The sequence below is a fragment of the Thalassophryne amazonica genome, chromosome 21 (genome assembly GCF_902500255.1).
Source record: "Thalassophryne amazonica chromosome 21, fThaAma1.1, whole genome shotgun sequence".
In the NCBI taxonomy this organism is placed as follows: Eukaryota; Metazoa; Chordata; class Actinopteri; order Batrachoidiformes; family Batrachoididae; genus Thalassophryne; species Thalassophryne amazonica.
Window position 1 is genome coordinate 25,974,090 of NC_047123.1, and position 135,604 is coordinate 26,109,693.

At 40.9% G+C, this 135,604-nt stretch overlaps 5 protein-coding genes and 1 long non-coding RNA gene across 14 annotated transcripts; 3 read left to right on the forward strand and 3 right to left on the reverse strand.

Annotated features, from left to right (window-relative positions):
- Positions 1-4,036: 4,036 nt before the first annotated feature.
- si:ch211-57i17.1 (uncharacterized protein LOC565010 homolog) lies at positions 4,037-27,334 on the forward strand. Of its 3 annotated transcripts, XM_034162240.1 has the most exons (11): positions 4,037-4,443; positions 14,149-14,257; positions 14,552-14,668; positions 15,988-16,129; positions 18,086-18,213; positions 19,541-19,690; positions 19,941-20,021; positions 20,631-20,706; positions 20,810-20,875; positions 22,080-22,104; positions 26,304-27,334. In XM_034162240.1, exons 1-10 carry the CDS (start codon positions 4,136-4,138, stop codon positions 22,088-22,090), a joined length of 1,188 nt encoding a protein of 395 aa, XP_034018131.1. In that variant the 5' UTR covers positions 4,037-4,135; the 3' UTR covers positions 22,091-22,104; positions 26,304-27,334. The 3 variants fall into 3 exon arrangements, with proteins under 3 accessions (XP_034018131.1, XP_034018130.1, XP_034018132.1); XM_034162239.1 differs by lacking the exon at positions 22,080-22,104 and having other exon boundaries at positions 26,307-27,334; XM_034162241.1 differs by lacking the exons at positions 19,941-20,021; positions 22,080-22,104 and having other exon boundaries at positions 4,038-4,443; positions 26,307-27,334.
- A 4,346-nt stretch (positions 27,335-31,680) lies between these two features.
- Positions 31,681-36,458, reverse strand: si:ch211-57i17.5 (usherin). 2 transcript variants are annotated; one of them, XM_034162196.1, is made up of 6 exons: positions 36,303-36,458; positions 35,307-35,470; positions 35,112-35,216; positions 34,063-34,134; positions 33,803-33,976; positions 31,681-31,982 (listed from the first exon to the last, which is right to left on the reverse strand). In XM_034162196.1, exons 2-6 carry the CDS (start codon positions 35,361-35,363, stop codon positions 31,893-31,895), a joined length of 498 nt encoding a protein of 165 aa, XP_034018087.1. In that variant the 5' UTR covers positions 35,364-35,470; positions 36,303-36,458; the 3' UTR covers positions 31,681-31,892. The 2 variants fall into 2 exon arrangements, with proteins under 2 accessions (XP_034018087.1, XP_034018084.1); XM_034162193.1 differs by lacking the exon at positions 36,303-36,458 and having other exon boundaries at positions 35,307-35,570.
- A 4,080-nt stretch (positions 36,459-40,538) lies between these two features.
- On the reverse strand, positions 40,539-80,761 carry LOC117502891 (estrogen-related receptor gamma-like). 2 transcript variants are annotated; one of them, XM_034162028.1, is made up of 8 exons: positions 80,460-80,761; positions 64,792-65,043; positions 62,974-63,131; positions 58,132-58,248; positions 50,954-51,064; positions 49,360-49,542; positions 44,204-44,473; positions 40,539-43,580 (listed from the first exon to the last, which is right to left on the reverse strand). In XM_034162028.1, exons 2-8 carry the CDS (start codon positions 65,028-65,030, stop codon positions 43,336-43,338), a joined length of 1,323 nt encoding a protein of 440 aa, XP_034017919.1. In that variant the 5' UTR covers positions 65,031-65,043; positions 80,460-80,761; the 3' UTR covers positions 40,539-43,335. The 2 variants fall into 2 exon arrangements, with proteins under 2 accessions (XP_034017919.1, XP_034017918.1); XM_034162027.1 differs by lacking the exon at positions 80,460-80,761 and adding an exon at positions 71,467-71,733.
- On the forward strand, positions 44,035-80,392 carry LOC117502893. 2 transcript variants are annotated; one of them, XR_004558428.1, is made up of 6 exons: positions 44,035-44,045; positions 45,773-45,774; positions 61,608-61,750; positions 62,615-62,622; positions 68,753-68,755; positions 80,380-80,392. It is a non-coding gene; the product is annotated as an uncharacterized LOC117502893 (long non-coding RNA). The 2 variants fall into 2 exon arrangements; XR_004558429.1 differs by lacking the exons at positions 62,615-62,622; positions 68,753-68,755; positions 80,380-80,392 and adding an exon at positions 69,705-69,715 and having other exon boundaries at positions 61,608-61,753.
- Positions 80,762-83,908: 3,147 nt separating the features above from the next.
- On the reverse strand, positions 83,909-91,978 carry gpatch2 (G patch domain containing 2). 4 transcript variants are annotated; one of them, XM_034162191.1, is made up of 10 exons: positions 91,859-91,978; positions 90,098-90,341; positions 88,774-89,324; positions 88,526-88,590; positions 88,193-88,390; positions 87,941-88,058; positions 87,759-87,792; positions 87,497-87,561; positions 85,651-85,739; positions 83,909-85,204 (listed from the first exon to the last, which is right to left on the reverse strand). In XM_034162191.1, the coding sequence occupies exons 2-10, from the start codon at positions 90,323-90,325 to the stop codon at positions 85,038-85,040; spliced, it is 1,515 nt and encodes a 504-aa protein (XP_034018082.1). In that variant the 5' UTR covers positions 90,326-90,341; positions 91,859-91,978; the 3' UTR covers positions 83,909-85,037. The 4 variants fall into 4 exon arrangements, with proteins under 4 accessions (XP_034018082.1, XP_034018081.1, XP_034018080.1 ...); XM_034162190.1 differs by having other exon boundaries at positions 88,777-89,324; positions 91,758-91,912; XM_034162189.1 differs by having other exon boundaries at positions 91,758-91,912.
- A 757-nt stretch (positions 91,979-92,735) lies between these two features.
- On the forward strand, positions 92,736-124,813 carry si:ch73-21k16.1 (phosphatidate phosphatase LPIN1). Its single transcript, XM_034162249.1, has 20 exons — positions 92,736-92,838; positions 102,443-102,646; positions 102,733-102,828; positions 108,425-108,717; positions 111,390-111,491; positions 111,579-111,702; positions 111,825-112,167; positions 112,919-113,012; positions 113,092-113,276; positions 113,368-113,461; positions 114,843-114,912; positions 115,428-115,520; positions 115,749-115,810; positions 115,872-116,004; positions 116,099-116,247; positions 116,341-116,427; positions 122,303-122,455; positions 122,550-122,664; positions 122,759-122,862; positions 122,949-124,813. The coding sequence occupies exons 1-20, from the start codon at positions 92,767-92,769 to the stop codon at positions 122,998-123,000; spliced, it is 2,625 nt and encodes an 874-aa protein (XP_034018140.1). The 5' UTR covers positions 92,736-92,766; the 3' UTR covers positions 123,001-124,813.
- The last annotated feature ends 10,791 nt before the right edge of the window (positions 124,814-135,604 follow it).

The window sequence follows — 135,604 nt, forward strand, 5'->3', positions numbered from 1 at the left end:
AGAGTTATCCAAAGCCCCGTAGGGACCGCGATCTGTGGAACAAACAATACTTGAGAGCAATTTTGTTTAAGAAAAAAAAAAAAAAAGTTTTGTTTTTTTTAACCTGGGGCTTTAATTTTACATTTGGACTTATTTTCTCTCTCCCTCCCATGCAACATTTAAATGGCACATAGTCATCTTCTGTCGGGAAAATAAAAATGAATTTAACAAAATAAAATATAAACAAGGCACGTTTCAAGTTGTAACGGGGTCATTTCAAAAGAAGTTTCATGATTGTAGTTATCACATGAAGCGTGAGCACACATTCGAGAGACAAGAGGCAACCGCTCAGCAGAATCACACACTGAGCCCACAGTGATCGGGGGAGTATTCTTTGCAATCTTTTAAAAATGCACACAAACTGCCTTTCATTTCATACAGTTGCACACAAACCTTCAGTATGTACGACACGTCCACCGTACTTTCAGTGGACTCTCTTTTTTTTTTTTTTTTCCCCTCCCCTCTCTTTTGCACCTACTTCACAGGCCCGAACTCGTGAGGTCCTCGCCACCTCGGCAACCTCACAGTTTTGCAGTTTTCTGATGACTTCATAGATTGCTTTGGCAAAGGTGTCGAACCCAACAGCAGATCCCTAAAAACCTATGCCTCTATGCACAGAAATGCAGTAACTGATCATCTTGTACATCATAAAAACACTTTGAGCGTATAAGGCATAGTGTAAGGCTGTCTGAGTTTGGACTTTGCATTTCCTTGTCCAGCCAGGTTCCGTGGTCAGTGCACCATTTAAAGCTTTCTTCCTCCCTTTTTTTCAGGGTATGTCATGACTATTTACTACAGAATGATAAAACATTTACAAACAGTGCTTTTCTGTCTGTTTTATTGAACTTTATTACTTTTTTGTTCACATTATATCATTTTTTTGGACTAATATCCCTGTATTATAATATTAAAATATAACCAGCCACTTGGGAGTCCTGATTTATTTATTTTTGTTAAATCATCCCTTTTACCTTTTACATATATTTATATTTCTTTGTATTTTCATTTAGTGACCTATTATTTACAACAAAAATAAATATGCACTGTAACACCCATGCCAATCAGGTTTGAACTACCAATCCCTCGCCTTTAAAGAGTTAGCATCAAGGGAAAAGCCCTTCACCCTGTGTCTGTGTAAGCAACTGACATCTTTCTCCTCTTTTGGTGTGCCAATGGTGATTGGTGGTTTACCATTTCTCTCACCCTTATCAAAGCCAAAAACACTCAGGCAAACGGTGGTGTTCTCTGCGCATCATGGTGTGCTATACATTTCTTGACAACCATTGTCAATTCCCAGACCGTAGACTGGACTCGGTTCTTCTCTTTCAAACCACATTATTGTTTGACTTGTATCGTACACGCTAAGAACAAGGTCACGAGTGAAACCAGTCTCTCACTTACTGGAGGCAAATGCTATGTCTGTATGCAACCTGGTGTCTGTTCTTTTGAGTTTCCTACAGGAGTTTATTCTGATTTCTCTCTCTCTCTGAAGTGATGGTGGTGGGCCAGGCTGGGTGGGAATTACTAAGGGCTTGCTGTAGCATCTCTAAGTTCCTTGTGCTCTGGCGGGAAGGAGTGATGTGTGCGTTTGCGTTCAATGTGTTATTTACAAAAGTGATTGTACTGTTTTGTATTGTTGTGTAGGAAAAGTGTTATTGTATGCATATTTTCAATAAAGCATTCAGGGTTTTGGAAAAAAAAAAATGGCCCCGTAAGTTTCAAGGGACATGAGATCTTGAAGGATTCCAGAACAACACTTTGGCTAACGAATGTACCCATGTCTCCATCCCCCTACTAATACAAACAAGGCCAATACTTACTCTAACCTGCATCACCAAGCCAAACCTTGAACGTTTGCAAGATTTTAGTTCAGTATAATCTACAGTAGCGAGTCTGATCATGATCCATGAAGACCTTGTGAAGTTCTCGCGCACACTAGGCTTCAGAGACTCTGCACCCCTAATGACCAAAATTAGATTTGAAAGGTGTCCAACATTTCCTAGGTTTCAGTGATGGGAGCTTGTGTCATAAGTTTCACTTTGATGAACAACGTGTGACACAAGGTGGCCACAGTTGGAAACAAAAAGTGACCAACGGCAAAGTTGTCCGAGTTTTTAGTAAAGTGACCTTGTGTACATTTCACCATGATACATGAAATCTTTGTGTAGATATTGTGCACATTGGGTTCAGAGGTTGCCTCATGGTGGCCACATTTAGAACTGAAACATGCCCAATATTGAACTTGTCCAAGGTCTTCATGAGGTCTTATCCTGTACAATGTTTCACTTTAACATGTGATGTCTTTGTCGAGATATTGCATACATTTTCATCACATGCACAGACGGTCCTCTACACGGAGTCAAGCTGTTCCAGGCTTAAAAAGGTGCATATCCTGACTTGCTCTGAGTCTTTTTTTTTTTCCTCTTTCTTTTTACAAAGAACATCTTGAGCAGAATTATTACTGGGTCCCTCAACTAGTAAGGGCTGCTCAATGTCATTCTTTTTGAAAAACAGCAGAGGGAGCAATTTTTAGCATCATAAATGTGGAATTTCCACTTTGATACATGTTATGGTTTGGCTGTGTACTAACCTTGCCATAATTAATATTTGTGGCATCCAGAAAATGGTTGCAAATAACATTTTACCCAAATTGTTGAAAAATTAAAGGTTTAAATTTCAAGCATAAAGTTGGCTGAGTGCAATCTGTCCACAGGATGCCAGTTCAGGGATTCAATAACATCATCATTCCAAATATGCAGATCCACTAAGCTGTCACTGAGATCTAGTTCTGGATAGACTGACACATATAGGAGCTTGAAAGTTGGAGGTTCATGAAATGGGTCATCCCCAATCACAAAATCACAAATGTTCCCCTGATCAAGGTTCTTAAACCTCACATTGCTCCGGATGTGCAGTTGCATGGCAGCGCTCTAACATCGGTGTGTGTGAATGTGAGGCATTGTTGTAAAGTGCTTTGTAAATGGGCAGATAAAAACACTGGGTTCGGTATCTGTGGAAACTACTTTGTCCCTTGTTGCAGAATTCTTTGAAAAAAATGTTTGGGCTTGATATCTGGGAATATAATGACATCAGTGAAAGTTAGGAGTAATGAACACTTGCCAATAAAAAGGTTTTGCAATCCCTTCCCAAAGTATTAGAACTACAAGGCTTCGTTTGTTTTTAACTATACACTGAGTACAGTTGGGTTTTAAATCAACAGATGAATATGAGAAAATGGATTTATTTCCTGGTATTTACATCTAGATGTGTGAATAACGGAGTTATTGTGCAGATCAATAAACACCATGTGCAAGACTGTTTTTCTCTGAGGTTTGTTTTGCTGAAGGAGAAAGGGGAGTGGCGTCCTGGCAGTGTTGCCAAATATGCATGTAATAAGCTTTTGTGTAAAATCACTTGTTTACAAAATACCGTATCCTTTATTTTGGGCCTGTTCCCCACCTCCAATCAATAATGTCCAAACGTCATTTAAGTTGCCAAATATCTTCATACCTAAGCTGTTTGTGCACAGATTCTGCTGATAAAAAAAATCGCATCTACTTTAATAATTAAAAACGCAACAAATCACTAATCGGTGACTACATGCGAAAGGTGTTTTTAAAACAATGAGATATTGGTAATTCCCCATTTTTACGAGTTAAAGATTTTTTCTTTTCAGAACTACTTATTACTTTTTAAAAGACATACATAAAAAGCATGCATGAACGTTCATTTGTTCGTTCATCAAGGCTTTGTTATAAAGATAATTGCTTGTAAATTAGATAAATTGAGGGCTTTGGGATATGTTGCATAAAAAATATCTTTTTTAAAAAGTAGTTTTTCATGTAGCCCCAAATTTCAGAGTGGGCTATATTATTATTACACTCAATGTGTGTGTGTGTATATATATATATATAACAATGGACAAATGATAATTTTAAAATTAGCCCAACTGAACAATTTTTAGAGGCAAGGCTTGTTTTTCATGACAAACCTGGCAACTGCGCACTCTGAGTCCATCGGTTCAAACAGCCGAACACGGTGTCGCGGTCGGGGGCTTTAAACGAGCCGTCAGTCCCGCTCCCACACCACGGCAGTCATGGCGGCGCCGTTAGCGCACTTCGACGAGGACTGGCAGGATTTTAACGAGTTTAAGCCCTCCTTCGAGTCAGCAGAGCAGCTGGACCGGCTGAACTCAAATGTGGGGGAAACGCCGTCGGGCCTAGACGATCTGTCCGACTTTGACAGCAGCTTCTCCGGGGAGATCTGCAGCTTCAAGTCGATGGAGGACCTCGTCCACGACTTCGACGAGAAGCTGACGGTGTGTTTCAGAAACTACAACACCACGACGGAAAACATAGCCCCCATTAAACCTATCACCGAGGATAGCTATTTGAAAGACGACGAGTGAGTATGAATTTTATTCATTGTACGCGCGCTACTTTTTGTCCTGAGCTAGCTAGCTGGCTAACGGTGTTAGCTGCAGGCTAACTTCACCGAGTCTTTGCTTGGAGTCTGTTTTTTTGACACACGTACACGCGGAGTTTTCTTATTTCGATAACTTGGGCTTGTCAGTTATTGTCTCTGAATTTGAGGCAGTAAGACCGGTGTCGCGGTCTGCCTGGCAGTGTTTGCTCGTTTTTATGAGGTTCCGCCACGTTAATTTGATTTGTGATGTTTGTGCTAGTTGCATGCAAAGGATTTGTTTTGCACATATTCCACATTTAATTTATTTTTTTCTCTTTTTTTTAATCAGTAAATCTAAACGGGGGAGCATAGTGGTATTTTCCCTCAAATTGGAAAATTAAGCATTTGCACCATCTTCTTTTAAATTGTTTAAAAATATGCAACACAAAGTACAGTTCCCTATTGTTGTCACCGATCTAATCACACTGTGAACTTCTGCTTCTTTACAAAACAGCATGCAAAAAAAAAATAAAATCTCAAAACTGCAATTTCTAATTGAATAACTTGACTGAGTGAGAGTTATGCCGGGTTCATAGTGAAGTCACCCTACTCTGGGAACACAATATTTCAATTCTGATATGTTCATGTAATAAATTATTTATACACACCAGTGGCGTAATATACTGTTCTTGCTCCAGTTTTGTTCGTGAGATGATGTTTTAAGGTAGGGGAATGTAATTGGCAGATATAAGCCCAGTAATGGGAGAAGCAGGGAGCACTGCCCGGTTCTATACATCACACTGGCGGGTCTCTAACTTTAAACTAGTCATTCTTAATTATAAGGGGAAAAAAATAAGCACATATAGCTGAAGTGAGGTGACTTCACTGGAAAAAAAAAAAGTGGGATGAATTCACCTGGACTGGGGTCACTTCACCTGGGGCGAGTTCGCAGTGGGGTGACTTCACTCGCAACCGTGATACAGTTACGCAACAGGCAGCAAGTCACCCCACTGCAAAGTTGCCCCAGGTGAATTCATCCCACTTTTTTTGGTGAGGTCACACCACTCTAGCTATCTATAGGGTGCCTTAATTGAGAGAGTGGTGACATGATGAGTGGGGGGGGGGGGGGGGTCACATGACTCCTGGTGCCATCTTTGTGCCAAAATAGCATTCGCTGTTAATCTTTTGGGATGTAAATCCAGCTATTTTATTTATTTGTTCACTGAAAATGCCGGGTTGCTGTGCGTTTGGATGTACAGAGACACAACAAGGGCTTCAAGATGTACGGATTCCCTTCAGATCCGAACAGAAGAAAAATTCGGGAAAATAAAGTTAGCCATGTGGGATGGAAGCCGACATCATCATCAAAGTTTTGAGAGGTAAATTTATTGTTCAGTCCCATGTGCAGTAAAACTCACCTAAACCGCCACTGGATAAACCGCATATTCGCAGTCACCGAACAAAAAAAAGTCCCAATGTTTTTGTATTGTTTTCCATGTAATAAACACCGTATATAATGGGTTTTGTGTAATGGATTTTCGCTCACATTGGATAAAATGTCCCATCCAATCGCAATGTATTCCATTAAAAATGCAGCGCAGTCTGGACGTGCAAAGTAACAGAGGTACAAATTAAACTTTGGCATTCTGACACTCACCGATTTGATCAAAGTGGGACCGGAGTCATTTCTGTGATTGAACGTCTGACCGTTTATTTATTTATCTTTTTCACACCGTGCTTGGACTCGGACCTGCAGCCTGGATGTGCACCTGTTAAATCTGACACAAAAAGCTGTGATTTGATACTTTTATGCTTTTACTCCTTCATATTTTCATGGGGTGTGCAGCCAGTACATTCTGAGTGCCGGTCCCAAGCCCGGATAAATGAGGAGGGCTGCGTCAGGAAGGGCATCCGGCGTAAAACAAGCCAACCCAACTATGCAGACTCAGAATCAAATTCCCATACCGGATCGGTCGCGACCCGGGTTAACAACGTCCGTCACCGGTGCTATTGCCCAACAGGGTGCTGGTGGAAATTGGGCTACTGCTGGGCGAAGACGATGAAGAAGAGGAGGAAAACGTTGCCACGAACAGCGGGAGAAGAAGAAAACTAGAAGGGTGGAAATGACAGTGGGGACTTTGAATGTTGGTAGTATGACTGGTAAAGGGAGAGAGCTGGCTGATATGATGGAGAGGAGAAAGGTAGACATATTGTGTGTGCAAGAGACCAAGTGGAAGGGAAGTAAGAGCAGGAGCATTGGCGGTGGGTACAAGTTGTTGTACCATGATGAGGACAGGAAGAGAAATGGTGTTGGGGTCATTTTAAAGGAAGAGTATGTTAAGTGTGTTGGAGGTTAAGCGAGTGTCTGACAGGGTGATGAGTGTGAAGTTGGAAATTGAAGGGGTGATGATGAATATCATCAGTGCATATGCCCCACAGGTAGGTTGTGAGATGAAGGAGAAAGAAGATTTGTGGAGTGTGTTAGATGAGGTGGTGGAGAGTGTGCCCAAGCATGAAAGAGTGGTGATAGGAGCAGACTTCAATGGGCATGTTGGTGAAGGGAACAGAGGTGATGAGGAAGTAATGGGTAGATATGGTATCAAGGATAGGAATGGGGAAGGACAGATGGTAGTTGATTTTGCAAAAAGGATGGAAATGGCTGTGGTGAATACCTACTTTAAGAAAAGGGAGGAGCACAGGGTAACATAAGAGTGGAGGAAGGTGCACACAGGTGGACTACATTTTTTATAGGAGATGCAAGCGGTAGCAGGAGAGAGTGTCACTAGACAGCATAGGATGGTTGTTTGTAGGATGACTTTAGAGGTAAAGAAGAAGAGAGTGAGAGCTCAACAAAGGATCAGATGGTGGAAGCTGAAGGAGGAAGACTGTTGTGTGAAATTTAGCGAGCAGGTGAGAGAAGCACTAGTTGGAGAGGAAACAATTTTGGACAACTGGAAAAGTACTGCAGATGTGGTGAGGGAGACAGCTAGGGCAGTACTGGGTATGACATCTGGACAATGGAAGGAAGACAAGGAGACTTGGTGGTGGAATGAAGAGGTCCAGGAAAGCATAAGGAGAAAGAGGTTGGTGAAAAAGTTTTGGGATAGTCTGAGAGATGAAGAAAGTAGACAGGAGTACAAGGAGATGCGGCGTAAGGCGAGAAGAGAAGTGGCAAAAGCAAAGGAAAAGGCATATTGCGAGCTGTACAAGAAGTTGAATAGTAAGGAAGGAGAAGAGGACTTGTACCGATTGGCCAGACAAAGGGACAGAGCTGGAAAGGTTGTGCAGCAGGTTAGGGTGGTAAAAGATGCACATGGTAATGTGCTGACAAGTGAGGAGTGTGTGCTGAGAAGGTGGAGGGAATATTTTGAAGAGTTGATGAATAAAGAAAATGAGCGAGAGAAAAGGCTGGATGATGTGGTGAGAGTAAATCAGGAAGTAAAAGAGATTAGCAAGGAAGAAGTGAGGGCTGCTATGAAGAGGGTGAAGAGTGGAAAAGCAGTTGGTCCAGATGACATTCCAATGGAGGCATGGAAATGTCTAGGAGAGATGGTAGTAGAGTTTCTAACCAGATTGTTTAATAAAATCTTGGAAAGTGAGAGGATGCCTGAGGAGTGGAGACGAAGTGTGCTGGTTCCTATTTTCAAGAACAAGGGTGATGTGCAGAGCTGCGTAACTACAGAGGCATAAAGCTGATCAGCCACAGCATGAAGTTATGGGAAAGAGTAGTAGAAGCTAGGCTTAGAAAACAGGTGAAGATCTGTGAGCAGCAATATGGTTTCATGCCGAGAAAGAGCACTACAGATGCAATGTTTGCTCTGAGAATACTGTTGGAAAAGTACAGAGAAGGACAGAAAGAGTTACATTGTGTGTTTGTGGACTTGGAAAAAGCTTATGATAGGGTGCCAAGAGAAGAGTTGTGGCATTGTATGAGGAAGTCTGGAGTTAGGGTAGTGCAGGACATGTACAAGAATAGTGTGACAGCGGTGAGATGCGCAGTCGGAATGACAGACTCATTCAGGGTGGAGATGGGATTACACCAAGGATCAGCTCTGAGTCCTTTCTTGTTTGCAGTGGTGGTGGACAGGTTGACAGATGAGATCAGACAGGAGTCCCCATGGACTATGATGTTTGCAGATGACGTGATCTGTAGTGAGAGTAGAGAGCAAGTTGAGTCTAGTCTGGAGAAGTGGAGATATGCTTTGGAGAGAAGGGGAATGAAAGTCAGTAGAAGCAAGACTGAGTACATGTGTGTGAATGAGAGGGAGCCCAGTGGAATAGTGCAGTTACAAGGAGGAGAAGTGGTGAAAATAGATGAGTTTAAATATTTGGGGTCAACTGTTCAAAGTAATGGAGAGTGTGGTAGAGAGGTGAAGAAGAGAGTGCAGGCAGGGTGGAGTGGGTGGAGAAAGGTGGCAGGAGTGATTTGTGACCGAAGAATATCAGCAAGAGTGAAGGGGAAAGTTTACAAAACAGTAGGGAGACCAGCTATGTTGTATGGTTTAGAGACAGTGGCACTAACAAAAAGACAGGAGGCAGAGCTGGAGGTGGCAGAGCTGAAGATGTTGAGATTCTCTTTGGGAGTGACAAGAATGGACAAGATTAGGAATGAACATATCAGAGGGACAGCTCAGGTGAGATGGTTTGGAGACAAAGTCAGAGAGGCGAGATTGAGATGGTTTGGACATGTGCAGGGAGAAGGATACTGAGGATGGAGCCACCAGGCAGGAGGAGAAGAGGGAGACCAAAGAGGAGAAGAGGGAGACCAAAGAGGAGGTTCATGGATGTGCTGAGAGAGGACATGCAGGTGGTTGGTGTGACAGAGGAAGATACAGAGGACAGGGTGAGATGGAAACGATTGATCTGCTGTGGCGACCCCTAACGGGAACAGCCGAAAGACAAAGAAGAAGACTCCTTCATATTTTAGTAGTTTTTTGCAGTGCGCACGCTGATTACAAATGAATCAGAAAATTCCGCAACTTTACAACACCGAGTGGGGGGAAAAAAGAGGAAATTGTTCAGCTTGCCTTCAAATTGGAAGTGATTGTAGAAAGAAAAGCTTGTTGAGGGTCAAATTAGTCCAGAATAAAGCACAATCCAGGGACTGAGAACTTTAAAATGTCATTGCATGACACGGAGTTACAGAGCTGCAGAAGCATAAATCAAGCTTTAAATTAATTAAATAAATCATAAATTGTAAATTTGATAGCTTAACTATTTTTATATTTATTTTGATAGCACCTGTACCTGGATGTGTTTCTGTATGTGGTTAAATTATTTAAAAAAAAATGTTGAAAATATAAAAGGTTCATTCAGTAGTTCAGCACAGTTGGAACCAAAATGGCACCATGTTCTGAGTTGACGCCACTCTCTGAAATAAGACACTAGTTATCCATGCTTATTTTTTTTTTATTTTTTTTTTTTAGGTAATTAAGAATGACTAGTTTAAAGTTAGAGAGCTGCTAGTGTGATGTATACACTCTCATTGAATTAATGCTACAGAGCCAGTAGCCCTCAGGGCCGAGGTGGCAGCACAATGGCTTAGTGGTTTGCACTGTTGCCTCACAGCAAGAAAGTCATGGGATCGATTCCCACCTGTGGAGTTTGCATGTTCTCCCCGTGTTTGCGTGTGTTTCCTCCAGGTGCTCTCGTTTCATCCCACATTAAAGACATGCAGGTTAGGAAAATTGGGAACTTTATAATTGCCCAGAGAGGACTTCATTGTTCTTCCAGCGACTCCGTTACTAAAACAAAATGCAACAAAAGTGTCCTCTTCCATCAGCTTGTTAATTAATCAGTTAGTTGTTGGCATGGTTTTTTTTTTTTTCTCTTTAAATAAGTTTGTGCCAAACTGCAGGGCCTTTTAATTCTTTCTTTCATCTCTTCCTCCTTGGCACAAAAGTGATCCAAAGAACCACCAACATGGCAAGAAAATAATCAGACGGGACAAAAATTGTATTTAGCTGTCTCATTCTGTTCTACAACCCCTGGCAAAAATTATGGAATCACCACCGGCCTCGGAGGATGTTCATTCAGTTGTTTAATTTTGTAGAAAAAAAGCAGATCACAGACATGACACAAAACTAAAGTCATTTCAGATGGCAACTTTCTGGCTTTAAGAAACACTAAGAAATCAGGAAAAAAAATTGTGGCAGTCAGTAACGGTTACTTTTTTAGACCAAGCAGAGGGGAAAAAAAATATGGACTCACTCAATTCTGAGGAATAAATTATGAAATCAACCTGTAAATTTTCATCCCCAAAACTAACACCTGCATCAAATCAGATCTGTTTGTTAGTCTGCATCTAAAAAGGAGTGATCACACCTTGGAAAGCTGTTGCACCAAGTGGACTGACATGAATCATGGCTCCAACACGAGAGATGTCAATTGAAACAAAGGAGAGGATTATCAAACTCTTAAAAGAGGGTTAACCATCACGCAATGTTGCAAAAGATGTTTGTTGTTCAGTCAGCTGTGTCAAAACTCTGGACCAAATACAAACAACATGGGAAGGTTGTTAAAGGCAAACATACTGGTAGACCAAGGAAGACATCAAAGCGTCAAGACAGAAAACTTAAAGCAATATGTCTCAAAAATCGAAAATGCACAACAAAACAAATGAGGAACGAATGGGAGGAAACTGGAGTCAATGTCTGTGACCGAACTGTAAGAAACCGCCTAAAGGAAATGGGATTTACATACAGAAAAGCTAAACGAAAGCCATCATTAACACCTAAACAGAAAAAAAAAACAAGGTTACAATGGGCTAAGGAAAAGCAATCGTGGACTGTGGATTAGTGGTTGAAAGCCATATTCAGTGATGAATCTCGAATCTGCATTGGGCAAGGTGATGATGCTGGAACTTTTGTTTGGTGCCGTTCCAATGAGATTTATAAAGATGACTGCCTGAAGAGAACATGTAAATTTCCACAGTCATTGATGATATGGGGCTTCATGTCAGGTAAAGGCACTGGGGAGATGGCTGTCATTACATCATCAATAAATGCACAAGTTTACGTTGATATTTTGGACACTTCTTATCCCATCAATTGAAAGGATGTTTGGGGATGATGAAATCATTTTTCAAGATGATAATGCAACTTGCCATAGAGCAAAAACTGTGAAAACATTCCTTGCAAAAAGACACATAGGGTCAATGTCATGGCTTGCAAATAGTCCGGATCTTAATCCAATTGAAAATGTTTGCCACAATTTTTTTTTTTTTACTGATTTCTTATAGTGTTTCTTAAAGCCAGAAAGTTGCCATTTGAAATGACTTTAGTTTTGTGTCATGTCTGTGATCTGCTTTTTTTTCTACAAAATTAAACAACTGAATGAACATCCTCCGAGGCCGATGATTCCATAATTATTGCCAGGGGTGTATATACATTGTAAGTGATGTCCAGCTGTCTTTGGGTACATTTCAGACATGTCTAGTTTGAAAAGTGCTTCTGAATCTGATGATCTGTCGTTCTTCTCATGTTGCTTTATACCTTTTAATGTAGTCTTACAGGTCATATGAAAAATGTAGGAATGCACTGATGCAGAGTCCGACCTGAAGACATTTCACGCAGACATTTCAGATCTTTGCTATTTCTGGTAGATTGTTTTTCATAAATGTAACCAGTTCATGTGGAACACGGCTTCATGGTTAGTGGAGGTAAAAAAAAAAAGGAAAAAAAAAAAAAAAGAGGATGCAGGGAACAGAAAAACGGGAGGGTAGCCTCTTTAAACCCACAGAGCCGTGCCGGGATCAGGGAGTCGTTTCTGGCTGGCTGCGCTTTTGCAGGACGTGACCGGATGCTTAACAAGTTCTTTCTCCAGCATGACCTCAGCAGAGCTTAGATGAAGAACAAAGATGACAAGGAGGAAATGAGTGCATTTGGTTATTTAGGAAGGTTAAAAATGTTGTTAAATCCACTTATGTGTTTGCACATGAAGAATGAAGTAACATGTTCACAAAGATTCGCACAGCTGCAGATTAGTAGCATTTTTAACTCGAAAATATACTTTTAAATCCAAATTCCCTCCTACTGCCACTGAAGCTAATGTCTTATTTTGGCATGTACACACGTTTGAGCCAGCATCACGGCTTAAGGCACAGAAAATATTTGTCCTATTTAGAACTGAGCCACTCCCCGTGCTGTGTATGTGCACTTAAGGCAGAATCATGCGAGTTATGTAAACACTCGCCTGTGTGTTTGTGGTGATGCAGAGTCATTCTGACAGATGGTTTCACAGCATCCTTCTCGCGCTCGTCACAGCGGTCTGAGTCGGGGAACGGAAACAACTTTTTATCTTTTGTGACACCAGTCATCGAGTGAAACAGAGAAGGATTTTCAAATGTGAAAACGTGCCTTCTGGAAAACTACAGCTGAAATTTCATGTTGTCTTTTCAAGAAACTCTTAATCACCTTTAACCTTTTTGCTGTATGTGCAAAATTGCCTTTTCTACAAATTGCTACGGGATTCAATGAGGCAATATTATTGGTGCTCTAAAATCACCAAGAACTGTAATGCTTACAAGGCTGAGGCCATTACACTCCTGACAGTTTTGGCCGCTTTTTTTGTTTGTCTTCTGTAATAACTTTATAAAGCATCCATCCATCCATCCATCCATTTTCTTCCGCTTTATCCGGAGTCGGGTCGCGGGGGCAGCAGCTCAAGCAAAGCTGCCCAGACCTCCCGATCCACACACACCTCCCCCAGCTCCTCCGGGGGAACCCCAAAGCGTTCCCAAGCCAGCTGAGAGATGTAGTCCCTCCAGCGCGTCCTGGGTCTTCCCCAGGGCCTCCTCCCAATGGGACATGCCCAGAACACCTCTCCGGCGAGGCATCCAGGGGGCATCCAGAAAAGATGCCCTAGCCCTCCCCCTCTAGCTGCCACCTTATCGTGGTGGGGGAGTTTGCGTACCCGGATGATCCTAGGAGCTATGTTGTCGGGGGCTTTATGTCCCTTGTAGAGTCTCCCAAGGCAAACAGGTCTTAGGTGACGGGTCAGACTAAGGGCAGTTCAGAACCTCCATGACCAGTAAAAAATCAAGGACCGAGACGTCGCCCAGTATGGCGGAGCCGGAGCCAGGCCTGGGGTTGGGGCTTGCGCGCAAGTGCCTGGTGGTCGGGCCTTAACCCATGGGGCCTGGCCGGGCTCAGCCTGAAAGAGCGATGTGGGCCCACCCTCCTGTGGGTTCACCACCTGCAGAGGGGGTCATGGGGGTCGGGTGCAGAGAGGATTGGGTGGCGGTCGAGGGCGGGTGGCCCGGCGGCCTGGTCCGTGCTCACAGCCACTGGCTGTTGGGACGTGGAATGTCACTTTATAAAGCATTGAGGTAAAAATATTGTTACTTACCATAATTCTGGTCCTCATTATTGGACATTATTTGAATCAAGTTACCTTTTCATTATGTAAATGAATGATAAAATAGGGAGGGAATAATATATTTTTTTTCATGTTACTCATAGAAAGTGCCTTAAAACTAGCACATGGTTGATATAAATTATATATTAGGGGAGAAAACACATTGAGCAGGCTATATTTCTCTAGACATTTTGTGCTGCGACAGATGTTCTTAGCATGATTTTCCTAAGACCATAATATATTTGTCAATCTTAGAACAGCCTGAAATTATGTTGCACTTCTCCTTTCTTTCTTTTTTTAAATTATGGGTCTCCCTTTGTTCATTTTTCTTTGTTTCTTTTCTTCCAGGGTGTGGAACATGCTAACGGACAACTATGGTAACGTGATGCCTGTGGACTGGAAGACGTCGCACATTAGAGCCTTACACCTTCCCGTCCTGAACCTTACAGAACATGAGGTACAACACACGGAGTTCTTTTTGTAGTTGTAATTGAGAACCCGCAGTCTCAGTAGATCACAGCAAAGGCAGAGGGAACATTTCCTTGAAGTGGCACTGCATGTGCAACTGTAGTTCTGAAGAAGAGGCAGGGCACACTGGTGGCTGAGGGACTCTACAGTGTATCCACTGTGTTTTCTTTGTTTCTTGTCTTTTCAATGTGCTATCAATTAAATATAAAACTTGAAAGAAAATGGAAGAGATGTCTGCTGTTTTTGTTGCCTTATTCATTTTGTCACCCTCTCTGATGGACAGAAGTTGGACAATCAGTCTGTGGATCTGTCTGAGGATGAGGAGCTGAGGGAACAGATGGACATGCACTCAATCATTGTCTCTTGTATCAGCGATGAGCCACTGTTCACTGCCGAACAGGTAAAACCCAAATCTACGTTGCGAGTTCCTGCATGTCAAAACAAAGTGTCACACATTGGACTTTAGGTCGTTAAAACTGCAGAAAAGTTGTGTAACATCTCATAATTGCTAATTCTCAAAATGAGCTTGTCTGGACCACAATGAACCCATGCATGAGATTTTGTGACAATGCAAACTAATTAGAAATCCAATAAAAATCACAAGATGGCCTCCAGACTGGAATCACTGCTTCTGGTTGTCATCACTTCTTGGGGGGCTTTGAATTTTAAAGTCTTTCCCTGTAATTTGGCAGTAGACTAGTAGAGGATTTGATTATTTGATGGTATTATCAGCTTTTGTTTAGCCATGGCTGAACAACAGACATCTCTTTGTTCAGAAATTCCATGTTTTTCTGCATTTAGACTTTCAATATTAGCAGTATTACAAATGTTAGTTCAAGAAGCTGGTTTGTTGTGTTCCAGTGTACAACTTAAAATATTAATAAAATAAATATTTAACTGTTTTTAATCATTGCTGAACAAGATAATGCTTTAACTCAATACCATGTCATTTGCATAAAATTGTGAAGTATTCTGTCAGTTGTTACAAAGTAAATGGCTCCTTTATTATTTGTTATGGAGTAATAATGAGTGTGTAATTTATTTATTTATTTATTTTCAATGAATTGTGAGAATCACACACATTAATTTAAAATGTTTGCACAACTACAGTGGTAAAATACGGGCAAAGACTATTAATTTTTTGTGCAGACATTTACAAGTAAATGGTGTACTGTATGCAGATTTATACATTGCAGCAGATGCAGTTTCAGGCATGTGTTCATAATTAAATCAGTACATGGCTTTTGGCCATGGTGTGCATGTGTGCCCTTATCTCCCGCTGGCCAAAGGCCGGAAGGAGGATCATGTCGTGGCAATTTCCGTCCGTCCCAGAAAGGGTCAACGCGTTCTGAAATCAATTCCTCTCACACTTTTTGGGGGAATTTCATGAAACTTGGTACAAATCCTTGTGATAGGTTGGTAATATGCATGTTGTAATTTTGTACAAGATTGATACATTTTGGCAGCGTTATGGCCCTTGATTAACAAACCTAGACACTGCCAGTTTCATGAATTGGTGTCTGCATTGTGAAATCAACTCCTCTTACATTTTTAGGAGAAATTTCAGGAAACCTGGTACAAGTCCTTGAAATGTTATCAGAATGTAGCAAGTACTTGTACCAAAGCAGCATTTGTCAGCGGGGGATTTTGTGCTCTCAGGGCACTCATTCATTCATTCATTCATTTATTTATTTATTTATTTATTGGGCGGTTGTGTAGGTGATAGAGGAGATAGAAGAGATGATGCAGGAATCTCCGGACCCAGAGGATAATGAGAGCCCCTCTCAGTCGGACCTGTCCGTGCTTTCTCAGGACGTTCATCCTCTGAAACGCTCCGGCTCCAACACAAGCTACGAGGACCGTGAGTACCACAGTCTGCCAGGGAGAGACAGAAATCACAGACACCTAAAGATTTAGGAGAATCAGAGTTTCAAAAAAATAAATAAATAAAAAAAACACTCTTGTATTGTTTTGAATGTTAAATCTGAAATGAAAATGTTTGAGGAGTTCATTCATGTGCTTTTCAGCTTTTGTGTCATTACTGTGGATTGCATTATTGAGGTGTTGTATTGCTTCCGTTGTGTGTGGCATCTGTGCCATTTCACACTGTCAGTCTAAATCACGTAATGACGTGTAAGAGGTGCCACTCGTGCACTGCTGCACACACACATCAAAATATGCTTATGTAATGTGTCAAACATGCACACAGCAAATGCTTTCTTTATATGTTATATAAGATGCAGAATATGTTTGCCTCCCTCAACTGGGGTTTTGTTATTTAAATGGCTAAAAATGGAGACTGAGCATTTGCAGTGTCAATTGAAGTGTTAGATCCTGTTATTTTTAGGTTGGTTGCTAAACATGGGATATTTGGTAGCATTCATTCTTGCCCCTCTGTTACTTAAAGGCTTGTTAATTAACAAAGTTGTCAGCAGTTTTGATAAATCAGTTATTTTACTTAGAGCTATAGGACCTTTAAAATTTCACAAAACTGAGAAAATTTAGCTTGTACTGAACTGCAAGCATTATATTGTAGGCTTATTTTTGTAACATGTTGCAAAATTACAGCTCTTTTTAATTAAGACCTATTTATCTAGGGGGGGATATTGTCGTTTCCTTCATCGTCGTCATGCAAACTAACTACAGGAGGAAGCACATGTGCGCATGCATGAGGTTTTGAGGTTACCTGTGACCGATCTTACATTAACGTCCAGAAGATTTCTTGCAAATCACTTCCAAATCTATCAGATGTTGGTTGTAGCATCTGATCCCTTGAATTTCTCCCCCCAGGGGTTGAATTTCTAAATTGTTTCCAGACAGCATGAATTTTGATCATATTGGCAATATCATATTATGAATTCCTTAAGCTTGGTTCACATGGCAAAATTTTAAAATTGTCTGTAGGTTTGCAATGCCTGAGAGACCGTACACATGGCAATTTAAAAAAAAAAAAAATCATAGATATAATATAATAGTTAACATATGTGTGTGGGATGCGGCCACACAGTAAAGACAACACACCACACATGAATATTCCCAGGTCAGACAGGAAATCTCGCAAAACCTCTCGAGATTAAACATGACTTCAGATTAAATGTGACTTCAGAGTAAACAAACATGGTGAACGAGGAAGAAGCAACGAAGGTAGTTTGTGGACTATTTCTAACAAAGGATAAAAGCGATACAAAAAAAGGCGTTGTTTAAAGGAGCGGAGACGGTACAACCACCGGTCTTTCTGGTGCGCCATAACAACCGCTTCGATTTTGGATTCCGCTCCGTGCGTCCGTCACCTTGTTTTCTGATTGGCTACACGTCACATTCAGCAGGCGTGCTCGTTTGTGGTTGGGGGACACCACATATGCTGCGATATCGAGCCAAGACAATCCACCATGTTTAACGTCCACGATTTGCGGTCTCAGTGGTCCTGACGTCCTTCTGAGCCGACTAGAGTGCTCTTAATGCACCACACACGGCAGGAATAGCTGATAAGATTGTGTTTAGAGCCATCACGATAATCAAGGCATCCTTAAGATTGACGGAAGGGGAAGGTAGGGTCCAAAATCAGCATAATGATCTTGCCGTGTGAACGAGGCATTATCTAAATGCTAAGGAATAAAATTATAGTGCTGAAGAAAATTCTTTTCATGGCTTAAACCTTTAAAAAACCCAGTTGCACTATATCTTTTTAATTATGAAGGAAAAAATGTAAACCTGGCTGGCTATTTGCACTATCCTCGTCCAGGTCAGTCACATACTTGCACAACACCATCAGCATTGTGTAAATGTAATTGCCACTTGCATAATGTCTGCCTGCCAGGTTTGCGTCAGCTGTCCGTGTCTGTGCTGACAGACACTCTGGAGGAGGTGGAGATGGCCATTCGCCGCTACAGCGAAGAGCTGATCCAGGCTCTGGCACTACGAGATGAACTGGAATATGAAAAGGAGGTAATATGACTTATTTATTGTACTTTTGTTAATCAGATTTTTTACTAGCTTAGTGGGGTGTGTGCATAAATGAAATCTGCACTAGTTCCTTCTGTAGGAAAATTGAAAATTTATTCGGGTAATAGCCAATTTGCTTAATATTTCCAAAACATCCTGAAACTTTAAAATTACACAAGCATTCAGTACAGTATTGATGCATGGCAGAGCTGTTAATATGTTGAATTGGATTGACTTTATTGTACTTAATATGTAGTTAAATACAAGCATCAGATTAGAACTTGAGATTGACAATTACTTAATTTGAAATTACTCTTAATGGGACCAAAAATAAAAGTGTCTTCGTTGGGATGTGTGTGTGCTCACAGTTGTGATGAGGTGTGTTTTTTTTTTTTGGTTGTTTTTTTTTTGTTGTTGTTGTTGGGTTTTTTGGTTGTTTTTTTTAATTGAATCTAGGCCCAGGCTGCAGATGACTGATTTTCATTATTTCCTCGGTCAGTTTTGTACATAAGATGCCAGAAATTGGTGAAAAATGTTGATCAGTGTTACTTAAAGCCCAAGATGATGTCCTTAAATATATTTATGTTCACAACCCAAGGATATTTTGTTGTCAGAGTAAAAAATAACTTTCAATGAAACCAGAAAATATTCACAATTAATGAGAATTTTATTTAAAAAAAGAAAAAAGACTCAAAACACTTCAATTAGGAAACTTGGTAATTCATTTAGAAGTCAATTGTAGCAACTGAAATCTAAACAGAGTAAACCATTTATTGCCTTTTTTTTTTTTTGACAGACATGATAAAGTGATTTTGCTTAAATGTCAAAACTATTTCAAGTAGGTGTGGTGGCCAAGTGGTTAATGCGCTTGGTTTCAGTTCAGAAAGTTCCAGGTTCAAATCCCACCCCTGCCACTTTTCTCCATGTCATGACGCAAACCATCCGGCGTAAAACCTGTGCCAATTCAACATGCAGATCCACCTTGGATTTGCTGTGGCGACCCCAAGTGCAAACAAGGGAGCAGCCGAAGTGACTTACTATCAAAACTATTTCAAGCTTAGATTTGGTTATTTTCTTGACAATAATTTATTTTCTGACGGTTTTTGACTGTGATAAATGGTGTAATTTTGGTGAATGCTGTTTTTGATTTGGAAGAAATCTTGCCTTGCCAACCTGGTTGAAATTAAGTTTATACTGAATAAAAGTCTAACTGCAGTTCCAACAGTGTCTAAACTTGGAAACTTCTTTTTTATGTTTAAGGGCAAAGAGCTTAAGAATATTCTCTGAACAGAGCTGTCTGTTGTTGTGAATATTTTAAAATTGTAAACAGGTGAAAAATAGTTTCATCTCGCTGCTAATCGAAGTGCAGAACAGACAGAAGGAGCACCGCGAGCTGCTGCGCAAGAAGAAGAAGATCCGAAGTACAACCACAAGTGGGCCCAACGGCCAGAGGACTGTGTCCACACACATCCCAGGCACGGTGAGTCACGTGGAGACGTGATGTGAGAGGTGACGTGTGCACTGTAATGACTATCAGTTGAACAGACTCGTGCACTTGGCCACAGATTCCCTCAACACATGACCTTAAAACTCACGGACACATGGGAACTCGGGGAGTCCGCTGTCAAATTCACACGAATTGCTTGTGTCCAGGCTCCCCCTCCCTTGATATAGACGTCACTTTCTCTCTCTTTACTGTGCTTTTCCCTCCTTTTTCTGACTCCTTCTAGCTCCTCACTCTGGAGGGACTTTCCACTGTCATTCAAAACGGCCTCCGTCAAACATTTGGCAGCACAGGAGGGGACAAACAGGTGCCCCCTCTCTTTCTCTGATCTTGCGCCCCCTCCCCCCCGTGCAGATGTTTCCATCTGTCCTGCATTTTTCTTTTCTCCCCACTAGCATGTTTGTTTCCTTTTCCACAGCGACAGCTGGTATTTTCTGTTCTTTCTTTCCCTCCATTTTTTTTCAGGCCTGTTGTGACTTTTCAAATTTGCTTTTCAACACTTTTTTTTTTTTGTCTCATCTGAATGTTTTTATTTGAGTGCAGCATATTATTGCCCCTTGTTATTTTTAGTGTGCTGTATTCATTATCATCATATTTTAATCACTGGTGTAAGACTAGATCAGTGAACTTGTCTTTCTTTTTAAAATTCTTTGAATATTTCCTTTTTTATTAATGCATTAAAGATGTTTTATTTGATGTGACTGGAGCAGCTCTATTTACAGCTCGTACCTCTGCCAAGGGTCAAATCTCCAAAATCATTATTTTATGATATCAAAACAAAAGTTTCAACAAATTTTTAGTAAAAATAGCTGTATAATGTTTTGCACTGACTATTTTGTCAGACTTCAGTGTTATCTCCCCCCGGTAACGTCTGTTCTCTTTCTTCTTTTTTTTTTTTGTCTTAATTTGTTTTCAGTACCTGACCACAGTAATCCCTTATGAGAAGAAAGCAGGTTCCCCATCAGTAGAAGACCTCCAGATCCTCACGAAAAGTGAGTGCTCATAGACACATCCCACAGTTCTTGTCCTTCGTTGTGTATTTGTTTCAGAGTATTGCTCCACTTTCCAACTGTAAAATCCTGTTCTTTGCATTAGTTCTCCATGCCATGAGGGACGACAGTGAGAGGGTACCTGGCCTGTTGACAGACTACATTCTGAAAGGTAAAAATTCACACCTCAGATCAGCTCTTACGGTTTCTGTCGTACCCGAGATAACTAGAAACGGTATCTCTGAAGTAACTTGGAGAAACGGTGCAGTTGAAAGCAGATAACTTCCAAGATGTAAAGTATTTCAGAGGGATCATCTGGCATGTTTCTCATGGTCCGCTTGTTTGATTTCTGTTAGATTGTCCGCTCTACACCATCACCCATATTGTTAGACCAGCATCTTCAAAATTAATGAGCCACACTGGAAATCATTTTTGTCCTGTGACACATTATGTTGCTCTTCCACCTTCTGCTAGACCAGTGTGGCTTTTATATTCTGGGATAGATTTGGTTATTTAGATTAATTCATTCATACAACCCTGACTATAAAATAATACAGTGAAAAATATTTAAAAATTTGCATATAAATACAAGAGGGATTTTGAAATGTGAGAAAAGTGCTTTTATTAGCATGTCTTTTAAAATATACCAATAGACAGCTGTGCAGTGAAAATACACACAGTAAGAACGTAATCATCATCTTCTTCATTTCACTTCACTGTCTTTAAACACAGCAATAAAATAAATGTCTCAAACAGTGTGTTCTCACAGGGGATTGAAAGGTTTATAACCCCATTAAACTGTCTGAGGGATTTGATCCCTACAGGCTGCATTATTTCAGCGCAAGGTGTGATCACTGATGCATTTTCCCTGCTGCATCTCCATTTATTTATCCCCCGCACTTCCCTCCCAATATGGTGGTGTTTAGTAGGTGATTGTTCCTGTAAAACAAAGTAGAAATGTTTAACTGTTAATGTTCATTATTCTGTTTTTGTTTAATTTTGTGGACTTGACCGTTTGGTGTGATGTGGGACCTGTTCATAGACATCAACTGACCAATTTAACGGCTGCACTCACCATTACTGGTGAATCTTTAGTTTCATGTGACCTTTTTAAGATTTTTTTTTTTTTTTTTTTTTTTTTTTTTTTGTCCCCCACCTGCAGGCTGTAACATCCTTAAACAGGACTCTGTTTTGACTTTCAGACACATGCTTCTGTTCTGTTTCTTCTCTGCTGTGTTCAGACGTCACTCTGTTTAAATAGATGATGCATGTCAAAGCGAAAACATTGTACAGTATGTAGCATCCAGAGATCATATCTGAGTTTTGACGTGTCCCTTCGTTGTCTCTCACCTGTGCTGCGCTTGTCCTTTGAGTAGCTCTGGTATGAGCTCAGGGGACATGACAGGTTTGTGGGGCATTAACACCTTCAGCTTTATATGCTGCTTTTCCCTGCTTTGTTCTTTCTCTCCACATCTGCGTAGTGTCACTATCGTCCCTAAAAACAGCAGCCGTCACTTGCTCTTGGCTGTAGTGCCCTTTGTTCATTTGCTTGTGGATGCGATAAACCTCCTCCGATCACACAGATACGCTTCTGCTTCCCCCTTAAGCGGTGAGGTTGATCAAAAGTCCTGGTCAAAATTATTGACACCCCGATGTTCAAGTGTATAATTCAGAATATCTTCAGATGGAAATGCAAAACAACTAATTTTGCGTAATCGGAATATTAACTGCAATGTCAGAAGTTAATGAACAGCAATTTAAAAAGAAAAAAATGCTTTCTCAGAGGAAGAATAAATAAAACTATAAAATGTACATGTACACAGTTATTACATTACTTAAACAAAATCCAAAACAATTGAAAGATATAGAAGGGGCAATGTATTCCCTAATAATAAATGTCTTAGTGATGCCACTCACACCGCCTAATGAATGACACATAATTAGATGATGAATATGAGCGTTGGATCACCTCTTTCACGCTATGGATTTTTTTTTTTTAATAAGTATGCCAGTAAATAACTGCATGATGACACACTTATCTAAAGTTTTAAACTTTAATCATGTGTGTACTTTCTGGTGACTTGTGTTGCAATTTGATGCTGTATAAATGAATTCAGTTGAATTCCAAACCCTGTGAGGCAATTGGCAAAGGCCCTGAAATATCTTTTTCAACACTTCTGAATGTCACCAAAAAACATTTCACAATCCATAAAAGTTTTAAAACACTTCCAGGATGTATCGTTAAGAAGAAACTTGGTGAGAAAAGTCTGTCCAGATTAACATGGATTTATTTATTTAAATGGCACGAGAAGCAACAAAAGAGCTCGAGGCTGACCTTGAGTGGTTTCAAGATGTAATGTACGCTGGCACGCTAAACCAACCTATTCAGTGGGCAAAGCCAAGGAAAATTGGCACATAAGTTTGTGTATATATATATTTTTTGTTGTTCATTAATCATGAATATGATATGAAATATTCAATCAATTTTATTTATATAGCGCCAAATCACAACAAACAGTTGCCCCAAGGCGCTTTATATTGTAAGGCAAGGCCATACAATAATTACGTAAAAAACTCCAACGGTCAAAACGACCCCCTGTGAGCAAGCACTTGGCTACAGTGGGAAGGAAAAACTCCCTTTTAACAGGAAGAAACCTCCAGCAGAACCAGGCTCAGAGAGGGGCAGTCTTCTGCTGGGACTGGTTGGGACTGAGGGAGAGAACCAGGAAAAAGACATGCTGTGAAGGGGAGCAGAGATCAATCACTAATGATTAAATGCAGAGTGGTGCATACAGAGCAAAAAGAGAAAGAAACACTCAGTGCATCATGGGAACCCCCCAGCAGTCTAAGTCTATAGCAGCATAACTAAGGGATGGTTCAGGGTCACCTGATCCAGCCCTAACTATAAGCTTTAGCAAAAAGGAAAGTTTTAAGCCTAATCTTAAAAGTAGAGAGGGTGTCTGTCTCCCTGATCTGAATTGGGAGCTGGTTCCACAGGAGAGGAGCCTGAAAGCTGAAGGCTCTGCATCCCATTCTACTCTTACAAACCCTAGGAACTACAAGTAAGCCTGCAGTCTGAGAGCGAAGCGCTCTATTGGGGTGATATGGTACTATGAGGTCCCTAAGATAAGATGGGACCTGATTATTCAAAACCTTATAAGTAAGAAGAAGAATTTTAAATTCTATTCTAGAATTAACAGGAAGCCAATGAAGAGAGGCCAATATGGGTGAGATATGCTCTCTCCTTCTAGTCCCTGTCAGTACTCTAGCTGCAACATTTTGAATTAACTGAAGGCTTTTCAGGGAACTTTTAGGACAACCTGATAATAATGAATTACAATAGTCCAGCCTAGAGGAAATAAATGCATGAATTAGTTTTTCAGCATCACTCTGAGACAAGACCTTTCTAATTTTAGAGATATTGCGTAAATGCAAAAAAGCAGTCCTACATATTTGTTTAATATGCGCATTGAATGACATCCTGATCAAAAATGACTCCAAGATTTCTCACAGTATTACTAGAGGTCAGGGTAATGCCATCCAGAGTAAGGATCTGGTTAGACACCATGTTTCTAAGATTTGTGGGGCCAAGTACAATAACTTCAGTTTTATCTGAGTTTAAAAGCAGGAAATTAGAGGTCATCCATGTCTTTGTCTGTAAGACAATCCTGCAGTTTAGCTAATTGGTGTGTGTCCTCTGCCTTCATGGATAGATAAAGCTGGGTATCATCTGCGTAACAATGAAAATTTAAGCAATGCCATCTAATAATACTGCCTAAGGGAAGCATGTATAAAGTGAATAAAATTGGTCCTAACACAGAACCTTGTGGAACTCCATAATTAACCTTAGTCTGTGAAGAAGATTCCCCATTTACATGAACAAATTGTAATCTATTAGATAAATATGATTCAAACCACCGCAGCGCAGTGCCTTTAATACCTATGGCATGCTCTAATCTCTGTAATAAAATTTATGGTCAACAGTATCAAAAGCAGCACTGAGGTCTAACAGAACAAGCACAGAGATGAGTCCACTGTCTGAGGCCATAAGAAGATAATTTGTAACCTTCACTAATGCTGTTTCTGTACTATGATCAATTCTAAAATCTGACTGAAACTCTTCAAATAGACCATTCCTCTGCAGATGATCAGTTAGCTGTTTTACAACTACCCTTTCAAGAATTTTGAGAGAAAAGGAAGGTTGGAGATTGGCCTATAATTAGCTAAGATAGCTGGGTCAAGTGATGGCTTTTTAAGTAATGGTTTAATTACTGCCACCTTAAAAGCCTGTGGTACATGGCCAACTAATAAAGATAGATTGATCATATTTAAGATCGAAGCATTAAATAATGGTAGGGCTTCCTTGAGCAGCCTGGTAGGAATGGGGTCTAATAGACATGTTGATAGTTTGGATGAAGTAACTAATGAAAATAACTCAGACAGAACAATCGGAGAGAAAGAGTCTAACCAAATACCGGCATCACTGAAAGCAGCCAAAGATAACGATATGTCTTTGGGATGGTTAGGAGTAATTTTTTCTCTAATAGTTAAAATTCTATTAGCAAAGAAAGTCATGAAGTCATTACTAGTTAAAGTTAAAGGAATACTCGGCTCAATAGAGCTCTGACTCTTTGTCAGCCTGGCTACAGTGCTGAAAAGAAACCTCGGGTTGTTCTTATTTTCTTCAATTAGTGATGAGTAGTAAGATGTCCTAGCTTTACGGAGGGCTTTTTTTATAGAGCAACAGACTCTTTTTCCAGGCTAAGTGAAGATCTTCTAAATTAGTGAGACGCCATTTCCTCTCCAACTTACGGGTTATCTGCTTTAAGCTGCGAGTTTGTGAGTTATACCACGGAGTCAGGCACTTCTGATTTAAAGCTCTCTTTTTCAGAGGAGCTACAGCATCCAAAGTTGTCTTCAGTGAGGATGTAAAACTATTGACGAGATACTCTATCGCACTTACAGAGTTTAGGTAGCTACTCTGCACTGTGTTGGTATATGGCATTAGAGAACATAAAGAAGGAATCATATCCTTAAACTTAGTTACAGCGCTTTCTGAAAGACTTCTAGTGTAATGAAACTTATTCCCCACTGCTGGGTAGTCCATCAGAGTAAATGTAAATGTTATTAAGAAATGATCAGACAGAAGGGAGTTTTCAGGGAATACTGTTAAGTCTTCAATTTCCATACCATAAGTCAGAACAAGATCTAAGATATGATTAAAGTGGTGGGTGGACTCATTTACATTTTGAGCAAAGCCAGTTGAGTCTAATAATAGATTAAATGCAGTGTTGAGGCTGTCATTCTCAGCATCTGTGTGGATGTTAAAATCGCCCACTATAATTATCTTATCTGAGCTCCAGTTATGTAAAATAGATTCTTCTGCATTTATTTCTGAAGATACTGAGTTATATATGTGAACTCCAGGGATGCCAGTAATATGCACCAGGACTGCAGCAGTCTGCTTCTAAGCTGTAGATATTTCCTCTTTCCTCACTCCGCATTTTCCCCTGCGTTGGTTGCTGCTCCATATTTTATAGCTCTCCATCATTGGTCATAAAGACTTGACCTAATGAATGTCCTGTGTGCTCCTGTCTCCACAGTTCTTTGCCCTACGTAAAAGCGAAGGTGCGCTGCCGTGTTTCCAGAGCGTTCCAGTGGAACATCAGAAGACTGTTCCGCCGTTCTGGAAAACCTCGGATGGTGGATCCTGAAATCCAAACCTCCTAATATTTGTAGAATTCCCACATCACTCCTTCTCTCTGTGGCCATTCTTCTTCTGCCACATTGTTGTTACTCAGATTTTAGCTCCAGATATTATTACCCCTTTGTCTCTGCAATGTTTCATTTGTAATTCTTTAACTTTTTATGCCCCAGTAGATCATGATTGCATGAGGATTTATGTATAGTCACCGCTAATCTGTATTGGAAATCTTAATGAGTCTTGCAGGCTCTTTAAAAGTTCCGTGATACTGTGGTTTTTAAACTTCTGCTAGCTTCATTAGTAAGCCTATGTGAGGTGAAACAATCTGACCTTGAATCTTTGCTTTTCTGCCATTCATACCTTGTGAACAAATCACGTCAGAATCTCTGACTCTTGAACAAGGCCAATCAAGGTTTCAGGTAGTCCTGTTATTCCCCCCCCCCCCCCCCCCCCCCCTTTGGAAACCTTCACTTTGCTGCCATTTTTTGTTGTTGTCAGCAGATCAAAGAGAATCTTTTTATCCTTAATTCTAGCATCTTAATGTCTTTGCATGTTGACTTTGGATTTGTGCTTAAGAATGCCGTTGGCCTAATCTTAAAGTGAAATATTTTCTATACTGTTTAGAAATTGCACAGTTTTGGAAACTTTCTACTTTTTTGCAAAAGGGAAACAAAACGATATCGAAAGTAAATAGCTGGGAGAACAAATGTTTAAAGCATATTTTTGGATGAGAAGTTGTATTTATTTAGTGATTACATTGCAACATCCCGTAGTGACGCCTCCCCAAAACAACCGTAACACCTCCTCAGGACGCGACAGAAGTTCCATTCTCATCTTAATAGAAAATGAGTTAGCTGCTCATATTGTTAGAAGAATTTAGTAAGATTGTGTTGTTATAATGTGTTGTCAATTTTAGGGATCTCATGATATAACGGTTTAGTGATCTGTTCGTGTCCAGTGTTGGTGGATGCACCCAGTTCTATCTTTCCAGTGTTTGATTGTATTTAGACTTTCGCGGGTTGTGCAGAAAATGTGTCACGTCATGGATGTCAACCTACGTTATTGGTCATTCATGCACCCAAACACTTGAATTTATGCACCTTAGTTGTTCAACATTGACATTTGCATGTCTCCAACACATCTGTGCGCTAGCACCCACGTCACCAGCTGTTAAACGTGCACCACACATGCACAGATCAGGTCTAGTGTAGCTCTCAGGTACAATAATCATGTTAGAAATGTTTTACAACCCTGCTGCGAACGGTACCGACATTCCAGAGTGTTCGATTGTTTCTGGATGCGTAAGAATTTTTACGTGGAATTAAAAAAGCAAAGGATTCTGTGCACACTTACACGTGTACTTCCTTTTATGTGGGCAAAGATTTATGGCGAATTCGGTTTTGGAAATCAGGTGTGTTATCTGTCCGAATTAGGAGATGTGGGAACTTCTAGACTTTGGTTAAATGTGAGGCATGTTGCTGTAAAATACAGTGAGTGGAGAGATGGATTAATAAACCCATCCTCTCCAGATTAACGCAATACCAATAAATGCTGTGTCTCTGCATGAACGGGGTGTGTAATGAAGGTAAACAGATTAAAATTTGGTTAACTTTGTTGCACCAGATCAGTATAAAAAAAAATAAAAAATTTCTTATGTAAAATGTAGACATGTCTGCCGCCTGCTGGACGTGTCTGGCCTTGTTGCAGGGAATCACATTCATGATGGAAATTAGAATCAGGCATTACTTGCTTGTCAGCTTCTTTGATTTCCAAAGCCTTGGCCTGGTGGTTTCCAAGGCCACAACTGCTTGCATCACAGTGAAAAACAATTCCAAAAACTTGTAGAAATCATCACACCTGCGCAAATTTAAAGGAAGTACAAAAAAATGTGTACTGTTTTTCCACTGACTTAATTTTACCAACATATTGTTCCAGCTGTGACCGTGGTTATTGTAGCAGGATTTAAGCTGTTATTCTGATCTGTGCTCTCTGACTCGAGTTTAAAAACTTCCACAAATACCTGGTTGAGCAGGTTGCAGGAATTACTGAGTGTAGCATCTTGAATAAACCAAGATAGTATTTCTGTTCAGATTTGTTGAAGCAGTTTAAATGCTCCAAATCCTAGATTATGCTAGTACTAGTTGTTCTTAACCATTTAAAACATGTTTGTTGGCTGCAGTAGTATCTACTGCAGTACTGTTAACAGTACTATTGGTTAGCTTTAGTTTGCTCATTAGTTAAGTGAGTCAGAAAAATTTAACATTTAATGAGGCGTTTTGTTTCAGATGGAACCATGCGCTTGGGAGAAGTATGCAAATGAAAACTATGAATGTTGGGGAAGATTGCACAAAGCGTAGCTGCAATTTGAAGGAGACTTGTAGCTTCTTTGGCCAGCTTTGAGAAGATTCACAACCTGGCATGTGCTGCAAGCACTTTAGCGATCGAAACACGTTTACGGTGACAGATTTGTTAACACTACAGTAATGAGATCAACGTGAGTGGAAATGAAATGCACAAAAACTTGGATTCTTGTTCGGCCCATTTGACGTAAACGTCTATTTTTGATTAGGGCGGATTTTGAGTTGCTTGTGACGTAAATTACTCACGTGTTTCTCTTTGGTTTTGTGATGAAATGGTAGTCGGCATGGAGGTCGGTGGATCGCATCTCAGGCCAGAGTTTGGTCTTCTTTAGCAGACATATCAGTCGAAATACAACTTAGTGGTTTTATATTTATACATGCAGAAAAATAAGCAACAAGAGGCTGCCTTTATAAATGCCTGTCAATTTTGTACATTAAACCAGCTCCTATTTGTTTTTAATGCAGTATAATCTCCCTGTTTGGGATTTCGTGTTTACTTTCTCATGTGGTACCGCAGTATATTAATTTATTATGTAAATGATCATTTTGTAACCATATTGACTGTAAATGTACATTTGTTTTGTGTCCTTGTCACATTGTAGCTCATTTCAAATAAATCCGAAGACCTCTACACAACTTTGAGTCACTTTAAAAATGTGTTTTATTAGATGTACTAATTTTTTTTTTATGCATATGAATAGAAGCAACATAAATGAATAACTTTAATGTATCAAGATGGGTATGTAGTTTAACTGCTGCCTCACTTAATGGCACTTACAAACCACATTTATTCCAATTCTGTGAGACTCACCTGAGAGATGCTGCTGCAGTCTATGACGAGTTGGGGCTCCTTAAAAAAATAAATACTTAGCTGTGTTTTTCTATATCTCCATGTGCAGTTGCAGATATACGTTTACATATACCTTGGTCACAAAAACCCCCCAAACATTTGAACTCTTCTTTTCACTTTCTGCACTTATTGAACAACCTTGTATCTCAACAATCGAAGTCAGAATCTATATGATAATAGCCAAGTGGCCTATGTGTGCGTGTGTATAGCTTCGATCACGGAGAAACTGGGGCGAGCTGACGTTTGCCATTTATTTAGTATGCGTATGTATTTTGGGTGAAGGATGAACGCTGCCAAAATGGAAAGTTGATAGGACTAATATTTTTGAAGAAATTAGTGATATTAGCTAATGGTGGACAATGGACATTGTGCTGCAATGCTCCATGGGAGTTGGGGGGTTTTGGGGTGTTAAATATTATTGTGGTTCATGTTTAACAGTGTTGCTTGTGTTTTTGTAGTTCAATTGGTCACTTTAGTTAAATGTCATGTTGCCATTACCCTGAGTGAGAACTGTAGTGCATTTGATGTCTTCCCCCACCATCTCTGTTTGTGGGTGTGTGAAAATAAAAGTACCTGCTTGCGGCATAATGCAGAAAAGACAAAAAGTAGTGTGTGCACACAACTTCAGTCACACAGAAATCGGAGAGCTGACATTTGCCATTTGGTACGCTTATGTATTTTGGGTCAAGGATGAATGCTGCCAAATAGGACTAATATTTTTGGATATTAGCTGAAGATAATTACATTCTGGTCTCACACACCATTCCAGCAGCGGGTGGTAAATCATCTGTATATTAAAAGCGTGTGTGATTTTTATTTAGTTCAGCGTAAGTACATAATTGTAAATACGTTAAATACATGGATGACACAAGAAAGTGAAAACACTTATTTCCACTGTGGTCCATTTAAAAAAATAAAATAAAATGAAATGACAAAATAGATGTAATAATAAAATAATACTGATCATAATAATAATCGTGTGTGTATATGATATATTTCTCAAGAACCTAAACAATTTATAAATACATTAAAACAGTAAATTAACATTAAAACATTTCATAATCAACAGGAAATAAAATTGTTGAGTTCTTCCATAAACTTGACGTCTAAGGTCTATGATTAAAAAAAAACATTCTAGACTCACACACCATTGCAACTCATGGTAGGAACTTTTCATAATTTACTCTTGAAAAATTGTATATTTTATAAATGCTATCCAATGTAGAGCCCATGGAACCCATTGGGGAAACACACTAGTGTCTGCTTTATTTCCTTACAAAGTTATTTAATAGTTGTTAAAAGCTTTTCTTCACCCTTCCGTAAATCGGTACGAGGCTTTCCTGGGAATTAACCTGGAGTGGATTGGCATCCTGCTCGGAGGGCTTTGTACACTCTCATCTGCATCAGTTCTCCAATAGGTACTGGCCTGATGGGTCTTACTGTTTCTTGTATGGAGAGTTACGAGAGATTTCAGGAGTTAATCTAAGAGCCTCTGAATGCCTGTCATAACTTTGAAACTTTGGCTGTACTCAAGAACCTACCTGTAGAACCAGTGCATTGTTGCATTTAGGGAGGATGAAGAAGAAAGGTACTATGGGTAACTCCTCTCACCCCAAATTAACACACAGGAATTGGGAAACTGTGTGATAAAGGTTGAGCAGAACCTCAGGATCATAACTAAGGAATTGATGGAGGACTTGGACACATCAGCTAGAAATGTGGCATCATTCACCTTTAAGAGAGCGCTCCAACATCATGACTTGAAAGACTGACAAAGATTATGCCATTGCTCAGAAATTGATATTTATGAAACAATAACTTGACCAAAGTTTGCAGTTCATCACCAGGACAAAGGATAAGACCGCTCTCATTTGTGGCTGAAGCCATTTTAAAATAACATGGAAATATAGTAGACATTCTCACTGAAAGACACACACATTGTCTGGTAACGTATGTAAACATATGTCCACAACTCTATTTGGTTTCTTTAGCCTTTTATATACATATATATATATTTTACACACATACACACGCAGGAACATAATTTTCTGTCAGCCAGCTTTCCGTCCAAACATCTTCAACTGTTTTCTGTTTTTGTCTTCTTGCTGAAGTTAGTCATAATTCCTTTCTCACTCACTTTCTGGAATGTCCTCCAGCGGTGATCGATCTGAGAGACGACACTGTCTCTAACTGGACAGATCTGAGAGAAAGGCGATTTTAAGTGATTTTTACATGTGAAGTGAGCGGTCTGTAGGTTCCAGGGGTCGTGGTTGGGTCAAAGGTTGGTGTCGGTGAACATGGTGTGCTCCTTCCTCACGGTGCTGAAGCCTTTAATAGTGTCCACAAATTCCTCGTCATCCATAAACTACAACGGAGAACAATGTTAGAAGAAATAAAGATGATTTAGGCATTTAAATACAGATAGGTGACAAATGCGCAACAACTTTAATGTGCTTAAAATGTCTGTAAAATCCTGCTAAATCTACAATGGAGGCCACCATGTTGCACGGCCATGTTGATACAGTAGCCCAAAAGGGAAAAACTCCGTTTGTTTGCTTGTTTGTTTTTTGGTCTTAATAACCCTCATATTTATAAAATCATCAGAAAAGAGAAAACATGAAACAAAATCGTGAACGGCGACATTATGCATTCTGCAACTTCACCATTAGAGTACACTGAATCTTGCACACTGATTAAATATACAGAAATTCTTTTAAATCATCTGTGGTTTCTCAAAATGTTTTATTTAAAAGGTTTTTACCATCATCCAGTGATCGCTACAGGTGTGCGGGTGAACGTGTGAGATGTACCTGGTGGAACGTCTTCAACGAAATCAAAATTTAGTGTTTTTTATGCGCTTTATAACTTGAGAAATAATTGTTTCTTTAATGAAATATAAAATATAACATTTAATTATTGTTCAATGTTTGGACATTTCAAATTGGATAATTTATTTTTGACCCACTGGGGTGCCTAAAACCTTTGCACATATATTGTGGCGAATATGTTGAATTTTAAGGAAATGCAAAATGTGGAATCTTAAATCTTCTCTGCTATAAAGCCAAAAATGGCTGATTTTTAGCGGTTTCCAGTTGTACGTTTTGACGAGAGGATAATGTAACTGCGTAGATTTTTCGTTATGTAAAATTTGCAGTTTTTGAAAATGCAAGTCATTGATGATCCAAGTGCACATTCATAACACGCTGTAAAGTGAGAAATTATGAGTTCCTACTTAGACAAAACCATTTAAGCGTACTGTCAGGTGGATTTTTATTGTTATATTTCTCTTATCTTAAACACCGGCAGAAATTCAGTGCTCCAATTTATCCAAAATGGCGTCCTAACAAATGCTATTTAATTACTTTCGATAAATTGGTTCTGTTTGTCTGCGATATGTTTGTATTCTTTTTATCTCTGAAATTGCCAGCGTAATTTATTTTTTTTATTTTTTTCAAAGACAGCTGCAATGATTATGGTACTGTACTGTTGTTCCTGACTTGAGGCCACAAATACAAATACACTCATTTGAGACATTTTGCCATCTTGCTCAGCCACCGTGCACAACTATAATAACTTATGTGTTCATTGTAAAGACAACAAAACTCAAATATGTCACTGGATCCATCACATGAACAAACATTTTTCAGAACTTTAAAGTTCCCAACTTCAGTTTTCCGTGTTTAACGTAATTTTGAAAGCAGTAAAATTTGGTTGTGAAATAACGCCACGTAATGGATTCTGCTGTAGCTGCAGTGAAATGGCCCTTCAATGACTTAAACATTTCACAGAAGCCTGTTTTCATTTTTTAAAGGAGTAGAAGGTCTGTAGTTTAGGTGATATGGCAAATAACTACAATGATTAAATGTTACATGCGATTTTAAGCAGTCAAGTTCACTAAAAACAAGATATCAATTAATTTCCATAAAATTTGTCATTTTCTTATATCGACTTGGGGACAGGCGTTTGACCTTGACCTCTGGCTTTGATCGTTGACTGATTCTAACCAGAGTCAAGTAACTTCTTCCCATCTACTGGCACAATGTACCTGCCATATTTCATCAGAATCTCAAGGTATTCTGAAGATATCTTACTAACAAACACAGTTCCATAAAGCCTGAGGAGATCACAAGCGCACACGTCTCCAGAGTGTTGGCGATCAGCACAGCTTTCTGGTGTTTCTCTCACCATCCCACTGTCGTGACCCGAAATGTCCGGATCCCACGATTCATCGTCCGGTGTCAGGACCTTCCCGTCTATCACCTGGCTGACGCTGCGCCTCAGAGAGTTCACGCTGAGGATCTCCAGCATTCCTTGTGGAGGCACCTCCTCCACGGCCTCACATTTATCTTCCATCACCTCCTGGTGGAAAAAGAAAATATTCCTGTGTACCAAATATGCTCACCACTGAATCAGGCCTTACATCATCGTTAGTGTGCTTGTGTTACCTCTAATTTCATTGTGAAGCCTTTGAGAGTTACAGTGTTGGAGAAACCCGTGGTGTCCGGCACGGTGTCGAACTGAAAAGAGAAATGTGCAGATTGGAAAAAGAACAAAGAGCACTTTTTACCGTGCATTAGTTACATTTGTCTCAGAAGCCTAGAACGAGACATTTCAGGCCTAAATGTCGTCTCTGGCAGGAGGATTTCTACATGTACACTTGCAGATGTTTAACATAAAGCATAACTGCAAAATGTGAGTCCATTACTTTGCAATAAAGAAATCATTTACTGTGTGCAAGGCAGATGATGTGCATTTTGTGCAGAATAATGATATTTGCACTGCACTCATTGACTTGTCAGTCACAGTACAGGGGTGTGCATCTTCCTCCAAGAATAAAATACTGATTAATTCATCCAGATCCAGACCAAAATGCAATCTGAAACACTTTTTGAGTTATTTAAGGAAATGTTTAAAAAATGTTATGGGATAATTAACCACATCAAGATCACCATTGAAATCGAATGGACACATTCATATTTTCAGCTGAAGGGACCTGACTTATTTATTTATTTTAAATTCAAGTGACACAATCTCATCTTTCTTATGTTGTGAGAACCAAATAATATTTTTATTTTTCATATTGTATTTTGCCCGCTTTCTTTTTGCTGTCGTAGATCTAATCCATGGTGATGTGACCGCTGTTGAAATAGTTTCAAGCGATGTCTAGGCAGGTTACCTGTAAAATGGGGTGAGTGAATAGTTGGATAAAGGAGTAAATAAGTCAAAGCTTGTCAACACAATAACTGCAAAACAGTAAATGCTGTCATCTCGTATGTCTCCGAATTAAAAGGGCATATAAAGGGACAAAAGAGCTCAAATCTGGCCGTACTTGGATGCAGCAGACCAATCCAAAAACAAATAAACTATTGCGGGAACAATCAAATCAGGCACAGCTCACGTCGAGCAGTAATGTGATTATGAACGCTGCAAAATTCCATTACAGCAAACAGACAAATTAATGGAGACCATTGGTTTGACCTCCTTGTGGCCTCACCAAAATGGAATTGCTGGGAGGAGACGCAGCCATGGGACTCCTCTTCTGCAGCGGTAAGGCCACCAGTGGGGGGCGCTCTCTGGTGAGGGGAGGTTTGTTCAGGGCCTAGTGCAGGAGAAACGGAGAGGATTGAGATTTGCTCAGTCTGCAGCCAGAACGTGATGTCACGCCGTCCTGATTGAACAGAAGTCTTACCCTGTGCAGCACGAGCGCCAAAATGACAGCCAGCAGCAGCAAGGCGATGCACGCCATCACTACGACAAACCATAGTTCACGGACGAGGGGTCGGCCGCCTCCGTCACCTCCCTCTGCTTGCTCACCTCCTCCTCCTCCTTCAGGAGGAGTGGGGTTCAATGAATCTGGTGGAAGGGACAGATTTCACTGTGACAGGAACATATGCACCCTTGCAAAATATTAAAATTTTATGCTACTCAGGATTACTCCTTACAAGTGTCCAGTTTTTTAAAATATTGCTGTTTTCTGACAAGCTCATTTCAGGCTTCATGTACCCCACAAAGAGATCGGGGAGAGGGAAGAAGTGTCTGCTTTTGGTACATTCATGCAAAATCCTTTCTGCAGGGTTGTGTGGTGGTATTTTCACATTCCTCCGCATTTATTTTATTTTCCGAACCTGATGGTATCATCAGTACTGATGAAGAGCAGCACAAAATGTCATTATTACATTACACTTACGTTAAAAAAAAAACATCCAATTGAGTTTTGAGTTATGTTAAACATATGTTAAATTATTAAGCTATGTTTAAAAAAAACAAAACACACACACACACACACACACACATACATATATATATATATATATATATATGTATGATAGGGTTGTGTTACGAGGAAGGATTTATCCCTGTCAAAATGTATTCCAGTTTATGATACACTGCTATGAGAAAGAGCGTTGTACAGAGATAGCACTGTAACTGGAGACACGGTTGCTTTCATGGCCTACTTTCCAGCCTGCAGAAATAATGCTCCTTAATCAACCACTTTTATGAATTCTCCTTTTTTCATATATACGCCACATTTCTAGCTATACAATATTTTTAGTATCTTTTGGTCCATGCTGTTCACTAAGTTTACAGCACACCTACTTCATGTTTCTTTGCAGAACTGATCCAGAAACAGCTCTTGGGGATCACAAATAAGAAATATCATTGTTTTAATACTGCAGGATCTCACCAGTGCTGAGGTCCGTGATTCCACCTGAGGCGGGGGGTTTGCTGGCGGGCCCCTCACTGAGTTCTCACTGAGTTGTACATTGATCCAAAAGGCTTTTAGCAGCACACCTGTCACCCCGTCCTTCCTCCCATCAACACAGCAGAGATGAGGTGAAACTATTCAAAGAAAACTGCACAATACTTGTAGCCCCACTCAAGACACCCCCATCCAAGTGAATAATACAGCCTTGACCAAACTGTATGCGTGGCCTCCGAACCGTCCCAAACTCCCATCAGTCATTGCGTGTCTTCAGTTGTGCCATGGTAACAGCCTAGTGTCTGGTTTCACTTTACCTGGAGAGGCGAGGTGGTAGCTGGTCCTCAAGTGTCTTGCATATGTGCAGAATTTCTATTACTTGTAATTAAAAAATCCCAGCATAAATGGGTGATTCTTAGACTACGGGCACTTATGTCCTTTGATCATATTGTATGAAAAACAGAAAAAAGGGGACATTTCACACTTTTATAGTTATCTTTACAATGAAAGTGTTAAGAAATTTGTTCTAGTAGTCTGATGACTTTTTCACCTTTTTTCAGCATCATTATATGCAAATATTGCCGTTTTGTGCTTGTCCCACACCCAGACTTTTGATCTTCAATGATAAAAATGAATGGTTAAAAAAAAACGTTTTTTCTAATGTTTTAAAATATCTCTGAATAAAATATCAGTAAAATAAAACATAATTGGGGTATTCAATGTCATACAACTGTTGTGATTTTTTTAAACAAAATGTAGTTGTCCCACACTATTGCTGTAATTTCCACCACAACACTGTAATGTCCCTTTAAACAATTTGTATGAAAGATTGTTTGGGTAGTTTCTATGGAGATAAACAGTGACATCAGAGCACATGTATATAGCGCCAAATCACAACAAACAGTTGCCCCAAGGCGCTTTATATTGTAAGGCAATGGTGTGGTGGAAATTACATTTACAAGGCCAATAGTGCCCGTAGTTAAAGAATCACCCAAATATGATACAAATCAAGACCACAATTTGGCATATACACCTATAGTAATAGGCAAACATTTGTGACAAACAACCCCAAAGCAATCAGCTCATCTACTCCCCAGGGGGTACCTTTGGTGTAAGTATTATGTGTCTACCATGTACTGTTAAGGAGTTTTTGATGTCACAAGTATTAAAAAAGCTTCATTGTCAGAGTCTGTGTGACATAAAAAAAAGCATTTGTTTTTTCATCCCAGCTTTGATAGAATCAAGGCCATAATGTCACATCCAGCTTGGCTCGCAGCTTGCACTTTTCTGTGAACTGCACATATTACATTTTACAAATGTCTCCTGCATTTTCATATAATTATTTAACCTCAAAAGACTCATTTTAATTAATGGCAGAGAAAAGGAGTGAAATTTTTAGTCCTCTCTGTCTCCCTTGCAGAAATACTTTTTCTGATGTGCGTTTATGATGCACTTGTTACTTTTTTCTGACTTTTTTGAAGCAGAATGTGCGATGTAATGTGCTGCGTAACCACAAGATGGCGCCACACAACAGGCGAAATGTTTGAGCAGCACATGAACGATTTAAAAACAACAGATTGAAAGAAATCGGAAACAAAACAGCTGCATTTTTTTAAAACAAACGAACAATTTTGAGAGTTTATTTTAAAAAGTTGTCTACATTCTACAGCTGATATCAAAATTTTTATATTTTTGGGATTTTTGGCTGTTGATCAGAGAAAATAAAATGGTGAAGATGACATCTTGAGGCAGGTGCAGATCTATTTATTATAGTTATATAGGTATTATTAATCAGCGTATTTATGATCAGTTAATTATTTACAGCAATATTTTTTATTGTGACTATGCAGCATAAAGGTTTTGCCCAAAAAACACTTTTGCTGAGGCCTCTAACTGTCCACTTATGCTTTGGAGGAATAATTGAGACTGATGGGGCCATTCAGGAATAATCCTGGTTATTTGCACAATTAGTAAGCTTGATTGGAATAAAATGTTAAGAAATTTAAAATTAGGGCAACAGCACACCAAGGACAAAAGCTGCATATGCAGCAGTCATTGCATAATTCAAGACAAATAAAGTGATTATTTGACATTTTATGTGAATCTGGCCCCCGCTGCGTTTTCCAACAGGAGCCCCCCACATTAACGAACAGCTCGTTTGATTTATTTTTACAGACGAGCTCTCCTCCGTCTAATAGCCTCATCAGCATTCATACCTCGCTGTGATGATTCGGGACAATGCTTTTTTTATTGAGGGAGTGATCTCACCCCTGAGTGCTAGAATCAGCCTTTTTTTTTAACAGCCCATCTTCTCAATGCCTCATCCATCACCACGGTGGCTGGCGACATAGGCGTTAGTCACATACTAAGTCATTTAAGGAGAAGGACATATTATCACTCAAAGATCACTAACTCACTCGCCGACAGCTGATGTGCGGCAAGACCTCCAGCATGCTCCAGAGATTCCTCGGAGGTTATCGAGCTTCGGCTCAGATGAACAAGAAGCCTTGGCAAATCCCCCCTGTCCAGCTCTGGGAAAAATTCTACGCCAGATGACCTTATGAGCTAAAATGTTGTATCAAGTGGGGGCCTTGGAGTCAGTTGTAGATTTTGTGTGCCTACTTCAAGTAATATAGTCTACATGAGATGAAATATAATTTTCGCACACACCCTGTGACCTAATTAATATCCAAAACAGGTTATTGTTGCTATGGTGATCATTCCACCCACTGGGACTACCCATGTGCCAAAATATGGCCATCGCGTATTGCAAAGACTTTGCGTCCGTCCATCCGTCCGTCTGACTGTGCACGTCATAACTCCAGTCCTATTACTGCTAGGGTCGTCAAATTCACAGGGACCATTCTTGGGACACCAACCTTGGACAAGTTCAAAGATGGCTAACCTTGACCTATTTTAAGAGGTCAAAAGGTCACATTGTTTGCTATTCTATGCTCATACAGCCGAGGGTATTTTAGCATTGTGTTATTTTCTCAACTGGAAGAGGCACTTCATGTTTGAAACTCATTCATGCAAATGAATTCTGTGTGATTCAGTGATACCATAATATATGGTTTTGTGTGGTCTCAACATTTGATGAATTTTTGCTGAAATCCTTGGAAAAACACAAAGCCCTTCCACCATTTTCAGCCCATAATTGCTCCCAACTGTTTTAAATAAACTGTGACCTTGAATTTGACCTTTCAAGGTCACCTAAAGTTGAAGGTCATGTGACCACTATTAATGTAGTATATGACTTTGTATTAGTGCTTAATTGTCACTGGAGGTGTTAACCAGTTTCTTGCAATAGCCAATCAAAACACCCGGGCTAAAAGTTTGACCTCGACTTTTAACAATTTATTTTTCACAATATCAAACCACTTAGTTCTTGGCTATAGTCCTTGATCATTCTATCAAGACCAAAACCCTTGGAGTAAATTTGTTTCCACACAGGATTGAAAACAATACCGCCGTACACATTACCATGTCTGGATGTAATATGAACAAATCTGTGTGGTTATTCTTATCTAAATTTATTTAAGCAGTCACAGGTCTTTTCTGATTTTTGTGTCTAGACTCTGTGCGAACACCACAGCAGCACAGCGATGAGTAGAAGTTCAACAGACTCAATCAAGCCCAGATAAATCGATGGTTAATGCCAGGAAGGGCATCCAGCTGTAAATCCTTTGCCAAAACTATAAATGATGGCTTTAATTCATTCAGTCGCGAATGTCTTCCAAGATGCCTGCAATGATCCAGCTCTAATGATTTATCCGGACGTTGCGGGTGGGAATCCCTAGTTTCACAGACGTTATACTAGCAGGGGGAACCAATTGGGGGTGAAGGTCTCTTGAGTTTTGAGAAAATGGGCAAGATGTTTAAGATGGACAGGTTTTTCAGCAAGAAACCTGACGTGGGATAGGCATGGCACCTTCTCTGTCTCTGGAACACGATGGAGCGTTCATGATGGATATTTTGCTTTTATCAGCCTCACCAGCCTTGTGATGAGTAGCGCTCCCTGGAGCCACTGTTAGACTTCATTACATTATAGGTGTTAATTACAAATCTCCATCCGAGCCGGGTGCTGACGGCCTAAATGTGCCATAATGGGACATAGTTGGAAATGACAGTCCAGCAGACTGGACTCACTTACCACCTCTTAATGAATTTGTTTCAGAGTGTTAGTGCCCTTCAGAAACATCACACTAAATGACTCCAGTGTTGCATTGGAGGATTATCTTTATTGCCCAAGAATCCACCTGAGAAAGATCGCACGGCACAGGTCCTCCCAACATCTCTGTTGGCAAAAAGCATCACAAATATACATTTAAAAAATTACACTGAACCCCTTTGCACACGTGTAATAGTTTTGCCACAACAATATCCACATTGTAGTGTCACAGTTGCATCAAGAAGCAAAATAAGCAGAATGTTGTACTTATTCTCTCAAATTTAATCCCTTCATTTATGGTGAGTAAAAATGACAAACTGGTCATCACATGAAACACACTGACAGATTACCCACTTTCCCCACACATGATGGCTAAAAGAATCACTGGTGCACAAATTTAATTCTACACTTAGCCGTCTACCCGAGAAAGGACCTTAATCCAGGTTATATGGCTGCCTTTTTACATAGTTACATTTAGGGATATACACAACTCTACAACATTATGATCTTCAAGTATCCACATACAGTATAATCAGGTTGTCTTATATGGTATAGGTATCAAGTGCTGTAAATACAGCAGAGAAACTATTAAAAAAGATAATTATCTTATAGTGATATTCATCAATTAAGAATACTTAAATAAAAAATAGCCAGCAGTTACTTACTGATTCAACATTAGCAAATTAAACAGAAAAACAGAATAAATACCACTTTTACTTTTATAGTTGTAGCAGGACATATAATACTTCATTCCCTGACATTTTATATAATGGTTAAACATTTGTTTATCTTAGTTTTAGTTGTTTTATCTGTCACCAAAGATTCTCCATCATCAGAGTTGAAGATATCTTGAGGTTGAGTGCAAAACAACTGGGCCGGTTTGCACTACGGTGCTGCATGTCAAGAGTGGGCCTATTCAGTCATCTCTGAGTCCACCATCCCATCTGGGAATCAGTCAAGAGACAGTCTTCCTCATCACGAGGGATTGCCATGACGACAACGGCTACATATTAGCATCACTGTGTATATTATGTCTCCTGAAAGGATAAGATGTAAACTATACTCATAGATCAGGTTAGCATATGCTGGTGCTGCATGTTACAGCATCCAATACACTATGAATTTGCGTTGGGTCCTGGATAGCAACCACCCAGGCAGACAACCGGTCTAACCTAACCTGATCTAGAGACTGAAAAGGTTGAAATCTGCTTAAGCTGTGGGCTTAATCGTCTATGTTGCACTTATTGGTGCTGTATGCAGTACTGTCCCTAGTGGCGATGTTGAATTACGGAGATGTTCACACGCATACAGTTAAGGTTAATATTTGAATCATGTTTACATGAACTTTCTTTGAGGATAGAGATGACGAATGACTTCTGTTGCTTGAGTATTTCTGTCTTCTAACAGTTTTCAGCAACAGTTTTCATTGAGTCGTTGTCATTCTTTGGCTTTAGATTCTGGGACAGTGATTAGTTGCCCACTTTTGTAAACTGCTGTTTAGGAAAATATTTGAACCTCGGGCAAAGGTATAATCAAATCCTCAGCTATTTTTCCTGGACCGTTCCTCAACTAGGGATGAAGGACTTAAACTTCATTGTCATTTCCATAGCTGTGCATTACAGACAGCCATGATTGAAAGCCTTGTTCTTGGAAAACCTTTGAGGGTCTGGGAGGTTATCTGTGATGAACTGGGATATTTTGTCATTATGCCGTGATCTTCCATGAACCACAGAATATTCAAGATGCTCAAATTTGTTTTTTCCATTGCAAATATGAATTATTTTGGGAATCCCTTGCATTTCCGTGGGACCCGTAACAATCGCTTGTTGTATGCTACATGTATGAAACATCAACTCAACACATGAGAAAATTGCTTTTTTCAAAAGTGTTGTCATTTCATCCTTCCCCAACAGAATTCACCAGTCCATCAAGAAGAGCACAATCAGTGACTCTCTTGATGGCAAGTTGACCTTAATAACGCTCCAGGGCAATATTAACAAAAATGGGTTATTATTGTTAACCCGGACCACAATGTCTGGTTTACAGTAAAGACACTAATTTGGGGAAACCACATTTCTTTGCATTAGACTGAAGAAGCTACTTGGATGATTGGTGACATATCTTGATGATAAAACAAGTCTAGTTGCTTTCATCAAAAATTTTAGGTATGACTTTAAATCCACCCATTATGCATAAGAATGCTTCACGTGTCTTACCGAGATATTTTCAGAGCAAGAATGAATGTCTTACAGGCAGTACACGATTGTGGATGTTTGCTGGTAGTTTTTTAATGGTCTTTACTCTTTGGCAAGACTTACCTCTAAGTACACATTTACCTCTTCTCTGCAAGGGCTACATTGAAAATCATAAAAATAAAAAAAAATGAACTAAATGCAGTTCAGATTAACAGACGTCAAGATGGACACATTAATCCAGAAGGATCTTCAAGTATATTAGGTGATTTTCGAGAAAAGAAGCTCTACATTTGGCATGGAACAGGAAATATGTCCATAAGGTGATTCTTCACGATCCTTCATCAGCTTCAAGCTCCTACATCAAAGCAGGTCAACACATTTGACTCAAAGATGAAATACAGTCATGTTCTTGCTGTCGAAAAGACATTAAAATGGAAGTTGAACCTTCCACTGGAAGTTTCACTGGAACTCGGCTCAAAAAAAGTTCAGCTATGCATCAGAATTCACCCCCTTGGCTGCAGATTTACGATGCCGTTGATGAGTCTAAGCTGAAATGGACAAATACGCGGCGTCAGACCCCCCACCTTCACCCGTTATTCTTTGCTGTCCAAACCGCTGATGCCGAGCAAAGCGAGGGCTGCCTTTGTGGTGGTCAGGCTTTGGCCTCCAACAGTTCGAGGAAAAGTTTGTGCATGGGCACGCGGCCGTCCTGTTTGATGCTGCAGAACTGCTGCACAGCACGTGCAGCCGTCTGCCGGAGGAGGGGGAGGGTCATGATCAGTTTTCCGGCACGCCGGGGGTCCTCTGGGTGGTGGGTGGCTTCATAGTCCTGCAGAGCCCCATGAAGGACATCCTGGAGTCTCTGAACTCCCTCTGAATCCTCAATTTGCATGGAATCTAATAAGTGGGACATGATGGTTGATGTTATTTTTGCAACATAAGAGAAGAATGAAAGGAAGGGCTCCACAGAGGAGCTACAGGACACAGTAGACATGAGCATGTCCCCGTGCAATAGTACTTAAATATTAAATGGTTTGTGCAGCCACACAATAATGACACAAATTATGTCTAAGCTGACATGTATTTATTCTTATGAACAATCAAAAACATACTTTCAAAAGAATATCCAGACAAGGCTGGACAAGTCATAATATAGATGTCATGTTAAACTCTTTGCATACACATTTGTTGCATCAAGTTTTCACTTTGGGGCTAGTATTTTCAATATCATCTTTCTAAAGTGTTTGATCATGATTTTGAATTGACATTTTATTAATATTGCACAGGGACATACTGCTGTTGTATGCAAATGTCAGCTTCAGTTTGTTTGTTAGCAGCTTTACCCTAAAAACTGGAACTTAAGTTTCAAGGAAGTTGTTGCAAAGGATGATTCTAGACTGAAACAAATGGTATAAATTTTAAGGTAGTTTCGGATAAAGTGGCAGAATAAGAAAGTGTTTTGTTATTATGAGATCTTATGTCTTTTTATAAGGTTACAAATGAGAGGAAAAAAAACGTACCTGAGTTTGCAAGTGCGATAGCTTTGAGGACCACAAACTCATCTTTCTCCAGTCCCATGGCTTTGTACTTCTTCACCAGCTGCAGAATCGCATTGTTGAGGTCGAGAAGACCTGCCAGCTTTGACTGCTCTTCATCCATGATGTAGTCTTCAGCGTACACCAGCTTGTCCTCTAAGGCCAGTGATCGAAACACAACACGAAGGATTAAGATCTCCATCCAACCACTCTGTAGGAGACTCATCTGGTCTGCCAGAGAGAGAGAAGGGAAACCTAGGACGGAACAAAAAAAAAGAAAAAAGTGGGACTCAGTATTATTTTGACCAAAAATGGTTTGAGGGATGTTAATATTGCTTCTAATTAAATGCAATGATCCCTCAGCCAGGAATGATGATGACAACTTTGGTTTATCCTTTTGTCAAACACCACAGTTTCTTCTCATTGACACTTGGCCTGAGATGACCAAGACCAATCTTTTTGATTTGTTCCAGTAGATTTACACAGTGTTTTCTGTGACCTGCCTCATATTTGTTGCTGCCAACCATTGCAAATTGAGGAGATTTCTGGTCTGTAGATTCTTTGACTCAGCATTGTTCACCTGATCTCCCGATCTTAAGAAACAGCGGTCCGCAGCTACGTGTTATATGTAGTGTCAGGTTGGAGATGAGGCTCTTGGGACAACTGTGATGGTGTGGAAGTGTGTTCGATGGCATGCATCCAGCCTGTTGAGGTTTGCTTTTGTTGGGGGCCTTTACAGTTGTGTAACAGGACTGGAATACATCGTATGGAAGTAGGCGTGTTTTCACAGGGATCTTGCAACTTTGACGCCAAGGTTTCAGGCGAGATTGGAAACCTAGTTGGCGAGACTGCATCCAGAGAACTCAATGGGTTTCCCCCCACTCCTTTCTTCATTACTTTGGCATTTCAGTTAGCATTTTTGTAGTTTTAATTAATAACCTCTTACAGTTACCAACCTGCACTGCTCAGATTAGTTTGGGTTGAAACTCTATTAGAAATATTCCTCACACAGTAATGGGGAAAATGACATGAAACATAATCAAAAGGCATAACAAAGTACAAAAGAGCAACTCATTGGTGAATATTAATTACACTCTGGAAAACACACCTGCTTTGACAATTACACCCAACATGAGTGGGATTAAGTCGCCGCACATCTCGTGCATCAACCTGCAGACAAACACTCATGAACGCTTTCACTGCTGTGGAGCAGATGATTTTATAGAGCCACGGTAGGAAAAGGAGGTGCTCATATTTTTGACAAGAGCTGTGATTGTTATCACAATTTGTCTGTTTTTACAGTCACAACAGGGAAGTCACTGGCATCCATTTTCCTCAGTTGATTGGATACTGTGTCTGTGCACAATTTCATTGGTCGATAAGGATCAGTAATCTGGCACTGAACCATCGATCTGGGAGAGAGACCTGGAAAGTGTGTGTGTGTTGGGGGCTAAGTGATGAAATCTCAGGTATTGATGGTACAGATATACAGTGTCTGTTTCAATGTTAGACCTTCAATAAAGACAAAAGTTAAAGTACGGTATTTTCAATGAGAAGTGTTGTACACCTTTCAGACAGAGGGATTAAGCTGTAAAGGATGTGCAGGATGGTACAGTAATAAAGAATGCAAGTGTGTTGAGAAGATGGAGGGTCTACTTTGAGGAGCTGATGAACACAAATTGAGTGTCACAGAAGGTTGGATGATGTGGAGAGGGTGAATCAATGCATGACACATTAATAAGGATGAAGTGAGAATAGCTATCAGAGGAAGATGAGTGGAAAAGCTTTTGGTCCAGATGGTGTAACAGTGGAGGTATGGAGATGTTTAGGAGCAATGGCATTGGTGTTTTTGGGTGCCCATTTATAAGAATGAGGGTGATGTGCAGAGTTGTAGTAATTACAGAGACATTAGGTTGATCATGTAGTTATGGGAAGAAGTACTAGAAGCTGGTCTGAAAGGAGAGGTGAAGATCTTTGAGTAGCAATATGGTTTCATACCTTGAAAAAACATGTGATGTGATGTTTGTTCAAGGATCCTTGAAATGATCTGAGCAGACATTGAAAAGCTGTCATGGGGTCCCTGCTCTCAAACTCACACCTGAACAAACTGAAAATTGCTGACAATAGGAAAAGATGGTATGCTTGTCTGAATGACTGATTGCTACCACAGGAAGCCAAATGGATACTGTGGTGACAGATACATTTCACAAAGAGACAAATGGAGAAGTATAGAGAAGGCCAGAAGAAGCTGCATTGTGTGTTTGTGGATTTATAGAAAGCTGAGAGAATAGTTGTGTATTGTATGAGAAAGTCAGGAGTGGCAGAAAAGTATGTGAGGGTGGTGCAGCAAATGTATGAGGACAGTGCGACTGCAGTGAAGTGTGCAGTAGGAATGATATACGGGTTCAAGGTAGTATTGTGTCAAGTATCAGCTCAAAGCCCTTTCTTATGTTTAATGGCAATGGATAGGTTGACAGATGAGATCAGAGAGGACTTTTGCAGGTTTGCAGATGACATTGTGACCAGTAGAAAGAGCAGGAAGCCGGTTGAAGCAAGCTGCATAGTTGAAGGTATGCTCTGGAGAGAAGGGGAATGAAAGTCGGTAAGAGCAAGATGAAGTGCATGTTCTTGACTGAGAGGGAGAATGGTGGAATGATGCTTTTCCAAGGAGTAGAGGTGAGGAAGGTGGATTCGGTTCAATACTTGCAGACAGCTGTTCAAACTAATGGGGAGTGTTATAGAGAGTGCAGGCAGGGTGGATTGTATTGGGAAGAATAGCACCAGTGATTTGGAAGTTGGAAAAGCGTGAGATGGACTAGATGTTTTAACGCAGTGACTGTTGAAAGAGCAGCCAGAAGAATATGAATCTCATTTTGATCATCTCCTTATAACAGTATTTACATCAAAATTTGCAAAAACGGTTTCATTTTTGATTTTGCAAATGATCACTATTCTTGAAATATTCCTCACAGCGTTTGTGTAGAAATAAGGCTTGTTTTGTTCCTTGAGTCAGATGAACTAATTGTCTATTCACTTTGAGAACAAAAAGAAAAAAAAACCTAAATGCTTCTGGAAATTATTTTCCGTTTTGAAACAGGGCAAAATGAAACCATTTTGAACGATTGACTGCTTCAAAAGGCTCAAAAGAAAAAAATGCTTCAATTACTTACACAGTTGCATCAAAACCGATTTTTTTTTTAATACTACATGGAAAATTCCATCTGAAAATGTTTCACACTTCTGAAATGCTCATAACACTATGATGTTGACACCTAGTGAACAGTGAGACCTCCCCAGAATGATTTCCTGGCTATGCCCCTGGGCAGTGCTAACACTCATATCTCCACACTTTGACTCACGGATATGTTTGACAGCCAGCTTGCAGTAAAAAAGGCCAAAAGCAAAGCGGGCAGTCGGTCTTTAGCCAGCTCATCTGCCAGTCTGGCCCACAGATTTCAACCCACATCTCTGTCAATCTGCCTGATAAGAGCAGACACGGGGAGAGCAACCAGGGCGGTAACCCATCACACTCGGCTCCCCGGGGCATAGAACTCAGATGGCCCGGGCCACTTTGCCCAGAACTGTGGTTCTTGCAGGGATGGGGGCCGTGTGTCCTGCCACTTACCTAGAGCCAATGTGACATTGCATTGTTAAGGGGTATTTTTAAAAAAAATCTCTTCTGTTCGAGTCACCTACCTGTCTTTGTATCTGTCCCTGCTGAGTCTCAGTCTTGTTTGTCTCTTTGCCTGTCACCATTTCTTTGATTTGAGCTTTTATCTTCATCTTTATCTTGCTCTCTCTGTCTGTGTTTTTCTTAATCTGCCTCTGTGGCTCTTCTTTTCTGGGTCTTTCTTAAATGGTAAATTAGGGCAACTAGGAGATTAGGGACCTTGCCCAAGGGCCCTTAGTGATTTTCCGGTCAGGCTGGGGTTTGAACAGAGGATCCTCTGGTCTGAAGCCCAACGCTTAACCACTAGACCATCACCTCCTCTTTCTTGATCAAAAAAACATGCACAGAGGACCGATTACAATAACTTGCTCATGCAACATCATGCAGAGTAAAAATCTGATTAGCGCACATTTTCCATTTCATCAGTTAACATTTATTTGCCTTTATATCCGCTGACAGAAATCCATTTTATCTTTTCTTGTTTTTCGCATTTTTATTTTGTCATTTTTGAAAACTTGGAGTAAAATTTGGAGTAAAATAAAAAACAGTGCTTCTCTCTTTCAGTCACTATTCCTCGTTTCCCCTCAGGTTGGGTCACTGCGGTGTCAGTCAGTCACCGCCGCTCTCCCTGCCAAACGTTCCACTGGCAAAGGGCTACAAATACACCGATCAGTCAGATTCCATCTGTCTCTCGCTCTGACAGTAAAGAGCCGACGACGAGGAAACAGACAGGAACTGCCAGGGGCAGGTGATGGAGAGGAGGCACCGCGATGCTCTTCTTCATCTTCGAACAGAACAATGGGAATGCTGACACCAAACACCAAAGCACACGCGTAGATTTAAACAAGTTTTTTGTTGTTGTTGTTTGTTGTAGGGCAACGCACACAGACAGATATATCCGCTCCATTTTGTAACCAGTGTGGAGACATCAACAGAAAGCCCAGGTGTTCCCAGTGTGATGTTTTGGGTGTGGCTGGGTGCACAAGCAGAAACAAGCACCCAGAAATTGTAGATTTTAATCCCAAGGCATCATTTTTTGTTGCAAAACAGTCCATACAAGTGTTTGCATTCCAGGCCAGATCCAACTATTTCACCAAATTTTATAGCAAATGCACCCTTAGATTGCCCATCCTGAGTCACACTCAGTAAAATTACATTTTGCATGCTACATTTTGTCATTAAGATCCCCGGGTGCCCTGCAGTCTATCTTCCTGCTCATTGAGTGAGAAGCAGGGGTGACCACGGGTCTTCTGGGTGACATTTTCTTCAAATCGCACCAGTAAAGTGAAGTCAAACTGTGTAACACACAATGATTGATGCATAACACACAGCTATGCCAACATGCCTTCAATCCTCTGGGCATCAAGTCACAGCAATCCTCCCCTTCTGATCTGATTATAGTCTTAATGTGAGCCAATATGTGTGAGCGTGCAAGCAGCTGAGCTAGCGAGCTAGAAAGCCTGAATCATACCTGGGATGTGTTTGGCCCAGCCGATGTTGACCACCAGCTCCCGGTCAGCGAGGTCACACAGCGTGGTCAGAGCCTTGATGTCGCTCTCAGGTACAGTGGGGTCTGGCATGGCAAAAATGCTCTCTGGCTCGGCAACCAGGAGCGTAGACACCACTTTGTTTTCTACAATACTGCCAGCAGAGACTGAGAGAGAGAAAGAGAGATATACGTGATTTTAATCTCAGCAAAAGAAAGAAATCGAACCAACAACACTACCATTAATTAATGCGTTAAAACAAACAAAACTAACTGTCATTGTACAAAGCTGTGACATTTTTGTCACTGTTTGGCTTCCGACCTTTGCTAGTTATGCTAATAATGGAGTCTTTGTTTAATCGAACTGCACATTTTCTATCAAATTCAAATCAAAACATGCAACCATGTTGTCTCATTAGCTAGCTAATATGTAGTGGGGCTGGTAGCCTATATTAAGTTAACTTGGCATCCAGGTGATTGCAGTGCATCGCCACCTCCAGCTAATTTTTCAATTCACTTAACGTCATCATATGAGAGGTGTGACAGATTTGTTAAACTCAGGAGAGCAGACATCCATGCAGGATGTTTATTCACCAAGTTGTATTGTAATGCTTCTTTGCGTTTTGAAGATATTGCTGCCGAAAAGTAACGATGACCTCTGATTTGAACTTGACCTTTGACCTTGACGTGACCTGTGTTGGAAGAGGACAGTCCTTTGAGTTTATCCACCAGGTTGGATTAAACGTGTTCTTTATTTGAAGATATCAGTGACAGTGACCTCTGATTTGACCTTAAACTTTGATCAATGACCTTGACTTAACCTGTGTTGGAAGAGGACAGTCCTTTGAGTTTATCCACCAGGTTGGATTAAACGTGTTCTTTATTTGAAGATATCAGTGACAGTGACCTCTGATTTGACCTTAAACTTTGATCAATGACCTTGACTTAACCTGTGTTGCAGTAGGATAGTCCAATGAGTTTATACACCAAGTTTAATAGAAATTGCTCCATGCATTTTGGAGATATTGTCCTGGACATACAAATAGACAATAGTACTTCTTTCTGCTTTGCGGCAAGGTTAGCAATTATGTGAAGATAAAGCATTTATCTTGGCCAGTACTGCATTACAACGGACTGTAAATTACATCCATGTGTTTTTAGACTGGCTTATCTAAGCCAGTCTGGCCTTATAAGATAAAAGCAGTGCCTGCTCCTAATTTCCATCATGCATGTGATAAGATTATTTGCAACAAGCCCACACATAACCTGCTTTTTCTATTGATCTGATGGATGAAGGTTCACCAAATTTTAATCCCTTAATCCTCATTATACACCCTTTTAATTTGTAGATTTATAAGATGATAGCATTTACTGTTTTGAAGTAATTGTGTCAAAAATCTGGAGGGGATGGACTCATTCATCTATCTGTTTATTAACTGCATTGTACAGAGTACCTGCCTATGGTTCTGCCAAAGCCTAGGAACTTGCAGAACAATACAAATGCTTGTAATTGGTCATCATGATGAAAACATTGAGAACATGCTTTGCAGTTGATGGCACGTTTTCTTTGCTTGCTTACATGTTTTCTTCTGGGGGAAGACATTATGTGGGTGGAGATAAGGGCTGTTCTCAGCATCTATTCTCCTCTTATATTTCTGTCTGCCGCCCCGAACCCGATCCAGGCGCACACCTAGAGAAAACAAACCAGTAATGATGACATGCTTGCAAAATCAGTATTTCTACTGTGTTTAATAAAAATCAGCCCCGCTAGACGTTGTTAAATAATGTACTAACAACGAACAGCACACACACAAACACACAGGCTTTATAATAAATAAATACTGAGTCTGACATCATGCAGCACATGTTGCAATGTTGAATCTTGGTAGAATTAAAACAAACAAAATGTGGTTCTTCAAGTACAGCTTTAAATTTTTTTTAATTAAAAAAAAAGAATCAACTGAGTATTATTCAGCCTTTGAACAGGAACTGTTAATTAATTTTACTGATGAAAAATTGACAACTGCCCTGACAGTATCACAGTGCTGGTTTCTCAATAGTGAGAGTTGCTCTGTTTTGTTGAAAGTTCAAGTTGAGGTTCGGTTCACACATGATCTACTACATCAATGGTCAATTGTCAGTTTTACATAACGATATGAAATACAGATTTATGTCATAGTGAATTGTTTTTAAAATAATTGCACAAATCTCAATGCAGAGCTGCAGTGAAATCAAAGCGGTTGTGTTTTCACAATGGAACATGCTTAAAGCACAGAGCCTGCTGCAGGCTGAATGTATGTTGGGGTCCAAGCACGAAAATAATCACTTTGAAACATCAGGAGTTGAGAAGGGAGTGTGCACCATGCCTTCCCTATGCTGTCCTGAGCTGAGCACTGGTGAAACCAAAATGGCTAGTCTCGAGTAGTGTGCCTCTCCGAAAGCAAAGCTATATTTGTCTACTCTTTTTTGCTGATCCGAACAGTGATCCAATCCATTACGAGCTGCACTGTGAATTTTTTTTGATCTGTTGCACCCCAAGTTGGCATGGCACTGTGTTCTGTATTGGGATACCTAACAACTTGAGAGCCACCAGTGACAACTGCTCATCTTCAAAAGTTTTGTTGTCCCTCATCACTGTGCAGTTCAAATTGATGGAAACTTTGGAGACACACACACTTATCAGACACTGAATCCATTGCTAAGAAAAATGCATCTGTCTAATCATTGTGAACGTCACTCCGGATGCCTTTATTGAGGTGTTGGGTTACCTGGTCTACACAGTGTCGGTGTTTGTCGTAGCCTTGAATAGCTCTATAAAGGCAGTGGAAACTTTGAGGGTATTACTGGCCCACATGACACCTCGTATCCCTAATTCCACTGAGCCCACCCTGTGCTGGAAACTGTACACTACATATACTTTAGTGGACGTTGTAGTGCTGACTCGTGAGAAGATGAGTAAGCCAGGTAAGCTCAGTGCCCCGTGACCCCTTTGATGGTGTCACGGTGGACAAAAAGTTAAGAGTGGATTAGCTGGGGCACGTGTCAGGTGCCACTCCAAAGTGCGAGATGAAGGAGATGAGGGCGATTACTTGGACACTGTCATCAGATTTAACGTAAACGGCTGGCAAACACCAGGTGACGTCAAACCTATTCGGTGGTTCAGTTTGAAAGAAGAGGATGTTTGTGTGTGCATGTTGAGGGCTGACAGTTACTTAAACACACGCACGAGAGCCGAGTGTAACTCTTCACAGAAGAATGCGCTGACAAGCTGAAGGCCAAGAATAGCAGCGGTGGATAACAAACGACACGCACACCTCCACCCTCCTCAGTTCGATAAACTGCTCCAACAGTGATTTATTTTTTACTTCCTCACACAACCTTCTTTTGAAGTTGTCTGGATCTTCACATGAGGGGCTTTACAAGTTCCCAGAATCCACATGGTGCATCCACCAGCAGCAGACTGATACAGCCCCCCCCGCATGCGGAGGTTACATTTACAGGCCGCTGCTTCCATTGCTTGGTGAGAGGAAGGATGTTCCTTGTGCGCATCCACATCAGCCTTGTCTATTGCGACACATTAGCACCAAAAGCACATGAGTAGATATTAACTGCAAGCGCGTAAATTATCTCTGTGCATGTGCGCGCTCAGAGGAAACTGCTCAGAGGACAGCTGAGCGAGGAAAAGGCTCTCCACTCAGACACAGAAGTCTGCTAAAACAAAAAAACAATGGCGTCTGGGCAGATGTTCCTTTAGGTGAGAAACCCTCGGCTGAATTTGGGCATTTGTGATGATGAACGAAAACGAAGCGTTGACGTCTTCTTCTTCCGGAACTAGGAGTTCACTTTCCCGGTCTTTCTGAAGGGAGCGCTCTCGATCAAATCTCACTCTTTAGAAATGACCAATCACAGCAGAGCCAGGACAGACCCTGGTTCCCCTCCACATTGCGCCAAAAGTTTCGAGTGAGAGAGCAGAAATGCACTTTGCACAAGCAGAAATAATCTTCGAGATAGCGGGGTGATTTTTGAATGGTTGTTCGGCGCGCTGGTCGCATATTCCTCCTCACTCGCAGCGCTTTTGTCCTCGCAGTTAATATCTACGTGTGTAAAATAATATCATTTGCCCAATTGCATGTGTTATCGCGCAAGTGCTTTTTGACACTAATGTGTCGCTATACACGCCAAGTTTGGACTTTGATACCACAGTGCAGTGGACAAGCCCTCAGCACCGAACCAGTCACCACCCTCCAGAGAGAAGATCCTTGGTACTCTTTTTTGGTTTTGTCTTTTCCAGGGATGAGCCTTCAAATAACATTCCACCATCTTCTCATGACAGGTGTCACCCTGTGATGGAAGGCAGTAGCACAATTACTCCCATGGAGTGCAAAAACAAGAGAGTTTCTTTTGCGGCACTGAGTTTTGCTCAGTGGTTTGCAGCTGCTGGCCTCACATTCGCAGATGATGCTGTGATCTTTGCAGAATTATTGCCCTGATTGCAGCACATAAGTTAAGTGAAGAATTGGAATGTCTGTTTGGTTTTTATTATTATTATTATTATTATTATCCTGAATAAAGACTAAGCTGCAGACTTTCAATGACTTTCTGAAGTGTATCCGTTTGCAGTGAAAGTGTCAAACTTGTAGAGAGATTTGCTTATCTTGGCAGTGATGTTCATATCTGTGGGTCCTTGACCTTTGAGATGCTTGGAAAGAGTTTTTGGAGGAATGAGATTGCTGAAAAGAGATGTTGAGTGCTGATACCTTTGCAGGAGAATGAAGGTCTGGCTATTTAGAGTCCTGGTGCTTACTGTCTTGGATGCTAACTAGATATATAAGGTAATCACTGGATGTCTTTGTGACTGGGCGTTTTCAGAGAATCCTTCGGTACCACTGCAATTACTTTCTGTCAAACGAATGGTCACTTAAGGATATTCAGATGAGTCATACTACTTGCATTGTGAGAGAAGAGCACCATTGCCCTTTTGGCCATGTGGCGCGCTTCTCTGGGCATGTTTCAGCACACAGGTGCTTCACTGTTGAGGACCCTACCCCAAGGGGATGCCCGTCTTTCACCTGGCTGCAACAGATAGATGGCTCCTTTGGGTAAGTGGGGAAGGACCAATTGCCTGCTTGGGTAGTTGCCATCCTGGAAATGCTCCCAGACCTGACCTGCTTTGAGTGCACAATTGAACAGTGAAGGATTTGACAACACAAAGACTTCAGAAGACTATTTCCCACTTGCTCAGATGCCTCACAGTATCATGAACGCAACTACGTTAAACACACCTGACACCAGGAAGTAGCAGCCGGCAGAAAAAAGGCAAAGGAGTGAAGAAGCAGAAGACAAAGTAGGTAATTTCCCAGAGGTTAAGGTGACATACCGAGATTATTTCTTTGCTCAGTCAACTGTTCAAAATTCAAACACACTCAAATTAAAATGATATTAAAAAAAACAGTAAAAAGCTGCAAATGTCACAATGGGGAAGCTTGAACTTCTTATGATTTAGGATTTTAGTTAATAAATTAACTGATTATTAAACTACCAGTTCCTCTTAGGAGTATAAACGGTCAAAGCGTTGAAAATCCATCCCAAATACTCGATTGTTGTAACCAAATCCGGTCTTTTCATTGTGCATTTAACACAATTCTGACTCTGCCCGTTAAACCTCACAGTTCGTCTTTACTGCAGCCTCTCCAGGGAGGAGCGGCGTTACGAGACACGATGAAGCGTGTTACGATGGGAGTTACGAGGAACAGTTCACATGTCACGGAGGTCCGGGACTCCCACAAGGCATCTGGAGGAATTTACAAGGACAGAAGCGAAGGGAAGGAGGAGGGCGGAGGTGGAGTGGGATGTGTGCTGGTACACCATTAAAATAGCAAATTTAGACCAAGGCCAGGCAGGGCTGTGCAAATAAATGTGACACGTTTAGACAAATTTATATTCACAAACTGATCCGCGTGTCAAACTGCAATAATTCTGTGTCCATAACTCACAAACACAAGCAGGCGGTAAACAGATGGCGCTCCGTGCCGAAATGAAACAAAGGCATTAAACTGTATCTTCTGTAGATACTTCACTGTCCATTTTATGTCGTCTCTGTTGGTCCTGCACAACCGGCAACAAGTGGGACTGTACAGTATGAGGTTAGTAATGTCTTCCTTTTTGAGTCACGTCTAAATCTGGATAACAATATGTCACCACACAGGCACACGGTCAGGCTAAAGCAACGCCTGACTGCCGCTACAAACTCTGCCATTATCAGTTTATATTTTTGAGCATAGACGCTATAATTACCGTGTCATAGAAGGTTGTTTTAACACATGCCTCTTTGTATTTTTAGTAGTATTATTTGACAAGCAGCGGTGACCTCAGTGATCACCAGAAAGAGGCTTTGGAAACAACAGAAACTGATATACAAGCTAATTTTAAGATACATGTAACTTCATCCACTCATGCTCCTAATTTCCATTATGCACATGATGATAAGGTTACTCCTTGGGACAAGTCCAGAAATGTCCAGCGAGTGGCAGATAGGTATTCAGTATGTTGCATAAGCAAAACGAGCTTGCTTTTTCTGTTGATCTGGTGCAGCAAAATTTTTTGTCATTATTGGAGATTTTACAGATTTGCATGTATTGTTATCATCATGAGTTATCGTGCTCACAACCTAGAAGGGATGGACTCATTTTTACCCGATGGCTAAAATATGGCCATCAAGTATTGCAATGGCCTTGCATCCGTTCGTCCATCTGTGCTCAGCATCAGTCCAGTCCGATTACTGCCAGGGTCTTCAAATTCACAGGGAACATTCTTGGGACACAGACCTTGGACAAGTTCAAAGATGCCTATCCTTGACCTATTTCAAGAGGTCAGATGGTCACATTTTGTTTCTTATTTTTATGCTCATACGGCTAAGGGCATTTTAGCTTTTTGTTATATTTTATATGTTCATTCACTCATTGCATTTTCAAAAGTACATGTCTCTGCTTATGCCCAAGCCTTGGAAAAACCAATGAGCCTGTATTCCCCAATCTTGTGGAAACATTTAGCCTGGTCTGGAACAGACCACAGCAAGATTTGAGGAAAAGCTGGGTAAATAGAAGCAACCAAGAAGAATTTTTAATTTTCAATCATTTTATTTTTATAATTTTGCATTTGTACTCTCACTTAATAGAGCTCAAATGAAATAATTGATATGTTCTTGTTGTTTTGATTGGCACCTTTACGTCAAAGGGTTTTATAAAAATATGGTGTTAACCATTTAGACATTATGGCCATTTGTAAGCATAGTGCCTCTTCTTTTACAACCCATAACTAATTGGACAAACTGCATATAAATACTATTGTTGGTGCAAATCATCACTTGTGCAGCCACTTTCCTGTAGACATAAACACATATTAATTTTTGGACTGTATTTATGTCAGTCATGAAAAAATATGACAATTCTGCTACTACTGTGACTCGTGAGGGAAGCCACCAAGATGCCCACAGTTATAGGCTGATTGGAGAAAATGTTCAAAGTGCAGCGTTCGTCTGCTGCATCTCCAATCATGCAGCTTCACGGTGGTGTGGACCAGAGAAGGGTTTTCTTAAAAAGAGGTGGACATGTGAGATTCAAACCTAGATTTGATCAGGTTTCTTGAATAAAAATCCCTGTCTCTCCATCTCCTATCATTGCAGCCTTTTTCTGAAAGCTCACTTTTATCACAGTATCTCAGATTATTTTCATTCAGCAGTTGTCCTGACACTCTGCCTTACATTTCCCCACTTGTAAAAGAAAACAAAATTCTTTCCAGTGTTAAAAAGAAAGCAGTCTTTTCTGATCTTATTGAACAAACTCTCATCTCAGAATCCCCGTGTCATCAAACTGAAGTCGAAACCTGCCAGAGTGAGTGCAGAGACACACAGATGGAACAAAACTGAATAGTTAACAGCCGCGTTCTCTCTCAGATGACTATGCATTGTTCTGCTCTGTTTACACACACACACACACACACATACTCACCAGCTACTGTCGCACCAACGGCCTGAGGTTTAACTGTCAAACGTTTTATGTTTCACTGGAGTCAACATACCCACAGTATTTACTACAGTTGTGGTCAGGCATTTACATGCACTCATCATGGACATGAACGTCTCACCAGTATTGAACTGGTGCTGGAAGTTCAAAAAGCACAGTACCATGGTAAAGTCCAAGCTCAGTGAAGATCTGAGGAAGGAGACCATTTTACGAAAGCCAGGAATGTATCTTGGGGCAATTTCTGAACAACACTCTCTTGATCAACACATGCTTACTTATGACCACAAAAACAAAGAAAAAGACCTCCTGGAAGAATGTTTTATGGTCAGATGAGACTGTGATTGAGTTGTTTGGTCAGATGTATGATTGGAGGAGTAAAGGTGACCCATTCAACCCCAAAAACACTGAACCAACTGTTAAGCATGTTGGTGGTACCATCTTGCTCTGGAACTGTTTTGCTGAGTGAGTGGAAACATCTGACTACAACTGTCACTTGTGATCAAACCAGGTGAGAACATCCCATCAGATATTCAATGGGGGGAGTCAGCCCCCAACAGTTAGACTTTTTAAATGTTTCACTCTATGGCTGATTCCCCTTTTTTGCTTCATTAAAGTTGAGGTCTGAACCTCCTCCAGCCAACCAGTCAACCTCAGAGGAAACAAACGTCTTTCAGTCCAAACCATTGTTTGATATGAATCCACTGTGGGACAAGGAATGTTTTGCAGAAGAGCTGACCTTCTCTCAACATGCCCACAGACAAACACTTGACAAATCGGCAGGCCTGGCAGGACTTCCTCCTCCTCTTGGTGATTTCACATTCATTGGATGCAGGACAGCTGTACTCAATATTGCCTACAGGAGAACAAAAGAGTAGAAAGACATTGTTAAAGACATTCTCCAGACCCTTTATTTATATTAACCCTAACCCCATCAAGAAAATCATTGATTTGGCCCAAACACTACCATTGGTTCCCAAAGTTCTTCTGTCAAGTAGAAATGCACTGAGCCAATATTTCAGATCTGGATCCATCCAATGTTGGCCAAAATTGTTGGATTGGATATCAGGAAAAAAAAACAATCCAATCCAAGTCTTGTATTTCATAGCTGAGTCATGTTGAGGGTTATGTATGTTGTTTTTTAGGGGAGTTCAATATCCAGACAAATTGTTCACTCAGAATCAACATAAATGAATGTACGAGGGCTGTCCATAAAGTATAGGTCCTTTTTATTTTTTTCAAAAACTATATGGATTTCATTCATATGTTTTTACGTCAGACATGCATGAACCCTCGTGCGCATGCGTGAGTTTTTCCACGCCTGTCGGTGACGTCATTCGCCTGTGAGCACTCCTTGTGGGAGGAGTCGTCCAGCCCGTCGTCGGAATTCCTTTGTCTCAGAAGTTGCTGAGAGACTGGCGCTTTGTTTGATCAAAATTTTTTCTAAACCTGTGAGACACATCGAAGTGGACACGGTTCAAAAAATTAAGCTGGTTTTCAGTGAAAATTTTAACGGCTGATGAGGGATTTTGAGGTGATACTGTCGCTTTAAGGACTTCCCACGGTGCGAGACGTCGTGCTGCGCTCTCAGGCGGCGTCATCAGCCTGTTTCAAGCTGAAAACCTCCACATTTCAGGCTCTATTGATCCAGGACGTCGTGAGAGAACAGAGAAGTTTCAGAAGAAGTCGGTTTCAGCATTTTATCCGGATATTCCACTGTTAAAGGAGATTATTTTAATGAAAGACGTGCGGACGGGTCCGCTCGTCGGGACGCAGCCGGCGCGGAGCGGCGGCACAGGAAAAACACCTCCGTGTTGATAACCATTTGTAAAATCCAGGCGGCTTTTGATGGCTTTCAGTGGAGTGAGTATATGAGAAATTGTTTAACAGCTGGACATGTTCCAACTTGTCCTTAAGGCTTCCAACAGAGGTGTCCTTTAACAGTGGAATATCCGGATAAAATGCTGAAACCGACTTCTTCTGAAACTTCTCTGTTCTCTCACGACGTCCTGGATCAATAGAGCCTGAAATGTGGAGGTTTTCAGCTTGAAACAGGCTGATGACGCTGCCTGAGAGCGCTGCGCGACGTCTTGCACTGTGGGAAGTCCTTAAAGCGACAGTATCACCTCAAAATCTCTCATCAGCCGTTAAAATTTTCACTGAAAACCAGCTTAATTTTTCGAACCGTGTCCACTTCGATGTGTCTCACAGGTTTAGAAAAAAGTTTGATCAAACAAAGCGCCAGTCTCTCAGCAACTTCTCAGACAAAGGAATTCCGACGAGGGGCTGGACGACTCCTCCCACAAGGAGTGCTCACAGGTGAATGACGTCACCGACAGGCGTGGAAAAACTCACGCATGCGCACGAGGGTTCAAGCATGTCTGACGTAAAAACATATGAATGAAATCCATATAGATTTTGAAAAAAATAAAAAGGACCTATACTTTATGGACAGACCTCGTATACTGATTTCACATATACAAGCAAAAACATAAAGTTCTATATCTTGAAAGGCATTTGGTTTATGTCAGAAGGGTCTATGTCCAGTGTTAACACTGTTGTCATTATGAACGGATCTCTTCAATCTTTGGATAAAACAGTATTTGGTGTTTCAGGCGTCAGTTGGCCGAGACCAATTTGGGACTTTGATAACTCAGACAATACCTTTGTTATGTTAAAAGGTCCTGTTTCTACAGTTTTACTATTTTCATGATGAACTGCTCTTTAATTTTGGAGAGGTTTTATGGGCACTGTGCCAGATAGGCCATTTGGTACAGCTGGTGTTTAAAGTATCAGTCAGCCAAGAGATAGACTAAATTATGAATTGGTCTCGATCAATCATTCATGCTGTTACATTAATTTATGAAAGATTTTGTTTATACAGTGCAAGACTGTTTTCATAATGGTGCTTTTGAAAGCAAAAAAAGGGCGTTTCAAACATAGCAGCTATTTGAGATCTTTTAAATAATTTTTGGACACCTGTCCTTTTTAAAGGAATTGTGATTGCGATATAACTTGGTAATTCTGAATATAACTGAGATAAAGTGGAAAAATAAGGGTACATATTGTAAAAGGGGGCCCTTTAACACACTGTATAGTATTGTTTTCCAAAGAAAGATGTTCAGTCTTTAAATTTGATTCTAATTTATCTAACTAAATTAGAATAACAACATTAAACTACTACTTTTCATATGTCATTCCATGGGGGAAAAAAAAGTATGGCTCAGCTCACTTTATGCTAGAAAAGCAAAAGCAGCATAGAACCCCCTGATTCTTAGTGAACAAAATGTATTTATTAACAACTTTATTTTAAGACATGGAAAACTGTTTCAGATTGCTATCAGTATCGGTGGATAGTGAAGGTTCTAGTATCGGTATCATGTCATCACTAGCTCCCATTTGTAAGAAAAGGTTTAAAGAAAATAACAAAAAAACTGTGACATTTGTTTTTAACATGACTACGCAAAATGCAGTGTAAATACATCAGGAAGAATGTGAAAACACTTCAGATGATATTATTCTATCTTGACAGGAATATATCATGAACCACGAGGGAAGTGTACCGCTACTTTAAACCAGTCCTTAATCATTGTAGGGCCATTCCAACAAAAAAATAAATAAATAAATAATCTACACTAAATGGGATGGAAGCATAATTATAAAGTCTGTCCTGCACTTTTCTTGTTTGTACATTATTGTCAGACCAATTTTTAAAAAGTGCAAGTTCCAATTTGCACAAACTGACAGTTTACACACACACACTCCAACGAAAGTGTCAGGAAACCCAAAAGCAAGAGACAACTCATCCTATTTTGGATTTGAGTGATGTTTGCATGATCAACATCATCCATTATTTTCCAGCCTTGCTGTCAAGAATCTGTCCGCCTTGTACTTGACTCGTTTTTTCTGTCTGAATAAATCTTCCTAACGTGGGCGTTGATGGCCTTGCAGCAGCAGAGCATCGTGTTCAAGTCATTGCAGTGTGAATCAGATTAATTCAATTTCTCCTCACAGTTTTTCCTGCAGTATAGGGAAATGTCAGCACCCCGGGTTTGTTAAATTTTTTTAATGCTTTGCTTTGTTTAAAACCAGAGGCACCCTCATTGGCTGCAATAGCTCAACCAATTTGTTCAGACCATTTCCTTGATTTACTTCACAGTTTAATGGCTTCCCTCTTGGCCCCTGCCCCATTCCGCCACCAAATTTGTCTTGTAGCTACACTGTGTAGGATTTAGAGGTGTTTATTAGCAGAAATGGAATGTAACATTTATAACCATCTGTTCAGTAGTGTATAATTTACCTGCAACAACGAACTGATGTGTTTTCATAATCTTAGAATGAGCCATTCATATCTACATGTCGTGTTGATACAGTAGCCCAAAGTGGACATACACATTATGCTGCCTTTCCCATTTTGCAGCACGGAAGACTGGAAAAAAGAATGGGGAATCAGTCATTGCTCCACTATACACTCTCCGTTGTTTGCTAGTGCAGGCTAACAAGTTTGAGAACCCCTATTTTTTGGGAAACAGAGGATCATATATATTGCATATCACAAAAGAAGACAAGGGAGCGTGAATTCCAGCCACCAAGAACCGCAAACATGAAACGGAAACAAATCTGCAATCTCACCACGAGATGACACTAAATCCTACACACTGTAGCTTTAAAATGCTCATTTAATTTCTATTTAATTTATTTATACAGCAACAAATCACAAGTTGCCCCTCTGCACTACACACAAGCAAGGTATAAACTTGGTATAAAAGAGCGATCTTTTTTATTCCAAACATTTCAGAATTCTTTGTGAAAATTTGTTAATTACATTTTCAGTACTCAGTACATAGAAGTTAGCCAAATTTTATTTTGTTTATCCTCCTCCTTTGTCTTTTTTCATTTGGTGAGTTATATTTATTGGTTTTGAGTGTTCCCTAGGAATTGGGTATAGATGCAGAGATTCATTTTGCTGTTGTTTTAGAAATATCACACAATCAAGATCATTTTTCTTAAGAAATATCAATTTAAAAAGCTCAAGTTAAATTGATCTGGCGCCCTTAAAAAAAAAAGAGAAGCTTCATTGTGGGAAATTAGGCATAGAGTAACTACTTCCATTTCAAACTAATGATGGCTGATGTTGAAATGAGGTATTTGTCAGGTTCCAGGCATTCTGTGCTTCCTGCCTGTTTCAGAATCGGGAAACATCGGATTAATCAGAAATCCAGTCTGTCACGTGACGCGATAACGACCCAGTTCACGCTTTGAACCCAGCTTCTCAACACCTAAACCTCAGACAGTGGCACCACAGTACAGACTCACAGCACACGCCGTGTATCCTGTGCTATCTCAAACTCAAACATGTTGACTGTACACAGTGTGCCGTGAGTTTAACTGAACATCAGCTGTTTGCAAACAGGTCTTCATGCCATTTGAGAGCGAGGAGACGCTGTGCGCTAACTGATCGGGGCTTGTTTATACCCAAACATGACTGGATACCACTGCATCTCAGCATGTTGCTTAAAAAAACACTTGTTTGATGCAGGAAAAAAGTATTATCTTGTGTGTGTGTGTTTGTTCCACAAACCTTGAATGGTCCTCTTGAAGAAGGCCTTGCAGGCCTCGCAGGAGGCGACACCGTAATGGTAGCCCGAGGCCACATCACCGCACACCAGACACAGCCGCTTGGCCACTGAGCCCAGCATGAATTCACACTTCACTTGGCCGTCTTCCTCAACAAACCTCCTGGATGGAGTTTACAGAAATGGAGAGAGAATGAGGGGCTTGAGGAAGAAGCAGGATTAATTTCTTTTGTCTGTCTGAGTCTTGTCTGAGTTAAGTTAAATTTTGTGGAGGGACAAGATGTGGTCCAATAAACACCTGATTCAATTTTGGGACTGATCTGTTGATTTCATTAAGCACTTTATATGACTGGAATATGGGTAATTTGCAATATTTTGGCCAATTTCCCCTCAAGTAATACATCAATATTTTAAAAAAGCTTTGTGGCATGTCTGTCCTGTGATTATCTATGTGCAGTTTAGACCACATCCAGATGTGGATCTGGACCTGGTGGGTTAAGTTGCATTTGAATTCTGTACTTACAGCATGACAAAAATGGTTAAGCCCTCTCATACACACAAAAAAAAACATACTATGAATTTAAATATCAAACAATAAAGGAACACATCAATACTGGATCTGTCACTTTGTGTCTGTTTTAACCAAGAACTAGAAGGAAAACACCTGAACATGTTTAACACCAAGACAAATTAATTCTTTATGATTCCTTGTTGCCATAATATCTGGTTCTGTGTGGCCGAGAAGTGTGATAAGTTCCGTCCAAAATCTAACCACTTCATCCTTGACTAACGCATAAACTGTCCACTACGTTCAGTCGTATTTCTGCGAAACTATTTGAGCTTGACATCTATGCCCGTGTGTGTGTGAGACCTTTCAAGGTCACTTAACATCAAAGGTCATCTGACCAATAGAGAGGTGATATGTGGTTTTATATTAGTGTTTAATAGTGTTTGTAGGTGTACCTTTAACCAGTTCCTTGGAATAGCCGTTCCAGATATCCCCTATTTATATATAAGCATTGAGCCAGAATTTTGACGTTGGCCTATGATCCTGACTTTTAATTAATTTTTTTCTGTCATGGTTTAAGATTCAAAATGGCGTCCAAAATGGCCGCCAATAGACCCTTATCATTAAAATACATAGTAGGAACAAACAATAGACTTAATAATGGCAGAAATCATTGGTGTTTTAGTGAAAAAACCCTATTTTGGCAGCCATCTTAGATGCCATCTTGGATAACTGGCTTGAGGCCAGTTTTTTATTTTTGGGAACATCCTGATTGTGTTTTGGGGTCATCTAAGGAACCTAAAAAAGTTGGCTTGGTTATCCATCTCATCAGCTGCATTGAGTTAAATCCACAGTAAATCCATCAATCAATCCGGTTAAATCCATTAAATCCACGCATTTTGGGATTGTCGTCGCTGCACTAGTTTCTGTCTGTCTCAGGTGACAGCGTTGTTGTTGACACCTGCGCAGCAATGCAGGTAGGGGGTGGAGTAACACCTCAAATGTGAAATGGTTTTAATATTTTGCCACTGTCCACGCGATAATTTATGGTCTGTAATCTCACACAATTAACCAATCAGATTCACGGACAAAATGTCATTGGTTGACCCTCACTTTTTCCATCAACAGTGCTCGACCCTTCATGGTTGGTTGTTGTGCGCCATTATTACTCTGAGTGCACCTCCTACGTGCATCCCAAAAATAACATCAAAACATCTTTACAATATTTATATCATTATTGTACAATTAACTTCAGTCTGGATCTGGATTAGCAATTCATATGTGAAACAGGTTCAAAGACACCATTTCGACAAACCTGTTTGGTCCTCCATTGCTGGGCAGCCCTGTGGCGTGCCCGCAGTGACCCAGTGAGTCCAATCCATTGCTGTGACCGTGGCCTTTGGTAACAAGCCCATAGCTGGAGTTGGTGTCTGAGGAAGAGCTTCCAGGACTAGGCTGGGCTGGGCTGGCGTCTCCCTGAGAACTGGGACTGGGACTAGAGGGCTCACGCTTTATATTGGCGGGACAGGTGGGGTCCAAGCCCCGCACTGACATCCTGCACAGATACCTGGGTGGAAAAAGAGAAGGAGAACAGACAAAATGATGGTGATGGTGCTCTGACTTCTAGAAATCCATGAAATCCTGCGAATCCTGGTGCTCATCGGTCATCCAATGCCACAACTACTGTATCACCACATCCCATCATTCATGCATCCATCCAATCTAGTCTTGGCTAAACCAGCCGTTTGAAATTTCTCACATATGCAAAGCTACTGTTTATTACACTGGTTTGTTTTCAAAGAAAGCCATTGCTTAAACAAACGTATGGAAATCGCCAAACCAGACGTCATCAGAGCGCCATTGTGTTCAATCAAAACAAACGTACTGTATCGGCTCTGATCGTTTAATGTACCGTTTCCCTTCCGAGTGTGTCCTTGTGTTACTAATGGTGCTCAGTTTGTCAGATGCTCAGTAGCAGCAGTTAGTGGTAAGAAAATGTAGAACAATTCATGAAAACATGAATAAATGAGGTAAAGCACGAAACCCAGACACACTGAATCGTTTTTTATGGGGAAAAAATAAAATATAAATAATGAATAAAATTAATTAAATTCATTCATCAAAAGGTGCCAATAATTTTCTCGCCAATGTTTAAAATGTGTATTTCACTAAATGTTGCTGTTGTTCAAAAAAAAAAAAAAGGATGTTTTTTTTTAAAATACAAATTTGTTCCATATTTTTAAATTATGTATTTACTTGAAATGATTCAAATATCTTGAAATAAATCTTTAAGTGATATATACTTGTAGACGAGCATGTCGAGGTGTGTGCGCGGCGCACAATGTAGTATTGGAGTGACACGTTCACCACAGCAAGTCTGTTGTGGTAGGCTGATGGAAACACTCTCACTTCCTGGCGCCAGGTGTGTTTGTGTATATAAACAAAAATCATTCTTACACACACATTTACAGCACAAGTTGAAGTATGTGTCACCGTAAACACCTCAACACACGTTCACACATACATCCATGCCCGCTGTTGTGTCTCCACATTCAGAGAATCCCAAACTACCCCTGCAGCCACGCACCTCTCCCACTCTAATCTCGGTTTGGCGAGACGCTTCCTGCCATGTAAATCAGTGTTCCCGCAGCCACAAGTCATTTGTTAGACAAAGAAATTTGCTGCTTTTAACCACCGTCAGAGTAAACCATCGCCACGCGCTATCAACCCCTCTACATAGCCACAGTGACGCACACGGACATCAACTGAATGAAAAGTGGGCTAGTATCAGGTGAAGTTGAGCGTTTCTCCCTAAATCAAATCAAATCAAATCAATTTTATTTATATAGCGCCAAATCACAACAAACAGTTGCCCCAAGGCGCTTTATATTGTAAGGCAAGGCCATACAATAATTACGGAAAAACCCCAACGGTCAAAACGACCCCCTGTGAGCAAGCACTTGGCAACAGTGGGAAGGAAAAACTCCCTTTTAACAGGAAGAAACCTCCAGCAGAACCAGGCTCAGGGAGGGGCAGTCTTCTGCTGGGACTGGTTGGGGCTGAGGGAGAGAACCAGGAAAAAGACATGCTGTGGAGGGGAGCAGAGATCAATCACTAATGATTAAATGCAGAGTGGTGCATACAGAGCAAAAAGAGAAAGAAACACTCAGTGCATCATGGGAACCCCCCAGCAGTCTAAGTCTATAGCAACATAACTAAGGGATGGTTCAGGGTCACCCGATCCAGGCCTAACTATAAGCTTTAGCAAAAAGCTAAAAAATAAAAAATACCCAAACCCTTAATAAAATTGTACTCATGGGTACGAAGACAGCAAAAGCTACAGCCGTCTGACACTTGACCCCAATGTCTGTGACCTTCACCCAAATGACTGACCTCTGGCTGGCCTTGGAAGTGTAGTTTGGACATTTGGTCCAAGAAACTCACATTTCCCAGACAAAATGAATTCATCAAAGGCAATATTGTGGTCAAACTTCATGTACATACCCAATTTGGTATCTCGAGCCAACTCCTCAAAATTAACAGTCTAAATATCGCCTATATTTTTATATGAACTTTTGACCTGGGGATGTGGTCTTGGCCTTTAAATAATTTTATTTAAAAAAAAAATCACTTTGTCCTTGGCTGGCCTTCAAGCATCCCACCAAATTAAAAATACTACCAATCTCAAAGTTATTTTGTTCACAAATAGAGTAGCAGACACACACACAGGTCTGATAAACAATACTAAGTATTTTAGCTTTCATTAGTTGAACTGGTCAACATTTTAGACTTCGCTACCTGAATAGTTAAGGCAAAATGTTTATTAATAATGTCACAAGTGGATATTTTGGACCTCAGTAGTGAACTAGGGAGGGTCAAAATGAGGTTAAAAGAGGCTTTAACTAGGCAAATAGAGAACTTTTTGGCCTTCATGAGTGAACCAGTGAGCATTTTGGCTCTCACTAGTTAACTAACAACTTAGAATTTTCCGCACAACTTAACTAATGAGGTGAATATCTGCTTGATTAGTTAATGTGTCAGCTTTTGCAGCTCACTAGTTACCCAGCAATACTATCGTTACTAGTTCAGTCAGAGGGCCACTAGAGCATCAGAAATCACAGTGTCAGTAAGGTTTCTGTTGGAAGTAGCTCAACAAAAGTGCCACTAATTGCAAAAACAGTGACTAGTACAAATTTTTAGTTGACTAGTACAACAAAATGCCAACACCGTATGTTCAACTAGTGCTCACAAAGGACGAACTATTGAAGTTAACTGATGTCTGGTATCAAGGATGTGGAATAAATAATGGTCAAATGGCTTTCACTACCTTGCATTCCCCCCCCCCCCCCCCCCCCCCCCACACACACACACACACACACACACCTCTCACACCTCTGCAATCCACTTTGCAGACTATATAAAAAGAGACTCACTGGTGCCCATATTGGCTATCCATCACACACGTCCATATCGCCACGTCGAGTCTCTGACAGGTACGGACTGAGATATACTTTGTGCCCTCCCATTGAAATGCATCACACGAGGAAGCCGGGAGGGTGCTGGAGCTTTGCTTTCATAATGAAATGGCATTAGAGTGCGGCGATCAGACGCGATATTCACTCTGACAGATTACTAATCTACAACTCTGCATAAAAGCCCATCAAAAGACAGTCGCTGCAGCTCTTAAATGAAAGAGGGAATAAATCAGAGCGGCTGTGTGTCCGTGTCAGAAGTTATTCAAAGTTATCGTACCTTACCCCCCACACACACACACACACACACACACCCACACACACACACACATACTTTGTGTCCTACAAATCCAAAACAACCCAAACTGAGCCTCGGTGCTACAAAAGCTATAATTCGGCGTGAAACGAGAGAAAAGAGGGAAGAGGAGCCGGAGGAAATCACAACAGGAGCAGACAGAAAGAGAGGAGCGTGTGAAAGGGGGCAGTGCTGTGGCTCATTAACCTGGAAGTGTGGAGAAAAAAGAGGAGGCCACACTCGCTTTCAAATGAGCAGTCATAATGTAGACAATGACCTGTCAGATGAAAGGAGGAGAGCGAGCGGCGAGAGAATGCAGCATCACAAAGCGGCCGCCGCACAAATACTGGTTTCTGAGCTTCTGCTGGCAAACCTTTTAACTGTAACCTTTTTCTCCCTTTTTTGTTTTTTTTTTTTTAAACTAATGAGCCAGTAAGAGATGAGGAGGGATCAGTACCCCCACCCCACTCCCAGCTGGCCATGAGAGCCTTAATCAGGCTTTACACAAGGCCGTTAGCCAACAGATGAGGTGTCTGAGAACCGAGATCATCTGCATCATCATGTACTTCCTCGTGAGCTTCGCTTGATTTTTGTTTTGTCTTGCAGCAATTCTCTTCATCTTAATTCCTCAGCTGTAGAAAATCAATTGAAACTTAATCCTAAAAATGCTTGATGGCATGCGCGGGTGTTTACAGGCACCGACTATTGCTGCGGCGTGAAGAAAGTGAACTTTTTTCTTTAAATCTACAGTGTGCAGAATTTGGTCTCACCTAGTGTTCAGGTTGCAGATTGCATTATGCTGGCATGGGTTCATTTTTTGTTTTTTTTTTTTTTTTTTCCCATTTGTAAATTGAATTGGTTGGGCTCCAGGTAGCTGTGATGAGGATTTTCCTTTGGTTTTGATTTAGGGAATAACCCTGTTTGTGTCTGATGATTTGCGGACAGTCCTGCTGGATTTTACGGTTGAATATTTGCAACTGTAATCCAGCATAACGCCTGCAAATCATCAGGCACAAACAGGGTTATTACTAGGGGAGCTACGACCACTACCTTTGCACCTCCCCCCACCCCAGGACTAAACCAAACCAACTGTTTTAGGTTCCTTAGATGACCCCAAAACACAATCAGGATGTTCCCAAAAATAAAAACTGGCCTCAAGCTAGTTATCCAAGATGGCCACCAAAATAGGGTTTGTTTGTTTTTTTCACTAAAACACCTTTACACAACATATAAACAACTTAAATATCACAGAGATTCAATGGGAAGACCATTGCAGGTCACAGCAAACTTATTTGTGCCTAAACTAAATTCATTCATGGTTTAAGATTCAAAATGGCGTCCAAAATGGCCGCCAATAGACCCTTATCATTAAAATACATAGTAGGAACAAACAATAGACTTAATAATGGCAGAAATCATTGGTGTTTTAGTGAAAAAACCCTATTTTGGCAGCCATCTTAGACGCCATCTTGGATAACTGGCTTGAGGCCAGTTTTTTATTTTTGGAAACATCCTGATTGTGTTTTGGGGTCATCTAAGGAACCTAAAAAAGTTGGCTTGGTTTAGTCCTGGTGGGGGGGTGCAAAGGTAGTGGTCGTAGCTCCCCTAGTAATATTCCCATTCCAGCCCAATTCCATCGTTTGCACAGTTTATTTTGCTGTAAGTATAATTCGGTCAGTGAATTGTTGCGAAAGGGTGTCGTCAGCTTGTCAAAGCTCACCGTCGCAACAGCGTTTTCATGCCAAACTGGAAATTCTGTGAGCAGACCCACAAAGTTATCCATCTCATCAGCTGCATTGAGTTAAATCCACAGTAAATCCATCAATCAATCCGGTTAAATCCATTAAATCCACGCATTTTGGGATTGTCGTCGCTGCACTAGTTTCTGTCTGTCTCAGGTGACAGCGTTGTTGTTGACACCTGCGCAGCAATGCAGGTAGGGGGTGGAGTAACACCTCAAATGTGAAATGGTTTTAATATTTTGCCACTGTCCACGCGATAATTTATGGTCTGTAATCTCACACAATTAACCAATCAGATTCACGGACAAAATGTAATTGGATTAGAATACCTGATTAAACATCTGCCTGATTAATCAATAAGCAGCGGCAACCTTGATGGCCACCAGACCTAGGCTTTGGTAGAATTGAAAGAAAGTGACAAAGCAGCTCATTTGAAGGTAAATGTAACTTCAGAATCACAAGCACACGTTAAGAGAGAAAGAAGTAGTTCCTGCTTTGGTTATATTCTTTATAAAATACTTTCAGGAGGGTTATGTGGAGTTCTGATTGTGTTATTTATTTTTAGAATGTAACCGCTGCGAAACAATAAAAAAAATGTTGGTTTGTCTGACATTAAATTTCTGCACTGAAATCTCTGTCTCTCTCTCGGACCCCATTCACTCGGTCTTCTGCTTCACTCTCTTGCTTCTTTTTCTTTCACAGTTAAATTACACAGTCAATTCCGTAGATTTACATGAAGGCCGTACGATTTTAGATTTAGAACATAATATTTGTGAAATAATCACAAATTATCAGTTTACTCACAGAAACCATCTGTCTGTTTCACTGACAACCACACCTGTTCCTTATCCATCTCCGACCAGCGTCCAGTAAGTGCTATTCCATAGGGAGACCAATGGTGCTTTAATATTCATCAAATTATATTCCATTTTAATTTGCTGAGCACTTTTTTTTCAGCTACTGTGCTTAAAAACTGGAGGGATGAAATTTTACAGGGTGCATGTCTAGCCTTTGGAAAAAGCACTTAACCTTTATGACCTGTGCCTAGGTGTGATGTTTTTACTTTTCTGTTGGTTTATTAGTACAAACACTTAAAAATGTGCCAAGAGATTTTCACAAAATACGGTGATGAGACTGCGAATGACTAAAATAGTTCCATTTTTAGTTATTCCTTGTAATTATTCAATATTGCCAGATTTTTCAATTGGTGCATCAAATTGCATGAAAAATGAATATTGTATTACTGTCTATAAACATGTACAGTTTAGTGTGACTGGAGGGGATCATGATAGACACTCCTAAGGCGATCTGAGTATTTTCTTTTAGTACTCATAAGACTAATAATTACAGGCTGCAGTAAAACTGATATAAAGTGTGAAACAATCAGTTTATACACAAAACACAATGAAGGCACCGAGAAACATTTTCTTCGAAACTTTTCACACATAATATCAAAGCTTGTAGTTGAAGAAAGTACTTACTCTGCGTCAGAGTGATACGAGAAACACTCTGGAAGGTAAAGGTCGACTAAATCCATGTGCAGTCTCCCACCATACCCCACAGACCAGATCGCTGTTTCTGTCTTGTGTCTTGTCTTCTCTTTATAAATAGTCTTTGCTCCAAACATCTACTGTCCTGTCCTCTGTCTTAGCACATGGTTCCTCTCATTGTCCAGCCGTCTCGCTGTCACTCACGGTTCTTATTAACAGCACAGAGCCGTTGACCTCCTTTGAAGTCCTGAAGGTTGTGACTAGCTGCTTTTGTGACAAGGAACTCCAAGCAAAGCTGTCCTCATGAATATCCAGTGACTTGTTTGAATGGCCTGCCCCCCAGAACCCTGAGGTGACACTCTATTGGCTCCTCTGAGAGCCAATGGGAAGCTGCTTCACTTCAAGGAAGGTGGCATGGATCTAGTAAAGAAATTTTAAAATTTTGCTACATTTGGCACAATGTTTACGCCAGATGGCCTTCCTGATGCAACTCCAGATGTACATGGAGAATGTGTCGCAAGTGGTGTTGAACCAAGAATCTTCTGGTTTAGAAGCCAGTGCACAATAACTCTGAGCTTATATTTTCTAGGTGTTAAATAGAAGGGCGCTCATTAAGGATGGGTTTTGCTTCCAAGGCTGTTCTTTTTACAAACAAGGACAACTGTCAGATTGACAAGTGATGAAATAGAAAGAAGGTTCAAGCATGCACTGGTGTCACACGTTGCCACATCCACCACACTACAGAACCGTCTTGGGTCCTTGAGTCCAACCACTGACCTAACCATTCTAACCCAACCGCTCAAACTCAGGTTTACCAACCACAGCAGATCAGGATTTGTTGGTCTGTGGCACAAATGTTCCTTGTGATGGACGATATTAACACACCAGCTTTGCGCATGGCCACACGTGATTTGAAGACCAGCAGGAGCACAGGTAGCCTCGTCATTTTGAGGACGTGGACTCCGGACATAGAAATAACAATTGCATCAGGTGTATCCTAGCTTTGTCACTGACACTGAGACGTGCATCGCTTTATGTGCCAAGTGGAAGATAGATTTTCTTTAGATTTTAGCTGTAAACATAGGCATCATTTTACACTAGTACATGTTAGCACATGCAGGCGTATTGTTTTTCATACTGTTTCAACTTTTATTTTAAGGAGAAAAAGTAAAATCTAGGCTTGTGTCTCCCATGTGCCTTCAGAATATCCTTCTTTGTTCCACTTTACCATGAAACTGTGGAACTGGTGACGCAACCGGCAAAAGTTGCACTCTGCGTGGTCTTTCCGGTCACAGCAGAAGCCCACGTCTCTCTGAGTTGTCATGTCCTCCTTGCATGGTCCCTCATGGGATGTATTGCAAAATAATGCACAGATCTTTACAAAAAATAAAAAAATAAAAAATCTGACACATGTAGAGTGTTAATACATTTATTATCTCTTGAGAAACTCACAAAGTAATGCATAGACCTTTAAGAAAAAATCAGGCATATACAGTGCAAAGATCTACATTATCTCTACAAACTGTTTAGGTTATTTTTCTACATTTTTGTGAATTTCTCAGAAGATACACAGATCTTTATGAGAAAAAAAGTCAAGCAAATGTCACATGTTCATATCTGCATTATCGCTTTAGACTCTCATAATGTTAAAGGAAAGTGGTAGGTTTCTTGGATTGGATACACTCCAAATGTTAATGATTTCTTCCTTGGCTCGTACCCTGACCTTTCACCAAGAAAATCAGTTTTGGTAGTCTTTCGCATAATCCTGCTAAAGTACAGCTAAATGTCACCGACGACATTAGTGATGTAAATAAAGACTTATTAAGTGACTTGGAAATACTCATGTTTCCCTTCACTTTAGTGTTGCACTAAAGTGTGCACAATTTTTGCAACTTATTTGTGCCTAAACTAAATTCATTCATGGTTTAAGATTCAAAATGGCGTCCAAAATGGCCGCCAATAGACCCATATCATTAAAATACATAGTAGGAACAAACAATAGACTTAATAATGGCAGAAATCATTGGTGTTTTAGTGAAAAAAAACCTATTTTGGCAGCCATCTTAGACGCCATCTTGGATAACTGGCTTGAGGCCAGTTTTTGATATTTTTCCTAAATTTATATAATCTTGTAGAGATTTTTCACTGAGCTATTTGAGAGCATAATTTGAAACATTTTAACATCAAAAAACCTTCTTTGTTGTTTAAATTTGACATCATAAAAGAATATAATGTCACTTTAGGTTTTTTTTTTTTTTTTTGTTATTATTAATTTCTTGTCTTCGTTTGAAAAGCCCACATGAAAGAGTTGTTAGACATTAGCCTCTTGGTTGGGATGTTTTTTTTTTTTTTCTTTCTCGGCCCAGCTTCTGTCACTGGCATCACGTTGTGTTTGCAATCTGAGCCAATCTCCACCCACCCGATCTGCACAGGAATGAAATCACCTGTGCAAATCTGTCGCCGAGATAAAAGGCAGACAGCAGACTGCACGGAGCAGGCCTTATCTCATTACGCACCACATAAAACAGCTCGCTCACAAAGAGCCGCGCTGCTTTACAGCAGACGTAAAACTGTTGCACGCACAACACAAAAGAAAGATGGAGTGTGATTTCCAATATTTCTTTATCTTGTTTGGAAAATACGAGCCAGACACCGTGCGCCACAATCTCTTCAAATCTACTAAAGTTAATATCACGTCAAATTTATCTCAACTGAAATTATCTTCAATAAACCATTTAGGAAGCTAAATGTTGACAATATCACGCCTCTTATCGCTTAGTAGCTTTTGTTTTTGGCAGCTGCCGTCAATAGGTTTTCTTGGCGCTCAGGGGGGATTTTGACATTTTCGCCAAGATTACTTTTTTAATCAGTGGAACTGATACGTAACAAAGGTTATGTTCTTCGGCACCGCCTGAGTGGTGTTGAGGCGCACCGCAACAATAGTAGGCCACACTTGACTCAAGTCAGCGTGGCGTCTATTGAAACACTTGAAGGTACAAACACGCTTTGAGTAGTTTATTTTTTCTGATAACGTACTAAACGCTGTGTAAAGACATCATAGCAGCCCCGTCCACGGTTAGCGTTTTAACACACAAATCTGCCATAAATATGAATAGATGTATTACATGCTGATAAGATGCTGAATTAATCCAAATTAACGAGTTGATGGAACAGCTCAGAAAATTCGATTGCACAGATTTTCTTTGTTGATATTATATAAAAGTCTTTAGTAAAGTCTTTAAATTTGTGTTGTTCCACTGACAAAATCTAAAACATTTTGTAATCTATGTTTATGAAGGATGTTTTTGCAACCGGTTGCTCTGATAGTGCAGCAGATAACAGAAAAATATGCAAATCGTGATAAAAGTACCAAATTTGGTATAATTGGTGTTTATGGCATACTTTGGACATCTGATCGATTTGCCACTCAAAATTCCAAGATGGCAGCCTTTTTCAAGATGCCACCAGAGTAATCATAATAACCATAGAATTATCTGGCTGACTGCTCAACCAAAGGTAGGAACCTCTACCACTACACCCCATGTATGCTTAAAAAAATGAACATTGAAGCACACAAAACCTGCTAAAATATGATATCTACACTACAGAATACACAAATTGAAGGATAGAATATTCAACTTTTACAAGCATATTAGTACTTTGTGTGTCCTGTTTTATATTGAAGGGACAACATCATACAAAACCAGCAACCAAGATGTGGCTTTGGTGGCCATCTTGAAAAATGGCTGCCATGATGGAATTTCATGTGGCTAATTGATCAGAATTGTTAAATACGCACTTGGGAACACTCATCTAGAATAAAATTGACTTTATCCATTCCAGTATGACATTTGATTGGACGTCAGACCACAAGCAATTTAGGGTTCAGCATCTTTATCAAGCAAAACATCGAGCCACAGACCAGAAGTCTTGAGGAATCAAACTTCTGGCCTTTCAGTTCTAGAGAATCTGATCTGCTCCACAAACAAGATTCTGATATTCGTATCCTGCCTTGACAGTCTATAGTGCGTGGTCTGAAAATGGGAGTGTCCAACACTTTTTTTGCTATGTGGAGGGCACATGATCTGAACACAAAGGGGTTGGATTTATCCTCTCCACACATGCTGCGGTATTGAGAAAGTGGATGCAAGTGAGAGGTTTTCTGGTGAGATAGTGAACCTGTCAGCGTGCACCAGCAGACAGCAGCTACCAAACCTTACTGAGGTGACGCGGTAACAGGCAGTATTTTTTATTTCCAAGTGCATTTACTTTTACTTTGTTTAAAAACCTGTATCCCAGAAGGTCACGTTCTGCAATATCACAATCACAATTGCCCAAGAATCTTTTCTAGTGCTTTGTTTAATGCTGCAACACGTCGGAATCGTACAATGTGACGTGCTAAAACAACTGTACCACTGTACCGCACCGCTAGTATAATTTTAGCACAACCTTGGTGCTTCTGGGAAAACCTCTGGGAAAAAAAAAATCATTTTCCAACATCTTGAAAATCATGCCACGGTTAAAACACCACCACCCTCTTGGACTAAAGGTTTTCCAAGGAAGACGAGCTTTCAAACCGTGATCTTTCAGGAAGCATAGTTGTTTTCCATTCTGTTTCCTGCTAGGCTTTAGAGCAGGTTTTTGCGGTTTGCAGATACGCCAGCAGTGCACCTGAACACACCTCAGTTGTTAAACGGCAGGATATTTTTTTTATACAGCTGAGAGCGATTGACAGACAGGAGCTTGACATCTGACGCTGCCTGTCGACCACAGAAAAGAAAAGCTGCGGGTGAACCATGACCACCCTGAAACCACCAATACTGACAAGCGCAAAAATTCTGCCTTGAGGGAGCCGCTGTCAGATTGATTTCCAAAACTGGACAGTCACCAACATGGGCCCTCAGGCCTCATAAGTGTAATCTGTTTAGTTTATGCCTGACTAGCAGTCATCCATCAATTACCGAGTCAGAGAGGGAGAGTATTGACAGTGTGTGCAAACACCATTGTCTCACCACAGACATGGCGTGCGCACCCCTCAAACGTGAATGGTTCACAAAGAGGGGTGGGGGGGTGAAAGCAATGCTCCACATATTCTTTACAGTTTCTTTAAATAGATGGGAGGGATGTGCTGAACAGAAGGATGAACTGACTGATAGATGAGCACTCGGAAATGGATCGGTTTCACCGTATTGATGTATAACAGAGGGATCAGAGGTCAAACACACACACACAAGTAGGAAAAAAAAATGCATCCACAGTTTGGAGTTCTTGCCAGGAACCGTAGAGAGCCTATGGGAGACTCTTAAAGTAAAGTAACCATAGACCTGCTGCTTCAAACAGCTCTAACTTATCTCTGGATCCTGCAGAGTCAGAGCTGGTAAACAAAAACTGCAGAGGAGTCATTGCTGAATATTTAACGATAAACATAAAGGGGAATAATTTGCCATAAAGGAGAGAAAAGAACAAATTTATCTCTTTTAATAATTTGGCTGGACTGCCCCCTAGTGGAGGGAGCCTTCTCACTTTCTCAGCAGCGTTCTAGCACGGATGCAGGAATATTACAATAAATGTGGCTGAAGTTTAAACGTGTACTGAAATTCCTCCAGATTTCTTGAATCATTTAATGATCTTGTGCACGGTAGAGGGAGAAATTATGCAAATCCCTACCAGTCTTCCTTAGAGGAACATTGTTTTTAAATATTTCAATAATTTTGCCTCTGCCCATCTTTGCTCTTGACTCAGCCTTTCGTGGAAACTGCTTTTGTACAGTCATGATTGCAATCACCTGTTGACCTCACCTGTTTGAAATAACATTGTTTAATGATTTAATATTTTTAAATTAAAAAAAAAATTAATTGCCCCATTCAGGTGTTTTTTTGTTGTTGTTGTTCCATTATGTGTTGCAGGCCTGAAACGTGGATGTATTTTCCCAAATGAAATTAAATTGACCACACAAAATATGAAATATCTTGGGTTCATACTATATACAATGAAATAGAAGTCAAAGTAAATGCAAGAATCACCCAATTTTCCAGACTGTCACAATTTTTTCTGATTTGGGGCTGTATTTGAGAGACGTATATGCATGCCAAGCAGTTAGTGCGCTTTGTTTCCGGTGATGAACGTTCTCGGTTCAAACCCCACCCCTGCCCGTTCTCCGCGTAATGCGGAGTTGCGTCAGGAAGGGCATTTGTGCCAGTTCAACATGCAGATCCACCTCGGATTTGCTGCGGTGACCCCGAGTGCAGACAAGGGAGCAGCCAAAGGGTCTTACTACATGCATGTCAAGTGGTTAGTGCACTTTGTGTCCGGTGAGGAAACTTCTTGGTTCAAACCCCACCCCTGCCCATTCTCAGCGTAATGTGGACTTGCATCAGGATGGGCATCCGGCGTAAAATTTGTGCCAGTTCAACATTCAGATCCACCTCAGATTTGCTGTGGCGACCCCGAGTGCAGACAAGGGAGCAGCCAAAGGGTCTTACTACATGCATGTCAAGTGGTTAGTGCACTTTGTGTCCGGTGAGGAAACTTCTTGGTTCAAACCCCACCCCTGCCCATTCTCCATGTAATGCGGAGCTACATCAGGAACGGCATCCGGCATAAAATTTGTGCCAGTTCAACATGCAGATCCACCCTGGATTTGCTGCATCAACCCCAAGTGGAAAAACAAGGGATTAGCCGAAGGGACTTACTATATGTGAGGTTCAATTCACCAACCAATTAGTGACTTCCAAAGCCTTTTTGTATTTTTGTCGCTGTTGTTATGTAGTTTGCAAGAGGAAAGCACATGTTTGCATCACGCATATCCTTCTTTCACACGCATGATGCAAACAGCCACACACCTGGTTCCCAGGCCTGTCTTAGGTGGGGAGCTGAAGACGCGGCGAATCCTGCGAGTCAGCACCACGCACCTACTGCTGATGTCAGGAACATTACACTCTCTCACACACACACACACACACACACACACGCACGTCTTTGTAAGGGAGGGGGGAAAAAACTGCACGCAGTCTATCTTATCATGGTGCTTTTATCTCAGCAGGTGCCAAATTCAGCCCCTGTGGCTCGCTGTCAACATGTCTACAATAAACAAATCAACACTGACGCACTGTCATGTTTCTAAGAGCAAAAAAAACAAACCTCAGCATTACGTCGCTGAATCACCATGTCAGCAGCTCCACAGGTCTGTGGCTGGAACACTTGGCATTGTCAAAGCACACATGCATAGCGCCAATACTCTCCCCACGTTCTGGGATTCCGCCGCTTTCTGACTTTTGTGACATCAGTGCATTCATATATATATATATATATATATATATATATATATATATATATATATATATATATACTCTAGACAGAAACACCTCTTCTTTTTTTTGGTTTATGATGTTTTGATGGTGCATCAACAAAATGCCTCTTTGGGATTTTTAGCCACAATCTCTAATGTTTTTAGGACACCATGGGCTGTATCAGCTGAAAAGGCTGGAATATCAAACGCCCCCCCCCCCCAATCTTCCTCTCTCCCCCCTTTGTTTCATCGTTTACATCACGAACGCAGACATTTTGTTCAGAATTTGTCTCCAGAATGTGTCTGACAAACAGCAGTGTCTTCGATGACCATCAAGCCTCGGCTTTGGAAGAAGACCCGACAAATAAGCTCATATTGACACTATGCATCGCTTGAAAAACACATATGTAGAGAGAGAAGGCTACATTCTACAACATCATCATTAAATTTCTGTGTGGAAACACACTCACTCTCTCTCTCTCACGGATCCCATTCACTGCGTATCTCACTCAAACATCTCCCTTGCTCCGTTTTCCTTTCATAGCTAAATTATTACAAAATCCTTTCCGCAGGGTTGCATTGAGGTGTGACTGTGTTAGTTGAGCTTCAGGACATAACTACTGTGAAATAATCAGAAAGTGATAGGTCACCTCTTGGATTAAGTCCATTTTCAGAAATGGATCTGTCTCACTCACTGACAGCCACACCTGCTCCTAATCCATCATTAATTCAGCATCCCCTAACCACCCAACAGGTCCAAGACACATCTATTAGAAATATATAATATCTGTTTCTATCTATCAAGTAACAACAGTCTCCAGTAGCCACTAGGAGCGTGCAATGAGCAGGAAAGCTTCACAAAAACCCGTCAGAACCCGATATTGCAGAGCTGAATATGTAGATATTTTTACAGAGTTATGGATGGAATCTTAGGTATTTTCTGCTCATCACAGGGAAAATAAACTGGATCAGAATGCCAAAGGCTGTTTTTCCCAATCTTATGAGAACTGCGATGACCTCATCAATTCAAGAACGAGAACTTTTGTTTTGGAAGGACAAGCAACCACCACCACCGCCACCAATTCTTTCTTGAACTAACTTTTGCAACCAATTCAATGCCTCACTGGTCTTCCTTCATCCAGGCAGGGGTTCCTCGTGTGCTGCTCTTACCTAGCCCCGTTAGCCAGCTTAGAAGAGCCCAGTGTTTTCTGGCCACGCCAAGGTACACCAGCCAAAATGCAATTTTCTGCAAGATTACACATGATAATGAGTCGCTTTTGGAGGGACGCCATAAATGATGACTTCCAATTATAGATGCATAAGTATCGATCTGTCAACAGAACCACCGAGAGGGGAAGAAAGAAGGCAGAGCTGCAGAGTATGGGGTGTTATGTTTACTGTTGTTTATTTATTTATTTATTTTTAATGCTGCATACAAAGACAGTGGACGACGCTGCCGCCAACAATTGCAGAACTGCTCCCAAAGTCCTGCACAGCCTTAAAAACAAGTATTTATGGGAGCTGAAGACGTGAGCCCACCTGGGAGAAGACGTAAATCACCTGAGCGGACGTATGCATTCAAACAACTGTTTTGAAGCAGACAGGAGCAAAAACAGATATTGATGCAGTCACAACAACACCACCAAAAGAAGATTCCTCCGTCTACTTATTCCTGCTGCTTTGGTTCAGTACTCACTGTCAGTTCGTCCACTGGATGATGCTCCGCTGTGCAGCTGCAGTCCGTCAGTCAGTCTCAAGGACAAACGCTCCAGCTCTCCTCGCCTCCGGTCTCCGTACCTCAGCGATGCAGCAGACACACACACACACACAGAGTCATAAACACACACACACTCCCTTGCCCCGATTCTCAGTCGCCTCACTCTGATCCAGTGCTGAGTTTACCTCCCTACCTGCCGAGCTGGCTCACAGGGGAGTCCTGAGAGAGTGTGTCAGACAGAAAGTGTGTCGGGGGGAGCGGGCCGTGTGTGTGTGTGTGTGTGTGTGTGTGTGTGTGTGTGAGGAGGGGTGGGGAGGTGGAGGACACAGCCAGCGCTCCCTTATATGCAGAGGGAGGTGGGACAAAAAGGGAGGATGGAGGACACGCAGCTCTCCTGTATTCCCATAGATACAGAGGAGGGATTTCTGGTGCAGCCTTGCAAAGATGGGAGAAGGAGAGGAGAGGAGGGTGGTCGGCTGGAAAAAAGGAGACAGAGTGCGCATCATATTTCAGCAATGTTGACTCAGCATGTGAAGATGATGCATGCATTGAATGTTTGCAGAACATGTTGTGAGAAACACCACGACCAGAGAAGTTCTCCCAGTCTGGATTTCCTGGGTGAGCATCACAAGAGGTGAAACTTGCTGCTGCTGCTGCACAGCCGGCATCATTCGCACTAAGTGTAAAATAGACTAACTCAACAAGTTTTAAACCAACAGCAGTACTGACACTAACACGCATTGCTGAGAACAACCTCAAACTTGTGCAACTGCGGTATAATGGAGTGTAGCAAGTTTCAGGGTGATCCATGGAGTCCTTGTGGGGTCATCACATACATTAGGTATCAGAAACTCAGCCCCCTGGTGGCCACAATAAGAGTCTAAACATGCACAACTTGGAGCATCTCCAAGGTCTTCGTGACTTGACTGTGTACCAGTTTTCACCTGGTACTTCCACAGTCACGTTTCATTTCCAGGGAGCGGTACCATTGGGTGAGGACAAAACTGCTTCTGGATGCCATTGGACAGACATAGAACCAATCAGAGCAACGAAGTGATGTAGGCAGAGTGCCAACCAGACAGTGTCAACAGACGTGCAATCGGTAGTAAGGCAAACCCATCTTTTAGAGGATTTTAGAGGCACTCACTGTTCTTCTTTTGCATACTTGACATTGTCCAGGTCATTCAAGGCAGAAGCAAGAGCTGTTTCACATAATCGCTACGTATCAGCGGGAGCCGCACAGTCGCTCTTTGGCATGAAGCCCACTACATATGAGGTAAACGGTTGCTATTGGCCCTGCCTGTTGTCGACTGAAACGAAACATCGGTGGAGGGGGACCAGACCCTTTGTGAAGTTAATTTCTCCTCTAAATGAATTATGGGTCTTGTTTACTTAGACTAATTGTGCAGTTCATCGCGGGCGGTAACGTGACATAGACGGCACTGTGTAAAAGAGGATTTAGCACGTTAATGGCCATAAGCGCAAAATGAAATTCAGTTAGCCATTTGCAGGTAATGCACTTTGTGTTTTGTTAAGCATGAACTCTGCCTCATAACAGAACGTGTTCATGCGCTGGCGTTAAAAAAAAAAAAAAAAAATTATCTGTGTGCATTGCCCCGGCAGAATGCAGCAGAATTATTCACCACTTTGCTTAAGTAGTGTGGATGGAACGATAATTAAATGTCTGAAATGGGAGATTGCTTTTTTGTTTGTTTTTAATAGTTAGCGCATTAGCAAACATCAATATGTGTGTCTATGTCATGGACAAAGCGTGACGCATCGATGAAAGGAATGATCAGGTGTCACTAAAATGTACTTTGTGCTCAAAGCAGAATAGAACTATGGTCCACCTGTTACACATGGAGACATTTATTCTTGAAGAAACAAGCACAAAGTAAGCTGTTGACTCTTTAATTATGCCCAATGTTTACAATGAATGATTTTTTTTTTTGTTATTTATTTTTGCTACCGAGGAGGTGGCGACCTCTCTACTGCTGGTACAGCAGGCTAATGCAATAAATTAAAGTCAAGATTTCAAATGTGCAAAATACAAATGCTGTCAGCACCTGCTAATTTACTTTTAACTTTGATAAATCGTGTTGCTTGTGCCAGCCGCACCTCTTTGCATGTGTCCTCCCAGTTTTGTGCATTTGAGTCGACAAATTCCAGTTTGCATATTCATGAAGGCAAACACACTAAATGGACAATATGAAATGGACAAAGATGCAATCGTCAGTGTGCAGTTATTAAATCAGCCTTTTCTTTTTTTTTTTTGAGAGTGCTATGGTGTAGGCACCTGTTTTAACAGACACAAACTTTTAATAAATGAGGCCCCAAGTCTTTCATCAAAATTACGTTTCAAAGCTTCTACTCTTGTGGCTACATTTAGAATTGAAATATTGAACATTGTGTACCACGTTTCACCTTGACACACGGACCTTTCAAGAGACCAGGCCCCTTGGTGGCCATGATTAGACATCAGTTATCCTAGATCTAGATCTTAGGGCAGGTCTCCCATTGATGATTTTTGGCCCCAGTTGTCTTTAAGATTTCAAAACTGAAGAAACTCTGCCCAAGTTACTAAAATAGCAGGTAAAGCCTTTAGTTGATACTTTATACTCACTTTCATATAAATGTAACCAAATATTGCAAAATATACCCCGTACAATTCCCTTTACACAACTATTCGTACACAGAAGTAGCATGTTTTCTTCAGTTTTTTTTTTCTTTTACCTTGTTTATATGAACAGCATATTTTTTATTTATTTAATTTTTTATCCTTTGGCTTGGTGTGACGTTATTAGACTTTTTACCTATTGATGTTTTAACTCTTATTTTATCTAGTTGTTCTTTTAGCCATGGCACTGTTGTCATTTTGTCTTGTTCTGTTTCTCAGTGTTTGCAAAACGAGATAACTCACTCACTGTAAATAAAATTTACCCAAGGGTATAATTGAATCTGAATCCACTTTTCCAAAAAAATCTAAAATGTTTAACATCTCAAAACTGTCTTGTGGTGAAGAGTGGGACATGTTTAAAACTTTCAGTTGCTGACAGTTCTAGAACGCTTTTACTACTTGACAGGTCACAGTTGAGTAGCATTCATTTATTAAATTAAATTTACCAAAATGTATACCGTTTGCTATCAAAAACTGGTAATACGTCATCACTTTTAATGATGTAATTTACTGGACTGTTTTACCTTGATACATGAAGTTTTTTCCTCAAAATATTGTGGACAAGTTTTCAGAGACTCAGCCCCCTGGTGGCCACAATTAGAATGGCTGTGCCAAAAATTCAATGAGATTTTAGTGAGATGACCTTGAAACATTGTTTTTATGAAAACATCTCTTGGCAGCCTATATATCAACAGTCCTTTCTGTCAATCCTGGCACATACGGACACATACGCACAACATTTCAAACCTGCTCAATGGGAATTTGTTGCTTTATTTATGTTATGAATTGAACATCTGAGGTTTGGAGAGAAATTCAGACAAAACATTGAACAATACTAGCTTGGACACTGTTGGCCATGTTCTCATATCTTCTAAACTAAAACATTCTATGGCAAAAACAATCAAATATTTAATTCATGAAAATAACTTAGTCTTCAGTAAGATTTTTTTTTTTTTTTTTTTTAAACAGCTCACCTGCTGCTTTGTTCAGCAGTCATAACTGTCTGTCTAGCATGTCGTGATTACATCAAAAGATGTGTGACAGAAACAAATCAAACTGCAGCAGTACATTTCTAGAGATTTTGTCATACTGAATCACATACTATAATCTTTCTCCTGTAATTAATATTTCTCCCAGTTAACCACAGTTGTCGGCCAAATCACCCGACAGGCTAAATCAATTTACAAAACAGCACGCTTGTTTAAAAATTGATTAACATTTAAAACGCTGTTAAATGTGCATTGTGACAGGCATTCTTAAAACTCTGCAGGAAACTGCTGCAAGGATGCACAACGGTGCCAAATACAAAGGAAGGGCTCCATTTTTTCTCAACTGTAGCATAGTTAAAATAATTCTGCAGGAAATGAACAATAAAAATAGATGGAATAAACATCCAGATATCCCAACATCGCTACAGTGTATAGTAACAACACTGCAGCAAAAAGAAACCATGACAGAGTCTTGGGGAACAACCAATTTAAAAATGAATCTTGATTACAAATTTCTTGTAGAAATCGGGACATGAAGTAACTAACCAATATACCGCTGATTGAAGTGAAACCGCAAGATCATCATCATGTGTTGGTGCTGCTCTCGGTGGCGTCTGAGGTAAAAGGTGAAAGACGGCATGTATGTCATTTTTTTTCTCCAACATGAAGAAAACTTCTGTGCGTTTTTTCTCAAGCTTGATTTCAGTCACATCCTCGGCCTTTAACGGTTTGCCCAATATGGGCAAGTTTTAATTCATCAGCAGCTTTTTTTTTTTCTTCCTTCAGCACTTTCTTGTCATCCACGTGGCAGCAGTTACTCTCCGCCCACCTTTAGCTCGGAGGACGTCTTCTTGAAGCCTGCTTTGGGTTCAGGATCCAGAGATCAGAGGTTCAGTTGAAGCCTAGACCAGTCCCCTTCGGCCTCTGTGAGGCCCGGATGGGCTCGGTGATGCCTCTTCCCTCTGGACCCAGGCCCATCCCTGGAGTCCATCCCATGCTCTGTAACATACGGTTCCCCATGTTCGTCTCTGGGATCGGAGAAGACTCCCCGACGACACCTGTAAAGACAAGGACGACGTCAGCGAGGCTTGTGTGGGTACACCTAGAATTTGGATCTTAATCAATATGCAGATCCTTTCAGATGAGCCAACAAAGTGGCTTTGATATGCCTCGTCACTTTTCTTATCCAAGAATTCTGCATTGATAGCACAATTAGCCAGTCAGGTTTTATCCCGTATGCCTGAGAGTTTTAATAATATGTGACAATGATTGATGACTGGTGACACCCTTTACTCAATTAATCCTAAAACAGTCGAGCCAAAACACTTTCTTCTCAACCTTGTCCCTTGTGCTTGTAGGTGCGAGACAGAAGGTGAGGACGAAAGGAGGCTGCTGAATGCAATGAGCTGAGGCGACAGGAGGAGGGAAAACGAGTGCCAAAAATACAATAAAGGGAGCAGGTGGTAATGAGTGCCAGATGGTGCGCTAGGTGTACATCCAATACCTGAGGGGATGGTAGAGCCAAGGGGGGCTGCTTTTCGTCTACGCTTGACGTCCCCTGTACACAAAGAGCCGAGGTGACCACTGGTCTGTCTGCAGAGGCAGCCAAAAAACACCAGAAACCGCAGCATTAGTTTTCTGTCAGTACTCAAGTAGTTTACATTATTTAAAACAGCGCATTACACACTGGGAACCAACAGAACACTGCCACCATGACTTCACCAATTTTGAAACCAGACAATAAAACGTGCAAAGAATTCACATTATGCAAAGATTTATAGACCCACAAAATAAATAAATCTGGTGGTGTGCAGATATTCCAGCAGACTGAAAATGTAGGTTCAAGTGTGTTGTACTGAAGTACTGTATTGTTGTTAACATAAGACCCTGATTATACGATGCCCCCCTTTTTCATAACATTTTTAGAAAAAAGACTATTTGAAAACCAAAACATTTCTTAATAAAAAAATTTTATTTTAAATGAATGCTAATAAAAACACATTTTATGGGCAGCATGGTAAGCATTCAAGACATTTTGGGTTTTTTTTTTGGGGGGGGGGGGGGGGGGGGGGTTGCCATATACATTCTGTCCCACACCATATCTCTTGGCTGCTTGAGACTTGTTTGAAGACTGCATTTCTCAATGCGAGCTTCAACTTTGCATCAGAAGTTCTCCTTAGTTGCTGGTTAACTTACCTGGCTTTTTAAGAACTGTCTTTTCAAGACTATCACTGTGTCCCGCCGTCAAGCAGCACTCGCTATGGGGCAAGTCACCCGGAGGCACACTTGTTTCACGCTTACTGCTGCAGCTGTATATGACATGTAAAAGTCTAACTCCTGAATATAAGGCAACCCCACTGTTTTACAAACATAGTGACAAGAAAAAAAAAAATACTAAATATTTTTTGGAACAATGTGGTATTTTCAAGCTAATGTGGACACAAGGCTTCAAGAAGTAATTCCTGTGGTGTAATAAATGCAAATTTCAATAAGCTTTCTTTGTAACGTCAATTATAAGGCAACCTGCAAAACACAATTTAGAAAGTTTAAATGCTCAAGCTTAGGAAAACGCATTTTATAATCCATGCATAAAAGTGTGTAGCAGGTGTACGTTAAACAGTTGTGATGAAGAACTCTTGAATTATGTAACACTGCTGCTATGGCTGACATCTTTTTGTCACCTAACCTGATGGCAGCCCACTTAGTGTTGACACATTCAAATGTAGTAATTCCCTCCTCACAGTTTGTGTTTCACAGTATACTTATTACCAACCACTAAGGTCACATTAGAGACCTGCAGTAAATTAAGTTTAACATCTCAATACAATAAGATAATACAGCAGCATTACAGCTTTCTTGTAGCTGCTGATAACAGCAGTGAAACTGTCGTCACTAATCCACACGTTCATCACCCCTCAAAAAACAATCCCATCTCTTGTCTCCATTTGTGAAAACACACAAAGTAGGCTGTTAGTGGTGCCTTCTGCACTTTCTTGTCAGTATTTGAGTTTTAAAAGGTGCACAATACTGTAGTTTAAATGCTATTTTCCACGCCACCAACAATGCAACGAACACACTAAACCTAAACAGATGTTAAAACTCGGCTCTGCTGTGGCTATGTTGGTGTACCATCATCTGTCAAACGCACCAGCATATTTAGTGCAGCGAACTGAGAGGACGCTCGAGAAGCAGCTTAACAACTCAAGTGTCTGGATTTATGAATGCGATACCAATATGCCCTGTTTAAAAAAAAACAAAAACAACTGAGCTGACCCCTGAAACCAATCCTGTGGATCAGCTTGGGACATCAACAACCATTATAGATCACTAGTGCTTTCATTTGTCTTCACCTGCTGGCTGTTTTTACAGAACAGCTTCTTCGATGTCCTCGGTCTGTCCGTGGGTCCCAGTGCAACTAAAGATTGAAAAAATGAAAGAAGGAGAAAAGAAACATTTTGTGTTATTCTTCAGACACGAAGAGAAAACTGCCAAAGATTATTTTGGGTCCTTTGGTGAAATGAAAATTTCTATTCTGCATGTGATTTCTGTATGCCTAACAGCCAGTCAAGTTACAGAAATCTGAAAAAGGAGAAGCCAAGAAATATTGTTCACCTGTTCTCTTCTAGATGCTGAGCTAAACCAGGGCCTGTTGGAAATAAAACAGTATTAAGTGATGTCCCACATTCACATCAAAACAGCAACAGACAATGGCCTGGGGGAAAAAAGAATCGTTTCACAAAAAGAAAATGATGTTGATTGTAAAGCAGGGTTTAAATCCACATGAAGACACTCACTCGTGGGAGTCCTGGGTCTGCCTGTTCAGTCTGCTATTGAAACCCTGACTGGTTCCAACCTGCACCCCCTCTGAGACCTGGGGGTTCCCATGAAGACGATTCAACCGTGCCTGAAATCCTGATAAATGCTCATTTTAATTAGGGTAACGACATGTTTTTTGAAAGTGGATTAAATCTTGCACCCTGATTTGAACCAATCGTAACACAGTGACGTGAAGCATTCCACCTGTGTTTGGCTTTTTGAACGCTAACCTCTCTGTGCTGCAGGGCTCATGAGGGGAAAGGACCCCGTGAGGATGCTGTTGAAGACAGGATCAACTAGCTCTAGTTCCTCTGACACAGCCTCCCTCTCCCACCAGGGAACCACTCCTGCTATTCCACACGCACCTCCAGGACCCGAACCAGAGCCCGGCTCGCCCTCATAGAACCAGTCGCTCTGCTCATCGTCACCTAAATGGTCGGACAGGATAGAGGCCAAAAAATGTGAGTTGAAACTGGTTTGGAGTGATGCAAATGTGATGATGGGTGGTAAATGTATTTATTAGCTACTGTGCACATTTTTACCACTCTTGTCCTTGTACAAACCTTGCCTCCCTTCATCATTAGTGTAGAGACCTCCATCACTGCTGTTGCTGACACTGCTGGTCTCGCTGACACAGAAAAAGTACATGATATAAAATTAGTTTCAGCCCAGACACAACAGCTTTTTTTGCTTCTAAATCTGCTGACGTACAACACACTCAAATTCATGTCAAATACACACAGTGGAGACGGTGGATTTGAAACTTGTGCACACAAGACACAGAGGAGAAGGAAAAAGTCAAAACACTAACCACCTGTCACTCATGTCCTCATCTGAGCCCTTCTGCTCTTCCAACTCCATTTTGTCTTTGGACCCTTCTGTTGGAGATGAGAAGGGGTCCTCACTCTCCACCACCACCCCTTCATCTGCAGCCTCTAATCCCAGCCTGTGATTCGTCAGCTTCCTCTTCTTCATCCTGTTCTTCCCTCCCCCTGGACCAATCAGGCTGCCGCCGCAGATCTCCATAGAACTCCTGCCCTCACTTACACCCACTCTGTGCAGCCGGCTGCCAAGAGGGGCTTTGGGGACGGGCGGGGGCCCCAAGAGGGTGGAAGAGGGGGTACCTGAATCCAAAGGCGGGTCTATAGCCATGCGTTTCACCTTACGCCGCCGTCTGAGGCTGCGGGTTCCTTCAGCTGAACCAAGAAGTCCCAGGTCATCCTGCCAGAGTGGGCGCTTGCTTCGTCCCATGTCAGCACTGAGGGGTGTGCGGCGTTTGGGACCAAACTGTTCATCTGAGTCGCTGTTGTCTCGGGCATGGCTGTTGGCAGCAGAGACGCCTCCTGTATTGGTGCGATAGTCCTGCAATAAATGACAGTGTGGTAAATATAATACTGTGACACCAACGCTAACCGGAGAAAGATAGAAATAAACCATGAGGTTAGAAATTAAACCAATACAAAAGCAGCCTGAGGCCAAAATTACGCAGTACTGACCCATTATAGTAGAAGTTAACTTCCTCTAGGCGTAAACATTTATGCATCCAAAACACTCAACATAAACCAGCTTCCATTTAAAGTGCAATGAATCTGTATAAAAAAACCAAAAAAAACAAAACAACTCTAAATTAAACTTAGGGGCAGTCGTACCTGTATGGTGATGTTCGGCCAACAGACATTTGTCGATACAGTCAATCACAATATCTTATTACAAATGCTAAAGGCCGTAGATATGATTAATGATTCTATGACCTTAGGGTGGTTCAAACCCTTACTCTGACATGTGGGACACCTCAAGACACAATACTGGAACCTCTTTTATTTCTCTTATACAGTATATGAATGACATGCCAGCTGCTGTCTTTATGATAACAATTCTGCATGAACATTTTCAAAAAAAAAAACAAAAAAAAGATTTGTTATTAATTGGAAGTGGTAAATACATTAAATTTATTTTTGTGCTTAAAGCCTACCCTGTCCATATCCTCTCATCTCTGGAAAAGAACAATGTATGCATCAAAATTATTTCTGGACCTTTGCAGACCATCTTAAGTGTTTTACTAGAGGAAACTCTGCTTATAAACAGTGGTTTATACTGGAAAACCCTGAAGCCTCCATCCACTCATCCAGCCTCACCTTGTGTTCATCCACACTGGACTCTGAACCCTCGCTGAGGTGGCCTGTTTCCCATGGCGGGTGAGGATTGTCTGAGCGTCGCTTTCTGCCCCTTCTTTTCCGAGCCTGCCTCTTCAGCAGGCAGCCCACAGCCAATGCATGGTCTCCTCCATCGCCAAAAGCACCGCGTACAGCTTGTTCTGAACTCTCTTCCAGTGCCGATACCAAGTCATGGACCAGCTCATCCATTGTCCGGCGAAAGTGCCTGAAATGACAGAAAGGCTAGATTAGGTTAGGAGATATAGGTTTAGCCTCCATGCTGTCTTTGGTGAATCAAGCAACTGAACCCAATGGCACTCTCAGAAATGGTGCAAAAAATAAAGTACACACACCCAACAACATTAACTGAGGTGCTGAAAGGCAGATGAAGTCACTGAATATCTCTTGAACTTCATTTACATGCAGTATGGTACTGTATGATAAATCTGCATGGAGTAGCCAGTTCTCAAAAACTGAGTGACTGTGCAAGAAGGGGACTCATGAGGGAAGCCACTGAGTCATCATGACAACTGTGAAAGAATTATAAGCTTCTGTGGATGTGATTGAAGAAACTGCATTGTTCAACTTCTGTCTGCGGCATCTCACCAGTTATACAGCGTCATAGTGGTACGAAAGATTTTCTTACATAGATGTAAAATTTGAGCTACAGTTTGCCGGAGGGTACATGGAGACTCAAACCTATCTTTAATCCATTTTTCTCTATGAAAATCCATCTCTGTTCCACTCCACCATGAAACTGGCTGGTTTACAACAAACGCTGCATTAAGCAATTTCTCCAATTACAGCCACAAAATAAATAAATCCTTCAGAGTTCTCTTGGCTATCTTGGTGGCTTCCCTCACTTGTCTCCTTTCTACCTTATAGTTGTCATGCATCCATAAGCTTGTGACCACACTGTTCATGTGTTCACCACAAAATAGTTTGTTAAGCACATATTAATCATTAATTTCAAAAGAATATGGTCTCTCACTACTGAATCTAGGCGTGTATCCATGGTGAAACATTAGGATCAGGACAGACAGCTCAAGCATCTGCAAAATACTTCATCTATGTTTGGCATGATGTGCGGATTTTCACCTGTATCTGTTAGCTCGTACCTTGTGAAACTTTAATATACAAAGCCGACCCGCACACACGTGTCTTGGCAACAGTATCAAGCAGTTTTATAGTTCTTAAACATTGTTGGGGGAAAAATGCACATTGTTCCTATTGATTTATCCAACAAAGATGTAGCTCAGTATGTTTCCAGATTATGATAAATCTGCCATAAATCTGAATAAAATCTATCCTAAAAAACCTCCACCGTTTGGATGAGCTGTTTTCGTTATTAGCTTTACAAGCTAACGCTTTTTTTTGCTACACGCTAGCTAACGCTGAGCCGAACAGCAATACTGTGCATTTTACTCGTGTAAACGACAACGAACTCGCTTTTAAGTAGTGTCGTTTCGAACTTACTATCTTTAACGACTGCTGTTGGAAAATGAACACCATAAACGTCTTTAACATACAGGCGCTGCTAGCCTCTTAGCATAGTTAGCCTTAGCTCCGCACCTCCGGCTGATTCGTGCGAGAAGGACCGTCAACAAAATGTAACGTCCGAGTGATTTCGAACACCACCTACCAGCTGGTGCCCGCTTTGCCGATGGTTTTTAGATTAGTTGCACGGAACATTAAAGCCGCCAAATATCTTCAGCCAAAAACAACGGATAAACAATTACACACCGCAGAAAGCATCCTGACACAAAAGCTGTGGATCAACGAGTCTGGATCAATATACAACAGTCGGGGGGACACCACAGCGGAGAGAGCTGTGATGCGTTCAGGGGCTGTACGAAATATGAGCTTTATGATAGAAAGCCTTCCTTGTGGGATTTTTAATGGCACTTTTTAATATATATATGTATATGCTTTGAGGAAGTCCTTCTCTGTTCCATTCCAGTAGTTGAATTGTGCCCAGTTTCTTCAGATCTGCATGTACTTGCGTGGTGTAAACACCAGATGGGGATGTAGCTGTGCACATGATGAAGATGAAACTTCTGGCCTGTGCCAAGTTCAGTTAAATTGCCTTTTCTGTATCACCAAAGGTCACCAGTAACATCAGTGTGATATTAATTGTACATCACTGGAAAAGTTGCTGGGCAACAGGGACACTGTGACTTCACCACGTGTGTGAAAGAACGGGTGCACCGGTCTTGTGTTCACGTCAATGGCGGCTCTGCAGGCGCAGCAGTCAGCAACAACACGGCTTTCCCTTTCTGTGATGCACTGAGAGATTTGCATGATGAAGAATCATTTTGGCCTGCATGGGAGAGAGGGTGCTTTGTGCAAAGGTCACCCGATGGTGTCTTACTGTGTGTGAAACTACGACTAACATTCTGACACACAATCTTGCCAGGTGTCCCACCCCGAATACCTAAAAAGTCAGAGGGTCTGGTGGAGGATGGCCAAGCCGAGACGATCTCATATTTCGGAGAGGGGGGATCAGGTAAAATTAGTAAGACACTGTCCTCCGGCACATCGTGCAGTTAGACACTGGACACAGACCAGAGCGGACTTATTGCGATTCTAGTGAGATTTTTTTTTAGAAAGACCTGAGATCATCAGTAGTGATCAGGACACATGATGGAATCATGACACCGGTGGAGGACATCGACGACTTAGACGAGGTTGAGCATGATGTCAGTGACACCACTTGGAGCTGGGTAAAGCCCTTTCTGAATAATCTGCATGTGTGGAAGTCTGAAAAAAGCAAAGAAGCGTGCATGAACAGAGCACAAGTTGATCTCTGAAGTCTTTGTCCATCAATACTGACATGTAAACTAAGACACTGAGACATTAGATGTCATGATGGTAGAGGCCACGAAGCTGTATTTAATTTGACTATAATATGAAAAGGGGCAGTGGTCATATAAATCATTTAATGTCAAGAATGGCTAATTTTCTATATACAAAATACAGTCTTAAGAATCTAGATGTGGACTTTAGGTTTACCAGTGATTACAAGTGAGGCATCAACCCTCAAGCGATGATGATATATTTTTGTGTACCATTTTCCTAATTTTAATCGGAAAAAAGTTTCCTACCATGAATTTGTCAATCTATTTGTCCTGGATTTGTTCATAGAATTTTGTAAGGATCGGCTGATCCATGTGGGGGTGATTCTTTAACTACGGGCACTATTGGCCTTGTAAATGTAATTTCCACCACACCATTGCCTTACAATATAAAGCGCCTTGGGGCAACTGTTTGTTGTGATTTGGCGCTATATACATGTGCTCTGATGTTACTGTTTATCTCCATAGAAACTACCCACACAACCTTTTATACAAACCTTTTAAAGGGACATTATTGTTGTGGTGGAAATTACGGCAATAGTGTGGGACAACTACATTTCGTTTAAAAAAATCACAACAGTTGTATGACATTGAATACCCCAATTATGTTTTGATTATTTTACTGATATTTTATTCAGAGATATTTTAAAACATTAGAAAAAACGTTTGTTTACTATTCATTTTTATCATTGAAGATCATGCCTTTCTAGTTGATCAGGCAGACTGTGTTTTTCCCTTATAAATCCTTTGCCGGGTGGTTTGGTGACGTACCTGATACTAATTACGCTGTTGATCATACGTGTTGAAAAATGATATGGGTATCATGTGCTGTTTGTGTCCAGGAGAACATTAAGTCCTGCTTTTCCAGTGATAAGCAGCTTGTTCCCAGTAACATGTCTCAGGACAGCTGTATGGCTCATATGTCTTTGGTTAGAGAGAAGCCTCTGGCGTAAAGACTGATGCAGGTTAAAGCACCAGTGCAGGTCGACTGTGCAAGAATATTCTTACTGTATTTTGCATGCACATTGATTGAAGCTTTTCTTACACACATGCAAGGTGCTTCTCTGAAATAAAGAAAAATACAGTTTTATCAATAAAATCTGATTCTTATCAAAATAAGACCATTTTATTACATTATTAATGTCAGTCCAGCATAAGCACAAACATGCCCCATCTTGAAATGTTAAATAAAGAAATATAGTATGAGCAGAATACATTATTTGTTTACAGATTAGCTTAATATGCAGTCTCGTTTCTATGCCAGGTCAGTGCTCATGCAGCTGTAGCGGGATGAAGGTCCCGGATCCTGATTGAAAAGACGTTCCCGCTAGCTTGGCTAACGGGGAATTCCCCTTTGGCTGACCTGGTAGAGGAATGGTCTTTACTGCGAGCCATCCGGGTTCAATCCCACCGCCGTCCCGGCCACAAAGGTCCTGTGGTCACAATCTGGCGTCACAAACAGGATGTGGGTAGTCACAGAACATGCTTAAATGCACCTGTGACTTCGGGACAGTCAAAAATGGTGGGGAGATATGTAGCGGGATGAAGGTCCCGGGTCCTGATTGAAAAGACGTTCCTGCTAACTTGGCTAACGGGGAATTCCCCTTTGGCTGACCTGGTAGAGCAATGGTCTTTAGTGCGAGCCATCTGGGTTCGATCCCACCACTGTCCCGGCCACAAAGGTCCTGCGGTCACACAGCTAACACAGCTGCTAGTGAGCAATTACAAGAACACAGTATTTGTAGTATGTAGTATTTCTTTCAAGTGACTGCAAATTGCATTAATCTTTTTGTAGATCATTTTATTCTTTGGCAAATAGAATTTCCTAAAATCAGATGATGCATCCGATGTATAATAGCTACGATAGCCACCTTCATAACCTAGTGTGAAAAACCTAGTACTATTAAGTCTAAATGGGTATTTAGCTTGTAGGGTTTTGTAGTTTGGTATCCCATTGTCCATGTTTGTTCATGCCTGGGATTTCCAAATTGTTGATCAAATTGTGCATTGATGAATATGTACTTTAAGGAGTGTGAAATTAAGGGTGAAGTGTGGCGCCTGAATTGAGGTGGACAGATAAGCGCATTTGAGAAGTGTGTCCTGTTGGTCGGCTCAGAAAGGCCCAGTGATCGTGATGACATGCAACATGGTGACTAGTTTATCACCTTGCACAGAAAAAACATTAATCTGAGATACAAAGAAGAGTTCTCCTGCATGGAGTGCTGCAGAAATGTTAGGGGAAGTCTGAAAAAAGTGACTTTTGCTGACTTTTCCAAAATGGTGTGGACTACTTGGCTGCTATGAATGTTACTTGACCCATTAGGGTAAATTAGTAATAATAAAAAAATAGTCATTAATTCATTATTATTCTATTTTGTAGACATTTTAAAGAGTGCAAAATAAAGTTTGTACTAAGTACAGTCCCTCTAATCTGTGCACCATTGTAATGAGTTACTGCAAACACAATTTTCAAATGAAACAAACGTTGCCCAACCTAAAAGGCAAGCATGAACATGCCTTATATTGAGATGAAGAAAGCAACGATTAAGATGTTTTTCCTTTTTAACAAGTGATCTTTTCATGAGGTTTCATAATATTGGTTCATAGCGATTACGTAACAGTAATGTCGCTAACAAAGTCAAAATCAGTGAATTCAAACCATCAGTTTATCTCTTCTGTATTGTGTATGTGATTTATATGTTATTAAAATTAATTTGAATTAGCTTTCAAGAAACTTCAAAACAATATTAGCCTTTGAGGAGTGCACGGGAGTTTGGTGGTGTAATGAAAATCTCCTAAAAAGACGCATTCTTCTTTCTCGAAGCAAGTACAGGGTGGAAAGACTGATTCAGTTTAAAAATCTCACACTGTGTGTGTGTTGTGGGGAGGTCTTCCTCTTTCTATGGTCTGAGTTTATGTAATACCTCTGTATGTGTAACCAGATACTTCAAATATTTTGTGCTGGTGTTGAGCGCTGCTCTACCCCCAGTCAACCACTTCCTCTTCACACACTTAAAGCTCCATAGGTCTCTGCCTGCACATATGGCATGTGCTCTCCACAGGCCTGTGATTGGTCAGAAACATCACCTCACAACATCAGACTCATCAGACAGCGAGTCTTGACGCAACCTGTAGTAGTGTGGCATAGCAACAATATCTCATTAAAACATGATGTCGTGCGGAAATAATGTGAGACTTTGAGACAAAACACACAATTTTGACACAAAAAAAACAACAACAAACTGTTGCTTCATGAATTAAGATGAGAACACCACAAAAATGGAAAATCTTACCAAATATATTTTCCAAATTTTAGGCACTATAAGTTAATATAAAACACAATCCCCGAATAAGTAAAATTTCAGAGAGATAAAAAGGACTTGTTTTTTGACAGTACATCTTAAAAAGCTTTTTAAACGACAGTCTTGGAAATATCTTGTTTCGAGTCACATCGCAGGCAAAGTGATGTTTTCGAGTTACAATAAGATTTTTAAGCTGCCGTGGTATTTGTAAAAGGTGTAACTTTTTTTTAGTATAAGTAAAATACAGCTCAAAATGAGTTTTCCCAGCTTATTTCAAGACTTTATCTCAAGAAATCTTTGATAAATTGTCACTTCTTTCATCCACAGATTTTTATAAAATATGAAAACAAGGTGTTTTTAACCAATTTGATTCTTCAAAGATCACAGCGTCATCCGTAAAGTTAGCAAGTTTGATAGTGGCTAATTGTACTGCACGCAACCTAGCCAGATGATATCTGTATTAGCTGGTATTGAATTAGAAAACCACAGAAAATTGTGCTGATTTGTTTTTACAAATCTGTACACTCAGTGAGTTAGTTGAACTCAAACCATTTGAGGAAACCGATTGCTTTAAACCATTTGAGTTTGCCAACTTAAATAAAATAATTTTCAACAAATTAATTAAAGTTTTAGTAACTTAACAATTTATAGTTAATTAAACTTATGTCTAGTTTATGTTTTATGTTTTACTAACTACATATGCACAGCACCTGCTGGCCTCCGTTACATAAACTCAATTAAAATAAGTGAATGGAATGCACTGAAAATACATCACCAACACTTAAATGCCCCAAACTTTTAAATGCACTTAAAGGAACTGAGTAATAACAATTCATTTTTGAGTTAGTTTAATTAATGGAAATGAGTGACTAACTTTTTTTCAAAGTTTGTGTTACATTAACTTAATTGTTGAATTAAACTGAAGTGTTTGGTTTAACAGTGTACTTTGATTGTGCAGAACTGAGTGAAAATCTGGTAACATACAATGGTTAGCAACAACACGCTGGTTATGATAGATAGCTGCTAGCATGACCGCTAGCCAATACCTATAATGTAATAAGAATGCATCTGGACTTTCCAGCAGTGTTACAGCCGAGTGAAAAATAATATTAGTCTAGTTTTAGAGCAGTTTATGCTTTGGGAAAACAGTACTTTATAAAACCAGATTTTTTATTTATTTTTTAATAACTTCCACCTAGTCTGTGCAGTTTTTGTTCTTGCTTGTCACCCTTTGGCACATATTAGAAAGGAAAGTACTAGCAAAAAAAATGTAATTCACCGCAACAAATAAGCCATTTGCAAAAAAAAAAAAAAAAGAAGAGGCGCGGGGCAGTGGGGGGAACAGGCCTTTGTTGCCAGTGTTGCCACTGCGGCAGCTTAGAAGCACTACTGTTTGGAAACTCAACACCTGAAAGCTGATTGGTCAGCAGGCCGTTACCACTGCACTACGTCATTCACTCCTAAACGCTCCCAGGGAGATAAAAGTGAGTGTTTTGCTTCGCTGTAGTCTACTGTAGCTGCTTGCAGGCTTATATCAACGCACTGAGTCACCTCTGCCACATAATGCTTCCTCTGTTTAAGCATTTTATTCTCATTCACTGCTGACTGAACGTTCTCTGCCGTCACATTCTGCCTGAAGGTAGGATCTTATATTTCTATTTGCACCCGATGAGATTCGTTTTCTCTCCAAAATATCTGAACAGCACCTGGTTCTTGTAGTCATTCATGTCCGTCATGTTTAATTCTCATCTTTTAATAAAATATTTTCCTTTAAACCTGAAAAGATTCACAACTGTTTCCATACACGGTTTCCTTGACAAATAATGTGCAATTACAGTCTATGTCAATTAATTATCTGTTGATGAATTATTCATCGGTTGTTTTGACATAAGTAGTGATCTGACATGAGACTAATGATTCAAATCAGAGTGCATTTACATTCATAGCTGGATGCATCTTTCAGCTTCTCCTTTTCTCCTGGGCTCACCACAGCAGATTTGTTATGGATAAGGGTTGCTAAATGTTATGGCTTTCATGCAGCCAGTAGATGGCAGTAGATGTCCTGATATAAGTCTGTCCGGTGAAGTTTGAACATTTTATACAATTAAATTAGCAGAAATTAACCCTCTTTGATTAGGTAATACTATGAGGCTCATGTTAACTGTGGTTTGTCGCTCCTGAATCAAGTCGATGTGTACGTACATGCACATTTTCAACCAAATAACCTCAAAAATCAATAGCAGACATTATAAGAATATTCATTAAATGTAATCCTGAACTTGTATCTGCTTCAAAATGTTATTAGTTCATCTCCGATCCAAGACTTAAAGCCTAAAAAAAGCTTCTTTGGCAGACTCAACAAAAATATAAATGCAACACTTTTGGTTTTGCTCCCATTTTGTATGAGATGAACTCAAAGATCTAAAACTTTTTCCACATACACAATATCACCATTTCCCTCAAATATTGTTCACAAACCAGTCGAAATCTGTGATAGTGAGCACTTCTCCTTTGCTGAGATAATCCATCCCACCTCACAGGTGTGCCATATCAAGATGCTGATTAGACACCATGATTAGTGCACAGGTGTGCCTTAGACTGCCCACAATAAAAGGCCACTCTGAAAGGTGCAGTTTTATCACACAGCACAATGCCACAGATGTCGCAAGATTTGAGGGAGCGTGCAATTGGCATGCTGACAGCAGGAATGTCAACCAGAGCTGTTGCTCGTGTATTGAATGTTCATTTCTCTACCATAAGCCGTCTCCAAAGGCGCTTCAGAGAATTTGGCAGTACATCCACCAGCCTCACAACCGCAGACCATGTGTAACCACACCAGCCCAGGACCTCCACATCCAGCATGTTCACCTCCAAGATCGTCTGAGACCAGCCACTCGGACAGCTGCTGAAACAATCGGTTTGCATAACCAAAGAATTTCTGCACAAACTGTCAGAAACCATCTCAGGGAAGTTCATCTGCATGCTCGTCGTCCTCATCGGGGTCTCGACCTGACTCCAGTTCGTCGTCGTAACCAACTTGAGTGGGCAAATGCTCACATTCGCTGGCATTTGGCACGTTGGAGAGGTGTTTTCTTCACGGATGAATCCCGGTTCACATTGTCCAGGGCAGATGGCAGACAGCGTGTGTGGCGTCGTGTGGGTGAGCGGTTTTCTGATGTCAATGTTGTGGATCGAGTGGCCCATGGTGGCGGTGGGGTTATGGTATGGGCAGGCGTCTGTTATGGACAAAGAACACAGGTGCATTTTATTGATGGCATTTTGAATGCACAGAGATACCGTGACGAGATCCTGAGGCCCATTGTTGTGCCATACATCCAAGAACATCACCTCATGTTGCAGCAGGATAATGCACGGCCCCATGTTGCAAGGATCTGTACACAATTCTTGGAAGCTGAAAATGTCCCAGTTCTTGCATGGCCGGCATACTCACCGGACATGTCACCCATTGAGCATGTTTGGGATGCTCTGGACCGGCGTATACGACAACATGTACCAGTTCCTGCCAATATCCAGCAACTTCGCACAGCCATTGAAGAGGAGTGGACCAACATTCCACAGGCCACAATTGACAACCTGATCAACTCTATGCGAAGGAGATGTGTTGCACTGCATGAGGCAAATGGTGGTCACACCAGATACTGACTGGTATCCCCCCCAATAAAACAAAACTGCACCTTTCAGAGTGGCCTTTTATTGTGGGCAGTCTAAGGCACACCTGTGCACTAATCATGGTGTTTAATCAGCATCTTGGTATGGCACACCTGTGAGGTGGGATGGATTATCTCAGCAAAGGAGAAGTGCTCACTATCACAGATTTAGACTGGTTTGTGAACAATATTTGAGGGAAATGGTGATATTGTGTATGTGGAAAAAGTTTTAGATCTTTGAGTTCATCTCATACAAAATGGGAGCAAAAACCAAAAGTGTTGCGTTTATATTTTTGTTGAGTATAATTAACACAATCCACCAAATAATTGCTGATATGTTTGCCATGGTTGAGAAACTTAGTTTTGCAAACTTTGGTATTAAATGATCATCTGTGCAAATGTGACTGAACTGGTGGTTCAGTATTAGCATTGTCATAAATATAAGCAGTCACTGATATCTAGCTCAGAGTCCAGACAGACCAAAAGAAATGAGCAGTTGTAATATTCCCCTTATTAGGTTTCTATCACCGTGTGGGATGAAGTGTACTAAGAAGGTAAAATTTGTGGCACATCCACATTCCAGCTTTCAAAAGGAATCATGAAGCCTGCAGCTTGTACAACCCCAATTCAGGAAGAAAAAAAAAATGGGAACCACACAGAAAATGCAAATGCAAGAAAAGGACCACAAAACAGGACAACAGATCAAATTTAGGCTCAGATTTCCTATATACCTTCTGGCAAAGAGCAGCTGAAACCACTCCATCATGAAGCTGTATAACAGTGATGCAACAGACAAAAGTTGTATTATGCATAGGTTTTCCATCCACAACCACAAAAGACCACATCTTCTTCAGAGCTGTAATGGGTCTCTTGGTGGCTTCCCTCACTCGTTAGTTTTTGCGAACTGCCTCCTTGGCACATATTTACCGTACAGTACCATACTGTTTGTATTTGTTAATGATTATTGAAAATCAAGATATACTATTCAGTGACTTGGAAATGTTCATGTATCCGTCCCCTGACGTGTCTCAAGAAAACACTGTGTAAAAGGGATGATTTAATCCTTATACTTAGAATAAATTGCACCTGTCCCAACAGTTATGGAATGTGAAGCAGGCCTTAAATGCATGAATGGATATATATTAACAAATTCAATTAAGCTGACCACACAAAGCATGAAATATCTTGGGTTGCTTTTGTCTGCAATGAAATAGATGTAAAAGTAAGAAGCACTGTATTTTGTTTTTATTTGCATTTTCTACATCATACAATTTTTTTTTTTCTGATTTGGGGTTGTATTTCAATTAAATAATATAATTTCTGAAAAGTTCCGCAAAGAGTATTTAAAATGTTTACTCTTGTAGCTCCTTTTAAAACCAGGCTGCAGTACAATGTGAATGTTTCCCACTGGTTCATCTGTATCTGAAGGGAAAAAGTCTATTTTTGGAAGAAACAGCTCTGCTGGATGCACACAGAAGAAGCAGTTGACACAAATCGCTTTCTTTATAAAATTGGCTCCCATCGTCAGGAGCATCATAACTCAAGTCTTTCATTTCTTCTGCAGAGGTTGTCATTGGTTTTGTCTGTGTTTTTTAAAATGATTCATTGAAGGCAATACAGTGGAAAACAGTGCTTGTTATAACATGAACAACCCAATTGTAGCTGGTAATGCTTCAGGCGGTAATTAATTCGGATAAATGGATGTAGATAATTGGGTGTCTTAAAAAAAGATGTTTAAAATACCAAATAGATTGGCCCTGTTATAAAAACAAGTATACATATTTTTGTTTAAAAAAGAATGGTTTGCTATACCACCGGTTATTAGTGCACATTGGTCCAGATGTGGATTGAAATAAACATCTGTCACAATATCAGTCTCCGGTGGAGCTACATGTCCATGGTTGCAGCTTTAGTTCAAAAACTAGTGTTAACATAGGTAAAAGAGGTATTTCAACATTGTATTATCAAAGAGAGAGTGGTGTATGAGGACTAGTTACGATGAAAAGTCAATATACTTTTACTTTAATGAGTTCATTCAGTCACCTGGAGTCAAACGTGCTTGTAAATGTTAGGCGTATTTATAATGTCATCATTCAGAAACTCCCATAATCCTCCTCACGTGTCTCAGAATACCCAACTTTCCATATCTCGTGACAGCGTTGGGTAATCCAACCAGTCTGTACCCTGGACATTTTTGACATTGAATCAGTGACAGTCAACGAGCCTTTTACCTCTTTTGTCTGAGGTAAATGAATGGAAAAACAGCTGTAAAGCTTTTCCCGAATTATCCAAAAGTGGTGGCAGGAAGAGATTCTTGTCGGACAAATTACCCATGAGCGCAGAGCTGTTAACAACAAAACAAACAAACAAAACAAAATAACTTCATTCCAGCAATTGAAAGTTAAAACATAGCTAGTCTTGTTAAATTTGTATATATGGTGAACCATTTCTTTAGAATTCCTACAACTTTCTTCCCATTTATGTTTACCCTTTTTCCATCAGACCCGACAGACCATGAACTACGTGGGCCAGTTAGCCGGTCAGGTGTTTTTCCAGGTTAAGGAGTTGTACCGAGGCCTCAATCCCGCTACCCTATCAGGCTGTATTGACGTCATCGTAGTGAGACAGCCCGATGGATCCCTGCAGTGCTCGCCTTTTCACATTCGCTTCGGCAAGTTGGGCGTCCTCCGATCCCGAGAGAAAGTGGTAAGGTGATATAATGTGGGCTTTTGCAGTTAAGGATGGAGGTTTAATGTTCTTGATTAGTTCAGGCTTCTTCTGCTGTTCTCCAGGTGGACATTGAGATCAACGGAGAACCAGTGGATCTACATATGAAGCTGGGGGAAAATGGGGAGGCATTCTTTGTCCAGGAAACAGAAAATGATCAGGTACAGAACAAAATGATAATAGTAATATTGATGTAGGTTTGCTCTGCCAAGGCCAAAAACCCCATCAAGGTCTGGTGGTCCATCTTCATCGCCTCAAAATAATCATCTATCTGTCATAGTCAGTACACAGTAATTAAACCATTACTTAAAAAGCCATCACTTGACCCAGCTATCTTAGCTAATTATAGGCCAATCTCCAACCTTCCTTTTCTCTCAAAAATTCTTGAAAGGGTAGTTGTAAAACAGCTAACTGATCATCTGCAGAGGAATGGTCTATTTGAAGAGTTTCAGTCAGGTTTTAGAATTCATCATAGTACAGAAACAGCATTAGTGAAGGTTACAAATGATCTTCTTATAGCCTCAGACAGTGGACTCATCTCTGTGCTTGTTCTGTTAGACCTCAGTGCTGCTTTTGATACTGTTGACCATAACATTTTATTACAGAGATTAGAGCATGCCATAGGTATTAAAGGCACTGCGCTGCGGTGGTTTGAATCATATTTATCTAATAGATTACAATTTGTTCATGTAAATGGGGAATCTTCTTCACAGACTAAGGTTAATTATGGAGTTCCACAAGGTTCTGTGCTAGGACCAATTTTATTCACTTTATACATGCTTCCCTTAGGCAGTATTATTAAACGGCATTGCTTAAATTTTCATTGTTACGCAGATGATACCCAGCTTTATCTATCCATGAAGCCAGAGGACACACACCAATTAGCTAAACTGCAGGATTGTCTTACAGACATAAAGACATGGATGACCTCTAATTTCCTGCTTTTAAACTCAGATAAAACTGAAGTTATTGTACTTGGCCCCACAAATCTTAGAAACATGGTGTCTAACCAGATCCTTACTCTGGATGGCATTACCCTGACCTCTAGTAATACTGTGAGAAATCTTGGAGTCATTTTTGATCAGGATATGTCATTCAATGCGCATATTAAACAAATATGTAGGACTGCTTTTTTGCATTTGCGCAATATCTCTAAAATTAGAAAGGTCTTGTCTCAGAGTGATGCTGAAAAACTAATTCATGCATTTATTTCCTCTAGGCTGGACTACTGTAATTCATTATTATCAGGTTGTCCTAAAAGTTCCCTGAAAAGCCTTCAGTTAATTCAAAATGCTGCAGCTAGAGTACTGACAGGGACTAGAAGGAGAGAGCATATTTCACCCATATTGGCCTCTCTTCATTGGCTTCCTGTTATTTCTAGAATAGAATTTAAAATTCTTCTTCTTACTTATAAGGTTTTGAATAATCAGGTCCCATCTTATCTTAGGGACCTCATAGTACCATATCACCCCAATAGAGCGCTTCGCTCTCAGACTGCAGGCTTACTTGTAGTTCCTAGGGTTTTAAAGAGTAGAATGGGAGGCAGAGCCTTCAGCTTTCAGGCTCCTCTCCTGTGGAACCAGCTCCCAATTCAGATCAGGGAGACAGACACCCTCTCTACTTTTAAGATTTGGCTTAAAACTTTCCTTTTTGCTAAAGCTTATAGTTAGGGCTGGATCAGGTGACCCTGAACCATCCCTTAGTTATGCTGCTATAGACTTAGACTGCTGGGGGGTTCCCATGATGCACTGAGTGTTTCTTTCTCTTTTTGCTCTGTATGCACCACTCTGCATTTAATCATTAGTGATTGATCTCTGCTCCCCTCCACAGCATGTCTTTTTCCTGGTTCTCTCCCTCAGCCCCAACCAGTCCCAGCAGAAGACTGCCCCTCCCTGAGCCTGGTTCTGCTGGAGGTTTCTTCCTGTTAAAAGGGAGTTTTTCCTTCCCACTGTCGCCAAGTGCTTGCTCACAGGGGGTCGTTTTGACCGTTGGGGTTTTTCCGTAATTATTGTATGGCTTTGACTTACAATATAAAGCGCCTTGGGGCGACTGTTTGTTGTGATTTGGCGCTATATAAATAAAATTGATTTGATTTGATTTGATAGTCAGGTGATATGGGGGGATCCCCTTGGCTGCTTAAGTCCTGAACAGATTGGTTGAAGAAGAACATTACATGATCATAGTGCCATGGCTATCATTCCCTCACAATGCAAGTGTTCATCCTCATTCAAGTCTCCCTAATGTGTTATTCATTTGACACAAAGTCATTCCAGTTAAGTACCCAAGGAGCCTCCAGAAAGCCTGACTGCCAGAAATATTCAGTAAGTGAGGAAGCACCAGGATCCTAAAGACTAAAGACCTTCTTTCTCCTGCAAAGATGTCTGCACCACCAAAGACCTCTATCCAGCAACCTCATGACTCCATTAGCTCTTCCCATGGGTCTCTCAACCTCAAAAGCTGAGGTCCCAGAGACATGAAAGTCACTGTCAAGATAATGTGGGCTATATTGGCTGAGTTCTGCACATCGGCCCTTCTATCTGGACCAAGATATCATCTGAGTTGTGGACTGACATGTGGTGTGCTACTTGATATTATGGCCATGTGGCGCAGTTCTCTTGGCATGACCCATCACGGAGTTGCCTCACTGAAGTGCCAGCAACTGTAAAGGGCAAAGGTGACAGGGGACACCCACATATCACCATGGTTTCATTCTGTAGTTGGAGATGGATGGCTGAATTGGAAGCACATAATGTGGCATGCAACCGATTATCTAGAAACACAATTTGGTTCAAAACTGGTGCTTTATGCCTGTAGACTATGTGGATTATTGAGTGCTATCATTGCATCTATTCTTACATTAATAGAAAAAAACTTTGTGGTTTGGACTCTGTTTGTGGTAATTCAAAGGTGTTACACATTACAGTTATTTGGCAGACGTCCGCGGTTCAGGTGAAAACACATCCTTTTCTGCCTCAACCTAAACACACAGACACACCTGTGTTTACTCGTAGTAGTAGTTAGAACAAAGTCACACAGTGTGCCGAGTTGGCACAGATACCAGGAATGTCTCCTTTTTTCTTTTTTTTTTCCTTTTTTGTCTGAACAACCCTCTGCAGTTCAGCAGTTAGAGGTCTGAATGCTGCTTTTAATAAGCCATGGATCTCCGCCGTACATTCCACGGTGTGTCCTAAGGACTAAACATTAAGGATAGATGGCATTTTATTTGCTTTTGCCAATCTAAACACATCACTTGTGCATTCGTGAAATGTACAGATTCAGTGGTTGATAAGTGAAATGAATAAACTCAGATATCTGAACATTTCAGGGTTAAACGCTTCCCAAGTAATCCAGACAGTGAAGGCAGAAATAAGGTTTTATTTGTTTATTTATTTTTAACTTTAGAAAAAATAAATCCAAACAGTCCACTCTGGACAGGAAATGATATGACTTCTTACTCTTCAGCGAGAGAACACCAGCATATTTTCATCTGGAACTGCAACAGATTTTACAGCGTTTCATCAAGAAATTATTAACCCCAACCCAAATGAAACAGAAACAGAAAAGCGTTGTTTCTGGTGTAGCTCAAGTGGAGATGATGTGTTTGCCCTAATCCTAACCCCAGCCATAGCCCAAACCCTAATCCCAACCATATTCCTAAACCTGGCCCAAACAGTTACCCAACCCTAACCGCCGCATAACCATAAAATTAATCTTACCTTCTTAAACCCTAGAGTCCCCAGATTTCGGGACTTGCCCTGTTTTGGAACATTTGAACACTCATAACTAACCAATGCTGACACCAACATACACTTATGTCAAGCAAAGTCTCCTCTACAAAAGTATCCACTTCAATCACATATCAACTAACCACAGCTGAAACGCCAAGCAAATAAATACATAAATCGGAATTATTTTTTTGGGGTGGGAAAAAAACCTCATTTACTCCTACAAGTTTTATTTACTTTCAATTTTTTTGCATCCACAACATCCCCAAGGACCTGTCTTTTAGCTGATCCAAACTTTTGCATTTTTGATCTTGTACAAGCTGAGAGATAAATCATAATGTATGGGTATGTGATTTTGGTGAAATAGGCTCTCAGGCTTAAGGGGTTAAACTTTTCCAACCCCTTTTTACTGGAAGCTGATATTGTCGAACCAGAGATCGCAACAACAGTGAAAAGCAGAACCTCAAAATATCTGCAGTGTTGCATCTCTATATCTTGGAGAACTGTCTTCTGGTGGCCTCCCAGTTGGTACTGTCTTGTGAGATTACAAACTGAAAAATGAAGAATCTTTCAACTACTCCGTAGTGAATAACTAGGGTATTCTGGATGTCCCAGTTGACAATTTTTTTTGTTGTTATCTCAATGGACGGACAGAAACGTCAGGTTTTGCCGCTAACCTGTAACTAACAATTGAAGTAGGGGAAGGTCATGATAACTCTCAAACAATCTAGTAAGTCCTTTTTCCTTTGGGGTTGCCACAGTATAGCCCAGATAGATCTGCATGTTGATTTGGGACAAGTTTTACGCCAGATGCCCTTCCTGACGCAACTAAACAGAACATGGAGAGTAGGCAGGGGCTTGAGCCTTGAACTAGGAACCTTCTGATTTGGAAGCACGAACTGCTTAGCCGCCGCACTGCCAACCCTCGAATGACATAACCCCGATGACATGTTTTAGGCCTAGCTCGAATGCACGTGGAGATCATATGATTCCAGTCTAGATTAGCACGCCTGTTTCTCCGCTGTCTGCAGGCAGACCCTGACATGAACCGATTTCCACAATGCTCGAAACAGTAAATGAAACAATTAGCACACAAAGCTACTCAACGAAAGGGTTGCTTCAGAAAATGATTCTTTAAATTGTTCAAAACACTGAAACAGTTGATTTAGAACTGGATTTAGTTCAGTTTGCATGAGGCACTGCAATGCTGACATCTAGTGGACAGACACAGCAAGTTCAAACGTTGTGCAACGCGTGCTTGAACACCAACAACCAAACCAGAACTTTTTCTGTTATACACGTGTAAATGTGAGCAGCTGAAAGACATAAACAAGCTGCAGACCGCTGAAGCTGCAAATGAAGGAGATGGATGATTTATTTTCCCCGGAGTGGTGTCACATTCCCAGGCGGGGGTAAGAAAAGTTGCCTGCACAAAGCGTTTTCTTGGCACGCGGTTAAAAAGGTACGTCACATCACGAAGTCCATCTCTAGAAATCAGTGACCTCAGTTCCCTCTCCAGGCTCTCACACGCCTCCTTACTGCTGCCAATAGTTTCTGCTCTGGGTTTGCAGGAACATTCATGCAGAGGAATTCCTGGAAAGCCGCCTCTCGTCCTAGAAAGAGGCGTTGTGGCGCTGCCTCCTTTGGCAGGGAGGAGGAAGGAATTTTCTTTCTGATTGGCTGTTTCAGTCATCTGAAAAACTCTTTCTTCACCGTAGAACAAGTTCATGTGTGATTTGTTTGTGTTCCTCTGAAAAAGTGGGGAAGCTGTGGAGTTTAGTTTCAGCAGGCAAGTATAAAATGTTTACAGGCAGTTTGAGTCAAGGCCATGCAAATATTTTTGAATATTTGTGCAGGCTGCATGGTCAGTTATACTTTATAACTGGAATGTGTACTCAGACAGTCTCATACCTTCACCTCTCATATTTGACAGCAAGTCCTGCAAATTAATATACGTCTGTTGCAAATTCACACAACACATGCAATGTATCTTGGTGTTTCAGTCTTTTGTTTCGGTTTCTTGTCTAAACAGGAAGTGGTTCCTTCTCACCTGGCGACCTCTCCTATCCTATCCGATGGCGGCATTCTGATGAGCTCCTCTATGATGGCAAAAAGCTCTGGGCCACCTGTGCAGACCCTGGGCTCCACGGGAACCACCGGAGAGACAGGCAGTATGGCGATGAAGAAAAGAAGGAAGAGGAAGAGGAAGTCGCGGGCTGACAGCGTCAGCATGAGGAGGGAAGACAGTGAAGGCTACTCCGTAGAAGAAGACATGTTCACTATCGACATAAGCTCAGATGAAGGGACAGAGCTGGACGGCAACAGGTGAGAAGGAGTCAAGAGTGGGAAGTGGGGAAGGAGACGAGGAATAGAAGGAGGGACAGGTAATGGAACCAGAGCTACACTTATTAAAATGACTACACCCCTAATTTTTCACAACTTTCTGGCTTAAAATACCTTAATCAGATGAGTTAATAAAATCCCCCTTCCCCTGTACAGTTGCGGAAACTAGCTATTGCTCAAAACAGTTTTTGTACTAGGCTGTAAACACGTTTATTTCTGCTGAAAATTTCTGGGATTTTAACATGGGGGTCTACGCTGAGTGACTCACTTTTGGAAGTCGCCCTCAAGTGTACATTTAAAGAACTGCAAGATTTATCACTTTTGCGTTGGCATAATTTTCCAGCACCGGAGGTTGCTTGCTTGGTAGCACATCCACATCATGATCAGCGCTAAAATATACCAGGTTCTTCCCCGTGTTTCCGCTAAACGTGACCGATTTCTTAAGGGCCCTATGGACAAAGATATGGCTTTGTTGGGAAAAACATTTACATGACGGAAGGAGTTCTGTAACAGATTCCTCACATCTTTTCTGTCGGGATCAGTTCCCTGTTTTGAAACACCACAGTGGGCTGAATTGTGTGTCTACTGCAGAAAACCTGTATTTCTGCCCACTTGAGCCTGATGTGTCATTTGATCTGGATCATTTCATGTAGATTGCTTATGTAATATACTGTCCTGCATACCTCTCTGCCATCTGCTGGATATGTCTGGGATTGCTGCAGAGAATGAGCTCACGATCAAACGCACGATGGGAATTACGTCACAGAAATGAGGTGTGGAGTGTGACAGAATGAACCAAGTTTTGGCACAAAACTCCCAAAAGCACGTGGACAACTTAAGTCTTAAGACTTGATGTCGGCTCCTAAAAGCAGAAGCTTTTGTGTGAGAAGCGGACGGCCGTGGGTTGTTGTTTGTTTGTGAATGAAGTGCATTTCTCTGTTTACACACATGATGTGCAACTCGTGTAAACCGGTGTAACCCGACCTCCTCCTCCATTTATCCCATGCCTTTAGTATGTTGAGTATGCAGGTTAGATGTGCAAGCACGTGGGCCATGTCATGTATGTTTTCCTGTTGATGTTAAAGCTGATTTGTGGCGAGCAGGCAGCAGTTGTAAATAACGGGCCAATCAGAGGGGTACGTTCCTCTGCGCACAGCATCAACATTCCAGCTCATCTCCCCCTTGCAGATGACTGTAAACAGCACTGGGGTCCAGTAAACCTCCATTTGGGGTGAAGGCCTGAAATACAGGAGCCTGTTTACTTGGTGTAAACAAGGTTTTATCTTCTTGTTATTTCAAGGAAATCTGAGTTCATTTAAAGCTCAAAGTCCGAGGCCTAATTTTATTTTAATAAACGTGTTTGTCAACCACACATGGAATTTTTTGTTTGTTTACACTTAACTTAGAATACACGACAGCGATCTCGATTGTGTTTTTTGCAGGATCTTGAAAGTCATTTTAAGGAAAATAAACCAGCATTTATCCAACAGCATTACAGCAGGACTCAGTAGAGTCACTAGAGCGCATGCTTCAGCCCAAAGGTCAAAACACCCCATCTGACAACGGTAAAGAGAGAAATCATTAGTCTCATCACGACCCAAAAAACAAAACAAAAAACAAACCCATAAGTTCTGGAAAATTTTAGTAACTTAGCTGGAGCTTTGTAGGATTTACGATTGGAACAACAGTCCTCCCCAACATGTCTTGGTCAACTAAGGAAAAGATATTTTTGCCCAGAAGCTTATCTCACCAACAAATCGTACCATTTGGAACATTATTTTGAAAGAACATAACTTTTATACAAAGCGACCAAGATAACTGAAACTTTTGGGAATGATCTTACAAAGACTGAAGTTTAAATCCAGCAAATGTCAGGAAATTTTTTGGATTTATTACAATTTTTATGGGTTCTGTATTTTTTGGGTCACCCTGTAGTATTTGTATCAGCGGATAAGAAACTAGATGGCACTCAGAGAGCACACACCCCCACCAAGGCTACAGGTTCCTGAATGCTAAAAAGTTCTGGTTCCTGGATCCAAAATCTCTTTTGGCTGAAATTCACAATAAAATCCCTCTTTATTTTTTTTAGGACATTAGCTGTCTCCTTGCAAATTTTATCAACATCCCCCCCCCCCCCCCAATCTTTTGACTTAAATGTTGCCATGTGCCAAATATTCTTCTGGATCTCAGTTCCAAAATATATTCCGAATCACCTCCAAAGCTGATTCATATCTTTCCCAGAACACTATCTAATATTACCACGTGGTGTAACTAACAGATGATAGATCTTAGATAGATGTTTATCTGGATATCGGCAAAATAATTTTTCCAGCACATGCTCTCCAATTTTTTCGATCCATACCAACCTGCAAAAACTGTATCAACGTTTATTATTATTATCATTATTATTATCACTATTATTGCCATTATTGTTAACAAAGTGTGATGGGGAGTTTATTAACATTTCAATAAAAAAAAAAATTTAACTCGACACTTGAATGTTTTTGAGGGGGCGGGCTAATCTACAGCAAAATCTATGTTTTTTGCTGTATTCTAAGAATTGCAATGCTGTTGCAAATCTGGTAAACAATGCTAACTGAGATTGGTGCGAAACAGATGTGATGTATAAATCTTGGCTTATGTGGGTGTTTCAGGGCTTCAGCTCAGGATGTCTCCAGAGACGAGACAACCAGCAGTTCCTACAAACAGACCGGTGTCTACGCTTGTTCAGAGGGAGAATGGAGCCCGCTCCAGAGGTTGGACACGTAGGCTCACTTCTATGAAATCCTGCAAATTGTACGTGGATCACTAAACACAGTTCTGTAACGATTCTCCCCCCTCAGCCCTGATCACTCTCGTCCTACCTCTCCGAAGAGTGATTCTGAACTAATGATCAAGCCTTCAGATGCAGACACCCGGGACACAGCCATGCACTGGGCGTGGGGGGAGCTGCCACATGCTGCCACGGTAACACAATGTGCTCACATCTACTACGTTCACGCATTGTCTTTGTTTTTGCTGTTGAATGTTCCTTTCTTGATGGCTATTTTTCAGTCCAAGTCCAACATTTTGTTTCCTAATTATTTTAGCCGTCCTTCCTCCCGGTGAAATCCAATCCGCCGCCGGCTTGCCCCATGTCCATCCCTGTGTCTGACAGCACGCACTTTCGCGTGATTGCACGCGAAACAGCTTCAGATCACTGCGAAACCTGCTCAGAAATATCAACAGTCGGGCTGCTCACGATGGATGAGACGGCAGCCTCTGAGGAAGCCGTGTCCACAACAGGGTCGGAGCAAGAAAGCACAATGATGGAGTCCCACGCAGTAATGGCGGAGACTCCTATGGAAACGGCAGCAACTTGTATGTCATTGGACATGGAGGAAACAGGATCTCGCACACTATCCAAGACAGACTCTCCATCAAAGAGAAAAGGTAACGTTTGCATTGGCTAATTAAAAAGGACAGTTTGAGTTTTTCTACCATATACTAGGGGAGCTACGACCACTACCTTTGGCTGCCAAAATAGGGTTTTTTCACTAAAACACCAATGATTTCTGTCATTATTAGCTCTATTGTTTGTTCCTACTATGTATTTTAATGATAAGGGTCTATTGGTGGCCATTTTGGACACCATTTTGAATCTTAAACCCATGAATGAATTTAGTTTAGGCACAAATGAGTTTGCTGTGTCCCGCAGTGGTCTTCCCATTGAATCTCTGTGATATTTAAGTTGTTGTGTAAAGGTGTTTTAGTGGGGGGAAAAAAAATTTAGCAGCCATCTTGGTTAACTGGCTTGAGGCCACTTTTTATTTTTGGGAACATCCTGATTGTGTTTTGGGGTCATCTAAGATTCAAGATTCAAAGAAATTTATTGTCATATGCACAGTACAGAAGAACATCTTCCCTGCACAATGAAATGTGGCTACTGCATTTAACCCAATCCTATTTGCCAGTAGGAGCAGAAGTCGCCATTAGGCGGAACCTACAGTTGGTTTGGTTTAGTCCTGGGGGGTGCAAAGGTAGTGGTCGTAGCTCCCCGAGTAATACCTCTGCTCTGTACAGTCCGGACACCTATCTGATGCTTTGAAATGTGGCATTTGTTAAGTTACCATGTAATGTTTGGGGGAAAAAGCAGTAAATATTAAAAAGCTGAGATTTCAAAATCGTCATGGATATGTTGCAGATAAGCGAAGTTGCCATCTCGGTTCTGATGGGGTTTATCTGGATGACATTACAGAGCTGGAGCCCAAAGTAGCAGCTTTATATTTCCCTAAGAGGTACATGTGACACGCTAACACACTCAACGTGCACCGAAGGTTGCATCCATTCTCATAGAAACACGTCTGTGATCTGTAGTGATGGCGGTTCAGCGGTGAGGAGAACCTCAGAGCCGGGTCTCCACAACACTAGATTCTCTCCTCAGTCACTCAGCTCTGGAGGAGACAGCGGAGTGGACAGCTACTGCGACCCCATGGCTGACCTGCCCTCTATCGCCATCTCTCTGTGTGGAGGACTCACTGACAACAGAGAAATCACCAAAGGTAAACTCACAGGCACGCAGTGACGTCACGCTCTTTAGCTTGTGTGGAATTGCACATGCACAGACGCATTTCTGTCTGTTTGGCGTTTTAGAGCAGTTCCATGAGAAAATCATCTCTTACCAGCAGTTTGCAGCAAACCCGTCCATCACTGATGATCCCAACTTGGTCGTAAAAATTGGCTCCAAGTAAGTTCACACACATCTCCTCACTGTTGTGATAAAACAGGCGAAATCAGGTGGTTAATCTATAACATCTGTAGAGATAAATCTCACACAGATGGTATGGTTACAGTTAACATCCAGTCAGAGGGCGAGTTGAGTCCCAGAGGTGACAGAGTGGGAAAAAGTCATTCCGTTTACTGTTGGCTTAATGTATCACTTTGTAAGCCCTTTTTTTTTTTGCTTTTCTAATTAATACAGATCATGTACAAAGTTAAAAATAAACTTTTACCTCTACATGTTCAGGAGTTGTTTAAAATGAGGGAGTCCAGTTGTTATTTGCGAGGAACACTGATATTTAAGAGAAGAAAGATTCTGTTAAAAGTCATTGCGTTTCTGTAAAAGGTGTTAGAATCTGGAATAATTGTTCTGATAGTGTTAAATCATCTGGTACATTGGTCGGTGTTAAAAGACTTTATAAAAACAATGTCATGTCTTACTATACATAGTATGCTATATTAGGCTAACTGTTTTTGTGGTTCTTTTTTGTTTATTTGCACGTCACATTACTGATTGTTCTGTTCAGTTATGTTATTTTTCTGATTGTTACCTTGTTTTGAGTGTATTTAAATGTGTGCAGTTACTGATGTAGCGGGTGGGTGTTTATAAGCTTTCGCTTCAGCTCACGCCCTTTCAGCCGCACCTAATTGGGGAATCGTTTGAGTTATTGTTGTATTTTCTTCTGTTTTTTGATTTGTTTTGTTAGTAAGAGAATTTTATGTTGGTATTTTGTTTATGTGCGCGCTGAATAAAACTTATTCATTCATTCATAACTATGCGGCAGTTGATCTTTTTTTTTTTTTTGTGCATGTGGGGATATTTGTCTCTGGACCCATGTGGTATTGACTCAACAACATGACTCCCATGAGATTTTGTCCAATTTGGACAAGACTTGGTGGACCGATTGAAGCGCAGCCAAAGACAAAAAGGGAATTCATCTGGGAGGAATAAAAATCAGTTAAAAGTCAAGCTCACAAGTCAACAAAAAAATTGGCCTAGTGCTATGAATCAGTAATATGAAGTCATACAGTGTATCGCTTTTAGGTTGGTCACATGACCTTTGATCATGGGTGATCTGTTAAGAGACAAACTCAAGGTAATAAATGTTTATCTTTAACAGTATATGGTGGAAGGGTTGTGTTAGTTAAGGATAGTTTTCCACATGGGACGGCTCTTTCATAAATGTCGGGGTGCAAAAACCGTTTCCGCTCTCGTGCCCGACGTGCAACGTGATTTCAGCTCCTTTATACACTGCAACAGAACATTCATGATAAATTGGCCTCACAATTTAAGTTTTTAAGTTTTGATATGAATATGATTTGTTTATTTGTTGTTTTTCTTTCGGCAGATACTATAATTGGAGCACGGCAGCTCCACTTATGCTGGCCTTTCAAGCATTTCAGAAACCTTTGCCAAAGGTAAGAAACGGACACGTAATCCGCCCCGTGCTCTGATTCACATGACTCGGGTTGCAGATCGGTTGCACTGTGTAAATACAGTAACTGCGCCTGCTTTCTGTATCACAGTCACAGATTAACTACAGTGCACAAATTCTGTGTGTAGTACATAAAGTACAACCACACGTCCTGTCAGACGTTGTTAAAAACTTTGCCTGCTTTTTGTGTTCTCTGATTCTCTTATTTAATCACACCTTCCTCCTCCTCCTCCTCTTTCTGTTCATTCATTCAGCGCTCTTGTCCCAGTTATCTTCATTCCGTTGTGGACTTCTTTTTCTGTTGTGTCTCTGGCTCTGTATGGAATGTTCCTCTTATATTCCTTTCTTCTGCTTGTTTTTGCATGAATTTATTTAATTTTGACTTGTTTTTTCTGCCTTTCCTTTGTGTTTTTTTTTTTCAGTGTGTTTTATATATATTATTTAATTTGTATTTGTTTGTTTTTTTATTTCGGGGGTGTTCTTCACACTCGGCTGCAGGCTGCAGTGGAGAACATCATGAAGGAGAAGATGCCCAAGAAAGGAGGGAGGTGGTGGTTCTCCTGGAGAGGCAGAAACAGCAGCACCAAATCTGTAATTTTAGTTTTATTGCTGATTAAATTTCGATTTTTGTCTGTGATTTTTTCTTTTTGCTCATTCCTGCAGGAAATGCAGGAATGTTCTAATAATTGCACAGTGGCCCTGAAGGTCCATCTCACTAATCTGATTGGCGTTTTAATAAGATAAAAGTGCTTGTAAGATCATTTCACAATTGTGCATTAGCAACCAGACATGTGACTTCAACAGAGTGTCCTTTTGTAGGATTCAGTCTCTGAACGTGGAACCTGTGGTCCAGACCATCAGTCCGAGAAAATGGCCGACAGGTAAAGAAATCTCAAACTAAAATAAAATAATTTGGGTTTTTAACCACCCGCCTGTTTCCAGATGTAAAGACGACCCGTCGTCATCTAGTGATGAAGAGCACAAACACAGCACTCCGACCCTCCATTCAGAACCAGGGGTAGCATCAGGAGGCGTGTCCTATAAGAAGACACTCCGACTCACATCAGAGCAGCTGGTGAGAACTCAGATTCAACTGCTGCTTTGAACACGTCATTATATCATCATCTTTTATGTTTCTTGTATTCTCTCGCTCTGTTTTGCGTGCACAGCTGTCCCTCCGGTTGCAGGATGGTCCGAATGACGTTGTGTTCAGTGTGACCACTCAGTATCAGGGAACCTGTCGCTGTCAAGGAACCATCTACCTCTGGAACTGGGACGACAACATAATCATATCTGACATTGACGGAACAATCACCAGGTGTGTGAGATGTTTGTGCCCCTTGGCCTTTAAATGATTGCGTAATTGTCTACTTCATCACTGTCAATATTTTGCATGTGTGTTCACTTACAGGTCAGACACTTTGGGCCAAATCCTGCCCACCCTGGGGAAAGACTGGACCCACCAGGGCATTGCACATTTGTACCACAAAGTCAGCCAGTAAGCTAATATACTTAACCGACAAACTACCATATGGGATTGTTTTACTCAAAATGATAAGACAAACAAAAGCACAAAGGAACCGCCGAGAGACGAGGTTCAAGCTGGAGACTCATGCTTGCAGAAGCACATTAAAGTCACCAATCTGTGTGCGTTGGCCTATGAAGGAAAATTGCCACAAATATAGGGAGAATCAAGCATCACCTTCAGTGGTCAAAAAAAAAAAAAAAACTGGTGTAAAAACCTTTGCACAGGGTGCAGAGGTTTTTGTAAGTAGTCGTTTAATACGTCAATCATTGGCGTATTTTGAGTGTAGAAAGACCAAGCAGAGTGTCTTCTGTCTTTAAGAGCTGCGTGCGCCATTTCAGTGGTGGAGAGGTGAGGTTTTCTGGTCTGGGTGTAAAGTATCAAAGCGTGCGAGCGCATCATTTACAGGAGTAGCTGCCCATCAGACAATGGTGCCAACCAGTCTGTGAACCGAGAGTCAAAGAAAAAATGATTATGATGAGGATGAAGATGAATATGATCGCGAAGGCACTTCCCAGTGTGTATAAACAACACAAACACTGCACTTGACTCTCCACCAGCTTTGTCCTTGTACTTGGGTAAATGGTAAATAAAGTCAGTTGAGTTCAGCTTTTTGCAGGTCTGCGGCGCAGTCGCTTTTGACTTGCACTAAACAGCGATGCACCACTCTGCCTGATGGCAGATGAGTGCAGGTACATAATGTAGGGTTATGAGTGTGAGCAGCACAATTGCATTTAGTGCAGCAGATAACAGAATAAGAGCAGAATCCTGCAAATGGTGATACAAGCATTAAATTCACCACAAATACTCCTTAGACATTAATTACTCTTTTGAAATAACTGATTAGCCACCTGAATTTTCAATAGGCAGCCAGGTCAGGGTCAATTGAAGAATTACACAGGGGTCAAAATTAAAAGATGCTCCAATCATATTGAAAATGATATCACATTATTCGCTTGATCATAATAATTCCAAAAAGGTATAGTTTGGACTATCTGTGATTGAATGTTCTGGAGTTATGGGGTAAAAACAGCAAGAATGGTGACAAAGGTCAGTTTCAGTTTGTACAGGGGTCAAAAGTTAAAGTTGCCCCAATTTTGATAAAAAGTGATGCAAATTATTAGTTGAGTTAACAGAGTTTTAAAAAGGAATAGTTTGGACCATGTGTCATGCTTAATTGTCATGTTACAGGTTGACATGTGACATGTGTACACCGTCAACCCGTTCACATCTCTAACCGTTTTTCCCCACTCGACGATACACTCGCCGAGGATCAAACTCTGGTTATTGGCGACTCTGTTTGAGAAATGTGAAGTTAGCGACACCAGCAACCATTGTCAATTGTCTTCCGGGGGCCAGAGCAGGCGACATTGAAGGACATTTGAAATTGCTGGCTAAGGCTAAGCGTAAATTTGGTAAGATTGTAATTCACGTCGGCAGTAATGACACTCGGTTACGCCAATCGGAGGTCACTAAAATTAACATTAAATCGGTGTGTAACTTTGCAAAAAACAATGTCGGACTCTGTTGTTTTCTCTGGGCCCCTCCCCAATCAGACCGGGAGTGACATGTTTAGCCGCATGTTCTCCTTGAATTGCTGGCTGTCTGAGTGGTGTCCAAAAAATGAGGTGGGCTTCATTGATAATTGGCAAAGCTTCTGGGGAAAACCTGGTCTTGTTAGGAGAGACGGCATCCATCCCACTTTAGATGGAGCAGCTCTCATTTCTAGAAATCTGGCCAATTTTCTTGGATCCTCCAAACTGTGACTGTCCAGCGTTGGGACCAGGAGGCAGAGCTGTGGTCTTACACACCTCTCTGCAGCTTCTCTCCCCCTGCCATCCCCTCGTTGCCCCATCCCCGTAGAGACGGTGCCTGCTCCCAGACCACCAATAACCAGCAAAAATCTATTTAAGCATAAAAATTCAAAAAGAAAAAATAATATAGCACCTTCAATTGCACCACAGACTAAAACAGTTAAATGTGGTCTATTAAACATTAGGTCTCTCTTCTAAGTCCCTGTTAGTAAATGATATAATAATTGATCAACATATTGATTTATTCTGCCTAACAGAAACCTGGTTACAGCAGGATGAATATGTTAGTTTAAATGAGTCAACACCCCCGAGTCACACTAACTGTCAGAATGCTCGTAGCACGGGCCGGGGCGGAGGATTAGCAGCAATCTTCCATTCCAGCTTATTAATTAATCAAAAACCTAGACAGAGCTTTAATTCATTTGAAAGCTTGACTCTTAGTCTTGTCCATCCAAATTGGAAGTCCCAAAAACCAGTTTTATTTGTTATTATCTATCGTCCACCTGGTCGTTACTGTGAGTTTCTCTGTGAATTTTCAGACCTTTTGTCTGACTTAGTGCTTAGCTCAGATAAGATAATTATAGTGGGCGATTTTAATATCCACACAGATGCTGAGAATGACAGCCTCAACACTGCATTTAATCTATTATTAGACTCTATCGGCTTTGCTCAAAAAGTAAATGAGTCCACCCACCACTTTAATCATATCTTAGATCTTGTTCTGACTTATGGTATGGAAATAGAAGACTTAACAGTATTCCCTGAAAACTCCCTTCTGTCTGATCATTTTTTAATAACATTTACATTTACCCTGATGGACTACCCTGCAGTGGGGAATAAGTTTCATTACACTAGAAGTCTTTCAGAAAGCGCTGTAACTAGGTTTAAGGATATGATTCCTTTGTTATGTTCTCTAATGTCATATACCAACACAGAGCAGAGTAGCTACCTAAACTCTGTAAGGGAGTTAGAGTATCTCGTCAATAGTTTTACATCCTCTTTGAAGACAACTTTGGATGCTGTAGCTCCTCTGAAAAAGAGAGCTTTAAATCAGAAGTGTCTGACTCCGTGGTATAACTCACAAACACGTAGCTTAAAGCAGATAACCCGTAAGTTGGAGAGGAAATGGCGTCTCACTAATTTAGAAGATCTTCACTTAGCCTGGAAAAAGAGTTTGTTGCTCTATAAAAAAGCCCTCCGTAAAGCTAGGACATCTTTCTACTCATCACTAATTGAAGAAAATAAGTATAACCTCAGGTTTCTTTTCAGCACTGTAGCTAGGCTGACAAAGAGTCAGAGCTCTATTGAGCTGAGTATTCCATTAACTTTAACTAGTAATGACTTCATGACTTTCTTTGCTAACAAAATTTTGACTATTAGAGAAAAAATTACTCATAACCATCCCAAAGATGTATCGTTATCTTTGGCTGCTTTCAGTGATGCCGGTATTTGGTTAGACTCTTTCTCTCCGGTTGTTCTGTCTGAGTTATTTTCATTGGTTGCTTCGTCCAAACCATCGGCATGTTTATTGGACCCCATTCCTGCCAGGCTGCTCAAGGAAGTCCTACCATTATTTAATGCTTCAATCTTAAATATGATCAATCTATCTTTGTTAGTTGGTTATGTACCACAGGCCTTTAAGGTGGCAGTAATTAAACCATTACTTAAAAAGCCATCACTTGACCCAGCTATCTTAGCTAATTATAGGCCAATTTCCAACCTTCCTTTTCTCTCAATGATTCTTGAGGGGGTAGTTGTAAAACAGCTAACTGATCACCTGCAGAGGAATGGTCTATTTGAAGAGTTTCAGTCAGGTTTTAGAATTCATCATAGTACAGAAACAGCATTAGTGAAGGTTACAAATGATCTTCTTATGGCTTCGGACAGTGGACTTATCTCTGTGCTTGTTCTGTTGGACCTCAGTGCTGCTTTTGATACTGTTGACCATAAAATTTTATTACAGAGATTAGAGCATGTCATAGGTATTAAAGGCACTGTGCTGCGGTGGTTTGAATCATATTTGTCTAATAGATTACAGTTTGTTCATGTAAATGGGGAATCTTCTTCACAGACTAAAGTTAATTATGGAGTTCCACAAGGTTCTGTGCTAGGACCAATTTTATTCACTTTATACATGCTTCCCTTAGGCAGTATTATTAGACGGTATTGCTTAAATTTTCATTGTTACGCAGATGATACCCAGCTTTATCTATCCATGAAGCCAGAGGATACACACCAATTAGCTAAACTGCAGGATTGTCTTACAGACATAAAGACATGGATGACCTCTAATTTCCTGCTTTTAAACTCAGATAAAACTGAAGTTATTGTACTTGGCCCCACAAATCTTAGAAGCATGGTGTCTAACCAGATCGTTACTCTGGATGCCATTTCCCTGATCTCTAGTAATACTGTGAGAAATCTTGGAGTCATTTTTGATCAGGATATGTCATTCAAAGCGCATATTAAACAAATATGTAGGACTGCCTTTTTGCATTTACGCAATATCTCTAAAATCAGAAAGGTCTTGTCTCAGAGTGATGCTGAAAAACTAATTCATGCATTTATTTCCTCTAGGCTGGACTATTGTAATTCATTATTATCAGGTTGTCCTAAAAGTTCCCTAAAAAGCCTTCAGTTGGTTCATAATGCTGCAGCTAGAGTACTGACGGGGACTAGCAGGAGAGAGCATATCTCACCCGTGTTGGCCTCTCTTCATTGGCTTCCTGTTAATTCTAGAATAGAATTTAAAATTATTCTTCTTACTTATAAGGTTTTGAATAATCAGGTCCCATCTTATCTTAGGGACCTCGTAGTACCATATTACCCCATTAGAGCGCTTCGTTCTCAGACTGCGGGCTTACTTGTAGTTCCTAGGGTTTGTAAGAGTAGAATGGGAGGCAGAGCCTTCAGCTTTCAGGCTCCTCTCCTGTGGAACCAGCTCCCAATTCAGATCAGGGAGACAGATACCCTCTCTACTTTTAAGATTAGGCTTAAAACTTTCCTTTTCGCTAAGGCTTATAGTTAGGGCTGGATCGGGTGACCCTGGACCATCCCTTGGTTATGCTGCTTTAGACGTAGATTGTGGGGGGGTTCCCATGATGCACTGTTTCTTTCTCTTTTTGCTCCGTATGCATCACTCTGCATTTAATCATTAGTGATCGATCTCTGCCCCCCTTCACGGCATGTCTTTTTCCTGTTTTTTTCCCTCAGCCCCAACCAGTCCCAGCAGAAGACTGCCCCTCCCTGAGCCTGGTTCTGCTGGAGGTTTCTTCCTGTTAAAAGGGAGTTTTTCCTTCCCACTGTTGCCAAGTGCTTGCTCATAGGGGGTCGTTTTGACCGTTGGGGTTTTTCATAATTATTGTATGGCCTTGCCTTGCAATATGGAGCGCCTTGGGGCAACTGTTTGTTGTGATTTGGCGCTATATAAGAAAAAAGTTGATTGATTGAAGTTGATGTCATAGAATCCAGTGGACATTGAGCTTGTTTGACCTTTACTTTGGAGACCAAGCATTCAATACAGTCAAAACTATTCCATTTATTCATCCTATTAGCTCAACCAATAATTTGCATCAATTTTTACCAAAATTGGAGCAACTTTAACTTTTGACCCCTGTACAAACTGAAACTGACCTTTGTCACCATTCTTGGTGTTTTTACCCCATAACTCCATAACATTCAGTCACAGATAGTCCAAACTATACCTTTTTGGAATCGTTATGATCAAGCGAATGACGTGATATCATTTTCAATATGATTAGAGCATCTTTTAATTTTGACCACTGTGTAATTCTTCAACTGAACTCTACCTGGCTGCCTATTGAAAAGTCAGGTGGCTAATCGGTTATTTCCAAAGAGTAATGTCGAAGGAGTATTTGTGCCGAATTTGATGCTTGTATCACCATTTGCAGGATTGTTTCAGTTATCTGCTGAACTAATTGGTTGGGAACTAGCAAGGACGTGTGCGGTGCTGTGCGCTGCGTTGTGTCTGGTGTAAGACTCACCCACGATGCTTATGTCTTTCTCCCACTCAGAAATGGGTACAAGTTCCTGTACTGTTCCACTCGAGCAATCGGCATGGCTGACATGACCCGAGGTTACCTCCACTGGGTCAACGAGAGGGGCACCATGCTTCCTGTGGGCCCCGTCCTTCTTAGCCCCAGCAGCCTCTTTTCAGTCCTGCACAGGTCTCTCGTGAATACAACTCAGGTTTTTTTTTCACAATACTTATTTGTGATGAGACTCACCCTGACTGTTAGCTGCTGTGTGTTTGTGTGACAGAGAGGTGATTGAGAAGAAGCCGGAGAAGTTCAAGGTGGAGTGTCTCAATGACATCAAGAACCTTTTCCATCCTAACACGCAACCTTTCTATGCAGCGTTCGGCAACAGGCCTACGGTAAACACCGACCCGGCACACCACTCCACATGGACAGCACTGCGTCATGTCCAAACTTCTACTTAAATGAAACCGATTTCCATTCTGTTCTCAGGATGTATATTCATATAAAGAAGTAGGAGTCCCACTGAACAGGATCTTCACGGTGAACCCAAAAGGGGAGCTCGTGCAGGAGCATGCGAAGACCAACATTTCATCGTAAGTTCCACTTATTGTTTTTTCCGATGTTGCGATCGACTTCAGTGAAAATGTTCCATTTGCATCATCCTGTCTTACCTCCCCAGCTATGTACGTCTGGGAGAAGTGGTGGATCACGTGTTTCCGCTAAAGATGTGAGCCTCTTCCTTGGACTTCCCTTGCTCTGATACCTACAGCCACTTTACCTACTGGAGGGAGCAGCTCCCTCAAGTGGACCATCAGGAAACTGCACCTCCACACAATACCCGCCCTGACAGCTGACTTCCAGTCAGTAGTGTGCTGAGAAACTCCGAGCAGACAGTTGTTTTTCCCTTTATTTGTACAGTGGGTGTTAAATTAATCTGAGTGAACACTGGAGAGTTTTGTAAGCGATGGATGGATGAAATTGTGCGTAGCATAGTGTGGGCACAGTGTGTATATTAGTGGTTTAAAATCATCCCAAAATACTCCGTGAAGCAAGAGTTTTTGATACTTGTAGAACACCAAGTGGCACAATTGTGTCAGAAAATGTCCACTGTTTCAAAAGTCTAAAAGTGCCAAATGAACCAATTTTCTCACTCAAAATGCAACACTGTTTCAATATCTTTGAAACACTAAATGAAGCAGTTGGTAAATGATTCAATATTTAGAAATCCTCAAAGTAAAAAAAAAAAAAAACGGGAAGAAAAAAAAAGGTTTCTGTAAATGATGCATTGTTTCAAACACTTAAAACAGGAAATATGACAATTGTTTCAGAATGTGATTCACTGATTCACTGGAATGACCAGATTGCTTCACAGTTTTAAAGGCCATAAAACACGATTATGGTGACATGTAGCAGATGGATGGATGGATGGATGGATGGATGGATGGATGGATGGATGGATGGATGGATGGATGGATGGATGGATGGATGGATGGATGGATGGATGGATGCTGCAGTGAGCACTTTGTGCAGCAGAGAGCTGGTTTAGTCAGCGAATCTCTTGCAAATAGTCTTATTATAATGCACTTTGATTGAATGTGTGCTCAACTGACAAGTTGTATCTGTCTAGAAAATAGTGACATCGTGATATGTTAGTGCACCTTAAATCATATTTTGCATTGAGAGCTGAGTAAGTGTTAATATAATTTATGTAGCAAACACTTTTTAATTATGATTTTTATTAAATACAGTAGCAAAGAATAGTTACATGACATGTCATCATCATGCAGGTTAGTTGCAAATGTGCCAGATATTCAACCTAGAAGTTATTTTCTTACTGTGAATATTTTCTATCAGGAATATTGTTATTAAATCAGAACATACATACAAATGCATAGAAATTTTACTTTATAAAAGCTTGCAAGATCTATAAAATTATCTCATTCTAACAGACGATACTGCGTGTTACAGAGTTAGAATTATTTTGACTGTTGCCGCATCATATTTCAACCACAACAGATTTAATGTGGAATTATTCTTCTTAAAGGTGAAGCATTTTATGACTGACAGTTTGAAATGTTGAATCATAAAAGGAAAAAAAAAGAAATACATCTGAATCACACAGTGTGCATATATTATGAGAGTTGTAAGTTATTTATTTGCTGGTCTTTTTATTTATTTGTGCTGACGTGCAGTCACATATCTACATGTCATTTGCTTATTTTCGTGATGCTGTATGATATAATTATATATTTTTTTTACAATCACCCGACTGTCGCTCCACTGTGGCTGATGTAAAACTCATTACTGCATCATGACGGAGTCTCTGACTGTTGCGTTAAAGTGAAATCCACCTGACAGATTTTTCAAAGGAGGAGAGAAACACAGAGAACAAATCTGCCCAAGTTGTGTGATTCTGCATACAACTATTATTACAGCTGTATAAAATGTGACCACGTATGAGAACACTGATACCTTGTTATTCTTTCTGTGAAAGAACATTTGTATTTTTGCTGTATCTGTACATTATGATTAATAAACTGCTAATTTACTGACTCCATCTCCACAGGCACTGGCCACCTATATATTAATAATATAGCTTTTCAGTGATCTAAAAGCCGCACTTAACAGTGTATAAATATAAAAATAATGTACTGGGGTAAATATATTTTGCTAAGATTTTCGAAAATGTTAGAGCTAATCCAAGATAATATCTTGATACTACATGTTAAGTGTTGCACATCACATAGCTCTCTGGGATAGGAGATGACGACTACTTTATACACTGGGATTGAACAAGATTTTGTATCTGCATTGTCTCACTCCACCCAGTTGTAAATGGGCGCCAGCCTTGACTCAGGAAGTAACCTGTGAGAGATTTTTCACTGCAGTTTTTGGAAATAAGCGCCAGTCTGTTGGTCCTGATGGCAGTCTGCGGGACCTAATTAGTCTTCTTAGATCAACATTCCAAAACCCAATGTAGTTGTATTTTAGCAATGTATATAATGGATAAAATCAGGGACATTTTCACATTTGAGGAGCTCAAAATGGGTAATGACCCATGTCCCACTACCACCAATCTCACTTGGTATGCTATCTCAAATTGTGTGTAATGCTCAAAGTGCAACTGAGAGTTTCCACCCTTCCCCACAGGCTCAGATATTGGTAAGTCATGGGTTCAAATCGTGTTGATGTCAAACTTTTAAGTCCAACCTATCAAGTGAAAAGACATTAAGAGCTATGAAAATAAGGTCAAGTATGTACAGCTTGTGGTTCTGACTTACAAAAAGAGGTTCAGAGATTGGTTAATCATGGGTTCAGATCTTGTCCATGCTGTCAAACTTTTAAGTCCAACCTATCAAGTGAAAAGATATAAGCATGATGAAAGCAAGCTTCAGCATATAGAGCTTGTGGCTGTGAGAGCAAACTTAGAGCTTGATAGGTCATGGGTTCAAGTTTTTTGCATGCTGCAAAAGGTCTTTTGAAGCTCAAAATATCAAGTGAAAAGAGCTATGAAAACAAACACATTTGTGTAGGGCTTGTGGCTCTATCTTAAAACAACAGGCCCAGAGATTGATAGGTCATGGGTTCAATTCTTGTCCATGATGTGAAACATTTAAGTCCAACCTATGAAATGAAAAGATATGAGAGCTACAAAAGTAGCTTTGATTGTATAGGACTTGTGGTCTTATGTGAGAGAAGCTGGGCTAGTGATGATTGAGAAGTTAGGGGTTCAAGTCTTGTTCATGCCACACAATTTTTTTTAAGGCCAACGTATCAAGTGAAAAGATATAAGCGCCACAAGAGCAGGTCTGTGTAAGAAAGGCTCAGAAGACATGTCTCTTGTACGTTTTTACTGGATGGCTGTTTGCTTTTCTCCCCCAGAGATCTTCTCCTGGTCCTCAGTGCTGTAGTCCAATTGGGTGACTCGTCTGGTGGTAGGAGTCCAACAGGAGGGCTGGTCCCTCATGACCTGTGTCTTACTCCAGGCTCCTACCATTGATTTGATACAAGAAGGCCTGTTGTGGAATCACATCACAAAAAAAAAACATCTGGCAGAGGAAGCCGAGGCTGGACTTTGGGGCTCACCTCAGCTGGTCCAGCATTTCTTAGTTCTTCAGAACATGTTGGATAGAAACACGAACGAAACAGCAAACCTGATCAGGAGAAGCTTCTGTTCGTCTAAGAACACAGAGTTTGATTGTATGAATTGTAAACTCAAGAGCAAAATTGACTTGTGCCACAACACAATGTGCAGGGATTTTGAAACAACATATTTCATGTAATTGGTTCAAGTCCCCTGTGCCATTCAGTTTTGAAGTCCACCAAACAAAGTACATCTTGAAAAGCCTGAAGAACAGCATTTATGTGTCCTTCTATGTAACTCAGTTTGTTACAACACGACTGAGATGTTATGGGTTCGTTTCCCCTTCAGTTTCGAAGTCAAACGTAATAAGAGCATGCAAGAGTGAGTTCATAGCTGAACAAGTTTTAAGTCAAGTCATATCCGCTACACCACAAAACCACCACAGGTCAGAGGTTTGCATCCCATCTGTCCCCATCTCCTCAAACTAACCATCTATCTGCTCTCATACATGACCTCAGTGGCTGGTTTGTGGACCAGGATGTCAGCATACTTTCCACACTGTTTGTGTTGTGCTTTCAGCTTTTGAAGAAATGTTTGAGTCCTGTGGATCATTAAATGTTGAACTCCAACACACAAATTGAAAGCTGAAAACCCTTAAGATGTGGAGGTAGCTGAGCATTCTAGAAAAGAGTTCAGGCATAATGATCTGTGTCTTCAATTCTGGCATCAAATCTTTAAGTCCAGCCTATCAAGTGAAAACATATAAGCACAATGAAAGCAAGCTTAAGTACATAGAGCTTGTGACTGTGTGTGAGAGGAAAGGTAGGTCATTGGCTCAAGTGTTGTGCATGCTACAGAATGTTTTTAAAGCTCAACATATCTAGTGAAATATAAGATCTCTGAAAATAAGTTCACACGCATGTAGGTCTTGTGCATCTGTCTTGGAGAACCAGATTCAGAGATTGATATGTCATGTGTTCAAATCTTGTCCATATTATCCATATTTTAAGTCCAACCTATCAAGTGAAAGGATATAAGCGCTACAAACTGACTTTATGCATGTAGGGCAGGGGTGGGCAATTAATTTTTACAAGGGGCCACATAGGGAACCTGAATTATGTCCGGGGGCCACACCATCGATAACTCAGCTGTCTCCCATTACAAATTTTACAAAAAATTCCGTATTTAATAGCTTTTATAGGTAATTTTATTATTGTAATAATATGGAAATATACCTAAATAAACCTCTCTAATGATTTACAACACACAAACTTGACATTTTTAATATATGTAATAACAGTCACAGACCTCATGAGGGCCAGACAGAGACATGCAAAGGGCCGCATGTGGCCCCCGGGCCGCAGTTTGCCCAGGTCTGATGTAGGGCCTGTGGCTCTATGTGAGAGAAGCTGCTTTAGTGATTGAGAAGTCATGGGTTCAAGTCTTGGTTATGCCAGAAAATCTTTTTGAGACCAACTCATCAAGTGAAAGGACACAAAAACTACAAAAGCTGTTTTGATTTAGGAACCATGGCCCAATGTGAGTCATGGTGGGTTAGTGATTGAGAAGTCATGGGTTCAAATCTTGTTTGTGCCACAACTTTTTTTGAGACCAACCTATCAAGTGAAAGGATATAAGAACTACAAAAGGTGTTTTGAGTGTGTAGGAACCATGGCCCAGAAATGGTGGGTTAGTGATTGAGAAGTTGTGGGTTCAAATCTTATTCCTGCTGCAAAGTCTTTTTAGGGCCAACGTATCAAGTGAAAAGATATAAGTGCCACGAGAGCAGGTTTGTGTGCGAAGGGCTCAGAAGACATGTCTCTTCTATGTTTTTACTGGTTGGCCATTTCCCCCTCTGCTTGGTGTCTTTCCTCCCCCAGAGATCTTCCCCTGGTCCTCAGTGCTGCTGTCCAATTGGTCGGAGTCCAACAGGAGGGCCCGTCCCTCACGACCTGTGTCGTACTCCAAACTCCTGCCACTGATTTGATAGAAGAAGGCCTGTTGTTGAATCACATCACAGAAAAAAAAAACCCATCTGGCAGTTTAGACCTAATGATTTATGTGTTCAGTTCCGGCATCAAATCTTTCAGTCCAACATATCAAGTAAAAAGATATAAGTGCTACGAAAATAATGTTGCGCTTGTGGTGCTGTCTGAGAGAAACAAGCTCAGAGGTTTGTAAGTCATGAGTTCAAATCTTGTCCATGCTGTCAAACTTTTAACTCCAATGTATCAAATAAAATGCTACAAGAGCTACAAAAACAAGCTTGATTGTGTCAGATCTGTGTCACTACATGGGAGGTGCTGGGGTAGTGATTGACAAGTCATGGGTTCAAATCTTGTTCATGCCAGAAAATTGTTTTAAGACCAATGGATCAAGTGAAAAGATATAAGAGCTACAAAAGCAAGTTTTGCCATGTAGAATCTGTTGTCCTATGTGAGTGATGACTGGTTAGTGAATCAGAAGTCATGGGTTCAAATCTTGTTCATGCTGTCAAACTTTTAAGGCCAACTTATCAAGTGAAAGGCTACAAGAGCTACAAAAGCAAGTTTGAGCATGTAGGACTTGTGGCTCTACATGAGAGATCCTGGTTTTGTGACTGAGAAGTCATGGGTTCACATTTTGTTCTTGTCAAAGAAGCGTTTTAAGACCAACAACATATCAAGTGAAAAGATAAGTGCTATGAAAATAAGTTTAAGTGTGTTGAGCTTTCACATAGGACTTGTGGTCCTATGTGAAAGAAGTTGACTTAGTGCTTGAGAAGTCATGGGTTCAAATCTTGTTCTTGCCAAAGAAGCTTTTTTTAGACCAACGTATAAAGTGAAAGGATGTAAGATCTACGAAAATAAAGTGGAGTGTATAAGAGTTGTAGCCAAATGTGAGAGAAGTTGTTTGTGATTTAGAAGTTGTGGGTTCAAATCTTGTTAATACCACAAAATCTTTTTAAGTGCAACTGATCAAAGGAAAGGATATAAGAGCTATGAACAGAACTTGGAGCATGTAGGGCTTGTGGCTCTGTGTGGAAGATGCTGGGTTAGTGATAGAGAGGTTGTGGGTTCAAATCTTGTTCATGCTGTCAAACTTTTAAGTCCAGTGTTACAAGTGAAAGGTTATAAGAGCTACGAAAGTAAACTTGTGCATGTAGGGTTTGTGGCTCTGTGTGAAAGATGCTGGGTTAGTGATTGAGAGGTTGTGGGTTCAAGTCTTGTTTATGCCATAAAATCTTTTTAAGTCCAGTGTAGCAAGTGAACGGCTATAAGAGCCACGAGAGCAGGTTTGAGCATGTAGGACTTGTGGCTCTATGGGAAAGATACTGGCTTTGTGATTGAAATGTTGTGGGTTCAAGTCTTGTTCATGCCACAAAATCTTTTTAAGTCCAATGTGTCAAGTGAAAGGATATAAGAGCTACGAGAGCAGGTTTGAGCATGTAGGGCTTGTGGCTCTATGTGAAAGATATAAATGGTAAATGGACTGCATTTATATAACGCTTTTCCATCTGAATCAGACGCTCAAAGCGCTTTACAATTATGCCTCACATTCACCCCGATGTCAGGGTGCTGCCATATAAAGGCGCTCACTACACACCGGGAGCAATAGGGGATTAAAGGCCTTGCCCAAGGGCCCTTAGTGATTTTCCAGTCAGGCGGGGATTTGAACCCATGATCTTCTGGACTCAAGCCCAACACCTCCCCAAGGGAGGTGATGGTCTGCGCAGCGTCTGGCTCGCAGCGCAGGTTCAAATCCCGGCCATCCCTGTGTGTCCCGATTGCCTCCTCCCGAGCCCCCTGCGACACCCTAAGGTCGCGTTCAGTGCCCAGACCACCACACCATGAGCCCTTCGCACACAAACCTGTTCTTGTGGCTCTTATATCCTTTCACTTGACACATTGGACTTAAAAAGATTTTGTGGCATGAACAAGACTTGAACCCACAACCTCTCAATCACTAAACCAGCATCTTTCACATAGAGCCACAAACCCTACATGCTCCAACTTGTTCTCGTGGCTCTTATATTCTTTCACTTCACACACTGGACTTAAAAAGATTTGGTGGCATGAACAAGACTTGAACCCACATCCTCTCAATCACTAACCCAGCATCTTTCACATAGAACCACAAGCTCTACATACTCAAAACTGCTCTTGTGGCTCTTATATCCTTTCACTTGATACACTGGACTTAAAAAGATTTTGTGGCATGAAGAGTTGAACCCACAGCTTCTCAATCACTAACCCAGCACCTTTCTCACAGAGCCACAAACCCTACATGCTCAAACTTACTTTTGTAGCTCTAACATCCTTTCCCTTGATAAGTTGGACTTAAAAAAAATTTGTGGCATGAACAAGATTTGAACCCAGAACCTCACAATCACTAACCCAGCATTGTTCACATAGAACCACAAGCCCTACCTGCTCAAACTTACTTTTGTAGCTCTTATAACCTTTCACTTGGCACATTGGATTTAAAAGTTTAACAGCATGGATAAGATTTGAACCCACAACTCTTAAATCACAAACCCAGCTCCTCTCACACTGGGTCACAACTCTTACATGCTCCACTTTATTTTCAGAGCTCTTATATCTTTTCACTTGATATGTTGGTCTTAAACAGCTTCTTTGGCAAGAACAAGATTTGAACCCATGACTTCTCAATCACTAAGCCAACTTCTTTCACAGGACCACAAGTCCTACATGCTCAAACTTGCTTTCGTAGCTCTTATATCCTTTCACTTGGTATGATGGAAAAAAAAGTTTGGCAGCATGGACAAGACTTGAACCCACAACTTACCAATCTCTGAGTCTGTCTCTCTAAGAGAGAGCCACAAGCTTGCCACATCTAAATGTATTTTCATAGTGCTTATAGCTTTTCACTTGATATGTTGGTCTTAAAAATCTTTTTATGGCATGCCCAAGATTTGAACCTATGCCTTCTGAAGCTCTAAGTCTGTTTCCCCATCAGTTTTCACCCACAAGTGTATTTTTAATCGTCAGGTTTCTAAACTTTCAGCTTCTTTCTCTGACTTAAAAGCAAAATAAAACAAAAAAAGAAGCTTAAATAGCAGATGGGATTTGAACTCATTACTTAAGCTTTCTATGTATACTACAACCATTTCTAACACACTGATCCACCTGTTCACGTGTGGTCTATTCTTCTCCATTGGACTTCAAAGCTCACAAACACACCTGAGAATCGAACCTATAACATTAACATCACTCAACACGTGGAATTTGCATCTGAACTTGCATTTTGTTGGAATTTGGTGGGAATATCAGGGAATTGAACACATGCAATCATGTTGGGGGTTCCAGTTTTACACTTCCCACTAAATTCTGAAACTCGAGGACTTCATGAAGTCACAAACTCATCAAGGTTCTTGTGTGATTCATACCACTCCACTGATTTGTGCATTTTCAAATGGGGAGTCTTGGAACATTCCCACATCACACTGTTCAGCATAGTGCACGTGCACGTGTAAATCTGACTGTTACTTTAGAATTTTCATGTAAAAGCAGCTGCAGAAAGTTACCTGAGCCGCCTTCTCAAAGGGCCTTTGTTGTCGTCATCCAGCACGAGGCTTCATGCGACATGCCCTGTGTGACCAGTAGGGGGCATGTGCATTTTTGCAGTTGAGTGTGCACCACAATGTGCACGCTCTGAGAGGGATCAGACAGATTACATGAATGTATGTTGGCATCAACGTTCAGATTCACTTAGCAGATCTTCAGTGGATTAATGCACTTAGTCACTTATCCTAAGATGACCCCACTTGTGACCTTTGCTTGCATCATGCACCCCCCACCCCCTTTGCAGCTCACATCACTCAGCGTCGCCCTTCATCATTCCCTAGCGCACAAAGCAGAACCCGACCTGGTTCAAGACCAAGCAGCTGTGAGGAAGCACCCCATCGGCACAGAGGAGGGAGGGGCTCCAAGGATCAGTCGCTGCACATGCTCTTTTGCCCCCCTTTGCTTTGCAGTTGTGCACTTTACAAAAACAGTGCATAGAGTGCAAATTCAGCCCATGACGTCTGTGATGACCTCCTGTTAAACGTTGCAGCTGTGCTTCTGATATTCAGGTTTAATGACTACATTGCTGATTATGGAGGATGTTGTCAAGTTTGCAGATGTGCAACATCACAGTAAGTTCCTTGGGTAGATCTTTGCTGGAGACAAAGCTTCAGATGATTTGAAGAGAACGATGTTTGTTTCATTAAAATCACTGGGTTTCTGCCTTGTTTTCACTAAAGGAGGGCTTCATGTTGATTTAAAACAGGTCTTGACCAGATGCCCATATTGGAGAACACAGAGTATAGCGGTGGGATTTGAACCAGAAACCTTCCACACTGGAAAGAAGTGCACTTAATTGCTTGGACACCACCTCTGTCGGGTTCATGAAGCATTTAATAATCAAAATTCAATTTTGCTGTATGTCTGACAAGAAACTCCAACAAGTCATAAGACCAAACCCAACTCCATGTGTGTGCCAGATTTGGTGGAAATCAGAGTGGTGGAGATAAAAAATTAAAATTTTGACCTTTGATCCTGATGACAATGACCCCAATGATTGACCTTTAGTAAATTGAATCTGGTGCATAAAGACAGAACGTCTTTGATGGCTTATGTTTTGTCTGGGTTCTGTGGAAATGTCCTGCAGACAATAATACAGCCATCATCTGACTTATTCCTTAGAATCCTTCCCAACGTTCCGTCCAACTACCGTCTGAAATTCGTCAGGAATACTTGACATTAACAGTAGTTATTACAAGACTTTGACACAAAGTTATGGTGAGCTGTGACTTTCCTCTGTGTTGTGGTTTGAAATATTTATTAGCAGTTGCTTTAGCCACAATGTGGAAAAAATGCATTTGTAAGTTTATTTTGTGAGCTGAGAAGCAGCCACCAGTTGTTGGAGGATTTACTTATGAAATGAGTCACACCAGGTGGAAAACTTTTGATTTTTGTTACACCAACATAAAAAAAAAAAATCATTAAATATTCCAAATAAAAGGCTTATTTTCAGGTGTGTTTTCGTGGTGTTTAGGTACCTCTGTCAGGACAGTGTGCACGCCCCATGACCGCTGGGATTTAGGCTCCTGTGACCCTTAATTGGAGTAAGCAAGTATAGAAAATGGATGGGTGGAGTTCTGATATGGTCCAACTTCTAAAACTGAACACACCACTTCTGGAAGTCAAGCACACTGTTGGAATTCTGATACTCTGCAGGTTAGGAAAAAGCCCAATTCCAATATTGTACCGAACACAGACGTATGGCTGAAACCTTCACATGTTGTATATAACTAAACATTTTAATGCTTTGTTGCAAAATAAAAATAATTTTGCCATCTTTAGTAGGACTTGACTGAAATGTTTGAGTAATCCTGTAGAAAAATTTGGGGATTTAAGAGTTAAAGATCAGGACAGATACACAGTACCATGTGAAATTTATTGAAATTTTGCAGCAAATGTAAGAAAATGCACCTTTTTTTTTTTTTTGCACAGGATTACTTTGAACTCTTCACTTTCCCTTTCTGTTTGGAGAGGTCAAAGGTCAGCCTCCTGTCACCTTGCATTGATCACCTGTCAGCACTGATGTGAAGGCCTCCTATGTGCCGCCCAGCCGGTATTGTGGGTGGCAGTTTATCTGTACACGGGTGGCACGTCCACCTTGATCCTGAGGGCGCTGACGGGGTCCTGGCAGAACACCGAAATGTACTCCAGCACTTTGGAGTTCAGCTTTTTCTCGCTCTCCCGGGCCCGGTGCCGGTCCTTGTCCCACCTCTCCTTCTCCCCGTTCATTTGGGAGAACAGGTTGACCTGGATGGTGCGCAGCGTGGCCGCCAGCACGTACGAGCCCCCCTGCAGCATGTGGCAGAATGCCGCGCCCACGCCGAGCGCCGCGCCCATCAGGTTGGGCACCGTTTCGCACACCACGCACGCGGCCTCCAGGAAATGCAGCGTGCCTTTCCTGGCCAGCGGCGGACCCTGGTGGACGTAGCCCAGCGGGGGCGGGGTCTGCTGGTCGTGGCTGACCAGGTAGCGCGCGCCGTCGGCCACGTGTCCGGCGGCGCGGCGCAGCGGGAGCAGCGCCAGGTACAGGTGGCAGCAGGCTTTGGTCAGCGCGTGGAAGAGCAGCCGCAGCTCCAGAACGGCGTTGCCTGGAGATAAGAAGGTAACGGGGTCAGGTGGAGGCTGATTAAAAACCGGGAGCTCATGTCAGCATCCATTAAACAGCGTCTGGATTAGTGCGCAAAGAGCGGCGCGCGCGGAGCCTATTACCGTGAAAATACACGTAAATCCTCCACTTTTTCCCCATAAACTTCACAGATGAACCGCCTTAGTGTGAAATATTCACGTTAAAACAACCAAACTCATTTTTAGATGTACATTTTGTAAATTTATGGCTTGATTTCTCTGTGCGTAAAACCGGAGAGTCCGCTTTAAATCTTAATTTATTCAGTTATCCCGCTCTTCTGTTGTTTAATTAACAGCTTGAGATGATCTTACCGTCTATAAAACAGAGAATCCACAGCAGGGCGACGCACGCTGCCAGCCACGTCAGCCAATCCATGTGGTCTGTCCTCCCCCCCCCCTCACCAAAAGGCAAAGAAAACCGCTTAGAAATCCCCAAATGTTGTGCGCGTGGCCCTGCCCTGTTCCTCGTGGAACTAAGAACCGAACATGAAGTGCACCTTTAACCGCAGGAACACCGTACAGTGGCGCGTTAAGACCAACAGATGTGACTTTATGATCCCACAGACACCAGACTGTCCTCGTCTTAAAGACGGCACCGCGTTCAGGAGGCCGCCACTTTAAAATATTTAAACTACAGCAAACAAAAACACCACTTTTTTTCACATTTTGGTTTCTCAACCCCCATTTTTAATTGGCCATTTTTTCACCCTTACATTCATTAGAATTCTACTGTTGCCTGAATAATAAATCTCAGGAAACACTGCATACAAAATTTGTCGAAAAAGGAAAATTTTTATACATTTTTTTTTTAGTCTGAAGCTCCAAAAGCAATCAAGCAGAGTGTTCGTGGTTAGTTTTTTTTTTTTTTTTTTTTTGGCACTTTCATATTGATAGTTTGATTAAATGTGAATTCTGTGGTGTGAAGAATAGTCTTTACTGCCCCCAAGTGGCCGAGTATTTATTAGGAATATTTTATGCAATAAAAAAAAAACTGGGCTTATTTTAAAGTGACGGTGTCAGATTTAGCGTCATCTAGTGGCGAGGCCGCAGATTGCATTA

Coding starts and splice junctions, on each gene's coding strand:
- si:ch211-57i17.1 (XM_034162239.1), top strand. CDS start 4,136: ATGGCGGCGCCGTTAGCGCACTTCGACGAGGACTGGCAGGATTTTAAC. Junction 14,258..14,551: donor TGAACCTTACAGAACATGAG/GTACAACACACG, acceptor TCTGATGGACAG/AAGTTGGACAATCAGTCTGT. Junction 16,130..18,085: donor CAACACAAGCTACGAGGACC/GTGAGTACCACA, acceptor TCTGCCTGCCAG/GTTTGCGTCAGCTGTCCGTG.
- si:ch211-57i17.5 (XM_034162196.1), bottom strand. CDS start 35,363: ATGGCGTGCATCGCCTTGCTGCTGCTGGCTGTCATTTTGGCGCTCGTG. Junction 35,217..35,306: donor TGGCGCTCGTGCTGCACAGG/GTAAGACTTCTG, acceptor CTCCTGCACTAG/GCCCTGAACAAACCTCCCCT. Junction 34,135..35,111: donor CTCCCAGCAATTCCATTTTG/GTGAGGCCACAA, acceptor TTCTCTTTTCAG/TTCGACACCGTGCCGGACAC.
- LOC117502891 (XM_034162027.1), bottom strand. CDS start 71,612: ATGTTTGGAGCAAAGACTATTTATAAAGAGAAGACAAGACACAAGACA. Junction 51,065..58,131: donor TGTGGGCATGTTGAGAGAAG/GTCAGCTCTTCT, acceptor TGTTTTCTCTAG/GTGTGCGCCTGGATCGGGTT. Junction 49,543..50,953: donor CTTCCCCCAGAAGAAAACAT/GTAAGCAAGCAA, acceptor TCTCTCTCTCAG/TCTCTGCTGGCAGTATTGTA.
- gpatch2 (XM_034162189.1), bottom strand. CDS start 91,807: ATGTTCCGTGCAACTAATCTAAAAACCATCGGCAAAGCGGGCACCAGC. Junction 90,342..91,757: donor GGCAAAGCGGGCACCAGCTG/GTAGGTGGTGTT, acceptor CTGTCATTTCAG/GCACTTTCGCCGGACAATGG. Junction 88,391..88,525: donor TAATGATGAAGGGAGGCAAG/GTTTGTACAAGG, acceptor CCGACCATTTAG/GTGACGATGAGCAGAGCGAC.
- si:ch73-21k16.1 (XM_034162249.1), top strand. CDS start 92,767: ATGACACCGGTGGAGGACATCGACGACTTAGACGAGGTTGAGCATGAT. Junction 102,829..108,424: donor AGGAAACAGAAAATGATCAG/GTACAGAACAAA, acceptor TTGTCTAAACAG/GAAGTGGTTCCTTCTCACCT. Junction 111,703..111,824: donor AGCTGCCACATGCTGCCACG/GTAACACAATGT, acceptor TAATTATTTTAG/CCGTCCTTCCTCCCGGTGAA.